General features: G+C 37.2%; 7 protein-coding genes across 14 annotated transcripts; 4 read left to right on the forward strand and 3 right to left on the reverse strand.

Annotated features, from left to right (window-relative positions):
- Nucleotides 1-1,133: 1,133 nt before the first annotated feature.
- LOC115624996 (pleckstrin homology domain-containing family M member 1) lies at nucleotides 1,134-5,255 on the forward strand. The gene is made up of 6 exons (XM_030519871.1): nucleotides 1,134-1,291; nucleotides 1,390-1,889; nucleotides 1,956-2,669; nucleotides 2,731-2,894; nucleotides 2,957-3,479; nucleotides 3,539-5,255. The coding sequence occupies exons 1-6, from the start codon at nucleotides 1,165-1,167 to the stop codon at nucleotides 3,683-3,685; spliced, it is 2,175 nt and encodes a 724-aa protein (XP_030375731.1). The 5' UTR covers nucleotides 1,134-1,164; the 3' UTR covers nucleotides 3,686-5,255.
- On the reverse strand, nucleotides 3,982-27,861 carry LOC115624995 (WAS/WASL-interacting protein family member 2). 4 transcript variants are annotated; one of them, XM_030519868.1, is made up of 10 exons: nucleotides 27,289-27,861; nucleotides 13,154-13,529; nucleotides 12,787-13,055; nucleotides 11,734-11,894; nucleotides 11,108-11,551; nucleotides 10,102-10,247; nucleotides 9,566-10,032; nucleotides 8,484-8,636; nucleotides 8,024-8,360; nucleotides 3,982-6,130 (listed from the first exon to the last, which is right to left on the reverse strand). In XM_030519868.1, exons 2-10 carry the CDS (start codon nucleotides 13,527-13,529, stop codon nucleotides 6,096-6,098), a joined length of 2,388 nt encoding a protein of 795 aa, XP_030375728.1. In that variant the 5' UTR covers nucleotides 27,289-27,861; the 3' UTR covers nucleotides 3,982-6,095. The 4 variants fall into 4 exon arrangements, with proteins under 4 accessions (XP_030375728.1, XP_030375726.1, XP_030375730.1 ...); XM_030519866.1 differs by lacking the exon at nucleotides 3,982-6,130 and adding an exon at nucleotides 6,217-6,653; XM_030519870.1 differs by lacking the exons at nucleotides 3,982-6,130; nucleotides 11,108-11,551 and adding an exon at nucleotides 6,217-6,653.
- A 606-nt stretch (nucleotides 27,862-28,467) lies between these two features.
- On the forward strand, nucleotides 28,468-29,958 carry LOC115624763 (shugoshin). The gene has a single exon (XM_030519596.1). It carries the CDS (start codon nucleotides 28,520-28,522, stop codon nucleotides 29,879-29,881), a length of 1,362 nt encoding a protein of 453 aa, XP_030375456.1. The 5' UTR covers nucleotides 28,468-28,519; the 3' UTR covers nucleotides 29,882-29,958.
- Nucleotides 29,959-30,074: 116 nt separating this feature from the next.
- LOC115624831 (soluble NSF attachment protein 29-like) lies at nucleotides 30,075-30,985 on the reverse strand. Its single transcript, XM_030519678.1, has one exon. The coding sequence runs from the start codon at nucleotides 30,946-30,948 to the stop codon at nucleotides 30,181-30,183; it is 768 nt and encodes a 255-aa protein (XP_030375538.1). The 5' UTR covers nucleotides 30,949-30,985; the 3' UTR covers nucleotides 30,075-30,180.
- A 1,904-nt stretch (nucleotides 30,986-32,889) lies between these two features.
- Nucleotides 32,890-36,300, reverse strand: LOC115624531 (golgin subfamily A member 2). The gene is made up of 4 exons (XM_030519255.1): nucleotides 36,108-36,300; nucleotides 35,037-36,038; nucleotides 34,417-34,962; nucleotides 32,890-34,014 (listed from the first exon to the last, which is right to left on the reverse strand). The coding sequence occupies exons 1-4, from the start codon at nucleotides 36,162-36,164 to the stop codon at nucleotides 33,184-33,186; spliced, it is 2,436 nt and encodes an 811-aa protein (XP_030375115.1). The 5' UTR covers nucleotides 36,165-36,300; the 3' UTR covers nucleotides 32,890-33,183.
- A 356-nt stretch (nucleotides 36,301-36,656) lies between these two features.
- Nucleotides 36,657-84,088, forward strand: LOC115624579 (protein unzipped). Of its 2 annotated transcripts, XM_030519314.1 has the most exons (6): nucleotides 36,657-36,783; nucleotides 37,338-37,423; nucleotides 57,929-57,961; nucleotides 81,428-82,254; nucleotides 82,312-82,661; nucleotides 82,726-84,088. In XM_030519314.1, the coding sequence occupies exons 4-6, from the start codon at nucleotides 81,456-81,458 to the stop codon at nucleotides 83,134-83,136; spliced, it is 1,560 nt and encodes a 519-aa protein (XP_030375174.1). In that variant the 5' UTR covers nucleotides 36,657-36,783; nucleotides 37,338-37,423; nucleotides 57,929-57,961; nucleotides 81,428-81,455; the 3' UTR covers nucleotides 83,137-84,088. The 2 variants fall into 2 exon arrangements, with proteins under 2 accessions (XP_030375174.1, XP_030375175.1); XM_030519315.1 differs by lacking the exon at nucleotides 57,929-57,961.
- Nucleotides 84,089-94,544: 10,456 nt separating this feature from the next.
- LOC115624508 (neuropeptide-like 1) lies at nucleotides 94,545-117,408 on the forward strand. 4 transcript variants are annotated; one of them, XM_030519216.1, is made up of 5 exons: nucleotides 94,545-94,853; nucleotides 109,839-109,958; nucleotides 111,513-112,227; nucleotides 112,377-112,654; nucleotides 115,907-117,408. In XM_030519216.1, exons 1-5 carry the CDS (start codon nucleotides 94,782-94,784, stop codon nucleotides 116,213-116,215), a joined length of 1,494 nt encoding a protein of 497 aa, XP_030375076.1. In that variant the 5' UTR covers nucleotides 94,545-94,781; the 3' UTR covers nucleotides 116,216-117,408. The 4 variants fall into 4 exon arrangements, with proteins under 4 accessions (XP_030375076.1, XP_030375077.1, XP_030375078.1 ...); XM_030519217.1 differs by having other exon boundaries at nucleotides 112,377-112,660; nucleotides 115,907-116,029; XM_030519218.1 differs by having other exon boundaries at nucleotides 112,377-112,673; nucleotides 115,907-115,995.
- The last annotated feature ends 820 nt before the right edge of the window (nucleotides 117,409-118,228 follow it).

Here is a 118,228-nt window from a genome sequence, read left to right on the forward strand (position 1 = left end):
CGAAAATACACTGAACACTCCAAAATACTTGAAGCACTAGAGACATCCATAAGCCAAGTCCGGAGACTGATTGAAGACCGAGAGACCAGTTTTGGGTTATGAGTGCTGAACCAGTTGGTGCGCATCTTCTGTAGAAAAAATAAACAAAGCTGAAGCCAAACAATAACAACAAAAACGAAAACTTTATTGCAAAAATATTGAAAAAATGCGTTGACAACAGCAGCAATAACAACAACAGCGAGATCATATATGTATGTTGTTGGTCACCCTGACCTTAACACAAATTTAATGTTATACATTATTGTTGCTGGCTACGTGCAGCTTTTGTACAAGTTTAAGACGGGATCATTTTTGTTTTCGATTGGGTGTAAGTATGGACCTGGGCCTCCACCAGGGCCTCGGCATAGGCCGGTCATTCATATGCAAAGAGCTTAACCAGCTTGCATTTGCTATATCAGACTGCTCAAAGCACAACCGCTGACATTTTACAAAAATGCGGCTCCGCCTGATCAAGTAAAATTAATTAATATGCTTTTTATTGCCAACGCGCAATTGCTTTGCCCGGCTGCCTGCCAGTTAAATGGAATCGTTTGTTGAATCACATTGGGGCAGAACAAATGACGGTGCTGGCGACGATCCAGTCCAGATCTATTTTATATGAGAAAAAAAAAACCCAAAAACATTAGCCTCATTAATTTCATGTCTTTGATGGGGGCGTGCGTTCATTGTGGCTTTCAGTTCGTGCGAATTTGCGTGGGTTTTTTCTACGTTAATCGAGCGTTCACACATTGAACACGCTATGACAGAAGAAAGTCAAGAATAACCAGAACAAGTTTTCATAATATCAATAGCTTTGAATTTAAGTGCTTAGGCATGTCAGCTTAAGATAACGCTGCTACTGCCATAGCTGTTCTCAAAAATAATACAATACATTAAATAAATTTTCTTGTTTACAGATTTTAATAAATATTTTTCTTAAATGTTGTTGTTTAATTCGAAGCCGTTATTCATCATGTCATTTAATTATTTTTTCTTATTTCGTAAGTGTGGACACACTTTAAATGTGCTTTGTGAGTGTTGGAGAGTGCTGGTGGTTATTTGCAGCTCAGCTGATGGCCCAAACAAAAAAGGGTTTTCCAATAGGATAATTAGCAGCAAAATCAAATGAGTTCGCTCTTTCGCAGCCTCAACTTCGCAACGAAACGTGAAAATGCAGTAAAAGAAGCGCTAATAAATACATTGAATGAAAATGCGCGAGAAATTGAGTTTGAAGTCAAACAGAAGGGTCTGGGTAAGTGTGAAGTTTGAGTTATTAAAGTGACTCATCTACTTCCGCCCCTTATATACATATGAATACTCACATACATTCATATGTACATATGCATGTAGAATGTGTGGAGTTATGCGAACAAACAAGCGGGCTATGCACCACCCTGGAAGCGATTTTTTTACACGGACTGAAAGATTCCTTCTTATGGGCCACTATCAGTGTTATAGCAGGAGACGTAGAAAGACGTCCGGAGCCCAGTTTCTGGGCGCCAGTTATGGTTTTCATGCACAAGCAAGTAATCGAACAAATTCAGAGCTTAAGTCAGATTACATCAGAGATTGGACAATGTCGTGCTTGGGTGCGCCAATCACTGAATGAATCCGTCTTCTCTGCTTATTTAAATAACATACGTAAAAATGGGTCGGCGTTGCGACCATACTACAAAAATTTGGCCCTGCTGAAAGATGGTGATGCCCTGGACACGGTCATAAAGATTATGGAGAGCCTGGAGGCCTATGTGCAATTTTCTTTACCCGTTAACTCAAGTCTGCTTAACCAATGGCCCGATTATGCGCTACAATTATCTGGCTTATGGACGCCGCCACTTAAATCATGCCCGGTACGTATTAAAAATGAAACATGCAATGTTGTGTTATATGAATATTTTTACTTGTGATTTATACAGATTAGCAGTGGTGTGGACATTGCCGGTTCTATACCCGCCGATACCGTGCCCATACCTACACCGCAGCCTGTGCGTACTAACGAAATTTTCTCAGAATCCATTTCCAACAGTCCATTCAGACGTGGCTTAAATTTTGGTGTCAGCGAGCTAACTACGCGTGAAAATCTTGAGCTAATAATGCAAAAGGTAGATGAAATGGATATAATAAGCGAGGAACAAGAGAAATCTCAAGCCGAGCCCTCACCTGAGGCTACAGCGGTTAGCACTGACCCCGAAGCAGCAGCCTGCACTAAACCGCGACGTCGGAAGAAGTCGAAGGAGCAATTTACGCGTAGCATTGACGAGCCGTTCGCTGACTTGGCCGAGGCAAGCAGCATGCCACATGGCAGCAATTCCTTGACTAATCTTATGCAAACCTCCTGGTCCGCTGACCTCAACTCAATGGATAATCTGTCGTCTCACAGCTTTCAAAGATCCGTGAGCATGGTCAGTTCAACGAGCTCTACATTGCGTTCTCCTCTGACCGATCGCTGCAGTTACAATGCCCTACTCCGCAAGCATGAGCGCAATCGCGAAGCAGGATGGTCTGAGATTTGGGAAAAGTTTTGCGCCAGCGCCTCTGCGTTAAATGTCACCCAACAACAACAGCAACAGCGAGAGAGCGAGAGTACAATAGCGGAGGATCTGAGCGACCTAGCCTCTTTGGATAGTCACGTTAGTAGGAGCTTTCGCGCAGTATATTTATAACCTAATGTTGTCCGCCTCTATTTTGCAGACCAACTCGGACTTTGAGCTGGTAACCTCCAACTTTGACATGGCCGAACTGCAGCAAATGGTGGCCCAGTTGTGCCAGATGCCTCGTGAACTTGGACTGAATGCACAGGGCTTTCTGTGCAAGAGCTGTCAGTATCCACTCGGCATTGGTCATGCTAAGTATCAGTAAGTCCTATATTAGACTTCAGTCGAATTTTCTAGTCTAGAGCCAGGCTTGTCTTCCACAGAGTTTGCGCCTTCAGTGGAGATTACTATTGTAATAGCTGCATGGACGTGGAGACTGTGCTTATACCAGCACGCATCATTTATAATTGGGACTTTCGCAAGTACAATGTGTCCAAACGAGCAGCCACCTTTCTGGCCGAGTTTCGAGCACAGCCTTTCATAGACCTGCAGCTACTGAATCCCAGCATTTATCACGCATCCGAAGCCATGGCGGAGCTGCAATCGTTGCGCATACGCCTCAACTTTATACGTGCTTACCTGTACACCTGTGCGCCCTCCAGTATTGAGTTGCTGCAGCGTCAGTTCTGCGGTCGGGAATATCTCTACGAGCACATACACCAATACTCAATAGCAGACTTGGGACATATTCAACGCGGCGTTCTCTGCCAACAGCTGCAAAAAGCTTACAAAGTCGGGGAGGCGCATGTGCTCAAATGTCATCTGTGCCAATTGAAGGGCTTTATTTGTGAAATATGCCAGGGACAACGAGTGCTTTATCCATTTCACATAGATACGACATTTCGGGTAAGTGAGGCAATCATCTGGAAATTTCTCGACTCAATATCAAGAACTTTTGATTGCAGTGCGAAACTTGTGGTGCTGTCTTTCATTCTCATTGCCTCAACGATCAGCAGCCTTGTCCAAAATGTGAACGCCGACGCAAGCGCGAGGATCAGCCGCTGCAGGAGGTGGTGGAGAACTTAAAGCTAAAACATGAACAGATGGCCTAGATTGACTTGAAATATGCATTCATAGCTTGTAAGATAAAAAAGTGCTATTGTTTTGTTTAAGGGGTTTATATTTAATTCAATTTAACCAAGGCCTTAAAATAAGTTGTAAATGTTGTTATTACTCAAAATGTTATGGTATTATGAATTGGCTTTGTTCGTATGGGAATAACATAGAATCGGGTGCAGAATAACATATTTCAAGTCAAGCTTGCTTTTGTTTTAGCAAAACAAATATTATATCGATGCATTTTTGTGAATATGCCCGCCTCTAAAATTGAAATAAATAAATTTAACAATTGTTTTAGCGTTTTAATTTATTTATACACGTTTTGTAATTACAATACAATATGATAACGACAATGAATTTTGTAAAGATTTGTGTTACATTTTCATCAACGAATAGCGCTGCATGACACGATAATGGCTTCGAAAAATGCCGTATAGAAAAAACTACAATACAATAGTAACAACAAAGTGGTCTCTTATGAAACAATGATTTTATTTGTTAATGAATATTATTGTTATTTAAGATATTGCCAAACTTTTAACATATGATTTACGTTTAAAATTGTTTCAGAATAGTTACAAATTATCACAAAATACTGATCAACGATTTTCTATTAAACAAATAAGATCAATACCAATAGATGAAAATGTGAAATGTTGCAATTGTGTGTATATTTGGGGCTACTTGTTTGTGACAGTTGTTGGTGGGCACCAAGCACTAAAATATCTCCACATCGGAATCTCGTTTGAACCATAACAATCCTCCTAATCGTTGCAAAGTGTGAGAGTTTCACTCGCAAATATAGGATACAAATTGGAAAATATCCATATACTACTTTTTGCAGCGAATATTGCAAGACACTTTTGAAAACAAATATTGGTGTTATTAAATATCCCATTTATCTCAATTCTCATTCATGTAGTTGAAGTGTGTCAAGTTCCAAGCTATTCTGTGGGCTTATTGCTAACTAAAAATAGCAAAGATATACGTATAATTGTCCTCGTGCCTTGGTAGTTAATATTTTTGTGCTCTCTATTTGGATGTAGATAGTACGTACTTGTAGAATGTACATATGTGTGTACGACATTGGCTATTGACTATTGGCTACTATAAATATTTGAATGCGGCTTTAAGGTTAACATTGGTTACAAATCGCATAAGTTTTCAGTCTAGTTAGAGAGACGATGCCCACATATTGTTCATATACAAATACACACTTATACTCGTATGTATGTACATACTTGTACACCCATATGAAATGGGATTTAAGGGTCTTAGCTACCCTAATGTTGCATTACGTTAGTAATTATTTAATTTCACTAAACTTAAAGTGCGCTAATTAGAATTTAAATAATTGCGTTTAATATATATACAACTTTAGAACTCGGTTTTTCATGTTGCTGTTAAAGTCAATAGCATTTCTAACTCATAGTCCGTTCCTTTACCATTCTTTTCACAATAGTTTCTTTTTATTTGATTAGATTCAGTTTACCGCATACGATTTAGATGTTAATCCAGCTGTATTAAAACCGGCACGGGCCCCTTCTTTTAGTTTTTTTTTTTTCAAACTCTCCAACAATCGAAACGTAACTTTGACAGGAACACGTAAAATCGCGTTTTTGTTTAATATATTTATGTTTGTTTGTACAGTAGATATCGGCTATATGATCTAAACATTTTTAGATGATGATCTTGCCTCTTCTATAGCCGTCATCTACTATAATTGCTTTTATGTATGCTCTTATATTGTTGTAGCCTTGTGCGCAAAGGAAGACGACAGGATTCACAATTCTTGCAAGGGAATATGTTTAGAAAACATTTAACATTGTCCTTCAATTATGTTGTCCATTTCTTTTTTCTGTGTTAATGTGTGCATAGAGATTCACTGACTTAGAAATGAATGGTAACATTTATCTACAGTATAATAAATTAGATAAATTTTACCAAAAAAAATGAACGAATCAAGTTATAAATTGCCAACGTGTGCATATCAATAACTGATGCTAACTGACCTAGCGAGAAGGATCGCCTCTATGGGCCTACATGGTTCGACATGTTTTAGAAAATTTGAGTTCTTTATTTAATTTGTATAATTGTAAAATTTATAAGGTATATTTCATTACGTAAGCTCATATTATTCAAAAATTCAATAAGGCTTTACCGATTTTTTATTTATTTATTATTTCATTAGAAGGTGAACATTATCGAAAACTTGATAGATTTAAAATAAAAACAATAAGGGAACAAATATAATGTACAACATTAATAAAATAGTTATCGCTAAAAGTTTTCAGATGTAACATAGTAGGCAAATAGGCCGAGCATCGTCCTCAATATCCTTATATTGAATGGCTTGCATTTTACGTAAAATTAACAATTAATTTAGATTCAAATTTGAGCTTCTCAATATGAAATATACCCTGCAAAAAAAGGAAATGCTAGAACTGATATTTAAAAGATATTTTTGACCGACATTTTTTCAACGACATATGCATATAGGTATATAGTTGCAACATTGTTGTTGTTATTGTTCAGCGTTATATTTGCTATGCATTTTACACTTACATATGTCAACAGAATTTATATACAAAACAGCTCACATATACATACTATAGAATGCGGTTGTATAGAATTTTCAATACACCTTTGAATTTTGTGCCACACTTGGCGGTGGCTGGGATTGCGGCCTAATGGGTGCTGCTCCAGCCCCAGTCCCAGCCACGCCTCCAGCTCCAGCACCACCGTATAGAAAACTTGATTGTCTAATCACAGACACGGTGGCGGCTGCCACACCGGCTTGTGGCGGTGGTGCGGGAGCGCGATGTTTCTTCAGGGGTGCATGAGCAGGTTTTAGAACAGGGATTGCTGTCGATCCACTGGCACTTGTGATGTTGCTTGGGTTGTTGTTGCAGGCAGCGGCACTAATGTTGTTGTTGTTATTATTATTGTTAGGCGGCAGAGCTGAAAAGCGTAGGTTAGACAAATACATAGAATATATACAGGACAGGACATGAGCTCATAATTGAAAGCAAAACCAAGGCGAGCGCCTGTTGGGTAGGCAATGAAAATGTTCAAACTCAACAAATGAAAAAGGGACTTCACCAATTAATGCAAATGCTTATAAATATATAAAAAAGCTGAATTCATGTTCGATTTGTTAAACTTTTGTGGTTTATTGATAATATAAAAAACTTCAAATAAAACAATCTGTGCTCGTTGCTCACTAAGTAGTTAAGTATTCATATACATATTAAATATAATAGAGTAAGCATGCACTTTATAAAATGCCTTTAGACAAGAAACGAAAGCTAAAGCCGTGTATTACCTGTTGTGTATATTGTGTTGGCTTAACAGATAAAGTTTTACGTGTGTGTGTATGAGTGTGTGCCTAGTTTAAACGACGGCTTTCGTAGATTAAATAATAGCGTTGGGCACTTTAGTTCAATTAAATTAAGTAAGATCTTGTATGGTTCAATGTTAGATCAAATTGAAAGAAATTCAAATATAATTCACTTTGGGATTTGACTCGTAAATGCTGTAAGCTTGCAAAAAAAAAAAAACAGATTTCGAATATAAGAACGATTGTAGTGAACTAAAATGCACAACTCTATGAAATAAATGATTTTTATCGTTTCAACAAAATTATAAAGCTATCGACTTTAATTTAATTACATAACATGTTGCATAAATTTCAACGTTGCTAAATTTTATAATTACTTGCGCGTGCAAAAGTACATATGTATGCTTGTGTGTATGTATGTATGTTGGTAGGCGTATAAAAAATTATAAATGTATTTAAAATTAACAAGAGTACAACAATAAAATTAACGTTTGCTTTTCTCTCTTCTGCATACAGTACATATTTTCATAGGGATTTTAAGCAAAAATATCATTAAATAACATGTGCTTGTTTCTTTTTTCATTTAAAAACAATAATAATAATAATACACGGTTTAAAATTAAACGTTTGCACTTATGTCTATGTTCGTTGTACATAGGCGTGTATGTATGCATGTATGTATGTATTTACGATAATTATGTTGGCGTAGGTGTATGCATACAAATAATATACTTAAAAACAATACTTTTTGCATAATAATTAATTATATAACAGCATTCCATATGTGCATATAACAGTATAATATATATATATATATATATATGTATATATAAATATATATGTATGTATATAATAATAAACACAACGGCCATATGATGATTTGTTTTGTTGCTTTGCTGCATGGGTGTATGCGCGCGACCCGCCCCTGCCCAGCTCCCTCCCATAACCCACACGTATACACACACACACACACGTACAGCAGACTACATACCATTGGTTGCCCTTAGCGTGCGACTAGGATAGGCTTTTTGTAAATTTAGAAAAGGAGGCGGCTTGGGAAATTCCGTAACATTGTGAAAACATTTGCCGAATTTCGTTTCCAAATCAATGACCAGACGACCCACTGCATTCGCTGTTGCTGCTCCTGATCCTGTTCCTGCTCCACCCGCCCCTGCCCCTGTTGAGGCGGAACTTGTTGTGTTTGCCAGGCCACTGTTGCTGCCAAAATTGTGGGCAGCATTGGCCATCTGCGTGGGTGGCGTCAATGGCGCATTAGCTCGTATCGAGGAGTGTCGTTGGGGCGGCACGGGGGCCTGTTGCGAGCCAGCCTGAATGGTAATAAATAGACAAAATGTCACAGTTTAGCTTAAGTTCGCATATAGTAGTACAAGTATGTATGTGGGTATGAATGCATATAATGTGTAAACTTATTGGTATTGGCCATTAATTACATTGCGCTTGTAGTTAAGCATCAGCATTTTGATAACCTTGAGCTGGCTTCTGTGAATTTGCTCGCGTTCGCACAGCTGGCGCACCTTATAAAGTTTCTTACACAACCAGCGCTTCACAATCGCACTGGGACATGATTTCGGGGGAACCTTGCGCTAAGCGAGAGTTATTAAAAATTAGACAACAACAAGAACAACACTCATGAAGGACTTTAAGAAGCTTGTTAAGCGCGTATTATTCAAAAGTGTGCCGTGTGTTATTTTTGCAAACCGCCTCTGGCTCTCAATTGTGTGACACTGACCAGGATAGACAACAACAATGTGTTTTGGTCACGTATTGTTGGAAAATCCATAAAGGTAGCCCACATAGAGAATGACGAGAGTCGAAAGCCCGCTCTCTCTCTCTGTTACACTCTCGTTCTCTCTCTGCTTCCTAGTCTTGCCAAAATCGATGCTGTGCCGTGCTAAGCAACCCCCAAAGAAAAGAGCGCATGCATAGGCGAACTAAGAGCAGAAGTTAACGGCGGCCGTCAATGTGTCTGACAACTTGTTGGGCACTGAAGCTGTGATTTCGCGAACTAGTTCTTCTACATTTTTGATTCCATTAAATGTTTAAATAATATTCGCGATAATACTACTTCACTTTAATCCTTAATATTTTTAATAGAGTTTTACTAAAAAAAATCAAATACAAATAATTCTATATCAATATTTATAAGCTTTTGTTTAGCAGAGTTATATCAAAATTCAGTAAATGCTTAAGTATTCTGTAAGAACACCGAAACCAAACCCCCTTTCTCATAGGCCAGAATTTAATTTAATTTTTTTGATGGTGCGGCGGGCTAATCTATAATTCAGTCTAAATTCTTTCGATTCACATGGAAATTTTAAAGCATACAACACCATAATGTCGGAAGCATGACACTATATCAACAAAAGCGACCGCCTCCTCCTGCGTGTTAGATACATTTGGCAAGGGCGTAGGCAGAGTGGGTGTACTGAGAGCTACATACATTTGAACTAAACTAATATTCCCTTTGACTCTTTGGGGGGTACAGGGTATGGAAATGCAAATTATTACTTACATTGCTCGCTTGGCGTTGTGGCGGAGGCGGGGGGCATGTACGATGCGGAGGCAGTGGCAGCGGATTTACTGGACCGCCATTCAATATGATGGGATTGGGTGCCTTATCGCGCACTGATGATGAAGATGACTTGCTTGACTTGAGCAGCTGTGGCGAGCTGTGCGTTGTCGTTGTGCTGCTGCTGTTACTTCTGGCGCTCAGCGCCGACGGTGGTGGCGGCGGTGTCGTTGGCGTCGCTATGCTGCCTACCCGGAACTGATCACGCAAGGCGGCCACGCTGCTCGTCGAGGAAGAATTGGAGGGCGGTTGGGTGATGGGCGGCGAGGGCGCTTGGGTCGTTGCGCTGCCCACGGCCTGCACCAGGGTTGTGTTGATGGCGCTAAACGGCGCGGCGATGCTGCTCAAATTGCTGTTTGAAACGCTGCGCGCCGGCGTAGGTGGTGGCGGTGGTTTAACCGATGGCCGATCTGTTGAAAATGTTGATTCGTGATTAGGATATATAGATTTATGCATATATATGACAGTGGGATTCTTACTCTTTGGCGGATTGGGTGCTGTACGCATGTTGCTAATGGTCTCGTTCGATTGGAAATGCAGCTGCGATTGAAGAGGGGCGCGCATTGTGCCGAAATGTTGATTTGAAAAGACGCCTCCATTGCCAATATTGGACACGGGTGGAGATCTAAGAATACGCAATTAGGAGTGAATTAGAGGTTAGTTCCTTTACTTATTTTTTTTTTTTTTTCAATATATAAAAGGTCACCTAATTAGCTTGTACCGTCATACATATAACCTAAAGCTCTACCTTAAAGGTAGGCCATATAGCGGTAGTAGAGAGACATGTGTAAAATATTTTTTTATTATACTATACTTCTATATCGATAGCGAGCTATTATCATTTGATAAATAGGTGAAGGAAATGTGTGGTCGCTTTACAATTGGAGACGATTTCAAACAAAGGGGGAAAAGCGCAAAACTGAACTTAAACTCCGAAATTTAAGAAAGCGAGTCAAAATTATTTTATAATATTTGTGATTTGCAGGCCTTCAACAATATTTTAAGAGCTCGCTTAAAAACGAAGACCTTAGGATGTCAGGCTATAAATAAAAAAATATTGAGAGTTCATTTAAATTGTTAAATAATAGAACTTCCAAAATTTTTGCAACAATATGCGGGACAAGGATTTCAGATTTTGTATTCCTTGTACAAATTGAATTATTTTTATCCAGACTTTTTCAAATGGGTACTAAACAAATTTAAAGAAAATTGCTGTTTTTATAAATTCAATATTATAGATATGGCCACATCTGGAGAGTGCACTTAAGCTATGAATTAAGGAGAAATCAAGCGGTACTTTACCAAGCCATACTCAAAATATAAATCTACATGATAAAGAAAAAGAGCTATCACCAACTTAAATAGAAATTAGTGTTAAATTAGGCATCTAAGGTGCAGCATATTTTGTCCCTTAGAAGCGAATGGAAGCCGCAGCACGTGCTTTGTTTTTTTGGCCACATTTGTATATGAGATGTAGTATAATACCTGGGCGATTTCATGCTGTGATGTCGTGCAACCGCCGGACGCTGCTGCCCATTAGCCAGGGACAGGCCCGGTGGCTTGGGCGCAAAGTTAGGCTTGCCAAAGTTGATGGCCGGCTTCTGTTGTGCTTCTAGTTTTTGTTGTTGTTGTTGCTGTTGCTGCTGCTGTGGCTGTTGCTGTTGCTTGGCCAGCGTGGGCGAGAGCGAGGGCGATTTTTGCTCTAAAACATTAGCATTTGCACCACCGCTACCGCTACCGCCACCGCTAACACCACCTCCACCACTACCGAAAAGCGTTGACTTATTGGGCGCCAAATTGCGCAGCGAGCCCGTCGCTGAGGAATCGCGTTTGCTTGGGGATAATGCGGTTTTGGTAGATGTTGATGTTGTTGTTGTGGTTGTAGTTTTTGAAATCGAACTATTTACAAAATTATTGCCTAACGAGATACTGGATGGTAGGAACATTTTGTTTGGTTGGATGGTGCGGTTGGGTTTAAACATAAAAATTCCCGGCAACAGAAATGAAAGTAAACAAAATATACAAAATTAACAAAATAATGAAATTGAAAAATCGAAAACTTTTCACCAGACCCCTACCCTGGCTATGAGTTTTAAATGCTCAGTACTTACTTTAGATTGGCCGCTTTGCTTCGGACGCTGCCGCTACTAATGCTCGTGCTGCTACCGCTCTCCGAAAGCGTGGGCGATGCGGATTTGGCTGTGGCTGTTGTGTTCGTGGGCTCCGTGCGGGAAATGTTCATGCGGTCCAATATCGAATCGCTGGAGTTTTGCTGTGTGTCGAATTAAAGAACATATTTCTCAAGTAATACAACCCAATTGATAATTCTTAATGTGTGGATATTTCAATTGGAGATTGGCGCCTATTGTAGTTTTTTACAATAATTTATCTAAATAAAATCTTCTCTACTCCCCTCTTTATAGTTAAAAGTAATGCCATGAAATTGTGTTCTTAAAAGCACTTTCCAAACATACATATATAGGGTGTCAATATTTATACCCTGTACCCAAAGGGTGAAAGGGTATTCTTAACTTGTACGAGAGTATGTAACACCCAGAAGTAGGCGTAGTATTGAACATTTTGTATTTAATGCAATTAATTAAATTATTTTAATTTATTTAAATAAATTAAACAATTTTTTTTTTTACATATTTTTGTCTTTTTGTAGGAGTGGGTACAGCGTTTATAAAAGTTGAGCTCGCTCGACTCTAGCAATCCTTTCCTTTTCAGATTAAGAAACTTTTCTCAATTCCACATTTACTAAAATTTCGCCCAACAATTCCCTTATCGGAAAATAAATAAATTTAAATACATTGTAGAGTGATAGAAAGGAACAGACAGTTTTAGTCACACATTTTATATCTTCGGATATGTAGGATTAGATCATAATATGTACATATGTATACTACTCATGTTTAGTGACTTTACCCTCTTGAAGGTTAATATTGTATTACGTTTAGAGCTGTATTTGTGCTTCGAAACCTTATGATCCTTAATACTGATCCCCAGGGGTACAGGGGTCATCTCTATCTGAACGGTGAGATCTTCTACTCACTTTGGCGAATAAGAACAAGTTTAGGTGTTTTTTGAGGTCCTCCCCCCTTTTAGTATTAAAGTATCTATCTACAGTGAGCTCAGTTGCTTGTTGGGGATCTACTACTCACCTTTGGTGGCTGCGGTGGTGGCCCACGATTTGTTCTCAAATTTGCTTCGGTTGCATTGATATGTGTGCTAGATGTTTGTTGTTGTTGTTGTTGCTGTTGTTGCTGCTGCTTTTGACGCTTCAATGTTAAATGCTTGGTGAGCTCAGTGTTAAAGTCCATGGGACCATTGCTGCTAGAGCTGCTGTTGCTCACAGCGGTGGGGGGGCTATTACTGCGCGCTGCGTTCGTTGTGTGATTCGTTGTTGTTGTTGTGGCTGCTGCTGCGGGCGCTGTTATTTATAGTTGTTGTTGGTGTGTGGGCGCGCACATGCCAAAGCGGAAATCAATTGAGCAACATGCTTGATACCAATTTGCATATTCAACTTACCGCGACAGCCATTCACGGGCTTCAGTCTTGGCATCTCGGACAGGCCTTCGAATAGGCCGCCCAATTTGGACCCACCATTGCCAGTGCCAATGCTATTGTTGTTGTTGTTACTGCTCGTGTTATTATTGACGGTGCGTTTGGGCGCCGTCGTCGTACCTTTGCCGCCCTCGGCTCCACACACGCGGCCCGACAGCGCTGGTCCACTTTTGTCCACGGTCGTGGTCTTGCGCAGCTTGGTACCCTTCTGTATGGAGCTGAGAAGGGCAGAGCGAACATCAGCACCACCGCCACTACCACCCAACTTTAGACCGCCCATGGCAGGCGGCGGAGGCGGTCCTGGCGGCGGTGGTGGTCCAGGGGGAGGCGGTATGGCCATCTGTAAGCAAACAAAATTATCCCTTAGAATAGCACGCAATCAGATTGATGCTCCTAGTTTACTTTTTTGCAACTGGTACGTCGCAGCAGTCGCATTTTATTTGAACAATATGGTACAACGCTGCGACTGCTTCGACGTGGCTTTAACTCAAGACTGGTCGCGAGCTTAGGAAGCGCTTGTCGCGCAGCCGCAGTAAGCGCTGCCACCACCCACATGTTATTAATAAATTTTCTATACTTACAGCTTAAAGAAAAAAATTATTTATGTGTGTCTTGTCTTGTCTCACACCGAGATTGACGCTTCGATAAAGACAAAGCGCAAACAGCGCGTAAAATAAAGCCGCAAAACAGTTTGAGAGGCACTGTGAACGACACCGGCCCACAAGCTCTGACAAAGCCTACGTACTTTTCCCAAACATATTACACATTTGTATATCAACCATAGTTCGAGTGTGTCTTTTATATAGATTTATGGCTGGTTTTAATTAATTAGTTTTTGTTGTCATCGTTCAACTTTAACAAGTAATGTGTGATACTCTTACAAAATGAGACCTCTGATTTTATGATGCGACTAATCGGTTCTGTATAAAGTCAAGAATATCGAATGTGAACATAACAAAAACCATTTTAATGGGCTCAAGTAAATCGGGCAACCCGATAAAAAGTTAAAGACTACAAACAGACATTCTCCTTAATTAAAACGGGTTTGTTTTGGAAAGTGGATGACCAAGCCCATTTTTGTAGAGGTGGCCCATGTGGGCTATATTTTAACAAGATTTTATAACTCAATCTGTAAAAATTGAGTTATTTAAGCTAAAGTAATCCATAATTTGCAAGTGTTTTTTCTGTCATTGTGAGCTCAAAAAACTAACATTGAATACGAATTTTTGTGAGTATATGGATTACCATTTAGGCATATATTATTGTCGCATACAATATAACTTCCATATCAATGGAAATTATTCCTTAAGTGCTGACTTAACTTTAGCATGTGTTTAATTTTTTGTTAAGTATACTTTTAGGTAATTTAGAGTCCATTAACATTTTTGAGCATATAGTTTAAGAAAATGAAACTTACTCTGTTAATACAAAGAAAAAAGACTAATCGAAAAAGTTCATTAACATTTTTGATATTCAACATAAAATACAAACATGATTTTAAAGTCTAAGTGATTGGCAAGTATGAAATGGAACCAGAACAATTTGGTATTTACTTCACGCTTTCTTTTTCTATAGTGTATAATTTTAGCGCACTAGTAAGTGGTCACATTAAAAAAAACGAGTTTAAGAAATTAATCGCAAACATTTTATCACATTTCTAACGTTTCAGATTTGGCATGAATTTGATTTAATGTTTTATTTAATTTCGACAGTATCGCTCTTTATTGTTTTTTCGCGCCAAATTTTAATTTAAATAGTAAAAGTGGCCGGTTCACTTTTCCCTTATCTTGTAATAAGAAAGAATAACTGTTAAACATTTCACTTTCTTGACCCAAACCAAGAGGTTTCATCTCAAGAAATATGTATAATTATAATGCTTAGTTAGTTTTAAGCTGAATAGAATTTTTTTAATGTGTTTTTGCACAGATTTTCAATGATATTCCAAAATTGTCAAATTTATAAAATATGCAATACTTGTAACTATGTGCTTACAGCCGCCCAAGAGGCTTTAATCACTGAGTTGTTACGCAAATTGTATTTTTTTAGTTTTTATTAAGCTCGGTAAAATTTCTGCACAAACTCTCAAGAAAAAGACTTTTCTTGGTAGGTTACTACATTTTCGGTTTATATCGGCAGCGTTGTTTTTGATTAGATAGGAAATTTATTCACAACAACAATTGGCTTACATTTTATTTCAAATGGGTTTTTTCGTTACAATCATAATTATTTTCTGGTAGATAGGAGCTTTTATATTGTCACATATGCATATTAAGAAGTCTTAAATTAGATATAAAAAGATAAGCACCGTTAACACTTTTTGTATTCAAATGTTGCTCCTTTGTACAAGTAAGAAGTACCTTGCACTCGGCTTGGGCCGACAAATTTAATGTTCGTCGCTGTCGCTTGAAATTGTCAAAGCTAAAGTCATAAACGCAAATGCTTCTCGAGCATGCAAATTTTTGTTTTTGAAAATTACGCGCACAGCTCGTTTAAAATTTACTCGATTAATATGCTGAAAGCGTTGAACGATCAAGTTGAGTCATCAAACAAATAAGCAATGAGCTCAACATTTTGTTAAGTCATACAGTCGACATACAGATTTAATTCAGCTATCAAAACAAACTTGTAATATTGGCAAATAAACGTACTTTAGCTAAGCACAAAGAATAACAGTTTTTCACTCTTTCTTAAGCTTATTTTCTCAGATTTTGTTTGAAACACGTACCGTGGAAATATACAGAAATGAAATAAAAGCGCGCGTTGCTCTCACCTCGCAAGTCAGACGCGAACTGCAGTTGAAAAACGGGCGCGCATGCGATACCGCAATTCAAAGCATAAACGGAGAGCGACAAATAAGCAACGAGCTACGTAAGAGCGTAAGCGAGCGGCAAAACGATACCACGCGTCGTCATCGGTAACGCCACGGTAAGGCGTTGGGGTTGACTTCGGCGGAGACATCAGATTATGCCGAGCTGCCGCCTATGGAGCGAATTTGAGAGAGCAAACGTTTACAGAATTAGCTGTTAAGGTTAACAAGACACACACGGTGAAGTGGTGGGGGGTAAGCTAGAGAGCAGTCGCCTGTCATTGTTGACGATATTTACGCTGTTTCAATATAAAACCACAACCTACCTAACCACAGGAAATGCATGGGCCAGTTGAAATACTTTTAATATACATATGTATGTAGTTTCGTATCAGTTAGCTTTTATAAAATCCCACATTTCAGTGGTTTTCTTAACGAAATATGAGGTCAAGGGATACACAACAACGAAAGTTGCACTTTGTTTGGCAATTAAATGATAATTCAAAAAGTTGTAAGATATGCGTCGCAACAAATACATGCGTATGTACATATGTATCGTCATCTTAGAAAGAGGCATCCCTGAAGAAGACGACAACCCAGCGACTTTTCAACACCTGTCACTTTTTCGCATTTGTCAAGTGCACACCGCAATAAGCTTAAAACGGCTGCCAGACAGATGATCATCTCGTTGATCGTATGCGTGATGATGTTGTTGTTGTTGTTGTTACTGACAAAAACAAGTTGACTTTACTTAAACAGTAACTTTGTGAGAGTGCTGCCGACTGGTCGGCTGGAAGGCAATTCACTCTCTGAGCGTGCGAAAAACGCTTTCAGTCTTACCTGAAGTGGTCAATATGGTTGAGTCATTAACTGGCACAGTGGGTCAAAATAAGCTTATAGTGCCGAACTTGCATCTGTCGAGCGCAGCTTATGGTCTGCTGCAGTCAAGAATGGGAAACTGGAAAGCCCCCTTAAAAGCCATAAACTTAAATTGGCAAACAGTGCAGGTGAGTCATGCATCGAGTCAGCATCAGTCAAAACGATAACGATGAGCCTCAGATGAACAGCTTCGAGTTATTCATTTAATACCAGCGAACGTAACCCTTATTAAATCCCTCAGAACTCAGAGCATATTTATACGTACGTACATACATATGTATGTACTTATACATATAGTACGAGTACTTACGGATATAAATTTGTACAATCTTTAGTCAGCAGAATGTAAATAAAGGGGGATATGTTTGCCGGTAAAAATGTTCGTCATATCAGTCAAAACGATAACGATGAGCCTCAGCCGTAACCGTAACCCTTATTAAATCCCTCAGAGCATATTTATAAGTACGTACATACATATGTATGTACTTATACATATAGTACGAGTACTTACGGATATAAATTTGTACAATCTTTAGTCAGCAGAATGTAAATAAAGGGGGATATGTTTCCCGGTAAAAATGTTCGTCATATTTGCAATATCTCTTGATTTCATGTGCATACATTTGCCATTTCACATTGAGCTAATTTCCTGAAAAGTTTCTACCCAGGAACAAATTATTTTGCTAGGTCTAAAAACATGTCGTTGTAGGGTTGACGCTAAATACAATGAAATCTCAACATTTTTCTGAATATATATCGATTTTAGTAAAGAAAAAGAAAGGAAAGCTAAAGTCGAGCAGTCTCAGCTCTTAAATACCCTGTAACACCCCACAAACAAAAATTTATTTAAAAAATTTAATTAAATAATTAAATAGAATCTGGATACCAAGTTTGGTTATTCTAGCTCTTATACATTCTGTGTTCCTTGTACACTAGCACAAAACTAATATACCCTTTTACCCATTGGGTTCAGGGTATAAACTTCTAACTACACACATAAATAAAATGATGTGTTCAGTGTTAGGCTTCTTGCTGATTTACAATCCACAATCAGCCGGCAAGGGTAAACAGATTTATCATATACATAATATATTTATTATTCCGTTACTTATGATTCAAAGCTCAAACAAAATACATATACTTGTAGTATGGTTTTCTGCGAAAATATGTAAATACACTAGCACGTCACACGGGATGTTATTGTTTGTATAGGAGCTTTTCGGTTGTACGTTTCAATTTATCCACAAAACTTTATATATTTATACTTAATATGTGCGTAGGTTTTTTTTCTTTTTTTATTTCCACTAAGCTATTTCTGCAGATATATTTCTGCATCGGTAATGACCGTTTTGAAAAACAAACGGCCGTTCGACGCTAACTGTTTGCATTTTCTTTGCCTTGCTTCAACCGCACATTCAGATATGCCTATCTCTATTTAGCAAAATATTATTTTATTAGGATGTTTGGAAAACAGACTAGGATCACCTAATCAACTTACATGTCCAAATCGCTAAATATTCCATTCCATACTTCATACTCATCCTTGAAACATTATGTCACTTTAAATGACATCAAGGCAATATTACTCGGAGGTAAGCTGTTCCCTGTGCAGCATTCACTGTATTAGATCCGAAGTAGGTTTTCTTTTTGTTAAAATTGTACTTGTTAGTATTTGTAACAATCGTAAAACAATTGTGCTAACTCAACTGTATCTACACTACACAGTGAAGCTTCGTAAAAAACTTCCACCTGGCAAATTTATACAACTGTATCTAATGCGTTGTCAATGATGTGGCTAGTTCTCAGGTTTTCTACCTCCTGGCAATTCAGTTGTAAAAACAACGTCTTCTTCTCGCCTCTGTTGCCGGCTGCACCAACAATAACAACAATTAAATGCGCGGAAATTGCCGAGTAAACAGAAATGTGGCGTTAAAAGCTAGAATATAAAATGAGGCAAAAAAGCAAAAACAAACAAATTGCCATCATTAAGAGCTTCTGGTTTGCAAAACGAGCGTTGCCATACTTTGGCTAAGGTGTCTCGTCTCGGTTGCTTCGGTCGTCTTCGCGTTGCGGTAAAATGCTTACGCAATCGCAATGTTTGCGGTAAGGTATTGACTTACAACAATCGCTGCCCTAGAGACAGTGCTGTCATAATTTGTTGAGCAAAACAAGCTAGATTGTCAAAAAAATAAAGCTAAAACACTATTTTCTTGGCTAAATTTAAGGAAACATCTGCAAATGCACATTAAATTCAAGTTAAAGTCAAACATTTTAATTCTGTACTTGATTTATGAGTTCATCCAAACTCATTGCCTCTTCGTCAGGATAGACATTTCTTAACGCAGCGAAGACAAACTTATAAAATAAACAGGTGATTTTGATAGATTTTATTATCGAAAGTCGTTTATCACTACTTACATTCATGATTTTGATTCTTCACAAAGACAAAACAAAAATATATGGTGAAAAATAAAGTAAAGCTAAAAAAGGCTAAATAAATTTTTTTAAAGCTAGAATTGCAGCACTATTTTCTAGTTTCTCCCGCACTTGCATTTAAAAAAAAAAGCCAGATCTGGCAGGAAAAAAGCAAATGGCAGCACTGCCTAGAGAAGAGAGAATACATACATACATATGTATATGTATGTATGTAGGTGTAGCCAGTGTAACTAACATTTAACGCACAATTCGACTTACATAACGAGCATGGGCATTAATTTTGACAGCAAACCAATTTGTAGAAATCTAAAGACAAACAATAGCTATTGGTGCGTGTCTCGCATAGTGTTAGTTGCTACTACAGCTGATGTTGCTGTTGTTGTTGTTAGTACGCCTTGGCTTACAAATGCGCAGAAGTAACCGCAAGCGACACCCCCTACCCAGGTCCCACTCCCTGATGGCAACGCATGTTGTAATGATTTGTCAAATTGAATTTGATTTTATGGGCTCATGAAAATACGAAAAACAAGAAGCAGAAGTAAGAAACACACCCGTGTTGATTTGTGAATTTGGGGCAATTAACTTGATGACACAATGGACTTCTTTTATTGACGCAACAGAGAGGCTCGCTGTTACTACATATATGTACAAATACATACTCATATGGGTGGAACTTCGCGGACACACCTCACATAAGTTTAATCGAAGGATAACATGGGGAAAGGCCCTAAAATAAATACTTAGGGTGATGTCAAGCCAGCTTTAAATTTAAAGAAAAAACGTTCGCATTATTAAACAAGAGAGAAGTCCGACAGTGGAATACCCTGTACCCAGACAAACATCCGTGACTGAGTTATATGCGTCCATAGCATAAGCATAAAGAATAAGAAGAGCGAACTTGATGCTGCAGCTTGAGGACGTAGTACTTTTTCGCTGATAACTTTTATCAGAACTGACAGATTTAAATGAAATTTAAAGCTAATATAAATAATAATAGAGAGTAATAATGTAGATTACGAGTACAAAGATTGGTTTATGTAGCGAAGAAAGGGGGAGGAAAATAAAAACAATAAAATAAACTCGTATAGACTAGGGACTAGGAGCGCCTACATACCAAGTTTGGTATGTAATGTACGCTTAGCCGTTTCCGAAATCCAGGCGTTCATCTAGACGGACGGACATGTCTAGATCAATTTCTCTCGTCATGTTGATCAGAAGAATATATATACTTTATGGGGTCGGAGATGCTTCCTTCTGCCTGTTACATACTTTGTACAAACCTAATATACCCTTTTTAACCTACGGGTTCAGGGTATAAAAACAGGGAAAACTCATAAATGATAAAGATTAGGTTATTAGATTTTCATAACCGTTTTAAATGAATGGCCCTCAAAGTTGATAACAAATAAGTTCACTCAAAAGAGTAAGTGTATGTCGATTGGTTAGGATTTACTTATCAAGTCGACATACATCGGTAATTAAAATTTAAGGCTTCGATACGGCAATGAAGAAAAGCCTGAAACGGAAAAGGAGAATGCTACAGTCGAGCAAGCCCGACAGTGAAAGACCCTTACCCAAAACAACATCCGGTGCTGAGTTATTTGCGCCCACAGCAGTCGCCCCCATATTTGCAATCGCATTACAGGACGGAAATTGTTTCGATTATAAATTTATTTGGAATTGACCGATTTGTATATTTGAATTACGGGCAGTATTGACGGCATTCTGCAGTGAGGGGAGGGGGGTAAAAATCAAACAGCCGTTTCCGGGCGCACATCCAGACAGACGACCATGGCAGCATCCACTTCTCTCATAATGCTGATTAAGAATACATATATATACTTTACGGGGACGGAGATACTTTTTTCTCCATATTACATACTTTGGACAAACCTTATATGCAATTTTTACGGGACTTATGGAAAATCAATAAAGCAGGGAAGCTAGAAATAAACCACAATCTCTTCCTTTCTCGGACTTATGAGATACCAAGTTTTGGTATTCTAGCTCTCCTACCTTCTGAGATTGTCTGTCCATCCGTCTGTATGAACTCAAAGCATGGCTATATCGACTTGGCTTGTCATACTAATCAAGAATATATGAACATATATACTTTGACCTGCCACTTCTGTGTGTAACATACATTCGCACTAAACTAGTATACCGTGTTACCCTTTGGGTAGAGGGTATAAAAATAACTGAACATTTTATCTACAAACTGACTATTTCCTTTACATAAATAACTCGCAAGATATTGGTTTACTATTCAATAACTGGTTAGACTGGTTATGTTAATAAAAGTTTTTTTTTTTAGGGAAACACAAATGAAAATCCTTCTAAAAGCAGATGAAATGGTATGAATTGTAAATAAAAATCCAAAGATAATGAATATAGATTGGAAATCCTGCGTTACTATGTTCTATCATGAATTTATAATCAATTTAGAATTATGTAAATTCAAATTTTAATTGAAATAAGAATTTATTTTTTAAATTTTTTGTTCCAATTTTTAATATATTATCGATAAATAAATCTTAGCTAATATATATAAAACTAAGTTAAACGACTGAGTTGCTAGAATGACTAGTGCTTTAACATATATGTAACCCTACTTTTCGCACTAGGAACTAATTACCTTAAAATAAAATAAAAAAAGTAAAAAAGGTAAAGGCGGGTGTCCCGACTTTGAAATACTCTGTACATACAATTTACAATAATTATAGAAATTAAAAAAATTAAGAGAATTAAAAAAAAAAATTTTAGGTCGATTTTACCTTTCTTGGTATTCGAACTCACGTAAAGGGTGTATAATTACATAGCAATTGCGTCTACGTGAGTGTATGAATGTCTATGCGCGCCTATTCGTGTATATGTAAACATGTTTGCAGTCAACCAAAGCACCAGCATCAACAACAGCCGCGGGCAGCGATTGGGCAGCGCTGGAGCAGCAAATATATTTATGGCTATAACTTCTTGTTAAATCGGTCTATCATAGTGAAACTTGGCATACGGACGCATAATAAGTAAGTTGGGGTATTTGCAAAATTTCGAAATTCCAAGCATTACGGGAGTTACGATTTCGGGGGGAGATGGCGAAGGAAGGGAAATTCCAAAATACACATTTACTGCGTATTCACATAAGGCATCTGGGACTAAAATTTGGTGTTCCTAGGTCTTATAGTCTCCGAGATATAGGCGATTATACGAATGGGAAATCGGGAAAACCCCCATAGGGGGAAGTGGGGGGGGGGGGGGGGAATCTAAAAAATAAAACAAACTCGTATGGCGTACACACATAAGGCATCTTTGTGCAAAATTTGGTGTCTCTATCTCTTATAGTCTCTGAGTCTCTGAGATCCAGGTGTTCATACGGACGGACAGACAGACAGACAGGGCTAGATCGGCTCGTCTTGTCACGCTGATCAAGAATATATATATAATATACTCTTGTTCATTTCATGTACAGAGTATAATGAGTGTTCTTCAAGCCGAAGCACGAAATCACAGCAATCAATTTGAATTGGCAGGGCTGCTGTTTATGTTATTTGTTTATCTTCTTTTATTGTTGTCTTGAATGACTATGGTTAAAACAAACAAAACAATGCCAATGTCAATCCATAGATTCCATTGAACTTTTACTATGCGTGAGTAAAGAAAAAGAAGAAATATAGAAACGAATAACAAATAATTATCTACGAATCGCCTATGACGCTCTTTTATTGCTTGGAGATAATTTTTTGTTTTATTTTGTTGTAGTCAAAAGTTATTCATTCTAAGCTAAGAGCTTAAAGTTTGTCGCATTCTCTTTTTAAACCCCCAACAAAAATTTGCCATCTGAAAGATAAGATATGACGGTTTGGGAACGAACTTTCAATTATAGGTGTAGTCATGAGTCATAGGGTAAAATATATAAAGGTACTTTTTGATTAGTTTTGTTTCATTTGCTTACAGCAAATTTAAATATAAAGGTGTTTTAACATGCGGTATTTTATAATGACTAGTTTCCTTTGTAAGTCGACTACTAAATTTGAATATTTGATTAAGGAGCCGCAAATCACATTTGACATTAGTCAGTGAATTGGAACTTACTTTGGGCTTTGTAATCCAAATCCATTTGTGATTTTTTTTAATGTTACTCATTTAAAGTTTCTATGTGTTTTAAGTATATCGGTATTTTGAAAATATTTTATGTTACTTAGTTTTTTCAAAATTATGTGTTTATAAATTGGCATCAAGTTTTGTATAGTGACTCATAACATTCAGAAGTTTCAGTAAATCCATTTGGTTTAAGTCAAGGCATATCTATTAAGCTAATACAGATTTTTTTAACAATTGAAATGTTGCACGAATTTGATAAATATAATTCCAATATACATATGTGGTCCATGATTACCTTGACCTTCAACGTACAAGTATTTAACATCCATCTAGTTGTCATATAAAAAATGATTGTTAGGTCAGATTTGCGATTAATAATATTAATAATTATTGGGTGCGCAATATTAACCTGACAGCATAATACAGGTCGACCTGTGATATTACTCACTCTTTTTGTCTCTCCGAGTGATCTTTCTGTCGCATTGTTTAATTGAAACTTACGCGTGCTTAGCCACTTTATTTTGTCGAGCTACCTATGTATAGTACGTTACTGAAACTTTCGCTTTCAATTTCTTTTTGGCCAATGTTTGTCAGAGTTGCTGCCAACAGCTGCTGGCCATAAGAAATTTGCATTTCAATGCCGTCGCATTGTTTGTGACCACAACTGTAAACTAAGTCGTGCAATTGTCGTGCTCACATAATCGACAAAAACCAAAATAAAAATGTAAAACGCATCGCATTGCAAATGCTGACAGATATATAGATACATGTACATATACTATATACACGGCATATATATTTAACGTGGACACATATGTGTGAGATCGATGTGCAAAACACTACATAAACACAGTAAATAATGGCACAATTCAAATGAAGTCACAGAAAAACAAATACAATAAACATTTCTTTTTTGAGCATAAATTATCTCAGAGAATTTCATGAGCAGAAATGTCGTTTCCAGCTTTGGACCATTAGAGAGAGAAGTCAATAGTTCGGATCAAATATTTTCAAATGATCGATTTGAATGCTGACTCAACATCAGTACCTCTTTATTACTAATGGTCAGCGTCATTTAGAATGTCGTTTTCAATTTCTACTAATTTACACATAGACATACATATGTACATAGTACGTACAAGTGAATGCAAACAATACCCTTCAAATAGTCCAAATGGAAGTATCACGAGATGAACTTAAACAATTTATTTTAAGACAATGATTTGTAGTATAATGTTGTGACCTTGAAGTTGTGTAATATCCTTAGGAAGCAATAATAAAATTTGTTTCCAAGGACAACAGTAGAGGAAATCAAAAACTACTTAAGACAGAAAAACATCATTTTACTGTCGATGGTAACGCAATTTCCAAACGCTAAAGTTACAAGTGCATGCAATCTTCGAATACAGACTATTTCTGAAATTTAAACATATGCATATCTACATAGTATGCAAGGCTAGGGAGCGCTTAGCGGGTTTGGCATAATAATGTGCGCTATACGAATATACAAGTATGTACAAGTTCTCGTAATCGCTTGTCATTTGAGGACAGTCACTGTGTCGCACTGTCCGCCTCACTACAAAAGTTGGCGTTAGGTTTTATTAAAATGCGGTTTCAAGTGTACAGCGCTTAAATAACTAATGGAAACATCACAACGAGTGGGACCAATGACAATGGTGTTGGATTCGCATATATCACGAAAGCGGCAACAATAACAACAGTGATGTAAACAATCATCACATCGGTATGAGTCATCATCATCTTCTCAGCGCAGCTGGAGGGCTGTTTTGTGATTCAGAGCAGACCGCACACACAACACATAAAGGAAGTGTACACTTTATTCTGTTGCATTGCACATAAATGAGACGTGTACGGTTGAAGACAGTATGTGAATATGTACACATATAAGCACAGTGAAAGCTCATTTAACGAACACGACTATTAAGCCTGTCTTATCCGTATATACTTGTATAGATATGATGTTTCCACAGACACGATCGGCACAATAAAAATAACAACAAACTTTATATATTTATTAAACTACCCGAAAAAGTACGTTAGAACTCTTTTAACCCAAATTCGGTTTAGCACGGCTATAACTTGGCTTCCTTCCCCCTTTTAAAGTGCTGAAAACATTCTTCTTGTACGATTAAAGTTGAAAAAATATAAAAAAAATGAATTTCAATTTTGTTGCTGGAGAAGGCCCAGGCCATTCAACAAATTTCAGCTAGACCCCCAAAAAAATATTTCTTCCACCGAATACATCACTTTTGCAGGGTATAATATAATATCAAGGTATAATATGACCTTTCAAGGCATACTTATCAGATATCCATAGGGAAAATAGCTACAACAATATGAATTATATCGGGTATCGTATACTGAGTTGATATCATAATACTCGTTCAAAACATAAGTTATTTGTCTTGAAAGGTGTCGTTTTCTTTAAGCCGCCATCTGAGCTCAGATTTAAATATTCTACTGGCAGCTGGGATATTAATTTCCCACAACATAAGTTATAATTTGTAAAACTAACATTTTGAGTTCTTGATCTGTCGTTACACTGTACTCAAAAGTACCCTAAAAGAGTGCACAAGTGCATTGAATGCAGTTGCCTTGCCTTGCATTCCCTTCTGATTCCTACACCACCACTTATGTATACTATTTGTATGAATGCGCATATGTTATGTATGTATGTATGTACGTTCATACATGAATAGTCGGTTGTCATTTATAGAGTGGCAGGCATTGTCAATTGATGTTACAGTCAATGTTTTTTACAATGTCTGGCCCCATCTGATGATTGCTTGCTGCTCCTTCTGTGAGAGGTTTGGAGGTCTGCCTCACAACAATGGCCCACATGGAAATATTTTCAACGTCAAGTGCTGCTGTTGTTGTTGCTTTTGGCAACAATAAAAGGTTGCCTCTTCTCACACTGCGGCAATGACATTGAACTCAGCAGTCAGGCTTTTTGTGGCCAGGCCGTATTTCCGTGAAGGAAGTAAATTATGCAAGTATGACGTGACGTACTGTTGCCAGAGCGACTTACAAAACTCGAACTTTTTTAAAGCTACAAGATACATATGGCATCATATATATGTGTGTGTCTCTGTGCATGTTGCAAGTTTCAACATGCCCCAAAACTACCCCAACAGCACTTTTCTTGCCTTCGAGTGGTGAGCGCATTGCACTTTTTGTAGGTCAGTTCTGCGCGCTTTTGCCTCTACGTTTTGTTTTAATGTGATTAAAAAGCCAACGCGGCAACCTAATGTGGGCAGGGTGATAAAAATCAAAGCGGAAGAGTTTGTTGCACTCTGGTGGGTGGTGGGCGCTTGACGACTGGGTTTTGACCGGAAATTGGTTGGGCTGCGTTGCATACTTTTAGGTCACTAATTTCTGACTCTGTGTGAGTAAATGCGTATAAAGATAGGGAGACAATAATTATGCAAATTTCTTGACGGAGGTTTTGTAATTTTGCAATTTTATAGTTTCTCTTGCTCACTCCAAGGCAAAAGTAAACACATAAGTTGAGAGTTAGATAAAAAATAATACATTTAGACGGCGATAAGATAAGCATTGGCCAACCATTATGGGCGGGTGCCGTGCTATGTATGAAATATTGCATATTTCTACATTTTTTAGCTCAGCTATTGACTACAATATGAACTTGAATCGTACATCGATAAGGTACTATTATTGAAATATTTGAAATATGATTTCAATGTTACGAGTTACAATAACTAAATAAATATGCTAGTATTATGAACCGTTATTAACAAATAAAGACGGCTCTGTCGAGGGCCATGATGACGCTCATTTCTTAAAAAGAAAGAATGAAAAGAAAAACACTAAAAACGAGTTAATTTACAAACACACTCACCTTGAAGCGCGTCACTCGCTGAGATTGTTGCTTCAATGACTATAGTTGTTGTTTTAGCAATTGTTGTTTTTGATGCGTTAAGAAATTCTGGACTGGCGTTTAAACCAGGCCTGGCTAGATATGTCTTTGTTATTGTGGGTGTGATTGTGCGGAAAGCGGCGAAAGCCCAAAATAAGACACTTGGTGGTGTTAGCTCAATTTTTTTTGCACTTGCACTCAACTCGGATTAGCAAACCATCAGCAACTATAATAATTGCAACGTAGCAGGCATTGCCAATTGTTGTTAAGCTGGCAATTTAGGGTTGTGGGGCGGCGGGTGTGATATGCGCGCAAGTGCTGCTGCTGCCGTTGGTCACTTTTTTGGCGAAATTATGCGTAGAATTTGTATGGGGCACGGACACTTGCGCTGCCCAAAATTTTGATCGAAGCGCGTTTATTGTAAGGCCATGCGCGGCGCGTGTTCGACCGAGGATTACTCGGTGTTGTGGTGTTTCAAACAATTTCCTTGTAAAATGCCGAAATATTAACGATGAACAAATAACTTAACAATTTACAATTTTCATTTTACACACACACACGGTCACGCCAGTGTGGCCGTATTTGGGGAACGAAAAAACGCGAAATGGCTGGAGAAGGGAAGACACTAAACGCGTGTCACGAATTTAATGGTGGTAGAGAGTTGCTGGAATGGTATAAAGAATTTCGTTTGACACTCACTTTGTTTATGTCATATGTACATTATATTTTTAATTATTGAAATTCGTAAGTTAAACAGTTGTAAGTTACACATGTTTATTTGGGAAAATTCAATATTAAATGAATTCGGTTATTTTCAATGCCATTTCTGAGTTGTCAATCTAGTAAAACAATTTTTCATTTAATTTTTACTTCTTTACATAAATTTCAAATATAAATATAACTTATTTACATGATTGTAACTTAGAGTTAATCCTAAAGTGACAAAGGTCTTAAGGATAAATATTATTTATATGTATGATTGGGCTAAAAAAAACTAAAACTGGCTTATGAATGGCATATTTAAAATTATTTGATACCACATTTGGTTAAATCGATTACACATCGCTAGGGCCACACTTTGCTTGCAGCATTTTATTTTTGATATCGATATGTTTGGTGCGTCGAATATTTAATCAAATCGGACTCAAACCAATTTACGAATATTTAGAATTCTGTACTAAGTCTGCCTCCTGCGATCGTTGTCGCGGTTGAAATGGAAAACTATAAAGAGTTAAATGCCGAACTGGTAGCGCAAGTGCAGAAACAAAAGTTGGAAATTTCTGAATACCGCAAAGGACTCATTCAACTAAACGCACAGTTGCAGGAAGAGCATGAAAAACGCGTATTTGAAAGAACACGCTACGAGGAGGAGGCAAAGGAGAGAGAAACGAAGCTTAAGTGTGCGCTTAGTGAGCTTATGCGCAGTCTAAACATTAGCACCAACTCACAACAGGAACTCCACCGCATTGATAAGACTTTGACGCCACAAGCTCCACCTCCAGCATTATCTACCGATGGGAAGAGACAAAGCGATCGCAGCAGTAGCAGCACGAAGATGTGCAGGGAATTGCGGCATTCGAGTGCTCTGTCCCGCCACACTATTGTCCTTTCACCTAGTCGACGCTTAAGCATGCGCAGAAGCAGCAGTAGCAACAACCAAAGCGTTGAATTTATTGACAGTAGCTCAGCAAGCGAGGGTGAGGAAGAGGAAGAAAACACAGAGCAGCAAGCAAACCCAGCGGGGATGGCAGAAGCAGAAACTCTTCACAGTTCACCACAACCCAGGCGAATTTCGGAGCTAGATGTTGACATTAACTGGCCAGAAGAGGCAGAAGCAGTGCCTCAACAGCAAGAGGATCCTGCAGCAGTTTACTTGTATTCCATTCAAGAGGAAGATAGCGACAGCGAAGACACGTCCTTTAGGTGTGCTGTCCAAAACCCAACCTCTACGCAACCTATGCAGACTCGTCGGCGAGCTATATTAAACGCAACAGAGTCGCCTCTGCGAGACGTAACAAATAGATCCATCGCCAGTCCAAAGACAACTGCACGAGGCAGTCGTAAATCGCCGCGTATAGAAGCCGCGAAGCCAACACCCAGTCCACATCTGACCCGGACCATGAGTCGCATGTACGAAGAGACTGATAATGAAAACATGAGTGTACAGCAAGCGCGGTATGTCGCAAACTTATCCCCCGAAGCGGCAAGCTTCAAAAACTTTGGGGTCGCCACGGATCTGACGCTAACGCCTAAACGAAGCAGCCTGGAGTTAAGCTATGCTCAAGGAATCGATAATGCACCACGCAGCACGCCAATTGCGTGTCCAAGAAAAAGCAATTCAGGATTCACGAAGGACGATGAAGAGGTAGTCGTTGTGGCTTGCAGAATGGCGTCACGTGGCCGCAAGATCAGTAGATCAAAGCAAATATCTGTTACGGATTCCGAAACATCTAGTGAGACCTTTGGCGGACGTCCAAGCCGATCGTGCCGCCCAAAAACACTCAAGGAGCCGAGCTTGGGTGCAAAGTTACGCAATGAAACAAAAGAAAACTCGTTAACGAAAAAGCGGAAATAACATAACTATTGAATGGAATAAAAGCATTTAGCCAGTAATCAATAATTCTAGCTCTAAACTATTTTTTGCGTTTAATTTTTCACATCTAGTGTATTTAACAAATATTTTTTAAAAATGTATTTTTTAAGAATTTAGACATGAGTTCGTTATTATGTCGAAATAAAGACTTTTTAAAAACACAATGCAAATTTGATGAGCGTGAAATCCAAAACATTTAATTTATTGAATGTTTATTTTATAACAAATTAAATTATCATAAGGAAAAATCAATTTTTCATAAAAAATAGTTTAGCCTAAATTTATTTCTTCAGCAGTAAAGTTATTTGTTTATTTTGTTTAGTCATTATTGTGTCCACATCCTCGATTTTATCGTTTATTTTGTCGATCAAATCATTATGCAATTCAATTTCGGTGCCCATATCTGTGGCCAAGACTTTTAAACGCGTCACGCTGTCCAACATATTTCCGAGATTCGACTCTAGTCGTGACTCGAAATCATTTTCTTCCCGCTGTATAGGACGATGCTGGGAAGCACTACGATCGTTAACTATTCTGCTTAACGGAGGATTATCGCACAGTTTTTTCGATGTCATTGAAACTATTTCCGCATTGGTACTTGGCTTAGCCATCTGAGAGGCATTAGAGTCCCTGGCTGGAATAATGCTATTATTCCTTGAGAAATAGTTTTTGAGCCCACCAATACAACTTTTCAGTCCCGTTAAATATCTTTGACTGGTGCGTAATGTCGAATTGGTTTCATCCAAATGAACGTACGTTTTCTGTAGCTGCTCGTGCTGTCTAGTCAGCTCCACGGCAGTTCCTGCACCTACCTCCTCGGCTTCGGAGAGCAGACCCAAGCAACGTTCTGTTGAATCCAAAGCATGCTGCTCGAATTGTCTGCGTTTCTTATCTATATCCTGTCTAGTAGTTGACATACAACGTTTTTTATCCATTTCATCGTTGGCTTTTGCAAATTTTTGAGAGTTTCTTAAAAAAATGTCATCTTCGACTTCGGGAAACAAATTGTCCAAGTGATTGTTAGCCGACCCTAAATCATTTGTCGCCATACCTTCAGAGGCTGGATGTTTTTATTTTTGTGCTTTAAAATTTTTATACGTACATATGTACATATGTATATGTATGTATGTACATTAGAGGTTTGACGTTCCGAAAAAAATATCAAACATCGATGTATTATTTTCCACCTCGATTTTAACATCGATGTTTTTAACTTCTCTAAAAGCACAAAAGGCGGCAAAAGTGTAAGTACAATGGACAGCGTAACCATGGACAAATATACATTATATATGTATGTGTGTGCCTGCAACATCTTGCGAGTCTGAACGAAGCTTCAGCAAAGCAGGACAAATCGTGTCAAATCGCAGATGTTCTCTTAAACCGAGCACAGTCAATAAGCTTTTATTTTTAAGCAAAAATTACGATCTCGTTAATTAAGTTGTTAAATGTATCTCTATTCTTGAAGAATACATTTTTTTCGTTATTTTCTTTTAAATTTGCCTTCAAAAACTTCGATGTATCGATGTTTTTGCTTCAGAACATCGATGTTAGCTAACATTTAAAAACATCGATGTTTGCAAAACTCGATGTTTTCCAACCTCTAATGTACATATTTTCTGTAGCTTAACATTTGTCACTACTTCGTTGCTCTATCAAATTTGACATTAAATATACGATTTCACTTTTTACAAGAAATTGGCGTGAAGTTTAGCCGACTGCTTGGATGGACTAAATGATAATCAGAAATTGGCGTGAAGTTTAGCCGGCTGCTTGGATGGACTAAATGAATAAGTTGTGAAATATTTCAAAGTGCAGTCCGTTTTATTGTGCGACCTAAAACCACAAAGTAAAACAAACTATATTTCTGTATATCAGGGACCGCAAATAATGATTAATTTGCTTTTTTAATCAAAAAAATCATTCACTAATAACTTTGAGTAAGCGAGCAGTTATCCTTTTTTAAGGATTATCTATGCATTTTCACTCTGATTTATACATTTTTTTCATTCGCTCACAATTTAATGATTCATTTTGAGTTTTACTTTAAAAATTAACCAATAATCAATATTGATGAGCAAAAAAAAAATAAAACTTATAAAATAATGATTACGCTTTGAGTTTTATTTTTTTGATAAAAAAAATTATTATGTAATTTTTTTTTAATACTATTTATAATTGTTACAGTCCCTTCTTTATATAGAGCTTGATTTTGCATTAAATTTTTCAAGAATATCCGTTTCAGTTTAATTTAAGACATATCCAATTTGATCTTGAAGCTTTACTAGAAATAATCAAAAGCTTTTTCAAAAACAATGAAAGTGCCAAAATCTTATTGTCTGTATAAATTAAATGAATTTTCATTTTATGATATTTTAAAACATCGATACTGTTTATGATTGCATTCCTGTTGATATTGGGAAAATATCCATATTTAAACAAAAAATTGTTGCAAATTAATTCTACAACAGTGAAGTCATTTATTTTGAAACGTTATTATTGAGTTCACGCCCTGAACTTTTTAGTTCATTTTGTCGATCAAATCATTTCGATTTCTGTGTCCATATCTATGGCCAAGCCTTTTAACATATTTCCAAAATTCGACTCCAAAACATTTTGTTGCCGCTGGACGATGCATGAAAACACTGCGATCGTTAAGTATTCGGTTAAGCGGATGATTATCGTACAGCTCCATTGAAACTATTTTCGCATTGGTACTAGACTTAGCCACCTGAGAGACATTTAAGCCCTTGATTAAGTTCATACAGTAATTAAGTTAATACTCGCACGCAACATCGAAATAAAAAACATGATAATAAAACACAATTTTGAAGTTTACGGTTTGGTTGATTTCGTTGGTGACTGAATTTATTCCATTTTATATTTGTGATTGTTTCCTTATTTTGCCCTCTGAAAAAAAAAAAAACAAACAAACAGAGTGATCCATTTTTAAATCTGTTTTGAAAGAAGTACCACAAGTATACCTCGAAATGTTCATGTAGACATTGTATTGGGTTCACTTTATTTTTTTTTATGTAATAGTCAATGTATAATGTGTGTTTTTAATAAATATGCTCATGGGTGTTGCAAGCCTATTAGACTGTAAGCAAGCGCACCATTAAATTTGATTTAGTTTTGTGTTTTTTGGAATAACATATACAAAAGCAGTAAAGAAAATCGTGCTAAATATACAATAATTGTTTAATTTGGAATATACGAGTACGTGACTCTTGCAGCTAGATATTAATTGCACTTTTGAAAACCGAGGATTGGGGCTAGTATTGGCCTCACACAACTTCGAATTTGCCCAGGCAGCAATTCAAATGATCCACAGCATGTGGTACGCTGGGTACAACAGGAGCCTGCTCGGCATTTTCCTTCATTTCTGTAATGATGTCCTGTATTTTGTGCAGTATCTGCTGTGAGTCTTGTGTGGCATTTGATTGCTGCTGCACTTGCTCCATCTCTGGAGGCGTTGCCGTCGTTGCCGCTTCTTTCACCGCCATAGTCGCCGCCTCCTGCAAACGTTGATGCAACTGTTGATGGTGCGGTAACTCCACACCCAAGCTGGCCACCAGATTGTTGAGCATATCGATCTTCTCTCTTATTTGCTCGCGTTCAGCTTGCAGAAGTCGCATTTGAGCCGCCTTTTCGTACTCGCGCTGCTTAAGCATGCGACGCTGGGTCTGATAGAGCGCAACATATTCGCCAATGGTCTCGGTCTCGCCTTGCAACTGCAGCACCAGATGCTCTAGACTTTGTTTCTCCTCGGTGAGGTCGGCGACTTTGCTAATAAGGTGCGTAAATCTCGATTGCAGTCTCTCCACAGCCTCGGCGGTAGGAAGCTGATCAAGACCTGAAGTTGGGGGCTCACTTGAGTGGTGATGGGAATGCGTGCAGCTATGATCGTGATCGTGGTGATGCCCATGGTCATGCGCATTGTGTGTGTGATCATGGTTATGATCATGATTATGTTCATGATCATGACTGTGATCATGATTGTGATCATGATTATGATCATGCGCCTCCGTGGCCTCAACACCTTCTGCAACCTGCTCCGTAGAGGTTTTGTCTAACTGCGCCACCACTTCTTCAGTATGATTATGATAAGCCTTGGCCTGCAATAAAAATTTCATCTCGAATTACAAAGATCTTATTCAACAACAAATCATGGGTAGAAATTGTAAATAAAAATTATCGACCTAAGCTGCGTAGCTTCGTTGACCTAGCTCAATGGTTAATTTAAAAAAAAAATGCTTGCATTTTGCAAAAAAGGGCTGATCAGTAAAAGTGTTACTTGTGCTTTTTTAAAGTTTTTTTTTACCGTTCTGCTGATTTTCAAGGTTTCCAAACATTTAGCATTCGTTATTTGTAATATTCTCTTTTGTTAAAAAAAAAAACAATAAACGACTAAAAACAAGAATGGAATACTAATGTGTTAGATATTCTCTTCCCATTCCGATAAAAAAAATTATAAATGTCGTACAGAAAGAGGAACATGGCTTATTCTGAAGTCTCACCTCATAGTGCCGCAAGCGGTCCAATTGTTGTTGTAGCATCAGTTGGCTGCGCGTGAGTTCCTCATTCTCATGCGATAAACGTATCATTTCCTCATCTTTGAACTTAAAGCGCTCCTCGTTCTTCTCCAGCCGTTCTTGCATGGCCGCATAACTTTGGCGCATATCCCGATTGGCAAACTCTTCGGCATCCAGTTTATTCACCAACTCTGCTTTGTCGTTGGTCAATTGGACAAAGCGCAGCTCCAGCTCATCTAGCTGCCGTTTCATTTCCACATTTTGTGATAGCGCCCGTGATGCTGCCACTTTGTCCGACTCCATAGTGGCTAAGAGCTTCACCTGATCGGGCTGTTCCGTTTGCAGCATTTCCAATTGTTTTTCCAGTTCAACAAGTGCTGCACTCTTTTCCTGGAGTTGCTCCTCCTTCTGCTGTAATTGATCGTCCTGCGATTTTATTTTCAACTGAAATTCATGTCGTTCGAATTCGTTATCATTGAGACGCTCCTGTAACTGAGCGAGTTGCGTGCTGAGCTCCGCCTTCGAAGTGTCCTACAAATATTTCAAAACATAATTATGGATGTTTTCTACAAAGAAGAAATCATTTGTCTTGCGGTGTCACTTACCGCCTCCTCCACTTGCTTGCTGTTCTCTTTATATTGCGCTTGCAGTGTCAGGTTTTTCTGTATATCGCGCTCTAGTGTGCTTACGTGCTCCACCAGCTGCTGCTCCCGTTGTTGCAGCTGCACCAACTCCTCATTTAATTCAATATTGCGCTCGTTCAGCTTGGCGATCTCGCTGCTCTGATGCTGCACATAGTTCTGGTACTGTGTGTTGGCCTGCTCCTTATCTTGGGTCAGCTGTGTTACCATCGCCTGCAGGTCCCGGATTTGCTGCTCGTACATATATTGCGTTTGGGTGAGCGTCTCAACACGATTGTCTGTATTGATGTTCGACTCGTCCGACAGTTGTCGTATGCGTAGTTCAGCCATCTCCAGCTCATTGCGTTTAGTGGCCAGTTGCTGCGTTACCTCACTATGGGATTCTCCCAATTGTTTCAGTTGGGCCTCCAGCTCCGACACATGTGTTTGCTGATCTTCAATGTTTGCATGTGCCAGCGCCAGCTTGTGCTGCAGCTCGGCGTTTTGATTGCGCAGATGTTCATGGCTGCGTTGCTGCTCCAGCACTCGCTGCTGCACTTGCTCCAATCGCTGGTTGCTGCTAGCATATTCTGTTCGTAGCTCTTCCAGCTCGAGCTCGCGTTCGCGGCAAGCACTACGGCTTTTGGTCAGTTCTGTGGTCAGTTGTGCCTTCTCCGAAATTAGTACTTGTATAGCGTTGAGATTGGCAGCCGCTGCAACATCACCATTGTATGCCGACTCCGCGTGGCCAAAGAAGGCAGCTGCTGTGGGCAGTGCTGTTGCTGCTGTTGTTGTACTGGCGTTTGCGCCCTGAGTGGCCTCTCCGCTGGACGCATACGAGCACGGCTGCGTGACGCCGCCACCATTCAACTCGGCATCGGATCGCTCTGAAATGTTGCTCGCAATGCTGGTCGTCGATGAGGCTGTGTGTATCTCATCCGGTCCAGCTCCGCTATTGTTATTGTTGCGTTGCTGATACTCCTTCAGCTGTGCCAATATTTGTATTTGAATAAATATACATCAATGTGGTGACACGTCAACAGCTGTGCTTATTACCTTTTTTCGTGCAGCGGCCAGTTTCTGCGCCTTGGCTTCTTGTGTGTCGTCCGGCATGGCCAAGGAACAGCAAATGTTCGACCGTTGCTCTTGTCTACGCCTTCAAATGTTAATAGGTTAGTAAATTATAATTTTGCGACAGCAATCACCAGTCTTCGCTAATGCAAGTGCTCGAACGATACTTGTGAATGTGTTCTCAACCAAATAAGTAGTAAATTTTGCTCAGTACAATTTATCGATACCTTCAGTAATTTAAAGCCATTGAAAAGGTCGCGCGTGTATAGTTTTAGACAATTTGAATTGGCACTTAATATATGATGACTATTTAAATTTCAAAATATTCTGCATACATATATTTATTCTTTAGAAACTAGTATTTATTCTATATTAAATCTGTTTGAATCGGGTATAATTTACCCTTATTTTAAACAAATATTTTCGACAAAGTTGCCAGATTGATGAAATATGCTGCACGTTCAGAACAGAGTATTTTTTGTTACCAAACCATCGGTCACACTGCTAGGGATTTTGCATCAGTTATATTTTTCGCGCTGTTTGATGAAGACGCTGAGCGGTTAAGTACGGTTGTTAAGTTTTCGAAATACGAAAGAGCGAAATTTCGTCGGAAAAGTAGCTTGCAGTTAATGTGAATCAATTTGAGGTCCCGTTACTGTAGGTGTGTGTAAACGCAAAGTCAAATCAAAAACAAAAATTGAACTGTAAATCAAAGTGCATATTAAATACAAATTGTGGTCGACGCGCAGCATCCTTGCGTATGACGTCATTTACGCCTAGTTTATGTTCGTGTGGGCTTTAAGTGTGTGTATGCATGCCTGTGAATTGCACTGAAAGTGGAACGGAAAGAGGAGTTCATTTATTTCGCATCTGCCCATCAATGTTAAAACTCACCCACCCACCTACAATCTGACTGTGAACTGGTTGCCATAGCCAAGGCCGCATAAATACAAATACATGCAAACCTATATATGTGTGTTTAGAACATATTTATGTTCATACATACAATTGTGTTATCCTGTGTGTTGTCGCGCGTGTTAACAGGATTGCGTATCGAAGCGGCTTACGAAAAGAATTATTATTTTTTGGCCTTTGAAGTGTATTTTATTTTGTTTATTGCATTACAAAGAATCAAATGCCTGTATTTCACATTTTTTTTTTTTTAACTTTTTATAATAAAGAACATTTGATGATTCTATTTTTTTTAATTTCTAGAATTTAGCAATATTTTGAACGAGCATTTAAAGAAATAACATAAACATATTAAATCTCACGAAGGCAGCAACAGATTAATACTAGTGGTGAGTAGTACATTTAGGGGTCAATCTAGCCGATGACCTATACGCAATAAGATTTGGTGCAGAGACAAATGCATGAGTGCACAATCTTAATATTACATATGTACATACATACTTGTACATATGTTCCTGAAAATACAAAACATGCTGGAGCTGTGTAAAATTTCATCATACACACATTATACAGCTTGAACAATTGATTGAAGGTTGATCTATTCGTACTTGACCTAATTCATTCTGAACTACATACATATTTATGTACATATATACATGTACCTATGTGCACACAAACATACATACTTGTACATGCATTTATCGATTGTCATATCAAATTAGCTGTAAGTCGAGCCTTTGAAAATAGACTTCTTGGTGAATCACATGGATCAAGCAACAGGCAAATTCCACGAAAGTGCTTAAAGGAATTCAACAAACTGAATACATACATACATATCTACATATGTATGTACTATGCATGTATATAAGAATGTGGCCTGAACAGTTTTACACCGTGAGAATAAAATTACATACATACTTATACATGACATATGTACATATGAACATGATATGTGTATATAAATGTATTAATTTGTTGCATTATTGTTTTGTAATATTTTTCAATGCCCATGTAAATCCACTGTTAACACCATCATTCCACCACCCACTGTATCCCATTGTTACAAAATATTTAATCTACTTAGAGTTCTGTTGTGGGATGATGGCTGCTTCGCGGATATTGAAAACTTTTGGTCTCGCACTAAGCAGTAGTTGTTCTTTCCGTTGAAGGTTAACTCTTGAAGTGCTGTTATCAATAAGTCGAAGATTCCCACACACCATTCACTCACGATGCAGCTTTCAAGTTTGTTGCAACTTCTAATGCATTTTTAATGCTTCCACAAATGCGCAAAGTCAGTGTCCAACTGGGTCCAACTATTTACTGAAGCTGAAGAAGCTGACTTGACCCCAAGCCCGTAGCCGCAAAAAGTGAAACTCACATAAATAAAACTTCAAATGTGTTGGTTGGCAGCAGCGGAAAGGGAAGTCTGTAAAGCGACAGATAATGCCACGACTCGGGCCGAAAACTTTATCGGGGCAGAGGAAGGGGCGGTGGCAATACTAACGGTACAAAGGCAACCCCCGAAAACTGGCGAGACACGCGGGAGGCTGTAAATAATAAAACAGCAGACAAGCAGCAGACTGCAAAGCAACAACACAACAACAACAAGAACCACCACAGCTCTAGGGGTGTCGTCATACTTGTATAAAAAAAGGGAGCTTGGGGCTACCCCATCGAAAAGTACAAGCCAGACCATGGAGTACCTACCTAGTATGTGAACATCGAGTACAACGCACTCTCTCAAAGGAATATGTCGAGCAGACGGCATTGGGACAACATAATCAAAGGCTTTTATTGTGCCATCAAATAACCAGAAAAGTGTTGGCTGAAGCGGTTGAGCCGGATACCAAGGGATAGGAGGGGTGGCGGTGTTGGGGCTGGGAAGCGCAGTTGGGGCCCTCTGTTATTAGGCCAGGCATGACCCAACAGGCCGGAAATCGGCAGAGCTGCATAACTTGGCTCTCGTGACAAGTGCCGGGCATGGCACGTTCGACCCAAAAAGCAAAAGGCTGGCAGCGAAGGGGCGGGAAGGACCGCAAGGGTGCTCCATGTGCCCCAAGTGTCAGGCGGCAGCGAGAAGCAAAATTACCAAAGTGCTTCCGTGTTATGGTGAAATCGATTTTTATTGATAATCATGAAGTTGAACGCACTTCCCAGACGATTGAGTTGCTGCATCATCTCCTACATAAGATTATAAGAAATAATGAGATCTTATATTTTCATTTTGAATACTCAAAATTATATGTTTTCGTTTAGCTTTTGTTGAAATAGTTCAATATATAGTCCTTTTCTTTTTTATTCCGAATTCTTTATAGCGTGTTTTAACATTTTGGAAATTTGATCTTTTTCGCAATTGAAAATTATTGTTTTGTAGAAATGAAATAAAAATGATCGATTTTTTTTAATGTTAAGAATAGCATAGAATTTGAAAAGTACATTTAAAAAAAATTGAAATATATTTTTTTTGCTGCCGTTAAACGCATTTACTGCTGCATTTGAGGGCTTTAAATAGCCGGTTTCTATAGGCAGGTTAGTGGTTCATGTAACATCTAATCTAGAGATCTGGAGGCAAAGCTTTTTATCCCCTGTATCCAAAGTTTAAATGGTGCTCCTACATTTGTAAGATCGTATGTAGAACTATGACTAAACGATTCGATATAGCCATGTTTGCCTGTCCGTCTGTGTGAGGACAAGGATCCGAATAAGTAGCAAAGCTAGCTCTTCAAACTTGTTTATCTCGTGCTTAGAGCCGAGACAGAGTAAGATTGTTCTTGACGGTTCAAATATCGTGACTACAAATTGCATACCTATTTGTCAACTTCTGATTTGGTTGCTGTCTTGGTTTAAATCTGAGAATAAACAAAAACCCGTTTCACCTAAATGTATGTATGTACATACATATTTTTATTTAATTTTTCTTATTATATTACAAAATTTAACCGAAAAATAAATATAAAAATGTATATAAGAATCGTTATTTAAATAAAAATGGTTATAATAAAATAACGCAAAAAGAATAGTTGATTGAATATCTAAATAAGCGAATGCGTGAATGAGGTGGCTGATTCAGGTGGAACTTATGGCTCTAACTACTTAACCAATTTATCAAAATGAGTTGAAAAACTCAAAGGTAAAGGATACCTTAAGTCGAAGAGGCTTTACTATAAAAATTACTATTCCATTGGGTTTCCTTCATCAACTAATCACCCACACATATTGCACACTCTTTTTCTTAATACTTTTGACTATGATTCCTGTTTTTTTGTTTTCTTCTGTTCGCAACGAGATCTCAGACTTTTGCTTTTAGTTGCAATTTATGTTTTGGACGCATTTTAGCTCCTGAAATTTGATAAGCTCCGTTGCTTTAAGCAAATTTAGCCACCAAAGTGTTCCCAATGCCCCACGACCCTGAACATCAAACAAATTGTGCTCAGTTCTCGATTCTTGTTGCCTGCGGCAATTTCTTTGGCTTGGCCAACAACTAAACACCCGACGCGTTGCCAAGCAAGCTGTGTACAAACAACCCTTGCCCTGCAGCCCTCCTCCACTTCTCACCTCCATGGTAGTGCCGGCCTGCGGGTCGTTAGAGTCAGCGATGTCGTCTTTGCCGCGCCAGCGGTGCGGCTGAGGGATCAACTTGTCTACTGGTCTGCTGCTCATTTCGTTGCTACTACCATTTATTTTTGGAAACTTTTTTGCTACGTTTCGAAACAAGTTTTATTTACTTGTGTCGCTTTTTTATTTGCTTATCAATTCTGTTCCATTTCTTATTGTCGTTTCCATCATTGTTGCCATCTAACACTTCTGCTTTGTTTTATTTTGCCTTTCCCTGTTCTCTGACTCTTGCTTTTTGACTGTTGAAATCCATTAGACAAGACAATGACCACTTAATGATTCGGGCAACTCCAAGCGCCCAGACTTACTTCGATTCCAAGCTCCTCTCTGGCCTTATTCTGTTTTGCTTTTTCGCTGCTGAGCGCACTTGGAGCTCTTGGTCAAAAGTTAAGTGCTTTGCGTTGAGCCATAAGCCGATTTTGGGAAGTGGTTGATGAGCTGGAGGATTGGTCTATAATTTCAGGGTGTCCTGGGTGCCTGAGCAAGTTAAGGCGTAGATTGAAATCAAATGTCGCTGTGGGAGCTTATTGTGCGAGAAAGTAAGCAAAAGTATTACGATATTCATTATTTCAATTAAATCCAAAATAAGGGTGGCTATAGTATTTAGAGGGCAACCATAACTGAAAAAACTGCGTACTATACTCGAATGTAGCCATATACATAAATACAAAAGTATACTAAGAAGTATGTACATATGCAATACGAGAAAATATGAGAAATACTTTCGTTTAATTTTAATTATTATTATTCAATACAATATAAATAAGCCTTATAAATAAGACAATATAAGTCTTATGTTGAAAAGAGAAAAATCAATTATATTCCTTTACGCTTTGGGTACAAAAAGAACTCAGCACAAATATGATCAGAGAGATGGGCTTTAATTAAATGTATATTTTATGATTTTTTGAAATTGAATTACTGCCACAATTGCTAGACATTTTCCAATGCGAGCAACGAGTGAGTTTGGAAAGTGAAGGTAATTGCCGAATTACAAAATGATCGGCTTCTACATCGGTTCCATTTTTCACTAATAACTTCATTTCTGGACAAGTTATATGGGTTTCTTCTACTATGCGTGATAATTAGTTGAAGGTACTTATTTGTGATTCCGTTTTAATAAGTATTTTCGCAGAAATATATGCTGTGTGCTCTGGTTTGTTAGATTACAACTTTTCTGGGTAGGGGAAAAAAATAAACGCATATACTTTTTAAAATATTAGTGCTTTGAAGCGCCCATTAAACTTATTTAGACAATATTTTAACATTAAAAGTAAAGGGTATGCTCAAAATAACAATTCTTGTCAAAATGTTCTTCTTAATATTTGTGTAAGGTTAAGAATGGGTCGGGGATATCATATTTCATAGCTACGCAAAGGGAAATCATAATTAAGCTCAAAAATAAAATGGATCAAACCAATCAGACCAATCAAGCAGTTCATCATAATAGTTTTTCTAAACACATTTCTATGCATTTACATACGAGTATATGTCAAATTTCTTTTAAAGCTTTGCCTCTTGTATTGGATTCGTGATCAAACTAAGCCGTAGTTTCCATATCTCTTTCCCTTTTCCCGTCTTCCCGGTAACTTTTCCGCATGTTTAGTTCCCATGACATTAAAATGGCGCCAATGTTACTCGCCCATCGACTGAATAAGTGGCAGGCAGCCTGGAGCATGGCGATATTAAACTTATATGTTTGCCACGCACACACAGCTGTGCCGAAGGACCTCGACAGGAAAAGAGGCGGCAAATATACAGGCACAAGAAATAAAGTAACGAGCGGAGTAAAAATGAAAAGTCAGGCAATTGTGTCTGAAAAGAAAAGGCCATTCATACACATATGAATGAATAAAGTTTACAGTTAATTTGAACAAACGTCGAATGGCGGGTTTGGAAGGGTTGCATTGTCCTTATACGTATGTCGGTCCTGACAGATTGCTAGCGCAGCACGCACCCACGCACATGCGCCCCATGCGAATCCTTTTGAAGGCCACAGGCAATGCTGAAAATGCCGTTAATTGCGTTGTTTCTTGGGCCATGCGGCCATACATGAGTCATCATCCTTGGAGCTCCTGCGTTTGTCGCACGCACAACTTTCAGCCTCAGCCCATTGTCGAATTGTGGCACATTTTTTATGATCCCGTCGGCTCCAAAAAGGAGCCAAAATAGTCGTAAACTTTATATTGCGCTTCCCGTTGTTTTCTGTTGTTTGTGTTTTTGGTTTCTGTGTCGTTGGTTATGGAATTATATTCAGCGCTCAATTAACTTTTGTTCAGCACGCGATTTTCAGTCGGTCGCATGCATATAAGTATGTACATGTAAATATATGCTCGGACAAACATATATAAGTATACATAAGCTGTGTGTCGCCGTTTTGTTTTGGAGTTTACTTTTTGCCTTGCGGTAGGTTGTCTGTCTCCCCATTTGTTTAATGGCCGCCGCTTTAATGTCGTTGACTGTTACGCACAGAGCCCCACCCACTCCCTTTGATCGGCTTTTCGGCAGCGGAAATGTGCATTTAAGTTCTTGATGTAACATCATTATTTCGTACGCCTTCAAGGACATTTCCCTCTCCCTTTCTCTTCATTTCGTGTTGGTCTCACGTCACTGCCCAAATAAAATCAATGGCTCTACCATTTATTCTGGCGTCACTCTATGGAATATCCAATATAGTCGGTTCTTGGTTGTGTTTGTTGTTGTGAAAGGTTAATTATTGATTGAATGATGTTTCAATAGAGTTCCAGCTCCGCTGTCAAGGACCATGGCGGGCAGCGATTTGGCGCTAAAGTTGATTTTGGGCAACTTTTCGTTTCCAAGATAAGTGCAAAAAACAAGGCATTCGCTTGGGACAAATTAAGAAGTTGTTTTCGCGGTCACCAGTTTAATTTAATTTATAAATTTAGAAGTTTGTGCATTATTGTATCTTAAGAATAGTTTTTATTTTACCCAAAAATTATTTATGTATATATATTATATATACATGTATATATATGTATATTTATATTATATATTTATATTATATATCTATATTATATATTTGTATTATATGTTTATGTTCTGTTTCTTTTTTTATGGAATTACATATAAAAAAGGTTAGTAAAAATAATTTTTGAGCTAACAGAAATAATCAATGTTTATATTTTCACATAATAATGAGTATTAAACTTAACAACATAAAGGGAACAATTTTTATAATAGTATTTAATGAAATAAGCCAGAATTAACTTAAATGTGAATAATATTAGTAAAATTAAATACGGTTTTTTCAGAATATGCAGTCCTAACTAATTAAAAAAAAAAATAAACTCGTCCCTTCTCGGACCTGGGAGAATCTGGATGCCAACTTTGGTTATTCTAGCTTTTATAGTTTCTGAGATCCTTGCGTTCATCCAGACGGACGGACAGACGAACAGACGGACGGACATGTCTAGATCGATTTCTTTCGTCATGCTGATTCAGAATATATATACTTTATGGAGTCGGAGATGCTTCCTTCTGCATGTTACATACTTTGCACAAACCTAATATACCCTTTTTACCCTACGGGTACAGGGTATAACAATTTAAATTACTTTTGAAAAGTGTTTGATATTAAAAAATCGGCGAAAAAATCTTGCCCCCTGGATTAAGTCCTGACTACGCTCATGGAAGTAGGGCTAGATGTCTCGAACTTAGTGAGTTGATATTAATTTGATTGAAAAGCTTAAATACCTTGGAAACTAATAGACGTCTACTGAAGACATTTTCGGCTCCCAAGTACTCTACAAAACTGTTCTAAATAAAATCTTATCAATGAGCCTCCATTTGCTCTGCACTCTTATTTTCTTTGCCACATCGTGACGTATGTTTTCATTAACTGCACCATTCAAAATTGATTCATTCAATCATTTAATTGAAACGAGTAAAAAGAAATATTTGTGAATATTTGCTTATGTTAGTGTTAGTGAATGTGTTGGTGTGTTAGTTTCGTTATCGTTATCGTCATAGTTATAGTGCGTGATGTCATCAAAACGAAGCTGTTTTTGCATAATCGAAATGAACACAGAACAGCGGCTTCTCAGCTTGGACCTTGAGCCCTTTTTTCTCGTTATTGGCGACGCGATGTGAGTCACTCATTCATTGATTTTTCTCGCATAACTTTTTGTAGCCATCACCTTTTTTCACATTTCGAATCTTATGTTTTTGATTGAATTGGATTCTCGCTTAGTTGTGTTGGCTTGCGAATGTATCTTCTAGTGTGCCCACTCAACATTGTCGAGAGGGATGTCACGTCGGAAGCGAACTTTTGAGTTTGTCATATGAATAAATAACATTTTGAATTGCTGGGGAGTGTAGGAAGAGTCTGCCATAATGATGCAATGCTCTCTCTAATTGGATTTCGCCAAAGTTAGCCGTAAGCCGTAGGTCAATGTGCTGGAATTTATTACTACTTTATTTAACGGACTGTACTAAAAATGTGAAATATTTACTTTCGCATTCATTGACTCTTTCTTTGCTTTCAATCAAGAAGGGAAGGAATAATGGAACAGAAGTGTGGCCCACATGAATTGAAATTAGCATTTTTCAGGCTCAAAAAACCAAGTATTTCTTAAGAACGTTTCCTGGTTTAATTATTTAAGAATTTAACATATAGTCTTGGCTAGCTTGCAGCCAACTGAGACCAAATTGTGTATATGGGGTCTGGGGTCCATTCAGAGATGAATTTGGAACATTGTGCTCTCCAGTAGTCTGAACAGATTTCCGGAAGCGGCAAGTCCACAAAAAGCATTTCATTCTTGAATATTTTTTAAATTTTAATGCATTTTTAACAAATTTAGGATTTCCTGCGTGGTACATCGTTTATTTGGTGTTGGGTACGTACTGGATGTCTAGTTTGTCTTTAGTCTAAATTGTTCAACAATTTTTCTTTTTAAAATTCCTAAATTTTGTATTTTCCAGAATGTCTAGAAATGCCGATTTTCAGCTATCTTTTTTATTGATTTATTTTTTTAAATGGATTTTATCTCCATTGCTCCATGCTTTACCGAACACAAAGATAATAGGTGCATTCTTAGATATTTTAGGAAACTCTATTTTTGAAATCTAAACAAATTAGACGCAAATATTATTCAAAGCATTCAGCAGAGCCCATAGTACATATTTAAAAGTGCATAAATTGAATGCATTAAATTAATGGAATAGATTTAATTGAAATAAAATAACTAAAATTTGGACATGCTTAAATAAAATATCAGTATTATTTTTTAAGCAGATACTTTTCCAGTTCAGTTAAAAAGTTAGTCTAGCATTCTGATAAAATAAGACACAGTGATCCTAAAATCGGTATTATGGTGAGGGTAGTTACTTTTCAAAAATACCCGGATACTAGAGGTTGTAAGCCTTTTGTGTTACTCTTAGTTCGGGAATTGTGAAAGGAGCGGTAAGTTCCTATTTCAATGGAAGCTGGGAGTAAACAAGTTTTGTTTTGCACTGTTTTCCTTTTTTCTGATCTCTGCCAAAACTTGAGTTCGTGCTTCAGGCGAGTGTGAGGCAAGATTAAGTATTTTGACTTTATCGATTCTAGCCGCGTGAATCATGTGCTGCTTTTTGTAGCGTGAGACGAGCGCCTGTACCAAATGTGGCATGCATTGGAATGGGCACGCGTGAGTTGGACGCTGTGGCGCAGATTCAGGCGACGATGAGAGGACGCGATGATGACGATGACGCGTCGAGACAAGTACGCAAAAAATTGCTGCAGGCAAACTAGCGACGGCAGCGCAGTGGCAGGACCAGCAGCTGTCTCTTCTTATGGCATTGTCCTTGCTGTTATCCTTGTTGCCCTGTTGTGCGAGGGGTGGTTTGGTCTGGGCTCGGTGTCTCGCCTCGCTTACAGTATTTACACGTTGCTTGTGCTCGTTCCCGTTTTGTTGTTGCCGCTTGTTGCCACTCGCAGAAATTGTTCCTTTCTATATTTTTTGGGCAGACAACAAGAGCAACAACAACAACAAGGACAGCAGCAACAACAAACTGCTAGCAGGCTGGCGAGGATACGGAGGACGACGAGAGTACATCAATGCGCGCATCTGTGTAGACAGGGGTGGCATACGCTTATTTCATTATATTTATTTTCTATTTTATTCTCTATTCTGCTTTGCTCGACATTTCGTGCGTTTCTCTCGCCTTTCTAATTCCTGTTTCTGTTGTGTTCGCTTATTCGGCGTATTTGTTTTGGGGCAGTTGCTTTCGAGTGAACATGAACATGAGGCGAGCAATACGAGTGAGAGAACAGAGTGAGTTTTTCCCTCATGTTACAGTCGTGGCGCGTATATTAGGCAGGGCCTGTGCGTTTCATTCAGAATTCAATAGCTTAAACATAAACAGACTTTATTCAAATCATAGTGCTTATTGTGCTCAGTTATGATTAAATATTATAAAATCCATGTTCAAAATGATAAATTTTTTAAATGAATGAAAACAAAAGGATTAAGCTGCTTTCTAAAATAATAACAGTGTTTTCAGCGATGGTTAGTAAAAACTCATTTAAGATATATCTGAATAATATTGTTAGCTTAGGGATAATTGCCTAGAGGAATGGAATTATTTATGTGCACGTGATGGGAATGATTTATGTTTCCTAATTATTCATAATCAATAGAAAGCTGGTGAGGCATTTGTAGTAGTAATTGAAAATTAAATATGGCAAATCACAATTTACATATATAGTAGATCACAATCATGAAACATTTGAATATTTGATTCAACTAGTTTAACTGACTAGTCAATTTCTAACTAAAGATTTAAGACCATAACGGAACATAAACTCTTTGAACTTTGCAAAATATCCTGAATTTCTGATAATGCAAACTGGGTACTAGGGTTTTGTATTTTACATGATATACTATAGCTTATATAATGCTCATCTATCTTTGTAAAAAATATGCCTTTCAATAAGGAAATGTTTACTTAAATGATTTGTTTATTTCACTTTATTACCTCTATTTTGAAAGACACCTAATTCTGTTTTTACACGGTAGATTGGTTCCAGAAACAACCGTGTAAAAAAAGACATTGATCATATGCAAAAACAGGTGAATAGTTCTCTAAAGAAATATATGTATATGCAATTTTTAATTTTCAAACCGTGCTATATCAAAATCGTGTAAAAAAAGACCGTGTAAAAACAGAATTAGGCATAGTTTGATTGGAATGAGGATGAAGTAATTAAGAATACACATTATAATATAATATTTATTCATTTTGTTTCTAATATTTTAATTGTTCATCCGTCCATTTGTATACATTTATGAAGAACTTAATTTTGTAGAGTGATTGTGTTTGCATAGATATTAGTGGATCTTCAACCATTATATTACAAATTATTGCCTCAACAAATTGCTATGCTTATTAGCGTAGTTGATGAACCGCCTCTGTCTTTGCTTTCCTGTCTCCAATATCTTGGTTAATAAAACCGAAAACACCCACTGTTGTGGCCGAGTCTCATTGCCTATTTCCGGCTGTCAAGCGCTGAGCATGAAAATATAAATCTGTCTGTTGCAGCAGCGTTTCCGTCAATTATTTGAAGCCAACCAAGAAATATTATAAAATTTCCGGCACACTTGGAGCTACTGCAGTCTCTCCACTCCCGAACAAAGTTTAAGTCAAATCGCTGCAAGTGCCAAAATGTCAAATTTCGGCTACTGGTTTGCGTTTGAGCCAGACAACGTCAAACTAATCGGATTGTTGACTTTTGGTTGTTGTTGGTGGCAAATGCAATTCAAAGGGCTAGAGACACGCACAAATGGCGGTTCGGTGAATACCGCAGGCGCTTGAAACCGAAATCCTGAAACCGCACGCGTCGTTGCACCCCGACAAGCCGGCGGCTACGTCCTCCCGCTAACCGCCATCCGCCATCCGCCGGCAATTACTTCACGTTCTGTAAACAAACAAACAAACAACAACAGGCACATAAAATTAATTTCTACACTCAAAGCGAATGACGACGAAATTGTTATTTTGCGTGAAATTTTTCGACACCGTGTGTGCCGTGTGCCGATCTAATATAAAATGCGGCATTATTTACGCCATATCCTGCGGTGTCCTGCCTAAAACAACCCTCGATTGCTCTTACTACGCACGGTATGTGTGTATAAGGTACTATATATGGGTGTCCCATTTCGATATGTTGTGCTCAGCGCGTCCCCCGTTTCTGCCCTTTGTTTCTTCTGACAAAAATTTCCAAATTACCCACATTGTTGGGTTATTGGCTCCTTACTCCTTTGCTGCCTCTGTTCTGCTTCTGTTGCGTATCGGGGGCGGCTTCAGCCGTTGCACGCGCCCTGATCGGCCAAATGTCACAGCCGCTGGTACTGTTACATTCATCCTTTAGCCACATCGCCTGCATTCAGCCGTTTAACATACTCGACACTTTTCGCGTGCTTTTCAAGTGCCATTCATGCTTGGCTTTGAAATTGTTCGAATGACTTGTGTTGTTGTTGCTGCTCATTGTGGAGTTCATGTTTTCGTTTGGAAGTAAACAATGCTGCGCTTTGAGTTCCCGGAATCTTGCAAGGGTAAGTTTGTTTTGGGCCAGCAAGTGAATTCGGGGCTTTGGTCCTTAAGGCAATTTGCTCTATAAGGTTCTACGGTGAGATTTTTAATATTGTTGGGCCAGGATGCGAATCCTGGAATTGCATCTTGGCTTTTGAGAACAGAACAAACCTAGTCCTCAATTGGAGTCTCCCTCTAACAATGAATAAAGTTCCAGGCAGAACTTAAAAACCATCCAGCTGTCCCATTACTTCAAATATGGGAAATAATAAATTTAAAAAAAAATTTTGCCAAACTTGGTTAATAATTTTGAATAATTCCCGTAGTTTTATTGTTATGCACACTATGTACATATAGCGAAATACCTAAATAGGTATGTAATCTTCATATGAAGTTAGAGAAAGTATTTTAATCTCTGCTTAAGCATTGTGATAGCTTCTCTTGGCGTTGCTTTAGTTCAACTATGCACCCTAAAAAACCTCTGCCAACATATACTATTCAATTGAAAGTGAAGAACTTGGTATATTATTACTAGAAAGAGTTGTTGTAAGCAGTTAATATCTTAGCGAAAATGAGAATAATTCTAAATAGGTGTATTTGAAAACGCCCGCGGAAGTCTTTGTTCATACGTCTAATTAGATTTGTTTTCAAATGTTATAAATTCCTTTCTGTACAAAATCTAATCTAAGCTGGTTTATGTTGCCTTTTTCTTTTTTAATACAAGTATGTACACATTTCCAACGCTGCCACAATTCAAATCAATTCCAGTCGCAATTTCTCTGTTGCCGCAAGCAGTGACCTGACCGCAACTAAATTACATATTGTGGTCTGAAGTTTTTGTCTTCAATGTGTCGGAACTCTTGTGGACTTTAAAGTCGTCTGAAATGTGAGTTCCACGAGGGGTCAGTATTATACTACTCGTGCTTGCCAATTTATGGAGCTCGTGTAACCTGTACATTTAATTTGCAGGGACAAGAAGTGTGGCTGCCGATGTCAAACACAGGCACAAAATAACAAAACACACATGCCAGAGTCAGGGCTCCTGGGCTCCAATGGAAGCCATGTCAAGTGGTTTGCCGTTTAGGAGCGGTGGCCGAACGGACATGACATGACATGGTTTGTGCGACATGGCGCCAGCCAAGCCGACGCCAGGCTCCTGAATGCCAGCAACCCCCCTTCGAAGTGTTGCCTTTGTTGGGGCTGGTACTGGCGCTATTCAAATTGTGCCGTCAAGTGGCTTGGTGCGGTGCGTGTGTCTTGTGTTCTGTTGCTATTGCCATTGCTGTTGTTTGTACAATTCGAGCCCCATAAAAGTTGGAAATGCCAAAGCGTGTGCTATTGATTTTCCAGTGTGCTCTCCTAGCTGCTCTACAATTAGAAGGCGACTTGTTGGCGATTGTTCCTGTCGTCATCGAATTGGTTGTTGTTGCCATGTTATTATCAGCCACGCTACATACATATACGAGTAGTCTGTTATGTTCGAGTACATAAATAAATTCAGTGTAATTTACTTAGTTGCCTCCAATACTTTGCACAGACTTTTAAGGCAGCTATCCTAAAACGGCAGCTAACATACATTTATTTTTTAAGTAAAATTTTTATCTGTTGCGGTTTGTTATTATACACATAAAGTTGTATTATGTTATTGGTCCCAGTATATGTTTATAATTCAATTACTACTCAATTGCAATCTTTTTGGCATTACATTTTATAAAATGTGTCAAATTGTTCTCCAAAATTAAAAGATTAGAAGCGACCACTTGTTGTTTCATCAATATGCGTCTCTAATTTAAATGGGTGAATAATGCCTTGGTCTATAATAGTACATATGTATAAAGGTTTCATTAGAGTCGGTGTATTTGGTGCAAACATTTCCTCTATAGCCTTCTACAGTGTGACTTGTTGCATTTTCAATAAAGAACAATATTTATCGAATTCGCTTCTTCATTGCACGTTTTTTCACCCATTTTTATAATTTAACAATTAAATATGTATGTATGCACTGAAAAAACAAAAGCCACGTTCAAAACAACAAATGAATGTAAAAAAAATATGTACACATTGCCATTCTAATTGAATATAAATGGAATATAATTTGAAAAAAATGTTTCATAGATAGCTAAATTATTTAATATTCATTAAAAATAACAAAATGTGACTGCCGATATGAGGCTCTTAAGTGCAAAAAGCTGTTCATTATTTTTATACGATATCAACACTTAATGCTGCCAAAGGAAAATTTCATGCATCAAATTATGCTGTACATAGTTTGTTTTTTTTTTAAGCGTAACTGGCTGGTAAGGTCCCTTGAAAGGTTTGGCTAGCGACATATGTATGTAGGCTCTATAAATATAAAATGAATATTTTTTTCTATGTAAACCGTAAATCGCACTTGTTCTTAGTCCCAGATATACTTGTATTGTCATAACGGGTTAGAGCTTCTCTCCTAACATTCAATCAACGCAAATTCTAAGGTTTTAATATTATTATCATATACGAGTATGTATGCATTATATAATTTTATGAAAAATAATTGAAATACTTATTCAGCAGTTGCTCAGTCACTGTTTCGGTACAAGACATTACTGCATGTCGACTACTAAGAAAGCACGATTCCACCTCTATTACAAAGGAATTGCTACACATTTCATTGGAATTCGTTGCAATTGGAGGCGTGCTATCTACAAATCGGTGAGCTCGGGGCGCACAACTTTAAGTCTAGGTTTAAGAAATTTGCAAGTTGTTCTTGGCTGGACTCTTATCAAAACCCGACGTTCGCCCTCGAGTCCGCATTTCCATGCCCCCCTTCACCATTTTCATTGCCAGGGCCGACGCTGAGGCGTAGCCTCTTTTTGGCATTCATAAATTCCATTTTTGCAATTGCAACCGTCTGTGCCGACGCGTCGGATGGAAATGCAATGCAGCAGAGAACAAGGTTTGGTTGTGGTCTCCTCCTGGGCGCATATCGAATTCAGCTGCTTACTTGGTTGTCTGCCTGGCCCAGGGCTTTGGGTTGTGGGATGTGGGATGTGGGTGAGAGCAACGGCAGCAGCTGTGCACACATACCTTGATGTACACGGATGGTATGATGGGGGAGCAGCACACCTTGCTGCAAGCTACGTGGCTTTGTATATTTTAAATTTAGCGTGAACTCTGCAAGCTTTTGCATTTTACGAGCTCAAGAGTATAATGGGGGGTCATGTATACTGGTGGTAGGATTTACAGTTGGGGAAAAGTGAAAAATCTTAAAAGATTTGAAGGGTGTGTGTCTGGCTTGGATTCAAGTGCTAGTTCTGTTGTTATGGGTTTTAGACTGTTTGGATTTGGTTCTGTTATGGATACGTTTATTAATGTTGGATCAAATGCCTGCCAACTGAACCTGAATGTGTTCTAAAGTGGCAACCAAAATTGCTCTGACAATATATGTTGAACATGTTAAATGTTTTAAGTAATGGTTCTTGATTTGTACTTACATAATTTTATGTTAAACAAGATCAAACAAATAATCATTCTATTCTCCCTTTTATTTTTGGGTTGTACGTTTGATTGTTCCTTAATTGTTCCCTACACAGTTGGAAGTAAAGCCCAAAAAGCTAGGTATTTTAATTATAATACATACATACATATGTACTTAATTTGGATTTAAGTCTTATCGATAAATAGTTTAAATGTTTGTAAAATTGCATAAAGTTAGACTTTTGTTCATTATTTCGTGTCTAGACATATAAATGTTTAAAATGGCGGCTATATTTGATAAATTTTAAAGAAGATCTACGATTTTATTTGTAAGTAACTTAAACAAGGTATAAATAAACAAAAATGATTTGACTCTGCCCAACACAATATCGATAATCTACCAGTTATTATTATTTTCACAATTATAAGGATATAGTGCAGTACATATTAAGTTCACTCTATCAAACATACCGAGAATCTGCTTACATGGTTATCTTCATGATCTTTCAAAATAGATATGTATAAAATATGAGCAAATTCTTCTGTTTTGAATTATTATATGACTGCCGCAAATAGTCTATAATTGTCGAACCTTTTTTTGGTGAAGAAACTCTTGGATTAGAACAATTTGCTTACAATATTTTTATACCCTGTACCCGTAGGGTAAAAAGGGTATATTAGGTTTGTGCGAGAGAAATCGATCTAGACATGTCCGTCCGTCCATCTGCCCGTCCGCCTGTCCGTCCGTCTGTCCGTCTGGATGAACGCAAGGATCTCAGAAACTATAAAAGCTAGAATAACCAAAGTAGGCATCCAGATTGTACCCAAAGGGTACAAGGGTATAGTAGTTTTGTGCGAGTGCACATGTAACACACAGAAGGAGGCGTGGCAGACCCCACAAAGTATATATATTCTTGATCAGCATGACAAGCCGAGTCGATATAGCCATGTCCGTCTGTCTGTCCGTCTGTCTGTCCGTCTATCTGTCTGTATGAACGCAGACACATCCAGTTAGTAATTATATATCCGTATACCAAGTTTCATTATGATAGGTTGATCAGAGTTATAGCCATATAACCATGCCCAATGCACACATACATACATATGTAAGTACACAAACACGCATAGACACGATTCTGATGTAAATGTATGTATATTTTATGTATGTATGGAATATTTTATATTTAATTTAGTTAATTAAATTAATTAAATTAAATTAAATTAATTAATTAAATTAAATTAATTTATTATTTTGTGGGGTGGTACAGTGTATTTAAGAGTTGAGCCTGCTCGACTTTAGCATTCCTTTGTTTTAAAATAATAATGTGATTCGAATCTTTTGGGACCCAATTCGCTTAAAAATGTATTTAAAATGTATCACATCAAATGGGCACATAAATAAAAGTACGTTAAGTTCTAAACTACGTAAAGTACTGAGCTGATTTGTAATGTATTTTTAAGTGGCTTAGCTATTTTTAAATTTCTTACTTACACACGCATTCTTCAATAAAACGCCATCATTTGCAAGACTTGGCCGGCTCAAAAAGTGGCTTATCTTACTCTTCTGAGACAGCTTCAATTGCCGTTTTGCAAACCTCGGCGTTGTCATCATAAACTCTCGCCCACAACATGAGATTTCCACCGAAGATTCGTGTTTTCTGATGTGTGGTCATGCCGTAGACAAGTGCACTCCTCAAACGGCAGAGGGTCGGCAATGTGACATAAATGCCAGTTTTTAATTAAAATGTTGCTGCTGTTGTTGGACGTGTGAACATCAACCTAATAATAAACAAGATAGAACGCTACAGTCGAGCAAGCCCGACAGTAAAATAGCCTGTGCTCTCCACAAAAAGGGAAAATTAAAAAAAAAAAAATTTAAAAAAAAATAAATTATTAAAAAAAATGAATGAATTAATTAATTAAAATAATTAATTAAATTAAATTAGAATACATGTTTATGTTCAGTTTTAACAGCACACATTTACATCACGTACCTATGCGTGTTTATATGCGTGTATGTATGCAGCACAAAGTTGAACAAAAGCAGCAACAATAACAGCTGCGGGCAGCGCTGCCGACAGAGCTGCAGGCAGCGCATGAGCAGCGATTTTACTTATGGCTATAACTTTCTTCAGAATTGACCTATCATGATGAAATTTGGCACACGGACACATTAGTACTAACTGGATGTACCTACCAAAATTGATTTTTAAATTCCGAGAATTACGGAAGTTATAAGAAAAAATACGAATTGCGGGGGAGTGGGGGGGTGTATCAGAAAAAATAAACAAACTCGTTCTGCCTAGGGCTTATAGGAACCTTGATACCAATTTTGGTTATCCTAGCTCTTGTACTTACTGAGATCCTTGCGCTCATACAGACAGACGGACAGACGGTCAGACGGACAGACGGACAGACGGACATGGCTATATAGACTCGTCTTCTCATCCTGATCAAGAATATATATACTTTGTGGGGTCTGCCACGCCTCCTTCTGTGTGTTACATACATGCGCACAAAACTAGTATAGCCTTTCACCCTTTGGGTACAGGCTATAATAAGCGACGCAAGTAGTTATGGAAACTTGCATTTGTAGTGAGAAGCTCAACAATCAGTTAAAAGCATTTGGACATGCATCGGTGAATGAAATTATTTTGTACACAAAACTGCAAAATAATTAACCACACAAAACTCCATTGAACACACTTCAGTTGTTTCTATTGACGATGTATGTTCTTTTGAGAAACTTGTTTTATGTAGTTCAGAGTTTCAAAGTCAGCGCTACTTCTGGGATTGTCGATACACAATTCCATTATACATGCAATATATTTTTTTTGTTTGCCAGTCAAATGTCAGCCAAACGGGCCAAAAAATGATGAACCTTTTTCACACCTTAATGTTCTCCACGTGCATGGGACGGGCTCGATGTTAATGGTCTTGCGGTTTGCGTTAACTATAAAATTTTATGGACTCGCCACAAAAACCCAGCGCCATAATATTAATTAATAAAATATGCTTTATGCTATTTTATTGCAAGGGCCATTAAATATGGGTAGAATATGGGCGTAGAGAATTAATTAAAAGGTAATAATTTATGGATAACAACATTTTGTATTGTTTTTATCTATGTTGGGGAGTATGTAAGGACTTTTTTTTTTTAAAACAACTCGACAAAGTGATGACATAAAGTCAAGTCATATTGGTCGGCCTGATTTTTATAAACTCTATTAAATTAATGTTTTAATTTTTCAATATATTTCAATTTTCAATATACAATCTAAAAGGTTTCAATACCTCAACACACCTTTACAATTTGTACTCAGGACTTGGCTAGTTTGATCGTCGGAGCTACTTATTATTTTTGAATTGATTCCATTTCATTGAGGAATCAGGTCATGCGCTGAAAAGATATTAGCAACTACGGGAATTTTGATGTTGTAATTCTTAAAAGATGCATTTGTCGGTTTCTTTTATACGATATCTATTTGAAACACTTATGCCACTTATCTTAAATAATGAGATCCTTCTTCTGGGACTATTACCGTTATGTAACAGTATAGCCTGGGGAAGGCTCCATAACATTAAGCCCCACAGAATTAATAAACATAAAAATGTCAGTATATCTTGTTGGAAAGGTCTCCCAAAATTCGTTCCTTACATACAGAAATTTCTTTAAATTAATGCTCTTATTATTAATTACCCTTTTACACTTTATAATTATTAGAACTACGAATTTACTAAACTGTTTGGATTGTTATAATCAGCTAGTACTTACCTCGAGATAAATTATTTCGTAAACCACCGTGAATAATATCTAAAGTAATATTTAAAGTGACAAAATGTTTCGAGGAAAATTCAAAATTAAGAGCATCCTGTTCGGGAATTTTTCAGGTAATTTTTTTACACCTTGGGTCACATTATTGGCGTTTTAGTAAGGATCCCTATCTTTTTTGCCACTATAATATAGCTTATTTTAGCAGGGGATAGTGTAGCTTCCCAACAGTGAAAGAAACCTTTGAATTGAAAATTTTCGGAGCCTTTTCAACTCAAATAAACAACCACAAACACACAATCAAACAATGAAATCTTTCCTCTTTATATTATATTAGTATAGATGTGAAAATTCGAAATCGTGACGAACTTGTTATTTTAGAATGAAAATTCGATTCTAAAAGTAGGAAGTTATTTTACCGTCTGATTGATAGATTCAAAGTAATAATATATAATAATACATATTATATAATAATATACAATTTATAATAATAATAATAAAACAGGCTTAAAATTGGTAAGATGTTTGTGATTTCCAGAATTACTTTCGCCCCTGGATAGCTCAATAAAATCGGGCGTATAAAGGGAAAGCATTCAAATATTTTATTTAACTTTTATTGTTATGTTGTTATATAGACTTATTAGTATAATAATTTTTTCGCTAAAACCGAATAAGACGAACTTGTAATTGTAGTATTTACTTACATTATTAGTACACAGTTTTGGATTATTATTCGCCTATGTTTTTGCTTCATCTCTATTTCGTAGCTCAATGGAAATACCGCACATTTGCTTTCATATTTTTAAGGTCCAATTTCCTCTTGGCGGCTTCTTTGTTCTGGTGGGGCTTGTGTAGCAATTGCCCTGACTTTGCTTTATTTTAACGGTTTGCTGGCCACGTGCAAGCTTGTTGCCTACTGTTTTCTTATTTTCAAGTAACTACAGAAATAACAAAAACAATTTCAAACTGGTTTCGCCTGGGACTTGGCTAGAAAAAGTCCAACTTGCGGCTTAAACACACGAGTATGCCACAGAGTACAAAAGCCACCAGCCAAATGCTGCAAGCTGCGCGCTTACGGTCGTCGTCGGCAGCGTTGCAATTAGTCTGGCTAAAGTCGTGCCTAACGGTAAACAATATGCTGCTTCCGCCGTCGCTCACAATGTTCATAACCAACATTTACTGCATTGCCGGCAGTCGGACAACGCTCTCCTCTCTCTAATCGTATCAAAGTCGTGAGATTTATTCCGATAATGTCGGCTCAAGTGATAGATTACAACGCTGTATCTCTTTGGCTTGGTTTTTTTTTTTTTTTTTGTTGTGGCTTGTTGATTTTGTTGTAGTTGCGCCGCAGACTTCTAATTTTGAGCACATAAAGCCGCTTAGCCTCTGCTTTAAGACTGGGACTGATGTTGGGTGGGAATTTTCTGTAGAGGGTCTCGGGGGTTTAATGGAACTTTTGTGTTTTTATCATTAAGCACTTGCCCTCGATCGATCTTTACTTTTTTTGCTTTTTTTCTTACAGATTAATTGTTTTTAAGGCTTGTACAATCAAGAGGTAAGTTGAAAACATGAATCAGTTTGATTTAATCGACAACTTCTGAAGTTTTGGTAATAAACACATTGCAAGTCCATACCATATATTGCCTCATTATTTTATATAACTGCCAATAGGAGAGCCCAAGGATGAAATAATATCTCTTAGTACGATAATCTCTTTCCTTATGAAGATATCTTGAGGCAATTATGAGATTTGTATGCTATTCTGAACCTTAATAAGTGAAATAGGTGTACTATATTCCTATTTAGTGATGTACATAGGAACAATCGAAAATCAAACTCAATGATTAATTAATAGACTTATTTTTTATTTTGTTTAGTAAATAAACAAATAGTGCTGTCGATACATATTTAAATGATTGATTTATATTATATTTTAATATTATAGATTGAAATAAAGACATGTATTAATATTACGTTGCCATTTAAAGTTAAAAGATAAGAAAGCCTAAGAAGGAATCACAGCCATATGTGGTCAGAGACATTATAGACCTAACAAACTAATGATTTAAGTACTTACTATTTGTAAGTAGATGAGGAAAATTAATTATACTTATCAGCTAATTAAGCATAGAGAGAAAGAAGGGAAATCACAGCAGTAAGTGGTCAGAGATTTCCCGGAGATAACTTTAAAGGATACATAGAATTGAGAGAGGGTTCTGTCGAAAGGAAATGCGAAAGATCATTATATCTATACCAAATGACCCGAAAACGAGCGCAATTAGATGAATCACTACGAGATCACAAGTAGATCAAGAATATAAATTATTAAAATTCGAAATGGTATCTGCACATATATTTGTCAAAAGTTTTCGATATGTACACAGCGGCATAACATCAAAATATAGCCACGTTTGTACAACTCAATCCGCTGCCATATAACAAGCCATCAACTGTGCTACCATTTACGAGTATGCAATGCAAACCATTTTGGGAGGCACTTATAGTACAGAGTGAGAGCGGCGCCATTTTAGGCATAAGTACAACCCAAACCACATAGACCCAAGTATGCTCTAGCATTTATGTACATGCGAGTGCTCCTCCAGTTTGCATTACTTGGCCAGCTTGTCAATTAGCGCCGCGTCCAAATGGCTTCATTACCATCAATCTTAATTGAAAAATCATTGAGGCTGCTTATAAATTCAGCGAGAAGATGGCGACGATTCGCCATATGGTCTGGTCTGGTCTGGTCCCTCTGCCATCATTTCGCCCGATGATTTGCTGCTCATGTAACTTGTAACGGGCGACAACAACTTAAGTAGCTTGAATTATGAGACAGTCGGACACAGAGACGGACCATCAAGGCGAGAGTACGAGTAGATAGAGACATGGACATCTCGCTTAAGTAGCTGCAGTTATACTAGTACTCGGCTATATCTGCCGATGTTTGTGTTGCTGCTGTGCAAATTGTGTGCAATCATTGTCAATTTACAATGCACAGGCATGCAAAATGACTTGACAGACTGAAGAAAGTACATATTGAAGTACAATAGTGTGCGACTGTCTGTGGACGCAGTTCAACAGCGCACCTTGAACTAGAGGGGCGATCGACGTCGCCACAAGCAACTGGAGACTGGGTGTGGGGCCGATATGCAGACCTGGAGACGCAGAGGAGGCTTATCCAAGCCCACAGATCTCTTGTTGATTTTGTTTTCCTCGGGGTCGAGGTGATTTGTTTGGATGTTTACCTTCTGTGTGTTTGTTTGCTTGTTTGTTGGCCTCGCACCCAAGCGTATGAATTTTCGTCGCTTTTAGTTGCAAGTTTTGCATTTTCTCGTTGAGTTGGTTCTCACTCCTTAGTCAATTGTTATCGTAAGCAAATTTGTACGTTTTGTGTATTTGTATCTTTATTTATTTCCATAATATTATTTTTTGTGCTTCGCAGCAATTTTTCACTTCCCGTAATCGCACACTTTTATTTCTTTATTTACTGTTTTTATTAAAAATTTATTTTGTACTTTATTTTTGTTGTTGCTTCTGATCGTATAAATCAAATGGGTAAAAAAATATAAAACCGTGAACGGGCAATTCGTCGTCTGGGGACAATAACCACTGACAGCTGTTGTTTGTGATTAATTTTCATGTGGCGACGCGTTGCATTTATGTATTTATTTGAACGTGCTCACTTGATTATGGGGGCAGCTCAGACGAAATTGGGCTTTACGATATAAGGCATATGCTGACTCCTAAATGGTTAACGCTTGCAATTCAGGTCAGAAGCTAAAACGTACTTACCGCAGATTTTCTTTAAATTAAAAAAGAATCCTTTGGTTCCAGTACTGTCAGGCATTTGCTATGCAATTCTATAGTATAAATATATATATAATTATAATTACTCACATATAATAAAAATTCAATTACAACTAGTATTGCCCCTGATAAAAATGTCTCCCATTTTAATTTTTTTTTAATTTTTCAATTTTTGATAGAAGTACAGAAATATGCAGATATTTTTTTAGGTATGAAATAAAACTAAAGAATAATTCATGGAGATTTTCAAAACGATTTAAAAGAGTTACAATTCCTGTTACAAGTATGCTCCTTGGAAACATGTACATATGTGTGTATATGTACATATTAAAGTATTAAGTAATTTGTAATTTTATTTGTAATCTCTATCCTAGCGTTACAAGTTTAGGTTACTTTTAACTACAAGTACGCTAGTCCCGTTTAAGGAGTGTTTTCTTCAGCTGCTACATCTATGTTATATTTGTTTATTCGTACAGCTGTATGAGATATTTGCACCGATTGTTCCATAAACAATTTAGAAATACAAAATTTGCTTAGAATATGCTTATGAACAAAAAAAAGTTATCCTAATTGGGGAGATTTTAGCAGCTGAGTGAAATAATGATGCTATATATCGATATATCGATCTCAACACATCTTCCCGGTACTTGAAAATAAAATAATATGCGCCTTTAATCATCGATTTTTACTTACCTAAAAGAAAATAGAAACTTGTATATTTGCAAATGAACCGAATGCTTTATTAATTAGAAGGCAAGCGTAAAGAATTCAATGCAAACAGAATTAGTTATTAAAGAAATATGCGAAAACCAGTCGCAGTACGGCGAGGCAATCTAACAGCCATGCAGGCCTGCACAAGTGGCCGATTAAAACCTGTACCTACAATCCAATAGCTATAATCTATATCTATAAGCTAGCTAAAAAAGTATTTGCAATTGCATGTAACGAGCAGGGCATGGCAACAACAAAATAGAAATTGTGTTAATGACGCACTTTGTGGCCAAAGTATTTTGACCAATTAACAAAATGCAGTGTGGTGGCGAGGCATTTGCATGCAGCCTTTCAACAATACGGCTGGAATGTCTAGCGTGCAATGTGGAGCAGCATTGACATAGATATGCAACTGAAGCATTGCCGCTGATGTCATTAATGTGGCATTAGTGTGATGGCAGTGGCACAGTTCTACGCTGAAAGGAGTTGCAACCAGAGCAGCAGGTGGAACAAACGCCGCTGGGGCTGTGCTGGTGTCTATCCACATAATTGATGATGACATGCAGGGAATGCGTTTACGAGTATAAATATGTACGAGTTTAGACGAGCGGCTGCAATTACAAAAAATGTCAGTAGACAATTATATAATTGACTTGGACATAGCGGCAATGTTGACACAGTCACTGCATCTACTAATTGAGGTTGAAAGTCGGGCAGCAGCAGGAGCACACATCGGTAATCTTGATGTTGCTCACGATCTCGTGATATCGGGCAAATGTGTGTCACACACACACTCATACATTAACACACACACACACATGCACTTAACATTAAATGAAATTAAATTGCAAGCGCAACTCTCGACAGGCAACGATGACGCCGACATCAACTCTCAATGCTGATGACATCGTTTGACAACATTGACACGCATCTTGACAAAATGTATCTAATAGATAAGCGTTGTGCGCGCCCCCATCGAGCACCTAATGGCCTGTAACTGCGGTCATGCAAGTTGATGTACTTGTACAAAGGTAGAATGTGTATTTAAATATGTTGGGGTTTCTACATTGTTTCTTAAGGATAAGGGCCACAAAGGCAAACTTGTGTTCTCTAGCGCGTGAAAACTGATAAGCACATTTAGAATATCTCTTTTAGTCTCATAAATGCAGTGAAACTTAAGAGCCATACATACATATGTATGTACTTTCGGGTAAATGAAGTTATTTCAAGTACGTGACAGGCATCCCAAGTTGTCACATAGACATGTTTAAGCCAGCTCGTAAATGGAACATTCGTTTTCGAAAATGGGTCACTCTATTCGCTTTTTAATAGGATTCTAAGGATTTTGAAACAGATAAAAACTGACTTCAAAAAAGGAAGATGTTACTAATTCGTCTCTAGTTTTTTTTTTTGTAGACCGACTTCAAAAAAGGAGTATTATTTTATATATATTTTTATTGGTTTTTTGTTTTTTTATTTATTTTTATACCCTGTACCCAAAGGGTACAAGGGTATATTAGTTTTGTGCGAGTGCACATGTAACACACAGAAGGAGGCTTGGTAGACCTCACAAAGTATATATATTCTTGATCAGCATGACAAGCCGAGTCGATATAGCCATGTCCGTCTGTCTGTCCGTCTGTCCGTCTGTCTGTCTGTATGAACGGAAGGATCTCCGAAAGTATAAGAGCTAGAATAACCGAACTTGGTATACAGATTCTCCTGAGACCGAGAAAGGACGAGTTTGTTCATTTTTTCTGATCCACCCCCCCACTCCCCCCCTATTAACGATTTTCTATAACTCCCGTAATTCTTGGAATTTTGAACTAAAATTTGGTAGACACATCCAGTTAGTAATTATATATCTGTATACCAAGTTTCATTATGATAGAATGATCGGAAAGAAAGTTATAGCCATATAACCAGGCCCAATGCACACATACATACATATGTACAAGTACACAAACACGCATAAGGCACGATTCTGATGGAAATGTAAATGTATGTATGCATGCATGGAATATTTTATATTTAATTAGTTAATATTTAGTTAATTAATTAAATTAATTTAGTTAATTAATTAAATTCAATTAATTAATTAATTTAATTACTTTTTTGTGGGGTGGTACAGGGTATTTAAGAGTGAGCCTGCTCGACTTTAGCATTCCTTTCTTGTTTATTTTTATGTTTTTTACTCCATTTTGAATTTGAAACTGATGGTCCCATTTCAATTTGGTTCGGTTCTAACAATGCCATCCATGAGAAAACTACCTTAAACATACCCCATTTAGTCCAAATAGGCCAATTCCTGCACAGGATGCTGTTACTTCAGAATTATCCTCGAAACATTAAGTCACTTTCAATGACAAAAAATCACATTAAAATTGTACTATACTTGTTAAATATAGATTCTATATTTCAAAAACCGAAAAATTGTATTCTGTAATTATTCTTTTAAGAAGAAGAAGTTTTGATATAAGTACTTCGTAACCTAACGAATATAAAATCGGAAGCTGAATCGATTAAGAAATTGTAATTGTTCATATAATACATAAATGATCAAGCCAAATATTTTCTAGATTACAGACAAAAGTAGTTAGAGTCATATTAAACCTAACAAATAAATTTAATAAAGTAAATAAAAGAAATTGAAGGTACAGGCGGACCAATATGGGTACAGGTTTAAGGAAAGGAAAGAAAAAATATAACAATATTAAACTTAGCTATTTAATTTATATAACATACACATTAATTTTAATTGAAACAAATATAAATAATGAGTGCGAATGAAGCGGGTTATTTTTGTTATGTTATGTCTGTGAAATTTGGGAATACTATGGAAATGGCGCCAAACAGATTCTTATTCCAAAGCGTTGCCTTGGGCGAAGCGCCAAGAATGTATACTTGTATGATCATGATACGGCGGCTACTGGTAAATTCCTGACAGTTTAGCTGATAAACGCATAAATATGCGAGCTCACAAGCATTTTAATAGCTGTTTTTGTGTCATTGCTGACCTCATTTGTGGGCTACACACACACACACACACGCAAACACACGCACACGAGCGTCATAGCCGCACTTAAAACAGTTGAAGAAAAAACTATATAGATGCGTATGTGTATGCAAAAAAATAAATTGATAGAAATTGGAAGTGACACTATGTAAAATGTGCAGGCCCGCCCGCCAGTTAAAACATAGAAATAGAAATTTGTGCTTTTATTATAATAAATTGCATAGTCCAGCAGCCATGAACCGAGAATGGCTGAACACATACGCAAATTTTTACCGCCGGTTGGTTGGCTGCTCCAGTAACTTGAGCGCGCCTTCTTCAAATTAGCAAAGACCCCCGGATAGCGTTCATGACAAGTCAAGACGCTTAAAGAGGAAATTGCTAAAAAGAAAGAATACATATGTTTGTACATACACACACAAACAAAGGCAGAATGTAAGTGACACTTGTCAACGTAGGTATGACAACAAATTAAGTAACGTAAACAGCAAAACAACCAGCAATTGCAAATTTGTTTTCAAGAAAAAATTATGCACAGTCAACAGAAAATTGTGTGTAAACAGTAAGGCAGAGAGGGGATGAAGGAGAGAAGTAAGGAGAGGAGGCAGCAGTTTTTTTATTTTTTACAAAGACCGCTTGGCGTCAACAAAATGCAAATTGTCAGTTAATTACAAACGAGTCAAAGCCGGGGGCGTATTATGGGCGGACTGACATGCATAAAGGATCAGATGACAAATGTGCGAAGTTGAGTGAGCTGTAAGCAAATGGACTTGGGTGCTAAATAGCCGTTTAAAATACAAATAATGTGCGAAAATAAAGTAACACATTAATTTGTGGTAAAGGGTATACTTATGGGTCTTACTGCAAATGCCAGACTGTTTCTTTACTTAAAAATAAATTCACGTACATTATTTAAATAGTATACTAATCATATTATTGGTTTCACTTTTTTTATTTTTTAATTTGTTAAACTTCTTAATATTAAAGAATGGGGAATAAAAATTCGTAATTTTATATGAAAAGAAGATAGAAGCACTGGATAAATTTTAATTTAATTGAATTCTTGTGTAATTCAACACTTTGCAGCACATGGAACCACGACTAAATTTTAAATTTAATTAACTAATTAAATATTATTATTATTCTTTTTTTTTGCGAAAACAGGACATTTTTATAAGAGAACACATGTACAGAATTTAAGTGTGCAAGTATTTGAATCGTAATTTTTTTAATTATGCTTCTGCGATGATGAAGTGACGCGTGAATCAAACCAGAGCGTACTATGAAAAAAATTTTAAAAAATTATGGAAGAAAGAATCGAGGTTCACAATCTGTAATATGTGGTATTTTGTCTTATTGTCTTTTTATTGTCATGCTGATTCGGTTAACATGCATCTTCATATTTCCATACATGTACTTGTATGTCATATATGTAAGTATTTATATAAGTTGTAAGTGGTGGTATGTGATGAATCAAACTAAAGATCTCTATACCAATTTTATATACATTTCAAATGTTCAATCTTGAAAATCAAATTTATTTTTGCATATTGTTCATAATTTTTCAAGGAAGATGCATTTATTCTTATAAATCTATAGTAAGTTGACATTCTAGAATCTTAGTAAGAATATCTATTTCTATACGCATACTCGAAAACTGTGCTAGAATTGGATAATAAACGGTGTCAATAGCTGGAAGAGTGGCCGAATAACTTGTTTAAAATTAAACAATTTAAATTGTTGTACATTTTGTATGTATAAAGTAATTTATACGCATACTATATCTTTTATAGATTTATTTTTGTTAGTAGGCCAACCCATTTAGTTTATAAATATTGGTGGTTTAACTATTGATGATAAATTTACATATATGTAAGCTGCCAATGTCGATTTAATTAATGATGAACTACTATTTAATCACATGTACGAATACAAGATGTCACTTCAGTATAATTGTAAGATTTAGAATTGATTTATATCAGACTCAAGAAAACTAAAGTTCGAAAAATACGTTAAGATATTAAGTGCAAATCGACTAAAGTCTGATTACTAGTCACCACTTTTTCTACTTTTCCCGGAGTGGTAAAACAAGCAAATGTTTGAGATGAATAATTAGAGACTGACTTCCTGTGGAGAAGAAAACCTCAACAGAATCACATTACTCGATGCAACAGTTTTCATCTTAGATTACGCGCATCATGCATGAAAACGAAACTTGGTAGCAGCAACTTTGGCCATGCTTCAAGCAAACACCATTAGAATGCATCCATAAGCACAGTTCTTGGCATAGTTGCTGATAAATCATCTCGCCTGAGTGCCTTGCCTGTGGCTTGGTGGCAGCCACCAGACTAACTGTATATGAAAGTTATGACCACGCTTTACATGCGCCCCCATATGTTTGTAGATATCTGTAGACATATGTGGCAGCTGCGAGATAAGGATGGTGACTGAGGTTCAGTGCTGCCAGCACCATTAGCACCTCATTGACAGGCATCGAGGCATCGAGTTACGCAAAACTGGATTATATTCACATAACGATGCGCTCTAGTAAGTGCGCTCTTTGCCATGTGTACTTCAAGATCGCGTGCCGCACTCATTATGTATCTTTAAGACACAATTATGCATATACTATACATAGTATCTTCTGACTGCCTGTGCAAACTACTATACTTATGTATGTATGTATCTCCAAGAGTGTTGTTACAGCAATGAAAAACAAGCTTAATGTGCACTCTATGTTTGTTTTTTCATCTTATCTCTCAACACATCCATGCGAACGTTACGAGTGCCTGTCATGACGGTCGCTCCCACTTCACTCCCCGCATGTGCCGGGGAATCGATGAACACGACATCGCTCATACGTCATGTAGGCGCCCGTGGTAAATTGCCTTTTAGCGCTAAACATTTTTGAATTTGTAAAAATTTAGGCTGCATAGTAATTCAAATGCAAGGTTACATGTGTAGCATGTCGACTATATTGTTGCTTTAAGGTCAAGTATTTGCCTACATATGTATGTATATGTAAATATGCTTATCCTTGCACAATACAATGAGCAATGACAAAAAGTAGAATATTCTTAGTAATACGAGTATTAATTAATTCAGACTTATTTAACACATTTTAACACACATTTTGTTGTTGTTAGGCATTGTATTTATATGGAGTTGGAATTATTTTGAGCTTAAGGAAACAAATAGTATGATATAAAGCTACTTTAATAGTACAAGAATTACCTCTGGGTGATTATATGCTTACTATTTACTAATAATTATATCTATGGAGAGCTTTGTGGAAAGGAGTTATTACTGTTTTACAATGAAGTTGCTTCACATTGGCCAGAATAGAAAGTCTTTTATTCGAGGTATTTGAGTGGTTAATTAAAAATAGGTCTTTGAAGATCAAATGAGTTATTTCAGGAACTTGTACGCCATAAAACATTACACGTTAAGAATAAACGAGTATATGGTTAAAGACGCGCCAGACAGAATCTGAAACATGTCAAATTTTCTTAAGCTAAGTTTATAAACAAACAAGTTTTCCTAATTTGGGCGGTTTTTGCACATACTTTTTTGTAGATAAATATTATTTCTGTATGTACATAAGTATACAGTTTGTAATAAATTTCCTCTTTGTGTGAATAAGTCAACAATCAATGTTTGGTGGCTCAAACGTTGCAATCTGTATGGTTGCAACACCCATAAGGAACAATGGAACAGCAAGAATCCAAATTGCGATATCTATCTGTCAACTTTCGAAGCAAAATTGTGTGGAAACGTAAAAGTGTGCTTTACATACGTTCTTATTTTAAATTATAAATTGTTTAATGTAAAATGTAATAAAAAATTGCTGAATCAGCAAAGTTATAATTAGAAATGGAAATGTTTACTGCGCAGAGCCTCAGTTAAAAGGCAACGCTGCAAGTAAACGCGATTTTTCTATTCGAAATAGTGTAGTGTTATTATCTGTTTAGGCTTAAACACTTGTTTACAATTTGCAATAAATCTCGCGATTTACGTTTTTGCTTTAGCTATGTGCCAGATTGTTTTTTAAAGCTTACACACACATAAATGCAAATAAACCGCGTCTATTTAAATCGTAATTTAGCTAAATGGAAAAATAACAGCGAGCTAAATGGGAGCTGTTAAAAAGCGACGGCGCAGCGCGGCAAATCGCTAACTACAAAAGTAATGAAATACACACACGCTATTTCTAGCAATTCAACGGACATAAAACAATCTTTCAGATACATATATGTACGTGTATTGTTTTATGCGCCGGTAACACTAACAGTTTCGTTTTCAGCGTCAGTTGCAAATCTTCGAAATAATTAAGGCGCTTATGCTGACATATGCGATTTTGATGCCAGCTTATGAGCTTAGAGTATACGTAAACAGAAACCGCTTGTTACTAAATTGGTTGTGACCATTAAGAGAAACACAGCAACATCAAGAAGAAAAACAACAACAAATATTGACTTGACGCCTGTCTAGTTGACGAGGCGACAGCAGCGCATAAATCTCTAAATTGATTAACTTCGATAGCAATCACACCGAATACATATATATGCATATAAATGAGTGGAAGAACAGGCAGCTAAGCTGTACATGAATAGCATATATGGAGGAGGCCAATGCTCAGCCTCCAAAGCGAAGCGAGGCATTACGTCACAGTCGCCTTGAAACTGAGGTTCGTAACTCAAATGTGAGCCACAGATACAATCGCCGCTCATGCTACACGAAGCTGCGTATTAATTATTTGAGGCAGCCAAATTGAACATGGCAATGAAAACAAAATTTAAAAGAACTGGGGGAAATAAATAGAATATATTTGAAGCGCAAAAAACCAGTTTAAAATTGTATGCTTTTTGGCGGCAAAACCAAAACGCAACAGCACGTGGTCGGCTAGTTGGTCGTTTGGCCGCTCGGTCGCTTCGCTGGTTGGGAACGCGGTACCGGTTTCAGTGCTTAGCCTATGCTGGCCCGCCTCTTCGGCCCATGACGCTGCCCATGGTGGCAATGACGCAGTGCGCGGCTCACACATGTGTTGGCCCCGGCCCTCTCTTAAACAGCCCGTGCCCAATTCGGCAACTGCGCCGTCGCCCCAATCGAGATACTTGTACATCGCCACACTGTACGTATAGTAAGCACTCTAAAGTGGGGTCAACGTTTTGCCAAGTCGTAATACTCGTAAATGGAAAAGAGAACAGATATGGACAAAAGGCAACATCAAAACTGCCCGAATTACCACACAAAATTCTTTCTCAAGTGGCGAGCGCCGCATTAAGCAAAATCGTTTATTAAATTATTGAACTTAATTAATTTTCGCACAAGTGTTTTAAGTGCCTCACACTGAGCGTATTAGGAACTGCTTCATAAAGTGTTTGAAACTTTTTTTTTTCTTTTCCAAAATATCCATCAATATGCTCTGACAAGCCCTCACAAATCATAAATAATCTACACTTGAATTCATACATCATCTCCGTATTGGAATAACTTTACATAATTTCATTATGAATATGTTCCTTGTGCGTCCTTGGTTTAACAATTATAGAAAAGTTGATATTACTTGTTTTCAGAGTTTCCCTCCATTACTTTAAATCTGGTGTCATAACATATGTTAATGTTAATTATTTATTATATTTGTAATCTAGGATAGACCTAGTATTAGAATATTATATATTATATTTTTATTATTTGTTCCATTATTTTATTTATAACAATATTTAAAAGTTACATTTTTGTCTATATATAAATTTAAATGTAATGTTTTTTTTGGCTCTTTTATTATTGTTATTACTTGTAATGCGTTTCAATGGTGATTATTTATAAGTAATGGGTTAACTCGTTTCACAGACTAGCAGCGAATATGAAAAAGTGTCTTTCTGAGCAGGATAATTTATGCCTAACTCAAGCTATATTATTAGTTCTAAATGATATTTTGTTAGTCAATTAAGGAGCAAAAGGCAGAACAAATTTATTCGGTTTCAGTAATGCTACTGATTTAGCACGAGTGGCTGATTGCATTCGATTCTGGTATTGGAGCTGACAGATCACCTCCAGGCGGGAAAGCTGGTGGCAGTATTGCTGCTGATCAGATGGTAAGGTTATTCCGCCTGTTCCTGGACACTAAAACTTGGTCAGATATTTAGAGCACATCGCGCTCAGTATTTTTGCATATATAATTCTGGCTAATTTGAGTTTACAATTTTTTGTGCATTTTTCTCCAAGTGTATTTGTTTTTATGCATGCATAATTAAAAAGCAATTATAACGAAAAAAGGCGCCGTTGCATGTTTGCGATGGTACAGAACATTCCTCTCGGATGTACTCGATCAAATTGTACAAATTGGCGCCCCTTTTATTTCTGGTCCTTTTTGTTTCGACCTTGAGTTCGCTGCCCAGCTTTGGCATCGCATTGGCGTCTGTCTGGCCCATCGAGCATTGTGTCATTTATCTTTTATGTCAATCAACAGAAATTAATTTCGGCATAGCACAATACAACAAGCAGCAAATGCTTTTCTCTTTTAAAGCACAGCGCGCGTTACGGCATTTATTACAAATGTGTACATACTTGTACATATTTATGTACATATGTACAATATGGCTTGCACAAATGAGCAATTTGCCCCGGCATTGCAACATTTTTCCATTCGAATGGTATAAATATTAGTATTTCGAATTGAATGCTGCAAGATTTAATTGTGTGTAAGGTTATTTTGGAAGGGGAGGTCTATTACAGAGCGCTGCTCCTTCTCCTTATGGCTCGTTGGGCAATAAAAAGAGCTCTTCAGATGATTTGCCCAATAAATAACGCAACTGAATCTTAAACATAAAAATCAAAGCAATTTAATTAGAAACATATGGCTAGTCTTTTAACATTTGACCATCAACAACGAGTTTTCTATTCAAATTATAAATTAAAGCTTAATTATCATGAAGAGCGAACTGCAAACCTGTTTTTTAATCAAGATTCAAACATTGCGCTAATTTACTTTTAATAAATAACAACATAAATTTTTTAAATGCTAACTAACTAATTTATACAAATACTTTGCTGGGCGCAAACAAAGCAACACAAATATGTATAAATATTTATAAAAGTAGGGAAATAACAAAAATAGCTTCAAACAAAATTTAATTAATAGGAAATTAGGCAAACAAAAACTTTTAACAAATGAGAATAAAGTTAAGTAATTAATTCGTAATGCCTAATAAATTTGTCATCAATTTCAATTCGGCTGCCGCTTTTTAAAAACAATTAAGCGTGAACAAATTAGCCTCGAATGCGAATGCATTTTTCATCAACCCAATACAAATGCTGTCTTAAATTTTTTTAAAATACCAAGAGTATTTCCATGCGTTATTAACTTGTCTGTCCACTTAAATATTCAATACTTCAGCATTACTGCCGGATTCGTTTGATTTGAGAGCATGTTTTGCATTTCAGGAATTTTCCGAAACGTCACAACGAAATTTAATTTCATGAATTGAAAGTAGTTTTGCATGTTGCTTCTAAAGAATTTCCATTGCATTACAGAATGTCGTTGATGTAATTGTCAGTTACGACCGAGCCAAAAACAGATTTTTAAGAAAAACGCTCAAATATTTTACGTTTGTTAACAGACTAGAATAAAGCGTTTCCGGCAAGAAGCTGGATGGCTAGAATATATAAATGTAGGCTTGAAATACAAATTAGTTTATTTGGGATATTGTCTTGTAGTATACATAAGTTTTAAAGTTACATGAATAGTTAAAATAGAAGGAATGCGCAGCACTTTCGCGAACAACACTTCAAACTGGCCTTGGCAACAACTATTGTCTTTTTAAATACCCAACACGAACACTCACTCACTGTCTACACACTGACCCGCAACTCTCAAGCCACTCACTCCAGCCACTAAACTCGAGCGAATAAATTCTTCTCCTTTCGTGTTCGATGCTTAAGCCTATCGATACTCGCCGATGTCGTATTAGACCAGGGTTGCTGGTTGGGCATTCTACTCCCGCCTTATTCCCCACATCCTACATAAATTATATAAAATTGTGGCTAGGTCGTATGTCGAAAATGTGAAATGAAATGGTGAAACATAATAATGGCAGGAAGTCATGAATTATAGTAGAATGATCGAATATAATATTGGAATCAAGTATTGGAGCTATGTGTTGAAATGTGCTAATTAGGCTAGTTGTATCTCCTAAATGACTTTTGCTTTTCTGGATGAGAATGAGATGTTGTTGCAACCCACAAGCGCGTTTCATGTTGCACTCAATTTTATCAGCAAATACTATAAATATCGTTTAAAGTAAGCTCCCTCACATGCATGTATTTGGAGAGCGTAGAACACGCAATCTAATATCGCATACACGTATATTCGCAGTGTCAGCCCAAACCAATTTACTGACAATCACCAAAAACGTGACAGATCCATTTATACCAGGCAGCTAAAATGATGTGCCTTTGACAGGCGTATTAGCGTGCCACCTCAGTTAGAATACATAATGAGCTGTTATATTACAAGTATTTCAATACCAACAACATAAACGTATTTATATACTTATTGTGAAAATGTTTTTTGCTTCAGTATTAACCATGACGATATGCTAAACATGCCAAGTTTAATACCAATTTTTTTTTGGGAAGAGCAGCAGTTTAAGGTACAATTAAAATTGTGCATGGTTTAGAAGGTAATCCAATCGAGCCAAAATATAAATGAGAATTTTAATTAAAGCCAAAATATTAACAATTGCAATTTCGACAGACAAACACTCACGCATACACAGGCACCACTTCGAAAGCCTCATCTCACTTCAATCGGCATATGTGTATTGTTGCCAATACCACAGGTGGTAATTAATGGCATACAGCAGGCACCCATACAGAGACGCACGCCCCACACACAAGCTAACCGGCAACAATAACAACAACAATGAGCCAGCGTTACAACTCGTTAATTTAATGACTCGGCTCCCAATCAGGCCCCGCATTTCATCAAACAAAACGATCGATTGATCCATTAAATTAATTGAGTGTAGTGTAAACGTTTTGCAAACAAAGCATCGTCAACACCCGTCCCATGGGACAGACTACAGACTGGTATGGGTGCATTCAAGTATTGCCGCCAGCCTAGCCGACAATTGAGGTGAGGCGGCAGAATGGCGTCGTCGTCATTGTCACGTGGGTCACGTGCAAACTGCATTCGATTTAATGGACAATGGCTGCCACTGTTACCCAGTGGTTAACGAGCCTGGGCCTGAGCCCCAGACGCTTTAATGGATGCACCAGTAGATGCTGGACGCTGATTCAGATGCAGATGCAGATGCAAATGCAAGTACCAGTACTTGTAGCGGAAAGAGAAATGTTTTTATACTGAACTACATAAAAATGTTTTCCAATTAGCACATCAGTTTCTTCAGTTAACCAAACATTAACCAACTCAACTCTTCCAAGTTGCGAACGTAACCGAAAATTAGAAGGTTGGTGAAGACCAAAGCACAAAGAAATAAGTTACCAATATATGTACAAGTATGAGAAAAAATCTATTAAGTCAACAGAAAATAAATGAGCTAGACAAACAAAAACTTAAAAATCGTGACATATGCATAAAAATATTTCTTTTATATCAATAATAGCATTCGACGAACGCTAAAGAGATTTATCCAGAAATATGATACAATAGGAAATAAATACAAAAAGTGCTAAAGCGTATTCAAAATTGAAATTGGCTTGTGCCAGAGAAAAAACGAGAATTCATTTTTTTTTGAGTATTTTGGAGAGATCCATACAGGTAATGAATACCTTTGCTCTTGTTCGGTAAATAATTATGTGGCATTAATGATTGAAAAAGATGTGCACATTGCATCCTAGAGGTTAAAATTTCCACAATTTTTTCAATGAATTTGATTTCTCGACTAACAGACGAAATTGGTCGACCACGGCCACATCGTGTGTAAAATTGACAAACCATATTTTATTTTACCAAACGATTATGTATATAAATAACATATGTGGAACGTTTCATTAAAAAAGAAACACCTTCAAAAACGGTCTTTATTTATTTTCTCTCAATAAGATGACACAGCGCCATCTACAAAATGATATTTGTAAATAACCAGGCATAGTCCCATATCTTATTTACGTTAGTAGTCTCATTTTCATAATTGTTGTTTACACATTTTTCGTCCACGTATCTCCCATGAGTCTAAAAATAGTGAGGAATATTGACTTTTGGTTTGATTATTAAAGAAATAGGCACTTATAGCTAGAGCACCTTAATAGGAATTCCTGGATTTGTCGATAAATATGACTGTTAGGTTAGGTTATGATAGGTTAGGATGGTTGAAGCGATGATTCGTGCACTTAGGTCTGAGGAGGCCTATAGATTACCTAAACAATTTTTGTGTCTTTAATGTTATGTTATGTTAATATTTGTAAAAATAATATACCAATGAAGTGATTTAGAATATTATTATTATTACAATTTAGTCGTCATTCTAAAAGACCATAATTCCCAATTCATTGATCCCAGAGTATTTTCTACTTATATCTCCAGTTACTTTTTGCACAGGGCTCTATAATTAAGTTAACAAATGTTTTTTTTTTTTTAAATACAACAAAAACAATAAGCTTAGTATAATTTCGATTTTCTTTGATTTTGCCTACATTGTAGAAAAAAAGGAAAAACAAAACAAAACAAAAAACATTAAAAAGACCGCAGCACATGCCGCAAAATGCTTACTTTTAAATGCCCCCAATGCATGGGGCGCTTCGGCTAGTTGGGCGCTTGACTACTTGGCCAGTCAGTTGGGTTGCGGTTGCCGGTTGGGCGTTGCCGTCGTCCGAAGTCTGCGGGTCCGCTCTTTGCTTGCATGGTTGGTCTTCTGGCGCGATTCGGTTTAGCTTGGCTGAGCCGCAGTGGCTGTTGCATAAACAATCGATAGCTCGATACATTGTTAGCTCTGCAATGGCACCGCGTTGATTTAAGTGGGCGGCTGGGGGCTGTTGGGCAACGACACCACCTGTTATCAACATTTGCAAATCTAATGAGCAATTACAAAATGATTAAGATATACCGCTTTTGTGGGCTGCCTTTGATTGCAATATTTGCCCACATTCTGAGTAAGTTCCTAATTGCGCTGAGCTAACTGCAAAAATTGATGCTAAAGCCCAGCCCAGGCTGAGCTTTGTGCTGCCGCCGGCGCCCACGCGAACTATTTGTAAATAAATGATGTGTTTTGCAGCTTACGTCATTCCGTTTTTTTTTTAATAAATAAAACTGAAACGTTTCACTTTATAACTCATACTATATGTTGTGCAAACTGTGCATTTTATTGGGGCTTAAATACGTTGTTGAATTGAATTGTGAGAAATGCAGTGATTAGGAAACTGCAAAAAGCACTTTCAATTTAGTGCAAGGCTTATTAGACTACTTTTTCCTAAACACTTAGAGTTGTGGAACCGGCTCCTAAGCTGCGGACATGCATTTTTCAATAAACGTTTGTTACAATTACTACACAGTTTATCTATATATGTACTCTATGTACAATTATATACTTGATTGCAATTAACGCTTAGCCTATTACATAAAACATTGCATGCGATTGCAATCGGGGAAATGCTTAAATAATAGTGGGGCTTTATTGACTTTCCCAATGATTTCCATATCGCATGTTTCAAGCTGGAAATTTCATTTCATAATGCATGTTTTTACAAAATATATTGAAACGAACCGGTCATAATTTGTTGAGTTATCGAGCTATTTGGTTGGAATTTTCCCAACTACCTATTAGGCCTCCCTTACTTTTTATTTGAAATGAAACATAAAAACTGATATTAAATAATATCTATTGAATTCAAAACAAGTATTGTCTCCTATTTCACTACTTGTAAATATATTTAGTAATCATTCAATTCACAATTAACTTAAGTTTTATTTGAAAATGATGAATAGTATAAAAATGCCAAAATGATAAAAACAGTTTAGTTTCAGAAATATTTACAATTCTATGGAGATGGACGGAAAATTGTAACTCAAAGCAGTGTAGTTCAAATTTAATTAAATGTCTACTGCAGTGAACTCTCATGTGCACTTTAGAGGAAACACAATAGAAACTGATTTCGAATCTTGCTCTCAACTCAACTGCTGCTGTGCTAGTCAGCCGCCGATTCAGTAATGTGTCAGCCCCGATTTATAATCGAGGCAGAGACCCAAAAAGTTTGCCACTTTTCATTTTCGACGGACAATAGACTGCTGGAGAGTACAAGAGTAATTGAATTTTATGCTTCTTCATTTTTTGTATGTGGCTTGTTAAAAGAACTTCTTCACTTTACATCAATTATCGTGACTCGACTGGCTGGCAGCTCTTATTCTTGCTGTTGCTGGCATATTGCTACATTCCCACGCTTAAATGCACGGAGCGGCACGTACAATAAACTTTTGATGGCGTTAAACGTTTTAATGATTTTCTAATTAATTTTTGTTTACAAGCAATCAGCCAGCGGCCAACAAGTGCAGTGAACCCAACTACGTAGTATTAGGCGTGAAAAAACAATCCATGCCACACTTCATGAACTGCTTCAATTATGCATGTGTTGTGAGATTGTTGGGGTGTCAAAGTCATGATGTCATAAATTGAGCTGATTAAAGCGCGATCAGGTCCGGTGGACAGTATGCACATAAAACTGCCCCCATAATGAGGCAAATAACTCATGATAGAATGCGCTGAGTGCAGCCTAAAACAATTGTGAGGCATAACCTCCTGTTGCACATGCAACTGCAGCGCAATCAGCGCACAGATCAGCAACAACAACTAGCAGTTGCGCGCATCGTCGCCACTGCATCGTGACTATGAGGGTCAGAGTCAAAGTTCAATAAAATCCAATTAAAATGACGCGTTCTCCGTCTGGTCGCTGTTCAGCCAAGTTGCAAGTGGTTGTGCGCCCGCAGACCTTTCACCGCCGACAATTGCAGCGTCCGTTGCTCGTAAATCTAAATGAATCAACCTGCAATAAACCAAAGAGAAACTACCCACAATAAAGTTAGACGGCATTTGAATTTCATAAATAAAGCTAACTGAACTTCAAAAGCACTCTACTGGCTGCAATTGAATTTCAACGCCGCCTAACCATCCTCTTTCTCATAATTCTTGCTCCCTTAATAGTCAACTTTTTTGCCTCTTGAGCTCTGACATTCTTGGAACTTAATTTGTTGAGCACTCGCTATTTTTAGCACACACTCGTATACTTGTATATAGTACTTATTACTGCAAAAACGAGGTCAACTATGGGCTTCAAGGGGTCAATTTATGCATTGTATTAATTATATTCAAGAGTGCACGCATTTGGTGCATGGTTCGAGTTTTTATGACACTTACTTCCGGTGCGTCGCAGCGTATTATTTCCAACTAAAGTTGTTGTAAATAAAAACTGTACTTGTAAGCCCACCTAAGTAACTCTAAAAGCGTGGCAGTTATGCTGAGATCAGTCAGTCAGTAATGGGATTTGTGCGACTTATTCACAAAGAGCAAAAATCAGACGGATGTACGAAGAGAATTATAAACAACAACTCAGATGTAATGAAGTTAATAAATAATGATTCTTAAAGATTGTACATTTTTCGTAGGTAAACAAATAGGATAGAACGGTGGAGATAAAGCATCAACCGCGGACTTTTTGCATTTATTTCACTTTTATTTATGTTTGTATTTGATGTTCTAAGTCTAAGTCTCTTTCTTACATATTTTAAATACATACGAGTATATCAAAAAGGTTAAGAGATATTAAGATAAAGTGGGCTGTTCGGCAGCGAAGTCATCCCAATCTTATTAAGTTAATACCAATATCCTTCATTTTGTAGAGTAAATTCATAACCCATTATCGTTCGCTGTTAGCATAAAAATCGCTGTAACAGAACATAATGTAATTCTGCTTCTGCAGCGCTCTCTTGTTCAAATTAACATTGTTATTTGGCAGCGCTCTTGCTCTCAACGCAGCGCGGTTGATCAAATGCAAATGCAACATAATGTAATTCGGCTGCTTCTGCAGCGCTCTCTTGCTTCAATTAATATTATAATTTGACAGAGCTGTTGCTTTCATTGCAGCGGTCGATCTGCAAATGCAACATACTGTTATTCGGCTGCTTCTGCAGCGCTTTCTTGCTCCAATTAACATTGTAATTTGACAGAGCTCTTGCTTTCATTGCAGCGGTCGATCTGCGAATGCAACATACTGTAATTCGGCTGTTTCTGCGGCGCTCTCTTGTTCCAATTAACATTGCAATTTGACAGAGCTCCTGCTTTCATTGTAGCGGTTGATCTGCGAATGCAGGTGCAGTGTTAGGGCCAGTGTTGCCAATTTCGCTTTTTCCCCATCAAATCTGGTTCTTTTTATTGAAAAGAAATTGCGGAAAGTATTTCAAATTGCGGGAAGCGGGAATTTTAGCTCTTAAAAATGCATTTAGCTTTTTCCGCCTTTTGTAATATTACCAAGGGCCGTTCGTCAACGTTAGTCTCATTTCAACCTTCGCACACGATTAATTCGATCTCACTTGTTTGTTGTTTTGGCGAAGCAAGACAATTGGCCGGAGCCACAGCCACCACATACTTATTAACAGCCAGTGGATATTTAAATGAAGGATTATAACGTTGTTGTTGAAACTTGCGAGCAAGTCATGATTACCATTTTGAAAACTGCTGCTAATAAATATTGGTAGCTCAACATGAAGGGGCGGTTTTAATTGCTAGCATGTTTACCTTTTGAGAGACGTACATACAAGTATATGCATATATTCTTTTGTGCACTGTATAATATGTATTTTAATATTTTGTGCAACACAAAATACATATATTTGATATCCAACGGGTATAATGTTAAAGTTGTGCGACCCCGGCTCTTCTATATTATGTAGCCGCAGCCCTCTTTGGCAGACATTCAACTAATATAATATTTTCCTAATCGTTCCTATCGTTCAGCTTGATCTAAATTGAAATGGTTTCTGTACCTATTTCACCCTTGACAGCTATGTACTATACATATATACAATAAAAATGCTTTATATGGTTTTAATGATAAACTGGCTCTGTGTATGACTTCATTGATGTTTTCTAGCTATAATTAATCATATATATAAACGTAACGTATATATAAGCACACCTCTTTCTGCGGACGCTTAGACTATTCAGTCTACCTTTCGGGTACATGGTACAAAAATGTATTCCTGTACCATAGACTAAAAACACTTTATACTCGTGTGTATATATTAATAATTTATTTGAATCCGCCATTACCATTGAAAAACGTGGTTGTATATGTAAATGAATGTTCCATTACTGGTTTATTTTTACGACAAAACTAAAAGAAAAATCGTTGGAAGTTTAAATAGCGTACAATAAGCTAAGGCACAAAATCTATCTATCAAGAATCACTTTCCGGGATTTTGAAACTTTTACATGACGCTCAAATGAACATTACATTTTAATTTTCAGAAATATACATTGACCCTTGCAAAATATTCTCAAATTTTTACAATTTCTCAATTGAAAATATGAACTTACAAATTTTGTCATCTGGTGGTCCAAAAATATAACGCCGGTCAATTCATTATACATACATGCTTTTTGCAACTTTCCACTTTAAACAAACTTTCCACGATTGGTGCAACTTTTATGTCCGGCTCAAGCGTGTGGCGCTGGACATATTCACTGCGTGTGAATAGCAAACAAAGCGTTGACTCAACAAAATTGCCGGCGCCTACACATGCCACTGTGGATAGCAGCAGCAGCAGCCCTTGCCCTGAGGCACAGATAGGGCGGAAGTGTGGCTGTTCATAGGCGATACCCCGCCAGAGGGCAAACATTTGTGCACAGCCATTAAAAGCTTAAAAGGATAAACAATGCCAGCGTTGCTGTAATAAAATACATCTTCTCATCACTCTCACCATGGGCACCATCGTGCCCATGTCCGCCTACCATAACATATTTGCTGACGTAGCCTGCGTCGGTCAACATTGTGCTGGTCATTAGACTCGTCAATGTCACAGACTCAGAAGCACTTGAGCCGCAGGGGGATAGAGCGGGTCGGGGGCAGCATATGTGTTTGCACATTGGTTTATTGGAGTAGGGATTTTTGCAGCATGTTACTGCATAGTCGATAAATTTGTCGCTTGTTTACCCAACTGTGTGTGTAGGTGACACATGGCGTATACGTTACTTTATAACTTCATTTGGGGGCAAGCAAAAGGAACAAAAAATATAAAAACACTGCAGCGGAAGTGGACGTGCGCCATGTTTATTCATTAGCAGCCATTGTGCGGTGTCTAGTCGCGTCCACTCGACTTCTCTCTGATGCCTTCGCCTCACCTATGCGAGCTTTCTTCTCTGTAGTGGCCATTGTGTTCGTGCTGTGGCTTTCTCTTTTTGCCTTGCCCTAACCTTAGCGCTTGACCTTAGGTGCATGTGTGCATGTGTGTGTGTGTGTGTGTGTGTGTGTGTGTGTGTGTGTCTCTGTACTGCACTGCAGTGGTCGCTTGTCGCTGCCATTGTAGCCGTTGTCTGCAACGGATATGAGATGATAAGGTTACATGCAACATCATTTGTTTGCCACTCTGACAAATGATGTGTTGCTGTTGTTATTGTGATAGTGTTTCAAGAGCTAGCGACACGACTGGGACTGCTGCTAGCTCTGGGAAGGCGAGTCGGCAACTTTGAAGTAGCTATTGTTACTGTGGCTGATGTTGTTGTTGTTGTTGTTGCTCTTCTTGGTAGGGCACATTGAGTTCAAGTGACAGTGTTGTCAAATTTAAATAATGCATGCATACGATTATATACAGGTACATGTATACAAGTAAGACCTGAATACAGTGGCCTGGCTGTGCAGGTACATTGACTTCTGTTGGCCTATCCGCGGCAAAGTTTCCAAATATATTTATTTCCAGAAAGTCTAAGATGAGATGTGGCTATAATCGCATATATCTAATGTAAAAATTGTAATCGCACATAATAAATAGGTATTAGAACTGACTTATATTTTGAGAAATTATTCGGTATACTTAAACTTGACTAAGTTCTGCTCGAATTAATTTTTGCAAAGGTCAGTTTGCAGATTTTTAATAAACTTATGGACAAGTATACATGCTAAATCTGGCTGCATATACATATATATACTTTTACGTGCAAGTGTAATCGTTGATCACCTGTTATACTAGTATATACATATATATATAATAAGCTTAAACAATTGAATTCAAATCTATCTATCTTTCCATAGTTTTAACGCATTAGAGCTGTGTTGATACTTTGCACTGACAATTATTTTATGATATAGATATGATTTAGAAGCAGTTCTTATATGGAACCATATTGTATTTTTGGAGTGTTGCTGTCATACATAATGTGAGGAATATATATACTTTGTGTGGCCTTCTGACTATTACTTTTTCAATTTCTAAATAACTTTTTATAAAGTAATAACTAATTGTATGCCTTTATCTCTTTGCAGTGCATTTATCTTCAATATTCCACAATATATGGGTCACATAAAAATGAACTTGAAAACTGAACGTCAGCGACGAAGTACAAACAGAGCCATGAGCCCGCGACTATACAGAATTGGGTCTCTGTTCTCGCTGTCGCTGCTGCTGCAGCTTGCCATGCCGACCTCGGCCGCTGTACATCCCGTTTTTACATACCAAAATGCCTCCATTCAGCAGGGTCAACTGCTGACCTCCAGTACGCTGGTGTGGGAGACGTACGATTCCAAAGATCCCAAGCAACTGGAGTTTGCCGTCGAGGGCGGCAAATACATTACTGAGGATGAGCATTATCCGATCTATGTATGTCGCGTGACTATCGATGGAGTGCCCACATCTGGTCACACCGAGAAAATTAAGCAGCGGCATCAGTGCGTGGCGGCGCATTACAAGCGTGGCAAGTACGAGAGCTTCGACGTTCTGGTGAACAAGGGCCACCTGGGCAAGGTAGCCTGGAAGCCATGGCGTAAGTTCAATGCTGGTGTACCTGTGGGCGCAATACGCATTGCTGACGATTCCTACATCGCACGCCATCGGGCCCCAAATCATCAACAGCATGCCGAGCAGCAGCAGCAGAATCCCGAGCACGAGCACGAGCAGCATTGGGGCGCCGACTACAATTTGGGCCACTTGGACAAAGTGGGCATGGGCAAGATAAAGGTGGTGGAGAATGAGCGAGAGAAGTATTACACCGAGGGTGAGGTGCTGGTTGAAACCGAGCCATTCCGTTACGAGTTGCGTGACATAAAGCTGGATCGTCTGCGCACCGACCTGCGAGAGAACCTCACTGAGCTGAGTAAGTGATTCACTCGAGCATTAATGTAACGATCCTAACTCACCTTTTGTATTGCAGCTACCACTAAGCTGGAGAACCTTGGAGAGACTTACAGTACTGTAGAGACGGTAATATCTTACCACTTCAACTACATGCAGTACTGGGGATCTCACGAGGGCGTCGCTCGTGGTTTGCCCACTAAGGTTTTCGAGAAGGATGTCGCTACGCCAGCAGAAATCAATTGGGGCCTGAAGCACAGCGAGAAACGTTACGAGACCAAGTCCGTGCACACAAAATTATGGCCCGGTACGGCGATTAATGTGACCCTGCGTGGAAACTATGTGACCCTGGAGGCACCCTATACGGCCAAGCTGTTTGCCTTTTACTATGGCAGCGATGAGAGCGTTTCGCGTAAGATCACTTCGGAGGTAAGTGCGGTGCGTGACATGAAAGTGCTAGAGTCTTACTATAATGATCCTAATGTCATTCCAGGTGCGCAAAAGCTATCTTAAGGATGTGAAGCTCGAGTTCAGTCCAGTCTATTGGATTGAAAACGGAACTATTGTGCCAACGACAACAACTACTTCAACCACATCGACGACAACACATGCGACTACCACCAGCACCAATGAGCCGACGCCCATCAACGAACCGCCATTGGTCCATGTAGAGCATGTGGGTGATAAGCATTCGGGTCCCGATACATTGGAAAAGACTCTGCAGGATTCCCCGGCCAGTAATGAGGTTAACTCAAATGATGTGCCCGACAATTTAGCCAATCCCCATAAAGATGCGGCGCTGGCTGGATTCGGTGGTGCAGGTGGTGGTGGTGCAACAGCAATAAGCAGCACAGTCATGATGCTATTCCCGCTCCTCTTTGTGGCTTTCGTGTTGAATCTGTAGAAGAACACACATTCCAAATACAAATGCGACGAAAGCGAGTTCAGTAATTAATGTAGCGTTTAATTGTTGTTGTTGTTGTACCTGTTGTACCCGTCTTTGAAAAGATAAAACATAAATAAACACACACTCATACACATACACACACACACACATACACAGAGAGAGAGACACGCACACATACACAGAGAGAAACAATTAGACACACAATCAAACACTCACTCACACGTATATTGAACGACTTGGAACAATGCCAGTGTCGCTGCTAAGTCGCAGCACGTGCAGCATGAATGAAGCAACATTTAACAAAGCAGAAGAAAAAGAGGAAGAAGGAGGCATACAAAGAAAAGTTAATATTTTTTATACCTATACTCTGGTCGATGCGGTTGCTTCTTCTTCTACGACTTCAAACAAGCAGCGCAAGCAAATTAAAACATTCCTAAAGTAATTGAAACAAGCTCTTGCAAACAAAGAAAACGAATCAAAAATTATTGATCTATATACAATATAATATATAGATGTATATTTAAGCAACGTCTATTTATAAATAATATTGTAAACATTTTCTATGCCGCTTTACAACAAAAGAAAAAATGGTTTATAATTTCCTCTACTCTTCTCCCACTTTAGTTCTATAAGCACATGATTAAAATATGTAGCAAATAAATAATTGAATTATAAGTATGATGAAAAAATGATATTAAATATGAGTACATTCTATGATATGATGTATATGTCGACGCTGTAAAATGTATGTAAAACATAAGCCTATGTGTAAGTGTAAGAAAAGCACTCCAAATATGTAAATTAGTAGTTCTCCCCTTCTATTTTCTCTACTTCGCTCCTAAGTTACTGCGTTTCTTTATTTTTGTGTTGTACAATTTAAAATCGAAATGAGACAATTTTAAGTTCGAGTAGGAACTACATGAAATAAAGCTTGTAAATTGAAACTGAACGTCGTAGAGTTTCTATTTATTCATAGAACAGGACAGAATTTAAATTTGGAGAGTTTAGGACTTATGAACTAATTTCGCATTTTGTAATCAACTTGATTTATTATTGAGCTTAAAAACAAGAAAGGAATGCTAAAGTCGAGCAGGCTCAACTCTTAAATACCCTGTACCACCCCACAAAAAAGTAATTTAATTAATTAATTAATTTAATTTAATTAATTAACTAAATTAATTTAATTAATTAACTAAATTAAATATAAAATAGTCCATGCATGCATACATACATTTACATTTACATCAGAATCGTGCCTTATGCGTGTTTGTGTACTTGTACATATGTATGTATGTGTGCATTGGGCCTGGTTATATGGCTATAACTTTCTTTCCAATCATTCTATCATAATGAGACTTGGTATATGGTTATATAATAACTAACCTAATATGATTACCAAATTTTAGTTCAAAATTCCAGGAATTACGGGAGTTATAGAAAATCGTTAATAGGGGGGGAGTGGGGGGTGGATCAGAAAAAATGAACAAACTCGTCCTTTCTCGGTCTCAGGAGAATCTGTATACCAAGTTTGGTTATTCTAGCTCTTATACTTTCGGAGATCCTTGCGTTCATACAGACAGACAGACGGACAGACGGACATGGCTATATCGACTCGGCTTGTCATGCTGATCAAGAATATATATACTTTGTGGGGTCTACCAAGCCTCCTTCTGTGTGTTCCATGTGCACTCGCACAAAACTAATATACCCTTGTACCCTTTGGGTACAGGGTATAATAACAAGAACATTTTCCATTCGATTTTACAAAACAACCTGTTTTGAAGACGTGTGTGCATTGCAATCGGAGTCACCACCATTTAATATTGAAGGGTCTGTAATTCTCAGTGCTTATTTAAAATGTCCTTAATGACATTTTTATACACTGTGTCTGAAAGGGGCACAAGAGTAGTATATTAGGTTTGTGCAAAGTGAAAAATGTAACAAGCAGATCTCCCAAGACGAGTCTATTTATCTATGTCGGTCTATCTGTATGTTCGTTCGTATGAACAGCTAGATCTCAGAGATTATAGGAGCTAGAGGCACCATATTGTGCCTTGTATATATATGAAATGCAAGTTACTTTTTTTTCTGATTATATGTTATAATCAGATATGCAAATCAATAATGCAATCTTTGATCAAGGTCTATCAGTGGACACAGGGTATTTAAGAGTCGGGTACACTCCACTCTAGCATTCCTTTCTGGTTTTTATAATGAAGAATTTTTATTAGCATGCATATACTATTTTATTTGTGGTATGATATTTACAAAAGCTGACTGTCGTTTTTGAAGTGGACGTTGATGGATGGTTGGTACTTAATTACCACATAAATATGCATATTTTTAAAACGAGCCTAAGCATACATCAGAGCTTTAATATTAGACATCGTGTATGCATGTATATTTGTTTGGACCCGATGGTTCATCACACTCCCATTAAATGGCAGATTTTAATTATTTTTTATGAGTCAGTAATTTATTGCCATGTGCTTGTAAATTGCATTTCGAATTCTGTTTTTACTGTGTACAAAAAGACATTGATCATTTGCAAAAATAGGTGATTAGTTTCTTATCTCTAAAGAAATATACATATATGAACTTTTTAATTTTCAAACCGTTATATCAAAATCGTTGAAAAAAGACCGTGTAAAAACAGAATTAGGTGTACTTATATTAAAGCATATACTGTATACGCCTAGTTCTGTTTTGACAGTGTAAAAAAGGACCGTGTAAAACAGAATTACTAGGTGCATATAGTTCTAAATTTCTTTATCGCGTTACTATAGCGATGTTATACTCCGGTACACAACGCGCCTTTGCTATTGTGTGGCGTACAGAGTGAACCCTTTTGATACTGGTTCTTCATACTCAGAATCTTAAAAATCCTGTTCTTATCCTGTGACACAGAATTTCAATACTCTGAGTCACTTCTTTAATTTTTTGATTTGTCTTTATAATTAAAGTGAATTTGCGCCGAAACCACACTATCATTGCAAAGGTCATTCGCAAAAAATAATCACAAGCACACGAAATTTTCCCGATGTTGTTGAACTCATCGCGTGCTACTCACTAACTTTCTCCAACAATTTTCCAAAGGAGTCTGAGCTACGATCGTGAAAAAACTGACTTGAAATTTTCTGATTTCTGCCAAGATTTGTGGGTGGTATAAAAACACCCATATATAATGTATCTAAAATAAAATAAAATAGCACACGGACATGATTGGCCTTGTCTTGCCACGCTGCAAAAGATTATATTTATATATATGCATATTATGCCAATTCTCTTTGGTTGTAAAAAACGGAATGATTTTATAAATAACAAAATGCGCTAAGTTGTTAACCATGATATATGCCCTTCATGAAAAGTTCTATGTACTATGTATAAGTGTCACTGAATATTTAATTATCCTTGGACACCTTGGCCATAAGTGATGCCTGGACAACAACAGCTTTGTTCCAATTTCGTTTTAAACGAAGATGTTGTTCATACTAAAATCTACTGAATCATATGATTTCTATATACATACGTACAAGGTGTGTTCCAAAGTAAACAGGCCTATTTGAATATAGCGCCCCTGGTGTCGCTATCTATAAGTCGACTGGTGCGTTAGAATATGCTATCTTTATCGATTGTCCAGTGAGAATTTCATGACATTTCATCGATTGGAAGTGAAGTTATTGCGTTTTAAGTGTCAGTATATTTGAGTTATCGGTGCGAAAATGAGCTTCGAACAAAGAGCCAACATGAAATTTTGTTTTAAAATTGGTAAAACTTTTACCGAAACGTTTCAATTGATGGAACAATTTTATGGCTATGATTGCCTATACCGTAGCAGAGTGCACGAGTGGTTTCAACATTTTCAAAGTGGTCGTGAGGACATAAATGACGATCAACATGTGGGCCAATAAAAATTCGTGATCACCGGCCAACGAGCTAAAACACTCGTTCGACATTCTTTTGAATAGTGCAAAAAGCTGTACTGAAGCAGAAGGAGACTATTTTGAATAAAATAAATTGATTTTTTAGCCGAAAAAACCATTTGTTCTGTTTTTTTTTTTTTTTTTTTTTCAAAAAGTCCTGTTTACTTTGGAACACACCTTGTATATCTCCATCCGTTTAAAATAACTTTCACATAATAAAGATATGTATTTCTTCCGCTTTGAAAACGTGTAATATATTAATCGGCTAAAGCTAGAGCAAAATAATTCCACCAAAGTGCTTAATATGTCAGAAATAATAGTCCTGTTAAGTCTGTAAAAGAGCAACATCCAACTGTAGTATTTCCACACTATATAAATCTTTAATCGAAAAATGAGAAATGAAGTAAAATTGAATCGGCTGACAAATAAAAATGCTTGTCAACTGGACATGGCCTTTTCATGGTGGAAAAAAGTGACTGAGTCTGAATTTGTGAACGGATCCATGACAGTTGACGGTACAGGCTTTTAAGCTGAACATTAGTTTTATGCTTCACAATAACAATTAAATGGTTGCATAATTAGATTCTCAACTTACTCATGAGCCCATCGTCATTATTGTTGCTAATAATTATGTAAAGCACGACGTGCTATGAGCCTAGTGTTTATTGCCCAATTACAGCTCCTCAAAGTGCGAGAACGACACCTGCGCCGCAATACCGCACGTTTCTATTTATTTATTCAATGTTATTATTTGAATTTGTCATTTGACAGCCAATTATAGAAAAAGTCGACAGTTAGACAGCTGAGCAAGTGAGTGGCTAATGCTTAAGGCCCAAGTGTCAAAGAGAATAAAAACGAAGCAAATACTTCGACAGCTATGATAAAATAGGTGGGCACTCGACGCTGTATATACTATGGCTCTTGGTGGCCATTGAAGGTGGAAATTAGCCTTTTCAACAGCTAATTAATAGCACTTGGTTAGATTTTTGTCTTTAAATTTACATATCGCAACTGCCATGCAGTCTGCGCTCGCTAATTTTATTTGTTTGATTATCATGCAAATCACGTCAGTTTTCGGTGCTGCTTTAAAGAGATATGTGTATATACATATATACTCGTAGTCTATACTATCACGTTTTTTTTTTTTTTTCAACATCAACTCGCTTGTAAATTGTGCGAAGCTGCTGAGAGGGCGAAAACAAAAGCCCGAAATCAGGTTTTTGAAAGTGTTCTGCGTGTCGCATGTATTTTTAAAGCGTGACAACATGGGCAGCCGGTTCGTGAGCAAGCGGGTCTGCAGAAAGGCGATCAAGCAACATGCCGGTACCGGGGCACATGTGCTTTGTTGGGCGTTCACGCGAAATAACAACAAGCTTCCAATGCTGTTGCACAGGGGTTACAAGGGAGCTCAAAAATTGTGGGTCAACAAAATAGGAAAAGGTCTTTTAGTGTACTTGTAAGCATGACCCTCATTCAAAGATGTTTTTGCCTCTTATTATTTTAATAATGACATACCAAAGTAATTTTCGCACTCACAACACCAACTGGAACGCTGATGAATAAGAAATTAAGACAATGAAAGTTGAATTTGTCATAAAAGAGTTGTTTGACTCCCAGTTATAATACTATATAGCCATGATTGTTTGGCCGTCTGTCTGTGTGACTGAAAATCGGTTTGGCACAACTTTACGTTATAGTTGTATATCAAAATGTCTGATCGTGAAATGAGTATTTCGATACGATCCATAGCTACTTGCATAAGGCAGACTAAAACTGCTATACTTAGATTATCTTAGTACTTACACAATTTAATGTTCGTGAAGCTTGCAATAAATTCCGAATAAAACTGCTATATCTTATGGATTTTTAAGGAAGAAGTTTTACCATGTTTACACAGATTTAAGCAGATTAATGCTCTTATCCATGTGGCAAAGCAATCAACTAGATTAAAAAATCTCGGAGTTCTTTTGAAAACATTTGCGGCTAAATAAAAGCCTTTTAAAAATAAGAAACAAATTCAAATTCAGCAATGTAGTATGTATGTATGAGTTTATACTTGCATTGTCTGGTAAGTACTCTTTTGTATTATGAAGCGTTAAAAAAACGTTATCGACGCAATGTCTTTTTAGAGCACGCACTAAGAGGATTATGCACCAAATTAAAACCACTGATGTTTCACTCGTATATTTGTTTAGAAAATGTCGCTCTCATGTTCTAATTCTCCAATTTGGGTCTTAGGGTCTGCAAAAACGTTTTGGCAAAGTCTTACTAAAATACACAAATGACTAGGCGAATAGGGAAGAGAATGTTTCTCGAACCATTATTTCCGCAATAGAAATATGTATACTCGTAAGCGAATATTTCGTGTGTCTTGTACGTCTCGTATCTCGTTAGAACCTATACAACATTTTATGTAAAAGGCCCAACACTTGTTTCACTTGTTTTATTTTTATATTATAGTATCTTCAATTTGTTGTCGCAATTGAAATTTGAACAAGTACAAAAGCTGAAGGGTCGGGTGTCCCGATTTTTAAATACTTTGTACATATGTATACATACGTAAAACAATTATAGAAATTAAAAACAATTTTAAAATTAAAAAAGAAATTGTCCTCCCTTGGCATTCGAACTCAAGTAAAAGGTGTATATGCATCTATATTCGTGTCTGTGTGATTATAAATGTATGCATAACAATATTGAACCAAAGCAGCAACAACAACAACAGCTGCGGGCAGCGCTTGGCCAAATATTATATTTATGGCTTTAGCTTCCTGCTATATCGGTTTATCATAATAAAACTTGGTATACTGACACATAATCACTAACTGGAGGTATTTGACATATTTCAAAAATTACGGGAGTTATGGAAAATCAACAATTTGTATAGGGTTAGGGAGGGACTTTCCAAAATACACATTTTCTGCGCATTCACATAATGCATCTTGGACTAAAATTTGGTGTCCCTAGGTTTCATAGTCTCCGAGATATATTAAATCGCCCATAGGGGGGACAGATAGACCCTTGTGGGGTCTGCCTCGCAGAAGAAGTCTGGCTGTTACATGTTTGGCTTTTCCCAAACCTAATGCATATGCTGTTTATCCTTTCACGTACTGATATTTGCAGAGCAATGCGTTTATTCCTCTTATTCAAGTGGTATGCATATCACATTTTAAAATTGATCTCTTTAGGTATGATTTACCAACATATGCTCTTCTGCTTCCCTCCACACTCGCCAATTACTTGTATTGTTTGTCTATTGTGGTTAAATTTACTTTGCATAAATTGAAAGCACTCTTTTCACTCTTGTTTATCATTGCACATCATTGAATAATTTATGCGAGGTGGCTGTTGCCATCTGGCTGACTGCGTGCCCCGCTCACGATTCATTCCTGCCGATGCGGCTCAGTTCCGCTCCATGCTTCTACTGTTCTAACCAAATTTTATGCTTCGCTTGTCTGAAACAAAAGCAGTGTGCATATGGAAGCAACCCTTTTAAGAGTTTCGCCGTCGAATGCATTTCGGGCCGACAGGTTGGCGTTGAGGCCATATCAGCGTGCAATCTGCAAGCTGCATTCAGGCATGAGTCCAACGCAATCCACAAGCAGCCACAGTTTATGTGAGCTTGACCATTGAGCTATATTACCATGAACGTAGCTTTTGGCTATGTTATTTAAATTCAGGTGTAAGAAGGGCCTTTTCGTTAATTTTTTATACTAGTTATACTTTTTTAGTTCACAGCCCTGTTGGTAATAAATTAGGATGACAGTGTCATTAGTTTTATTTTTTAGCCTGTTCATTTGGGTTCAAACCGAGTCTCGTATAGCGGATAACTGTTTAATAAAATAGTATAGAAATAATACAAAATTTAAAAGGACAATGACAAGGACAATGAGTTAATCAATTTATGGAAAATCACTAATTTGTTAAGTAATGGTATTTTGTTTGGTTATAGTGTATTTCACTGTCGGGCTCGCTCAATTACAAGGTATAAACATTGTTTGTATTAATTTAATTAATACCATTAAATAATGATTTTTTATATCAGTCGAATATTTGAACCACAACTAATTGTAATTTCAAGGCCATGTGCTGCCTATTTCTACACTCACACGAAAAAAGGTAGATAATAGTAAACAAAATGCGGGCTACTTCACTCGATAAGCGAGAATCTCAGCTTGAAACACTTTTCATCTTGAATTTTGGCAGACTCGCACAGAAGTGCATTGTTATTAGAGATTCTGTATCTCAGGTTATCGTTAATTGACATGGGAAAAGTAATTGTCATGAATAGTTTATTGCCAGATATTGGAAGTAGCATAAAGTGAATATTAGGTTGTAGGGCTGGAAATGTAAGGATATCTGGTTCTGTCCCGCGCTTTTTTAGAAAAGTCTTTTGATCTTTCGAGAAAGCCATATCTACTTTAAACATCTCCTCCAGGTCATAGACACATTGAGGGAAATTGTATAGCCAACGAGCTGGCAAGACACGGTACCACTGCCTATCTCCTTTCAGACAAAGAGAGTGTCGGTAACCATGTTGTCCCCGAATTAGTCACCCTGTTTATTAATAACCTTAGTTATATCCTGTTGTATTATTGTATACTAATGTATGCCGATGATGTTAAGATCATCTTTATCGAAGCCGTCTGCAGAATGATCTAAACTGCTGGTAACGATGGTGCGGGTCAACTAATTGCGCCTTAACTGATCTAAATGCATTATGACCGGTCCAGACCACATCTATTTACTAACGGATTGGCAAAATACCATTGCAACGTATATCCATAATTGAAGATCTTGGAGTTCTTATTGATCCCAAATTTAATTTCAGTCTTCCCATCTCCACTATCATCAACCAAGCTAAAGGTGTTCTTGATTATTAAACGATGTTCGTCGGAATTCATTGACTCCAGTGGTATTGGAGCTACTTTACAGTTTACTAGTATGGCCATTGTTAAAATACTGTATTATATATATAAATATAAATTGTACCACGACCGCATTGAGTGGGTCCAGAAACAATTTATTCTTTTTGCTCTTCGTGGCCTTAACTGTAATCCTAATCCTAATGCGTTTACCGCTCTAGTCCAGTAGACTTTTCCTTATTACCCTGCATTCGTTAGCACATCTTAGTATAGTTTTTGGTTTTCTTTCCCTCCATAAATTTATTTTCGGAGATGTTAATTCCTCTATGCCTTTAGGTCTACGTTTTTCTGTATCTTTCAGGCCAATAAGAAACTTTTTGCCGCTTCTATGAACAATCCTTTTCGATTGTTATGCTCTGACTATAATGAGTGAGTAGGGCAGGCTAATAAGCCTTGTAAACTTGTTAATATTTAGTTAACGCCTAACAGTCGATTTAAAAAACATTTTTTAATACCTATTCTGCTATTCGTGACACTGGGTCAGCTAGTAAGTAGTACTAGTATTAAAAAAAAAGAAAGTTAATAAGTCAACAATTACATTATGTCAAAAAATAAAAATTATGAAACACTTAAATGCAGTGCATCATATGAGCAATGTGTTTCCTTTATACGTTGTAAATGATTACTTCGACGATGTAAAATAATATCACGTGACGACAAATTTTCTCCAACTACAAAAATGGAAACTTCATCGATAGTAGTTGCATTAAAACGTCCTAAAAACCTTATTAATATACATACAACTGCAAATACTTTTACAAACCTTATAAGTTGGCATTAAATTTTCCCTAACTACTCTTGTTGCTCCAAATGAAGACATTTGAAAGCAGTCGTTGTATTGTTGAATATTCTTTAAAAAGTGTATGGAATCCTATTCCTAAAGCTAATGAGTACAATGGCTTTGAGGTGGTGGTAGCAATGGAATCAATTTCACCTTTCCATCTGCGCAACACAATCCATTCGCTTCATTTTTGTATTTGAATGCCTTATAATATTGGCAAACTGAGTTCATAGGTCCAATAGCAACACAGTTGTAGGTACTGTAATCAATTGACATATCGTAACAGAAAGCAGCTCGATTCAAACTTGCAGCATTATTAGTCGAACGTCTCACTTCACGGGTCTGCCTTAACTGAATTTTTTCACGTTCATTGTGATCTTGATGTTCCTGGGCAGTACGATTAACTTAATTCGTTGAATTTCGGGTTCCTCTGCCTTAATTTCTCCGCCGCCTTATAGGAGGCATATTTAGTAACTCACAAACACACTTTTTTATTATTATATAATATACAAATTAGCGAAATCGGTTCAGCTGCTCTCGATATTTGCGCTTAGCACATTCGGCGATTCATTTTTATATTATAGATAAGTTCTCTATTGTTTTAATTTTTTTTTAACATCGAAAGTTTTGTTTGTTAATGAAAAACAATTTATTAATTGCAAAAATATCAATAAATTTAATATTATTTGTTCATTTATTTTTAAGCTAATCTAAATGGCTTACAGGCGAATAGACGGACATGACAACTCACTTCAGCATACTTATCAAGAATAATATAATTTCTGGGCCTCTTGAAATATATTTTTCATATAGAATGGGAAAAGGAAATGCTATTTTAAGTGAGGAACTTGAGCAAACATGAATCTAATTGAAATCATTCTGATATGCACTGTGGACATAGCCAACCCAAGACGTGCCCAGCGACAAGTGTCATATATTTGGAAAACTTTGATAATTTACGGCACACTGCCTGGATGCTGGTGAATGGCGTCGCGGGTTTTGCCGCACCACGCGGCGTATGAGTAACTCACATTACGCTTTTAATTGAGCGAGCTGCGTTGCGCGAGTACTCTGGAAATTGGATAAAATAACGATGCCTTAGAGTGTGTTTGAAAGAGCGCAAGGCATATGGATAAAAGCGCAAGAGAATTGAAAGCTTACTCTCATTGAACTGGATAAAGAGCTTGAGGCACAGTGGCACAGCCTCTTTGAATTCAAATGCTGGGCAATGCAAGGCGATGTAGGTTGTTATACACAGCTTTAATGTTCATTAAAATTGAAATAAAATTGATATTGAATATTATCACAATTGTAGACAAATCTGTCAGTTGTGCGAATCAACTAGTTATTTTTCGTTTTATTCATGAGGCGAAGGGGAACCACGTACCTATGACAGTTGTCCACTGTGCTGCATGGTTGGCCTTAATTTGACATTTACATCGACAATTGAACCGCGCATGACGTCATTACCCATGTACATAGGCGGCCTCTGCAGCTCGGCCAATTGCCTGACATAGGAGCCGCCGGAAAGTATGCCGCGCGCCACTAGCAACAGTTGACAATGGTGCACAAGCCGCTCGAGCGACTGGCCGAGCGACATATTTATCCGTTCGGCGCTCTCATTACACCCACGAGAGCAATGCCAGCAACACGAGCAACAGTCGTGTGCTTGTATGCGAGCGTGTAGATATGTACATAAGTGTGTAGGGCACACGGCGTATCGTATAAATAGCAGCATGTCCTGGTCGCAGCATTCAGTCAAACGAAAGACTTCGTTGCCACCGTTGCGCAGCTAAGAAGTAACCAAGAGGCCGAGTGTTCTCAAAGTGCAGAAAGTAACAGTTAAATTTTTGAATAAGTGTGTTGTGGTTCTAAAATCATTGCATACTTTTAGTTGCTTCGCCAAACGCAATTAGTTTTTGTGTGTGTGTGCGTGCGTGCGTTTCAAACGTCTATAATTTACTGTCGTTCCGACGTCACATTTCAAGTTAATACGCATCAGTGTCGTCCACAATGCAGGCCATGCACAAAACTGCACACAAAACCAAATGGCTACTGCTGCTGCTCTCAATGCTGCTGAATGCCGTAAGTCTGTGGGATTATTTTTTAATTAGAATTCGCTTTTAATTTAAAAGCGCGCTGCCATTATTTTTAACAGTTTCATTTTCTGTGATTTTTCCAATCTGCAGCTTAGATTTTTATGTATTTTTTAAAATGTGGTATCTTGTTTTTTGTCTCGCGCGTCCTAATTTCTACAGCAATTAGATTTTGCTTAGTTTGGCTTAAATTTTGATCCCTTTAATCAACATACTTACATTACTTACAATCAAGATTTTTTAATGTTCTGATTACTTTTTTTTTGTATTTGTTTAAAATAATTCGTAATTTTAAGAAACTAAACTAGAAAGTCATATTTTTGCTTGGCAAATTTAATGAAATCGAATCTTTGAATAAAGTATTTATTTCAGTCCTTTACCTATTTTAAGAAATTTTGTAAAAGTGGGTTAAATACTGATTTGGAAAACGAAAAAATTTGTAAAAACGAAATATAATTTTTTTATTTGTCTGTAGGGGATAATAATTATAGAAATTTTGTTTATGCAGATTTACAAATTATGTGAAATTATGAGCTCATTTATAGGAAGAAGTGAGGATAGATCGTGGTGGAGGTGGAGTCTCGTAAGTCTTCTGTTGGTGGTACTATTGTCAAGTAGATTTAAAAGTCGCTTAGCACATATATCCACTCGAGGATTAGACAAATGGGCAACCACGGCCTTATAACTTCAATAAGCGTCGAAAAGTGCTTAATGGTAACGCCTCGCTAATCAACTGCAGCTGCTCATCAGCCAGTAAAAAATGCTCGCTAGTTCTTTAGGTTTAGCCCCACGAGTTATAAACTTGGCATCTACACAATTCTCAGTGATTTATGTTTTTGTGCGGTCATCCCTTGAGGCACTGGGCTGGAATATTGCAACAGTTGCCGTCCGTGGTCGCCATTGTGTGCACGCGCGACAGCCACTTCCGGTCTGTTGCAAGTGTAATATTTCAACAGTGCAGCCACCATTTTTTTTTGCTAAACTGCACTATTTAAAAAATACATCTGGAATGCACGACATGACATTTTCCATTGTTTCCCATGCGTCTGTATAGAAAGTCCAAAGTCAGGCTGGTTCTGTACTGATACGCCATGTCAGCATCTGTCAGGCATATGCGAGTTTATTTCTTTTTGTCACTCGAGTTTTTTTTTCTTTCAACATCTCGAATTTATGGGGACACAACTGTGGATTTAAAATTCTTCATTTAATTTTCTTAGTGATTTTGTAGTTTACTCTAAAAAGTACAAAGTTAAAAAAGCTTTTTTTTTTGTTAAAACATTTTTTAATTTTATGCAAAACATGATAAATTCAATATAAATTAGAGTTAAAGAGTTGCGATTCTGGTTTCTAATTGCCCATCAATATTTTGAAAAGGGGTAAGCATTTGATGGCAAAAGGATTGGTTCCTGGAACTTGGCATTTATTGCCTGGTCTATTAGTGTTTCAATCCTGTCGCACTCGAAATGTAGATCTTCTACATTACCTTTTATTTACATGAACATGAATAATAACGAGGGAATTTTTGTATCATTAAAATTTAATTTTCTTTTTATGCCCGTATTCTGCCAGCAACTGCGCTTCTTTTTCTGTGATGAGTAGATGAGCATGGACACAAGCCCGATTAAAGTTTATTCATTCTTATCTTTTATTATACAACTATGAAATACCCTATGCAGTGAGATTAAAACGGGATTATCAAAATGTTAAGTTATTTCTTAAACCAAACATATATATTCTTGATTATCATACTTATTTTAAGTATTTGCTAATTTGTATCATAAGAGCACAACTCTAAAGGCAGTTATGTATAGTGGTAAATTAAATTTCAAGTGGAATGTTATTTACGAGTATAGTCGTACATGAATTAACATTCGAATTTGGAATTCGATAATCGTAATTAATTTTGATTTTTGAAATGTAAATCGGGCCTGCATGCCTCTTTATTATTAAATTTTGCTAACATGGATTTCCTGTCAATGTCAAAGGCAATGTCAGTTCAGTTAGCAAGACTTAAGAAGATTAGATGTCAAACATTTCAATTAGAAACTTTCTATGCATCAATCCTCACAAGCATAGACATACTCGTATTTATATTCGTATTCGAGAACTTATAGAAAATTTCACGTCAGCTCAAATGCGATTTCATGTTCAATATTGTCAGCACTCAGCTGTCTGTCAGTTCGCAGTTACAATTGTAACTGCTTCAAGTATTGTCTGTTGCAATGGGAGGACAGATTCCATTCCATTCCACAGAATCCATGACACATATTAAAGGCAATGCAGCGGTATAAATAAGCGCAGATACAAAAATCCCCAAGCATATATAGTAGAAGATACGAATGTCAAGGAAAGACAAGAAATGAAATGCGCAGATACGATGACGAGCAATGTATTGAGGTGGCTTTCTGCTGGGTCGGCAGCGTGAGTGTAGTCGACAATGCCACATGCGTGTAACGTTGCATTCGTGCTGACGTTGCAGCAAATGCAGGATGAACTCGAAATGCTGATAATGACGCGCTAAGGCTCGCTGTGGGCCCTCATGTGTTTATAAATAAATTCCCAATCAATAGCAACGCGACGGGTGCTCATTTTACCGTTTCAGATGATGAGGCAGCATTTTTCCTCAAAAAAATCACTTCATTAACGGAGGAAAATTACGCATACGCCACCATTGCGCACAAATGTACCCAACATAAACAAGATAGAACGCTACAGTCGAGCAAGCCCGACAGTAAAATAGCCTGTACTGCCCACAAAAAAAGAAAAATTAAAAAAAAAAAAATTTAAAAAAAAAATTAAATTATTAAAAAAAATTAATGAATTAATTAATTAAATTAAATTAGAATATATGTTTATGTTTAGTTTTAACAGCATACATTTACATCACGTACCTATGCGTGTTTATATGCGTGTATGTATGCAGCACAAAGTTGAACCAAAGCAGCAACAACAACAACAGCTGCGGGCAGCGCTGCCGACAGAGGCAGCGCATGAGCAGCGATTTTACTTATGGCTATAACTTTCTTCAGAATTGACCTATCATGATGAAATTTGGCACACGGACACATTAGTACTAACTGGATGTACCTACCAAAATTGATTTCAAAATTCCAAGAATTACGGAAGTTATAAGAAAAAACACGAATTGCGGGGGAGTGGGGGGGTGCATCGAAAAAAAACTCAAACTCGTACTTTCTCGGTCTTAGGAGAATATGGAAACCAAGTTTGGTTATTCTAGCTCTTATACTTTCTGAGATCCTTGCGTTCATACGAACAGACGGACAGACGGACAGACAGACGGACAGACGGACGGACGGACAAGGCTATATCGACTCGGCTTCTCATCCTGATCAAGAATATATATACTTTGTGGGGTCTGCCACGCCTCCTTCTGTGTGTTACATACATGCGCACAAAACTAGTATAGCCTTTCACCCTTTGGGTACAGGCTATAATAACTGAAATGCAAATGCGAAGATGCCCTCACAGAGTTCGTTATCTTAAGCAAACAGCAAGCATATAAACTCATATAAAGTCGAGCAATTTGGTCGGCTTTTACGCCATAAATTGCCTGCATTTGAAGCAAACGCTGTCGAGTTGCGCATCTGCAGTCTGCCTAATTGACAATTATTCCTATACAATTTCCCAACTCTGGGAATACATGAATTTATACGAGCAGGGAATAAAATAAATGTGTCACTCGCAGGCAGCAAGAAGTACACGTCTTGCAGGCTCTTGTTGCTTCTCCTGTCCGCCTTAACGTTGCCTGGGCTTTAAGGTTGCCCTTCTTTCACGTTTTTAGGGCACAATACAATTTGGCCTAAGCATTCAGCTCGACTTATATACATAAAGTGAACAATTGAAGGGAATGTTGTTAGGAAAATGCAATTTTCCCGTTGTGAAGGGAACAATATTTAATTAATTTCAACAATATGTGTGTGTAATAAATCTAGTTTTCAAAATGTTAGTTTGTTGGATGAATAGTACAATTTATATGCCCTGGTCTGGTATCTTCGACAAAAGTAATTTAAAAAAAATATTAGTTCGGATATTATTGAGATCTGAAATATGAATATATGAATATCAGTTTCTCATAAAACGCCTGATTAACAAAATGGTAACTAAAATATGCCTGTCGATTTGAAATTTTTAAATTAGTCTCTATATCAAAGGAATTTGAAGGCGTTTATGAAAACTTAATCATAAAGTGTTTCTTTATTGTATTTTATGACATGGAATACTTTTGGGTGAACATTACGATTATCTCATTAGGGAACTTAACTAACTACTAAGTATGTAAGGTCCTAGATAGCTTATGAATTTGGCAAAATGCTACCTTCTTCATTCATAAAATACCTCACTTTATTATCAAATACCGGAAATATGTCTAGACGTTCGGGGACGAAATGCCTGCTAATATACATACTTTGCTTTGTGGGTGTTACTTTAGTTTGGAATTTGTATTTTTAGTCCTTATCAATTTTAATACTGTAACTTAAGTAGATTATAATCCTCTTCTTCAAAGTTATGAGACTAACTTATACAAAAAATTAGATCGATTGAAAATTAAAGTTGCTTTAATAAATATCATAAACATAATACTATAAATAGATTGATTGATTTTTAGTTGTGACGTCGAAATCTGGATACAATACATAAAGTAGTTTGACAAATCTGCATGTATGAGGATGGAGACTCCTAGTGGTTCTGTTTAAGTATACAAATTTCCCAGCCAGAATAAAATGTCTCATTAATTCAGTCAAAATCTTATACTGTATAGAAAAAATGCTTATAATTGCTAAATGATGTGCAAATTCCGGTTTGCATAAGAAGTTGATCTGTTGAAAAATGAAGATTTCTCATACAATCTTTGGAGCCGCTCTTCCCGCTTTTGGTGTTCGAGGGAGTGTAAAGTTAATCAGAACTTTTCAACAAGCTTTGGAGCCCGTTTCTCCAGTTCCTGTGGAGCAAGAATTTTCCCTTTTCAACCATGAAAGGAAATTAAAAATTTCATTCGGGACAGCTAGAAGTTTCATTTTAATTTTTCTTCTCAAATTAATTTTTAGTGTCAATTGTGAAAGTAACTAAGAAAGTCCGCTGGAAACCATAATACTAGTAAAATAAGCCTACGTTCATAACGATTGCTAATTTATGAGATGTGAAAGAGTTAAACAAATTGTTGATTTGACAGACACGCCCCTTATGAAAAAAATTTTTTGGGTTTTGTTGAAATTGCTGGTAAAATGCTGTTGAAAACTGTTATGCTTGAAACCATGCGAGCGCTTTTTGCAAGCAAAGCCAAAAAAATGAAGAATGTGCTTTTATCCTAGAGGTTTAAAATTTCAGCTTTTATACCAACTCAGCTCACAAGTTTCGAATAGTTGTCATATTTTTCGGCTGAAATTCGCATTTTTATCCCAGGAAATTGGCTTTGTGCAGCTTTCGTTCAAAGAAAATTCTTTGCATGAACTCGTACATAAAATGTTTTTCCTTGCAGCTCTGCTGAAATTAAAGTCATTTAAGCGCATCAATTGTTGGCATGACAAGTAAATTAAAACGGCCGAAACATCAATGACAAATAAATGGAATGATGTGAATTATCTTGTCATATTTTTTGCATTTCCCCTTTTTGAATTTAATGGATTTCAATAGGCACAATGTTCATATTTTACACGCACCCACGCAAAGGCAAATAATAGCATACACACACATACACAGCCACACATGCACCCACATTCACGTACACATCGTTTTCCAGTAAGATTTTGAATGCTTATAAAATGAACCTTGCCTCATGGCTCGATTACAAGCACCCACGCGACATTTGTTGGGCTGCTTTCCTTTGCTTTCCTCACACATTTGCTTATTCAGCAACATTTTCTTAACAGTTAACAATAGCACATTTACCGTTAGCTATTATGTATATGTATTCGTGTAAATACACATTGTTGCTTGCTTTTATTGTTGGCTTTATGTTAGGAAAGAATTTGGGCTCAGCAACGTGCCGACGAAAAAATGTGTTGCCTACTTTTTGGGTACGCGCTGATATCAGAAGAATGCAGACATTTTTGGCCAAGTAATTGATATGCAGAGTTCCCCAAGGTTATGGAAATGGACATTAATTGAAAATTGTTGCTTCACTTGTTTTCCCGTGTCCGTTATGTGCAGATTTTTTGTTTGATTGCTGTTAGTCAACAACTTGACAACTTTATTATGTGCTCACTGGAAAATAAACAAGCAGCAAATTTTGGGTAAGCTTTATTGATTGTTATTTCTGGTGCTTGTCACATGATTTGACAAGAGAAAAAGGAAGAGGACTAAGATGTGCTGTTGCGGGTTGCGAAATTATTTATATTTCTTATCCATAAATCAGAAAAACAACAACATGATTGGCGTAGGCGGCTGGACTATACATATTCTAATTGCGTTCAAACGGACCATTAACATCAACATATTTGTTGAAATTGTTAATATGTACTGATATGTAGTAAAGGCACCCCATTGTCCTATATAATCACAGCCATGTGTGAGTCGAGCGTGTCAGAGCTGTTACATTTTATGAAAGCTCGACGATTACGTAAACAATGGCGCGGGTAATTACAGCTAAAGGTCCTTGCTAATGGATGATGTTTCGAAAGGCCTAATGCGATCTGAAGGATAGAATTGCTGGCTATGAATGTGCAATTGATTTCATTTAATGGCTCGTAAAATTTAATGAGAGCTGGCGTTGATGGTAATAACGCTTGGTTTTTATATTATGTCCCTTGCTCTACTTGTAATAGGTTTAATTGAACTTGTTTTCAGATTCTGTAGTTAGTTCTAAAAATTTAAAAATTGAATACTACATTGCATTATTTAAATCCACATTTGGAAAGACAGTAATCTCTAGAAGGTTAAACAAACCCTTTTGTTCAGACTTTTAATACTTCGAGGTTACATTTGGCTTCAGTCGGTATATCTGTTGTGAAAGGCTATAACGGAAACGGAATTTCTTCTATAACTATGAGTAAAAGGAATGAATTGCTCGAATCCGCCGCGCCCAACTCTTTAATTCCGTGTCCCCCATTCAACAAAAACAAAAACGTCCAAATTTGAACAAAAAATTCAATAGTGGGGATGGGGATGCATCAGGAAAAAATCATAAACTTTACCTGCCTAAGGCTCAGGGGAATCTGGATAAGATCCTTTTAATAAACAGATTTAAAATATATAATTTATGGTACCCTTTGGGTGCAGGGTTGAACAGCTTTTTGTAACCCGAAATGTGGCAGACCAACAATTGAAAATTTAAGATCCATATGTATGTAATAGGCAATATTTAGTTATATATACGATCTTGATGGTTATTCCATTTGGACTATCGAACCATAACAGTTAAGGACATAAAACTTGGTATGTAGAATTGTCTTTTCCCCAGTCGGAGCATTATTATTATCATTATTATTTTACATGGCTGTCACAGAGCTCATAGGTGGGAATATTACGCCTAATAGGATAACTTTTTATACCCTATACCCGTAGGGTTTAAAGGGCTTGTGCAGAGAATATAACAGGCAGAAAGAGGCATCTCCGACCTCATAAAGTATATATATTCTTTATCAGCATGTCGAGACGAATCGATTTAGACATTTTCGTCCGTTCGTCGTCCAGATGGATGTCTGGATGAACGCCTGGATTTCGGAAACAGCTGAGCGGGCATTAACCAAACTTGGAATATAGATGCTCGTAGCCCCTAAGCTACACGAGTTTATTTTATTCTTTTGATTTCCCTCTCCCCGCTACAGAATTTTGTAAATGCTGCCCACATTTCAAAAGCTATTATTATTTTTGTATCGTTCCTCTTTATAATCTGTTTTATCAAAATCGGCAAACTTAACAAAGATTTATCAAAAAAAATGTATTTAATTAAAATGGATTTAGCTGGACACATGGTATTCAAATGTTCGGTTGGCACGACTGGCTTAGATTTTTACAGTAGCAACGAGAAAATGTGTTGCCTCTCTCTCTTTGAAGTGCCTTTTCCAGGCTAAGGCACCTTTCTGTTGAGCTTGTTTAAGTCGCCATTAATTTATACCCACAAAATGCCCACAAGCTCCTCAAGAGATTTATAAACAAACCACAGCTTATACACAATCTTTGGAAGGTCAAAGCACTTAAGATTTTCATACTGAGCCACAAAATATTTATTTAAGCAAAAGAAAAGCGAAATGAAACAAAAATAGGAGCAAACTGTGCCATTAAATTACCCAAAGTAAAGCGCTAAAATACGCTTCCCAAAAATAAAAACAAAGTCCAGCAAGTACTAAACACGTAGCCAAGAACAAATTGAAATGGACGCCCAAGTGAGGGAGATGAGGCGCGCCATGACGACATGATTGTGATTGTGATGGCACGCCGCCAGCGACATAAGCCGCTCAACAGGCTCTCAGCCTCACGTTCCTGCAGTGGGAGAGTGTTTGAGAGGATAGCCGACATCATTAAAATGTGCCTTGAATGTGCGTCTGTCGGAATGTGAATGGGAGCTCTGCTCCGTAATCTCATGGCCAATTAGCTGGCAAATGATAGCGGGACCAGTTGCTGTGCTCGGACCAATGGACATAAATGCCTGACAATTTCAAATGTGTTTATTTTTTCGTTTCGTGTGCTTTGGTGAATTAAATTGAGTCTTGTTTTATTTGCGTATTGATTTTCATCATGACTTTAATTGGATTTTCATTGCATTGCGCGGCAACGGAAACTCGACCAAAAGGATTGTGCGCTTGACATATTCTGTTATTTTACGATCCGCACACGCGGTGCCAATGCCGTTGACGTCGTCGTTTTTAATTACAGGCCTGCAAAATTAAATAATGAATGAATGTGAGGCGTGTCAGGCACAGGACCCAAATATATTTTAATTATTGAGGATAATACGTGGACGGCATTTTAAAGTGAACAAATCCCTTTTCTGCTGCCTCCAATTTAAAGCCACGAATTTTAGCAAAAAGGCACAGGACAGATTTTGGTTTGAAATTATGAAGTTTGGACCGCGGAAAGATACACAAGTATATATAAGTATATATAAGTATATAGAGTTAGAGGTTATGGAAAATAGATATACTTTTAGATTTTAGAATTTACCGAGTGTTTACTCATACAAAATAATGGAAGGGCTAATCGAACTGAACATGCATTTTTAATTCGTTCGTACATTTTGAAGGGTTGAAGGTTGAAATAATACCCGTATTATGAATACCTTCAGTTTTTGTAACACCTAGAATATATACTAGTGATCATATATATTTATCCCTGTCTGTTTGTCTATCTGTAAGAATGCAAGAATACCCAATAATAAGTAAGAATCAGAGTCTTCAAATTTTGTATGCGTGTTCAGTCCGGAACGGGAGAGTTACAAGTATATCTATTTGTGTATTCATGAACACCTCACCTAGCAGGGTAATGGGTTTTATGTTTAAAATGTACTTTTTCTACATTACGTAAACTATATACAAAATATTTATATACTTCTTGTTCTTTGTCCAGATAGTATCAAACTATTGTGCTTGAGTCACATTACGGAATACATATTGAAAGACACATAGCTGCGAGGCAAAGAAAAATTACAAGAAGTAACAAAACTATATATCTGCCATCCATTCTATATTGGCATTGATGATTTACATATTTATAATGAAATATGTCGTGACAGTATGCACAAACATATTGCAGCATCATAAATTGTTTAATGACAAAACTGAAAGCGAGCCAATCGACATACACACATCAGTAAATTCCGATATTTATTTTATTTTACATTTTTCGCTGACAAACAGTTTTGCTTTGGCTTCGTTATTATTTATTCATGTGAACAAAGTGCAGTATGCAGAAAGGCAAATATCAATATTATGACTGTAACAACAACACTGACTTTCATATGTTGGCACATTCATAAATTCTGTCAATTCATTTGCTCAGCAAACAGAATTTTCCATGATGGCGCATAAAATTTTCGGCATTACGACCAAGTTAAGAGAGTCTCAGAGCGCCCGGATTAAAGTTTTCTGCGTAAAATCTTTAAATGCAAAATAGTGTAGCACTTGCAACATTTCTGCTTCATGCAACTATTGTTGCTGTTCACTCACCAATGCCTAAGCCAACAATAGATGCCAACCCCCCATCGCCACGCTATTGAGTGAAAATTTACGTGCACGTTCGCTTTTCTTCCATTCGCGTTTTAAATTTACTGCGGAAGCAAACGGGGCTTGTCACATTATATCCATGCCATTAAAACCACGTTTCCCAAATGTCTGTTACATTTTGCTGCTTTTATAGAGCACTGCTTTGGCGCGGATAAAGAATGAAGATAATGGTTGTTTCGTTATCTTGGGGTGCCGATTTCAGCTTGAACAAAGCAAAGTATTCGTAATTGAATTTGCAGGATTATATTATATTTTATTATTCCATCTAATATTTAAATATGTTAGTTTCATTGCAACTAACTTAACTAAAAGGCGATTTTTTCATTATTTAAATGTAATACAATTATTAACTAAAGTTTATTGTTGTCTACAACTAAGTACAAATGATGGAGGACAACTGCTCTTATGCACAAAAGTGTTTAGTTCCAAATAAAATATCACATAAACATATGGATATGTGGCTTCATTTAGCACGACCTTCATTATACTTGTTCGTAGTACCCGTATACGGTTTTATTTGTACACACTACAAGTAAAATGATTTAAACTGAATGAGAAGTTTAAAAAAATCTATAACTTGTTTTGTAAAATGTGAATGAATAAGCCAAAGACCTATAAGTCTATCTGATAAACCCTGCCATTCTTGAAGAGCTTTGGAAGCTTGTGACATTTAAAGAATATCCATATTGAAAATAAGGAAGTAACCCAGATTGGCCTTTCTCTGCTGCCAACGCTCAACTCTTCAACTTGAATGCTTCAGACACGGACTTGTGATAAACGAAAAGACTCATATTATTCACGGGGCTCAAGCAACACCTTGAAGGCATTATTTCAAGTGCTAATAACAGATAAGCAAACACAACGCTCACAGAAACGCTCAACTAATAACAATATTGTTGAGCATAAAAGCACACTCACACATACACTCGCACTCATGGACACATGAGTGCACATAAGTAGTTGTCAATTCTGTTCGAGATTTACGAACGTTACGCCTCCGGCAAGCAGTTCCGACTACGAAGAAACTTCCATTTCCACTGCTGCCGCCCCCGACCTGGTCGGGTTATTAGAAGCGGAAGCTTTGTCTGGGCGGGTGTGCAAGGAAATGCCGCACACACACGCATACATTGGGCTTATCCTTTATCCTTTTACTTGAACGACCATTTTGTTTGCAAACACAAAGCACTCTTTTCCATGCTGTTGCTTCAGTTTCAACTTTTGTCTTGTCTTTACTCGTGCCGTGTTTCTAACTTGTTTATTGTTCCTAAAATATTGTTATGAGTTTTCACACACAAGCAGCTCTAGTTGTTCTATTGAGTTGTTTGTTGTGCTTTTGTGGTATGCCGGTCATGTTATGTTCAGATCAAAGTCTCCTTTAAATTTTTAATCGAATCAAATGCTGTTCGATAGTTGTAGATTGTGAACATTGAAAAGATTTCGGTATCTTAAGAACATTTAGTTTGGTTACTAGTATGAAATTTGTAAAAACGTTCTGTGGAAGCAAAGAAGAAATAACTATTACATCTTAGTTTAGTGTATGCCTTTAATGGTTCGAAAATTAAGTCTAGAAAAGAAAGTGGTGGAGTAGGAGGGGGATGCATAAAAAAACGTGTACTTTCACGATCTTAGAAGAATTTGGATACCAAGTTTGGCGATTTTATCTCTTCAACGTTCTCAACGTTCTGAATTACAAGTATATAAGAAGGGTATAAAAATCAGCGACTAGGTGAAAACTCAAGTTATTTATTTATTTGAAAGCAAGTGGGCCTATTGTCGTAAATGAGCTACAATTTTTCGCATCTATTAGCTCCACTTTGTATCAATATGAATACGTTACGGTTGTAAAAGTGCAGAACAACTCAGTTTAGCTTCGGCGATAGTCGGAGAAGTATGGGGAAATCTATCAACTGCGCAAGTGAGTGGAATTCAATCGTTTTTGCTTACGAGTCTTGAATCTTTGGCTTATCAATTTCCCACACTAGTATTAATCTGCTGCCTGCTACTACGATCTATGCCCGCAAAGGCAAACCTGTTTCCAAGTCGCTTGTTTAGCCAAATTGCCAAAGACTTTATAGATGATAACATTGTCATTTCACCGACCACAGCGTACTTGGCACTGGGCCTCATCTTATTTGGCATTACAGACACTATTCCAGAATTATATGATATAGTAAACACTATGGACAAAGGAAAGGTTCAGCTTAGCGGCATTAAGATAGACAATCTTCTTTACGTCGACAGTACGCTAAGTATACAACCATTTTATCAGCATCTTGTCACGGAAGTACTTGGGGGGCGAGTCGAGCTCGTGGATTTCAGTGACGTGCGTGGTGTCACTAAACAAATAAATAGCAAAGTACAAGTAGGTCTTCAGATGAGAAACAAACTCCACAATATAATCAGATCCAATGCCATTAGTAACGCAACAAAGCTTGTCATTGCGAATGCCGCCTACTTTCGAACTAAGTGGAACGTTTCCGGAGGCCGCGGGACGGCACCAGAAATCCATAAATTGCCATTTTACTATAGCAGAGGTAAAAGGATGATTGTTGACACCATAAAGGTGTCTGATGACTGGTTGTGCTATGGTGACCAGCCCCACAACCTAAACATGCACTTCATTCAACTACCAATCCCAGGCAATAAACTATTCATGACAATCCTTTTGCCCAAGTCCGTTGACGATAACCTGAGATCGCTTAGTAGTAAGCTGAAGTGGTATGATCTCAAGAATCTGACATCGCAGTGCACTTTCGTGCCAGTACACTATCAGCTGCCAAAGTTCAAGGTGGAGTTTAGTGTTCCTTTAGAATCAGTGCTAAGACAGATGGGCGTGGGCAGGATTTTCGACTCGATTCATATGAACGGAATGACGAGCAGCAGCCCCTTGCGTCCTTTTCATGTTGCAACCATGATGCATACAAGTTTTGTCGAAATGGACGAAGAACATATTGTTGGAGGCAGTGTCACGAATACCAGTGAGTAAAACGGAAACAGTCTCAACACTCCATATGAAAAAATATATATATTTCATTAAATTTCTATTTAACAGAAATACGCACAGCTTCCAAAACCGCCGTGCGCGAAAGTGAGCCTGAATATGAATTTATAGCAAACCATCCATTTATATTCACAATACAGAACGACAAGCACGTTTTCTTTATTGGTCGGGTGATGAGGCCCAAAACAAACTGAAAATACATATAATCTTGCAAAATAATAAATTTGTAATTTTTATAAATGACTGCTTCTATAGTAGTTGTAAATAGGACTAGTGCGTGCATAAGCATCTCTAATATTTTCGCAGCTAGAGAGTTATCGAACTACTACTGCGAGTAGTACGAGCTGTGAATATAGTCAATTATATCAGAGGAAAGTAACTAACTAATGGAAATGGTTAAAATTAGAATTATATAAGACGAACGTAGACATACGTTTTTGCACGCATTTACGTCGCGATTGTATATGTATGTGTGTCTATTTGTATCTAAGCGTGGGTGTGTACGGATGTGTACAGTGCAGAGCTGGTCCGAAGAGGCAACCGCTAAAGCAGCTGCTGACAGGACACTGACAGGTGTTACATTTACGGCTATAACTACATTTATGTATTTATAAATATTGCAGCATTTGCCAAGTCTTAGTCCATAGATAGATAGTGCTTTAGTAGCAAAATTTATGACAGTAATTATGTGTGAAAACAGTTTCTTCTCAACAGGCTTGTTGCTAAATCGGCTTAAATAATTGTGGCAAATAAAAGTCTGCTGATAGCCAGCGCACAGTGGCCCAAATGACCTATCTAGCGGGTATTAAGTCGAAATAAAATTTAAAAAAAAATGTGAAGAAGTTCTTTCAGCAAGTATTGTATTACTTCTTTATTCAATCTTATTAAAGCTGAACTTAGCATTTATGTAAAGTGTGGGTATTTGTGATGAAAAAATGTCCAAAATTAATACCAACTACGTCCAATTCTTAAGTTTGTTGCACTTTTTGGGTTAAATGTCAGTTCCTAAACGCTACTCTAATGCACGTAACTTAGCGAAACAGAAACTTATCTGAAAATGAATTGACCGAAATAAATAGAAAATTGACTAATTTCGTTAGCAGGCTTACAGAGAAATGAAAGTATTCCAAAAACTTAAAGAAAGTATGGCATTACAACTCAGAAATGGCTTGATATGCCGCTATTTTACCACAATTTCAAAAGTTAGTCAGACATGGGTCGACAAAAGAAAACAGCTGAAATATTTGTCGACACATCCTTGGTTTTAATTAATACATATTGCAGACGTTTTGAACTATATCCGAAGAAGTCCTAGAAGCCCGGAATAAAGACTTCAGCGATATATGATACAAGTATATATATATATATATATATATATGATGGAAGAACGGTTTGCTTGTAGCATCCGATCCGCTTATAACATCTTTGTCAAAAACATCAAAACTTTCGAAAAAAGATATCAAGTTAGATAAAGTCGTTGCTGGGTTGCTCGTTAATTTTAAAATTACTTTGAATGATTCAGATTCATCGGATTCTGATTAAATAGTTAGTTGTAAACATAAGTAAATCAGTTATAAGGGAGCTTTGAGATATAGTTGACGTACAATGTTGAACAATTAGAAAATGAGTGATGCATGCGTTAAAGATTTTCATTAAAATATCTTTTCATTTGCTTGAATTTTAGTAAAATTTCACTAGCAGAGCTGTTTGGCCCACTGTGCAGCAGTCTAATGAGGCTAATTGAAATATGTGTGCGTTTTCGGATTAATTTCTTAAGCGAATCTTCCTCTTTCAGGCTATACATCCGCACGGCTTTGCAGTGAACGCCACGGACGATGTGGTAAGCTTGTCGCCCACTGAGCTGGAGTTTATTATAAGCCAGTTGATGAGCCCCAGTCCGGAATATCAGCTACATGTAAGAAGTTTTCGTATATTTTTATTTCTATATTATATTTTATTTTATTTTTGAACAAAATTTGTTAAATAAATGTTCGTATTTAAAGGTATAGTGTTGAACTACTAATTAACAACGACTACAATTCAAGTGACGACGACGGTTAAACCCATGTTGATTGAAAGCTTAACAAATGGAAATATGTAGTCCACCCTAATGAGATAAAGATTGCCCGACTTGGTCTTGATGGTAGAAAATATACGGGAAGTCCAAAAGTAGTAAAACTAAATCCAAAGTGTGTGTCAACTGTCGTTAAGTATGGTCAAGGCAAAATAAATATTTGGGAATGTTTCTCATGGAATGGAATTGGTCTCATATTCCGCATCGAGAGAGTTTATACATGGGAGAAGTAAGTCAATATATTGAGGGATATCCTGATAGCATCGGCGAATAAAAAAATTACGGTGTCTTGGCCTAAACCCTAAACTCCAACGAAATAACTTTTAGATACAAGTTCTGTTAGGCTTCTTAAATGGTCATCGTGCAGTCTTGAACTAAATCCCATTGAACATTTATGGAACGACCTAAGAAGTGTTCCTTAACAGAATATAACAAATTTGGACACGTTATTCCCAAAAGTTAAAGTTGCATGGCATGGAATACCTGTAGAAAGATGCCGGCGCCTGTATTAAAGCAGAAATATGGTGTAAAATCTATAACTATAATTTTATTGAATATTTTCTTGGTTTTATATATATACTTGTATATTTATACCCTGTACCCGTAGGGTAAAAAGGGTATTTTAGGAAGGAAGCATCTCCGACCCCATAAATCCCCAGAAATCGATTTAAACATGTCCGTCCGTCCGTCTGTCCGTCCGTCTGAATGAACGCAAGGATTTCAGAAACTATAAAAGCTAGAATAACCAAAGATGGCATCCAGATTCTTCTAGGTCCGAGAAAGGACGAGTTTATTTTATTTTTTTGAATTTTCCCCCCCTTCCCCCGCTACAGCATTTCGTCAATAGCGTCCACATTTCAAATGCTACCTAAACCAAACTTTGTCCACATCATATATATATAATTATCTACTGTTGTTTAATTTTTAATTTTTTGTTTAATTTTATCCAATTCGGTCAATTATAACAAAAGTTATTAGCGAAACAAATTCTCTCCAGCATAACACCCCCAAACTGCAGCAACAAGTTCGCTCTTCTTCTTCCTCTTTTTGCTGCCGCTATGGGCGCATATAACTCAGTGATGGAAGTTTACCTGGGTACAGGGTATTACACTGTCGGGCTTGCTCGACTGTAGCGTTCTCTCTTATTTTTTTGTTAATCAAATTAGTTGCCTCAGTCACATCCGAGGTATGGGCAGGAAATCTTTCAAAAAAAAAATGTTTGGAGTTATAAATTTCAATTCAACTGTGGTTTGTTTTTAAGTTCAAAGAACTCGAATCTAGATAATTAATGTATACATTTCATGGAGCACATTAAAAATGGATCGTTGTTAATTAGTTCTCAACAGCTGTAAGTATGGACACATTTTTGAATAGTCTCTCCTTAATTATCTACAGGTCTCAGCCTTACGCAATCAGCTGAAGAACATTTTGCGTGAGCGTCAGCTGGCTGTGGGAGAGGAGCAGCAGCTGGGCGTGGGCTATGGCGACTATATAGATGAGGATAAACGTTCGGTGGCAGCTTTAGCTGCTCAGGGCTTGCTGCACTCTGGCCCGACTGGGTCTAGTGCCAAACGTAGCTTGGCAACGCTGGCTAAGAATGGTCAGTTGCCAACGCCCGATCCAGAGGACTATGTGGAGGATGCTTCGGGTGATCCGAGTGAGCAAAAGCGCTACATTGGCTCACTCGCGCGTGCTGGCGGAATAATGACTTATGGCAAACGAAACGTTGGCACTTTGGCGCGTGATTTTCAGCTGCCTAACGGCAAACGGAACCTTGCCACCATGGCCAGACTGGGAATGCTGCAGAGTGCCCCGGGCACACATCGCGATCAGCCCAAGCGTAATGTGGCAGCCGTGGCGCGATATAACTCCCAGCATATGCAGCCGCGTGCTAGTGCAGAGAAGCGTAATTTGGGAGCTCTAAAGGGATCTCCGGTGCATGGGGCTCAACAGAAGCGCGAGGACGAAGAGTTAATGCTCTCTGCACCTGAATTTGGCGAGTCGCAAGCCATGGCACTGCCCATGCAAAGCTATTGGTGGTATCCAAGCTACGCTGGCTACGCCGATCTAGACTGGAACGATTACAGACGCGCTGAGAAACGATTTCTGGGTGAGTAATAAGAAGACTAAGAACTATCGGGGGTTAACTATTACATACATATGCCATGTATGCATATGTGGGCACATTTAAGCACCTATTTAGCAGCTATGAAGCACAGTCGTTCACACATTTATTCTAAATATTAAACGCACCTAAAGATACGTCCAAGGATCCCGAGCTATTTGGCATTGAAAACGGCGACATGCAATCTGACGCTGATACAGATGCAGATGCCAATACTACGTCTCAGTCCGGTTACGAGGAGCATGGGGAGCTTCAGTTACAGCCACAAAAGCGTCACATTGGCGCTGTCTATCGTTCCGGTTTTCTGCCGACCTATCGCTACCTGCGCAGCCCCTCCGCCGATGATCTGCGCTTTGGTGGTAACGTTGGCGGCAATGGCCGCTTCAGTCGCTCGGGACGTGCCAGGCAATTTGTATGAGTAAATGGCAATGGTTCGATGTGTGCTGATTATGTTGATTGTTTATTTTATTTATGGTCCCTTACTTGTTGCCTTGCGCTTTTCATTTTAATTCCTTCCCGTTTGCTGCCTGTTTGCCTGTTCGCCTGCTAGCCTGTGTAGATGGATTACTATAAATGAAAATGTAATTGCCACAAACAATTTACATTTTCTTGATGCGTGATTTCCACAACTTTTAAAGTTTCTGATGTTACACCGACGTTCGTTTAATACGTAGTATATATTGATGGAGAATTTTTCCCTATTGTCATCAATCAAGAGTCATACAATTACTTGTTTTATTCTTAAAGATTCCTTATCACATATTTGTCATTAGATTATGAATTCGATTTATTTGAAATATTTATTTTTTAGTTTTTAAATTTTCACGATCTGTGCGAGAATAAAGAAATCAGAAGCTATTGCAAGAACTCGACTGCGCTATCTTTTGGTAATGCTGCGGTAGAAAAAAGAAAAATGAACTTTTACACAAAACTTTATTGTAGTTCTGTTAAGGAGTACTTAATAGTCTCTTTAAAAGTTGAATCTAATCACCTAATATTAAAACACCTAAATCTTTTCAAACTTAAGCAATGTTTCCCCCAATATTCCGCTTTCGATTTTGTTTCAAATCAAAAGAAGGAACAAAATGAATAACCATTTTTCCCTCATTCATATAGTACATACTTTTAGTAGTGTTGTACGATTGGAGCAATGGATATATAATATGCCAATTACCTTATACGTTCTTTATGAATTGAACCTTTTTACTGAAATCTTAAAACGTGCGACATTATTTTATTTTCACAAATTGATAACACCCTATTTAAATAAATTATTTTGTATGTCGCAGCTGAGTAAAGCACCTTTAATTTGTTTGCATTATACAAATTTGATCGATTCTGCATATACATACATATTTTCATGAAATTTGTTTCTTTGTCAATTTCTGCCGGCAGCCTCGACTCTCGCACGTATTCATTGATTTCTATCAACCGGAAATTCGATTTTTCGTCTCTTTAGCAAACATGCAAATTATATTTTTGTCGCCTGATGTTAAGCTCAGTCCTAAATGGATAATTTCCGGCGTTTTGTTTTCTTATTTACTGCAATGTTCAAGCTGAAAGCTATTGCGTGGTATTGCAGGCTATTTGGTAAACTTTGTTGCATTTGGGCTTCGGTAAAAACTTTAACGTTTTGGAGAAACCTAAAACTTTAGTTGGTAACAAACAAAAACTTGCGACTTTTTTGGCATGGATTCTGCTATTGCTTATGGGCATTTGAAATTTGTTTAGTACTTAAGGAAGTCTAATGTTTACTTCAGCGTTTCTTTTTAACTTCCACTACCTCGTGCTAGTCGAAAGCATTATCAGCATTAAATCAGAAATTTGATGAATTTTATATAACAGAAACTGCAAAAGGCTGAAAGTAATTTATATTTCATTTTATATTAACACCTAATGGGTTACCTTTAATAAATTCAACTAGTTATTTTTTGGTACTTTTTCCATGATTGTTGAAAGGAAAGTACGAGAATTCTAGGAATATGTTAAATGTTAACGTTAATGTATTTCACTTATATTCGAGTAAAAAGAATTTTCACATTCATAAAGAATGATAATGATGGAATGTGAAATTATAAACAGTAGGCAATAATTAAGCCCTAAATTGAACAGCTGTGGAATAGCAAGTGGCAGTTAATAAATAAAATGCAATATAGATAGGGAACTATAAAGGTAAATAATAAAGGAGATTGGCATTGCTGAAGTTGTGGAGAATCTACATCGTGGTGGCATTTTAAAATAAACTGCAGCATACTTTTCGCTGCCGCCGAAACTAACCAACTGAAAACAGAAACTCACCCGTGGTAGAGAAGAACAAAAAACTTATTGCATAGTTTTCGGGATGTATGATGTCGTATACATATACATACATACATATGTTAAGACCCAATATCATTTTTTGAACTGTTACAGATATAGAGCTTTTTTATATTTTTTTGAAACGTTAAATGGCTTGTGAATTGTAAGTTTTGTTAATGACGTTTCAGTAGGCTTCATTTCATATGCATACATATATTAGAAATTAGAGCCGATTAAGGCGAAGTGAAACTTAGTGGTTGTATTCGAAAATTAAATTTGAGTTTTTTTTTAAATTGGTAAGGGGAGCTTTTATTATTTCTCAACAATGATTGGTGGATAAAGTACATTTCGCTTGAAAATAATGGCTAGAAAATAGTTATCGAAGAAAATGGCTAGAAACACAACTATAAGTAGGTAGAAGAAGGCTAGAAAATCGTCTAAAAATTATTAGAGACCTTGCTAGAAAATCCGCTATAATTACCAAGAAAGTCCGCTAAAAAAGGCTAAAAAACTGACTATAAATGGGTAGAAAATGCTAGAATGTATGCAAAACCATCACAAATAGATAGAAAATGGACAAGAAATCCGTAAATGTATAGAAGAACCGCTAGAAAATGGATTAAAACACTGCCACAATTAGTTATAAAACTTGTTAACAAATTTAAATATTTAAGCAGAAGGCAAATCAACTGCTGTTGTGAAATATCGCCCATAGGACCCATTCAAAACCCTCACATATGAAGTTTCACTTCTAAAAATTAAGAATAAATAGAAAATTATTTGGTCGCATTTAACCAAATGTAAATTATTTATAGCTGCCTGGTGTTCGGATGGCATCAGTACAAATAATAATAAACAGCTCTTTTTCTATGACACACAAAAATTTGATGGACTACTTTTTTCGCTCGAGCTATTTCTGTAAGAGACATGTTATATTGGGAACTAAATTTATATTTACCTGATTAAGTCTTGAACAAAAAATGCATACGAAGCTTAACTTACAAAATGGGGGCTATTGTGTAATTGTTTTCTTCTGTACCTACTTTTGTATTGGCATGTTTATTAATTATTGGCATGTTTGAATTATTGCAAGTGTGTTTCTTATTTTATTGTTTTGCTGTTAGTGGTGTTGAGGAGTTATTAATAGGTTGCATGTAGTACAGTAATGTGTACTGGCGTTTTCAAGCTAGCATTTGAATACACGTACTAGCTGTGTAGCTCAAGAACCTGATTGATGCTGTGTAGAGCAATCTTACAAAAATGTAGCTGCTATGGATCATAAAGAATATAGATATTTTATTCATGTTCGATGTGGTGCAAGTTTTCTGCAATTCTTCCTAATTATATTTTCTCAATATCCCAACAGGTCGAGTACTTCCCCCAACACGAGCGACTGCGTCAACCAATCGCAGCCGTTTGTAAACGCTGTTTCCTACCCAACCAACCGATGATGAACTGGAGTGGTGCTGGCATACGCGGTCGTCTGCCCAAATTCTACGTTGATTCCAATAAGGCCGCTGTTCGAAGCATTGCCACCAACAGGCTTCCCGACTCCGCGGCTACACTGCGATCCTATCCACCATTCCATTCCTGGGGCACTCCGCCGCGTATTACAGCACTGCATCAACGCGAATTTCGACGCACCAATGAACCCATGGATAATTATCAATATTAATTATATGCTATTGACAATATGCTCTATACAATATACGATTATAATTAAAGTTATACAAAACCTTGTAGTTCGTAGATGTCCAAGTAAAGAGTCCTTTACAAGCATGCGTCACACACACACCTGCAACACTCACTCGCAACTAACAGATTGCTGGGGATCTGGCAAGTATAGTTGCGGGGCAAAATCTATATACATACCTACCAATATACAATATATCGTACACATGTACTATAAAAAGAAATTTGAAGATGGAAACAGTAATGAGGTAACTGATATCAGTGCAAAACGTTAAATATCAAAATAAATCATATCGCTCGGTTATTATTCTATGTATTTTAAAACGCAAAAGAAAAAAATATTAGTGCCAATTCTGTACCTTAGATTGAAGTCTTGAACTCTAACAGATATGCTCAACCGAAATATTCTCCTCAACTACATTTTGTCTCATGTTTCAAATACATAGTAATCTCTACTAAGTAAATACATATATATTGCGAATTCTTCCTCTATATATATATATATACTTCATATTTATACATACGTGTGTGGAAACGAATTGACAATATTAACTTTTTAGTAGTGAAAATATATGTATAAATATTTTAGAAAACTAGCTTAGGTGTCGCGACAAATTCTCATAATTAGAGCCGAGAGTTGAAATAAAATTCCAAAAACTGCGTCAAAGACAATAAATTTTGCGAAGGCTTCACCAAATCAGACAATAAATGAAAAATTGACAATAATAAAGTATTTTCATTTATTAACACAATTGTGTGTTTTTACACCTATGTAGTTATTTGTTTTAATAATATACGTTTTTAGAATTATTTAAAGCAACTGAGCATGGAAAATGTAAAAAAAAATCAATATATATATATATATGTATATGTATGTTAACCATAAAAAACATATTCAATGTGCGTAATTATAAGTCTGATGTTGTCAATAATTATCTTTCATATTTATTTTACTTGAAACTAAATGTATAACAATTTAAAAATATATACATTGATATTTAATTTGTTTAATTATCCCGACAGAGCAGTGGAAACTGCCCAAATAGACATTGTAAAAAATAGAAGGAAACAATGTTATCGAAAGGCTATATCTATTTACACAATTATATAAAAACCCAAAATTAATAAAAATATATACATACCGATTACAGGTTTGCTTCTACATTACTGAAATAATTACTTTGTCTTGTTTCATTTAATGGGCCTGTTGAAATCGCATTCAAAAACCAGTGGGATCTAGATGCCTTGGAACAATCATATAGTACACTGATATTGAATGTAAGTGGAGTAAGAATATACTTGACTAAACTCTTCGAAGAATAAGAAATCATAGTGTGTGAACTGAAATAAAATTACAATCTATGCAGGAATAAAAATAGTTTAAATCATTAATATTTAAATCTGACAGTTTTATTTCTGCATAGATTGTAATATTATTACGAAATAATAGTTTGTGAACTGAAATAATATTACAATCTATGCAGAAATAAAAATAGTTTAAATCATTAATATTTAATCTGCCAGTTTTAGTCATTTTTAAATGACTATAATCGCGCTGTGTAAATTTCTAAGAAATATCTGCCTATCTGCTTGATTAACCACTTTTCATTCTCCAACAGCTTTAAACATTTTTATCGGATCGCATTACTGACCTTTTTAAAAAGTGTTTTCAATAAGGCATTCAAATTGCATATTGAGAATTTTATGGCCTCCAAGTCAGGGATAAGAATGAAGCTATGGTTTTAATAATCAAAAGAGCTAGGCTTGGTAATAATAATGTGAGAATTAATAAAAGTGCGTTTCAATCGTAGTGCTCCAGATGCATCAGTCAACCCGAATTTGACTAAGAGCGAGCGTAAGTGATGAATTCTGCTTATACCCTGTATACAAAGGGCATACTGATTTAGTGCGAGCTTACATGTAACACACAGAAAGAGACGTAGCAGACCCCACAGTGTATATACTTATGTCTTGGCCAGCGTGAAATGACGAGTCG

The sequence above is a fragment of the Scaptodrosophila lebanonensis genome, unplaced genomic scaffold (genome assembly GCF_003285725.1).
Source record: "Scaptodrosophila lebanonensis strain 11010-0011.00,11010-0021.00 unplaced genomic scaffold, SlebRS2 tig00000061-arrow-pilon, whole genome shotgun sequence".
In the NCBI taxonomy this organism is placed as follows: domain Eukaryota; kingdom Metazoa; phylum Arthropoda; class Insecta; order Diptera; family Drosophilidae; genus Scaptodrosophila; species Scaptodrosophila lebanonensis.

Bases quoted from the DNA above. Each gene is read 5' to 3' on its own strand.
- LOC115624996 (XM_030519871.1), top strand. From the start codon at position 1,165: ATGAGTTCGCTCTTTCGCAGCCTCAACTTCGCAACGAAACGTGAAAAT. The intron at 1,292-1,389 runs GTAAGTGTGAAG...ATATGCATGTAG, and splicing joins AGTCAAACAGAAGGGTCTGG to AATGTGTGGAGTTATGCGAA. The intron at 2,670-2,730 runs GTTAGTAGGAGC...TCTATTTTGCAG, and splicing joins TAGCCTCTTTGGATAGTCAC to ACCAACTCGGACTTTGAGCT.
- LOC115624995 (XM_030519866.1), bottom strand. From the start codon at position 13,529: ATGGCCATACCGCCTCCCCCTGGACCACCACCGCCGCCAGGACCGCCT. The intron at 11,895-12,786 runs GTGAGTAGTAGA...TTCGACACACAG, and splicing joins CACCACCGCAGCCACCAAAG to CAAAACTCCAGCGATTCGAT. The intron at 6,654-8,023 runs GTATGTAGTCTG...TACGCTTTTCAG, and splicing joins CACGCTAAGGGCAACCAATG to CTCTGCCGCCTAACAATAAT.
- LOC115624763 (XM_030519596.1), top strand. From the start codon at position 28,520: ATGGAAAACTATAAAGAGTTAAATGCCGAACTGGTAGCGCAAGTGCAG.
- LOC115624831 (XM_030519678.1), bottom strand. From the start codon at position 30,948: ATGGCGACAAATGATTTAGGGTCGGCTAACAATCACTTGGACAATTTG.
- LOC115624531 (XM_030519255.1), bottom strand. From the start codon at position 36,164: ATGCCGGACGACACACAAGAAGCCAAGGCGCAGAAACTGGCCGCTGCA. The intron at 34,963-35,036 runs GTAAGTGACACC...AAATATTTGTAG, and splicing joins GCAAGCAAGTGGAGGAGGCG to GACACTTCGAAGGCGGAGCT. The intron at 34,015-34,416 runs GTGAGACTTCAG...TTTTTATTGCAG, and splicing joins ACCGCTTGCGGCACTATGAG to GCCAAGGCTTATCATAATCA.
- LOC115624579 (XM_030519314.1), top strand. From the start codon at position 81,456: ATGGGTCACATAAAAATGAACTTGAAAACTGAACGTCAGCGACGAAGT. The intron at 82,255-82,311 runs GTAAGTGATTCA...TTTGTATTGCAG, and splicing joins AGAGAACCTCACTGAGCTGA to CTACCACTAAGCTGGAGAAC. The intron at 82,662-82,725 runs GTAAGTGCGGTG...ATGTCATTCCAG, and splicing joins CGCGTAAGATCACTTCGGAG to GTGCGCAAAAGCTATCTTAA.
- LOC115624508 (XM_030519216.1), top strand. From the start codon at position 94,782: ATGCAGGCCATGCACAAAACTGCACACAAAACCAAATGGCTACTGCTG. The intron at 112,228-112,376 runs GTGAGTAATAAG...ACGCACCTAAAG, and splicing joins CGCTGAGAAACGATTTCTGG to ATACGTCCAAGGATCCCGAG. The intron at 112,655-115,906 runs GTATGAGTAAAT...ATATCCCAACAG, and splicing joins CGGGACGTGCCAGGCAATTT to GTCGAGTACTTCCCCCAACA.